Source organism: Hyla sarda, chromosome 2 (genome assembly GCF_029499605.1).
Source record: "Hyla sarda isolate aHylSar1 chromosome 2, aHylSar1.hap1, whole genome shotgun sequence".
In the NCBI taxonomy this organism is placed as follows: domain Eukaryota; kingdom Metazoa; phylum Chordata; class Amphibia; order Anura; family Hylidae; genus Hyla; species Hyla sarda.
In genome coordinates this window covers 178,136,772-178,251,854 of record NC_079190.1, presented here as the reverse complement: position 1 = coordinate 178,251,854, position 115,083 = coordinate 178,136,772, and the positions used below count along the sequence as shown (strand labels likewise).

The window sequence follows — 115,083 nt, the reverse complement described above, 5'->3', positions numbered from 1 at the left end:
TTGGAAGGATTAACATTTTTTAATAGAAGTAATTTACAAATCTGTTTAACTTTACAGAGCCAGTTGATATATATATATAAAAAAGTTTTTGCTTGGATAACCCCTTTAATTTTTCTTAGAAAAGATTTTCCACTATTGCTTTAAATGTTTGTGAATAAACTATGATTTTATTTCTGTACTTTCTGTGTTGCTGTATGGGGTAAGTGAAAATGTGAACATGCAGCTAGTCTCTGCCATATCTTATCCAACAATGGTTTTTCAAAGAGAAAATAAAGGTTTGACACAATTTGCAGTTTAGTTTATATATACATACCAATCAGTCACCACCTCCTTGGAAAAGTTTTCAACACCTTGATGTTAGCAATTATGCAGATAAAGTTATATATATATAGTAGATTAGTTAGGAGTAGCCGTATTAGTCCAGTGATGCAAAAAGCAAAATCATCGGTAGTTACAGTATCTTGTAATACCTTTTTTATTGGACTAACAAGATAATGTAGAGACAAGCTTTCGGGATTCCTCCCTCTATCAAGTCATAAGCATTTCTGAGCTCACAAGGAGAAAATACAGGTTCTATCTCACAAAATATGCAGGGGTTAAAACAACATATGTGGAGAATGGACATTAAGTTGGGCCATTAATTGTATAGCTATAGGATGATAGACTACAGATAAGGATGAGAGGGGGGGGGGGCTGGAGAGTAGAGGTGAGAATGGTGGTTACGCTGGACATTACGCTGGTGTCCTTTCTCCTCTGTCCAGCGTAACTTCCATTCTAACCTCTGCTCTCCAGCCCCCTCCCCCTCTCATCCTTATCTGTATCTATTGTCCTATAAAACGGGATGAGTATTTAACTCAGGGAGAGTTCACCACTCCTGGTGTGACGGAGCTTTCAAGGGCCACTAACCACTCCTCAGGCATTCTGGGTAGGGGAATATGCAAATCAGCTCATTACATCACCTTTTCAGGCGATGTTCCCTGGTATCAGCTTAGCTCCAGTTACGGAATATAAAAAGCTAATCGGGATTAATGCCATGCCAGAACTCTCTCTCCAGAAGGAAAGAGTACCCATCTGCAGACAGCTGTTTCGGGGTACTTGGCACTCGTCAGTACAGAGCAGGGTGATCTGGCTTGGTTGAGATGAGGGGCCTTAGCTATACAATTAATGGCCCAACTTAATGTCCATTCTCCACATATGTTGTTTTAACCCCTGCATATTTTGTGAGATAGAACCTGTATTTTCTCCTTGTGAGCTCAGAAATGCTTATGACTTGATAAAGGGAGGAATTCCGAAAGCTTGTCTCTACATAATCTTGTTAGTCCAATAAAAAAGATATTACAAGCTACTGCAACTACAGATGATTTAGCTTTATATATATATATATATATATATATATATATATATTTATATATATATATATATATATATATATGTATATAAATAAATTATTCATTTAAAAGGAAATCTATGAGCTCTGTATCATGCTCAGAGCTGCAGCCTGATAGCTGATAAGCTAATAAAACAAATTATACCCGTCTCAGCCGATGGCTGTTTTCAGTTATAAAATCCTGTTTTCCTGCTAAGTTCAAGAGTCATAGAAGCCATGCTTAGCTGCAGGATAATTGAGGTTTGGCTTATTGCGCTTGCACATCAATCATGCAGAGCAGAGAGGGGTGGGGGAGGGTGGAGATGTGCATGCTGCAGCTCAGCATTGCTGCTATAACACCTGAGCTTAGAATGAAAAAAACAATGGAGGAGATTTATCAAAACCTGTCCAGAGGAAAAGTTGCTCATAACAACCAATCAGATTTCTTCTTTAATTTTTTAAAAGGCCTCTGCAAAATGAAAGATGAGATCTGATTGGTTGCTATGGGCAACTCAGCAACTTTTCCTCTGGACAAGTTTTGGTAAATCTCCCCCAATAATTTAAAAAAAATTGCAAACAGTTGTCAGCTAAGAGACATCCCTATCAGCTATTTGTCCATGTCGACAGCTATAAATATGATATAGAGCTGACACATTACCTTTAAAACATGTGGGATAGTCTCTAAAAAGTTATATGGGCTTCAAGCATTTTATAGGCTGCTCTGGTTGCACTGGTTAAGATCAAAGGCTCCCACCAATTTTTGTGAATTTGTGTTGGATTTCTCTTTTAAATTTGTTTATTGTAGTTAGTTTTAAAGACGGTAAAAAGTGGACATATGGTCTAGTGTAGACTGTATAAATATTACTTCAATTTCTGTATTTAGAAAGGAAATTCAATTTTATAACAAAAATTATGGGATTAGACGGGTTGACTTCAAACATCATTTTCAGTTGTGTTAAAGGATGACGGTCATCCGGATTATAACCTGATACACCGGGTTATAGTGCGGGTGGACAGGAGACCGATGTGGGGTCTCGGACTGCTATAGCTACCTGCAGTCCAGAGCCCTGATCCCCCGAAGGTCCCCCCTCGTGAGCGCTCATGCCTACTGAGCGCTCAGGTGACCGGTGCTTATAAATATTTAAATCAGGCCTGCCTCCAAGCACAAGTCAGCGCTGGAAGAGGGGGACCTTTGGAGGATCGGGGCTCCAGACTTCAGGTTGGTATAGCAGTCCGAGACCCTGCATCGGTCTCCTGTTCACCCGCACTATAGCCCGGTGTATCGGGTTATAGTGCGGGTGAACAGGTATCCGTTTTCCTTTAAAGATCCTTCTGAAATACTCATACACGAAAAAAAAAAAAAAACAGGGATTGAAACCTGAGGGGCCCAAAGACAACTGTGCCTAAAAAGCTTATAGTATACAGGGTCCAGGAGTCCCAAACTGGTCAATTACTTGCACTTCTTTCCAATTGCCCCTTTAAAAATGGGTTTATCATATTTAAAGTCATTGGGTGAAATTTATCAAAACCTCTCCAGGGGAAAAGTTGCTGAGTTGCCCATAGCAACCAATCAGATTGCTTCTTTGATACTTTTGAAAAGGCCTCTGAAAAATGAAAGAAGCCATCTGATTGTTTGCTATGAGCCATTCACATGGCTGGTGGTTTTCCAGTAGTTGTCCCCAATGCTGTGAAGTGGTGATAGGTTTAAATGGAAAAAAAAAAATTATTTAACAAATTATATGTACACAAGAACGGTTCCTTCACAAACTATAACTGAACTATATCCTGAAATATGATCACAACTTGGTGATACTGTTAACACTGGCTGGCTTGACTGTTCAGTGGAATATAGTATGTAGTCTATAGTTCAACATATCAAAGGAAATAACGTAGAACACACCTGATATCACAAATTCCTTCAAGTGTATTACTTTTATACAATTATGGTGGAGAGAGCAGAATAATTCCCTATTAAAGCATTGCTAGACACCACTGTACAATCTACAAATATATAAAAATGTCCTTGGAATACATCAGTCATGAAACAAGTGCATGGAATCATTTGTCATGCATGTAGGTTTGTAGTTTGATCATCGCTTGCTCCATTTTGTGCATGTTTGTTTTATTAACATTCATGTCCTATAATAATGAATTATGGTACACAAAACTTGATGTATTGTTCATTGGAAGAAAGTCTATCTGTCTATTTATTATCTCTCAATCCCAAAATAAGCCATCAGTGTGTTTTCATCTATAGCAATGCTAATGTGACTAATAGAAAACCATTTCTCATGTCAAGATTTTCCATATCTAGAATGAAATATGTAAATGATCATCATCAATCAGTTATAAAAATGAAGCAGATTTATACAATGAGTTTAATACAGATGTTAAGTCAGTATTTATAATGATTACAAAGTAAATGCATTTTCTTTTACACAGCATTATAAAAGCTCCTGGAGGTAGGATATCCATAGATCTACTGCTTCTGAAGAAAAAGGTCAATAAAATTGGAAACCCAGGTGAACAGGCTATTCTCAGTAGTCTACTGGACTATATCAGTAACTTAAATAGTTCTGATAACACAAAAGAAATGAAAAATGAGAAGCAATCTAAGCTTCAGAGAGACAAAACACAACACAAAAAGCAGGAACACAATAACAGCGTCTTAAGGCCATCCAGATTTCAGCTCTTACAGTCCAAGTTTATGAATCCAAACCATGAACCTCCTATGAAAAAGCCAAAGCAAGTAGGCAAGTTAACGTTAAAGGAAAATCAGTGCACAAGTAGAATTTCTAAAGGCAGAATTGTCAAGAAATTAGACCCTTCAAAATTAAAACTAACCAAAGAGGAAAAAGCAGGGAATGACCTACACTTTCATAATGACAGAAATCAATGGAATAAGGGCAATGGTAAAGGGAGAGTAAAAGCCATTCTGGCTACATTTACTGTTATAGAAGAAAAAGAAAAGAAAACAAAGCCAGCAAGTATAAAAAATAATGCGCCCAAAATACTTAACAAAAACACAGTTATTTCTGCCCTAAAAGAGAAGTTTGAACAAAACTGTACAATTTGCTCTGTAAAGGGAGCAAAGTCTTCGCTGGTTCCAAAAGAACATCTTGTAAAAGTCTCTGCAAGTACTAAGTGTATAAGAGATGCAAAGGTGCTGGTGTTACATACCACGGTATTGACTACAACTTGTATTGAACTTCCAATTCCAGAATGTGCAGCTCTAAAGGAACAGATTATTCCATCAGTCTGGGCTAAGACCACAAATCTGAAAGTATATAGCCCAAAGGCTTTAACCTTAAACTCAAAGAAGATGGATTCCCAGAAACAAACTTGTAGAAATGATAAAAAGAATAATGATATAGTAAGTGAAGAAAGGAAAGACAATAAATCAACTATTATGGAAAGTGTGAAACAAGATAGCAGAGCTCTAGAAGAGGATCATAGTGTCACCTCAGACATTAAGGATGTACAGAAAAGTAATCATCTGGATAAAAGCAACAAAACTCCACATATTAAAAAAGATGAAACAGAAATCTTATATAACAGTGAAAATATACTTCCAAAACACTTGACAGACACAAGAACAGTAAACAGCAATTCGTTAGATGCAATCAATGTCCTTGGTAATGTAAAAAGTATGATGGTAGCTGATGTTGTGTTTTTGGATGAAAGTGGACAATATTCCAAAAACTCTGATTTTGGTAAACAAGACCATGTGGACAGTCTGCATGACAAAAAGATACATGATATGAGTAATGTTGATATCCACTTAAGCAAAATAGAAAATAAGATAAATAAAGGCAAAAAGGCAATGGAACATACCAGTGACTACTCTTCTGATGACAGCCAGAAGGTAGAAAGTAGTGAAACTGTAATAAAATATAATATAAATAAATGTACACCTAATAATGATACTAATTATACTTTTGATCTGAATATAGATAACCACAAGCTATATAGTAATGATATTGATGCATATGCTGTTAACAAGGAGATAAAAAGTATTGACCAAGAAGAAAATGAAAATAATGGCGTACACATTCATAGATCTTACAATGCAGTTTCCAATAAAAATAAAAGTAACAAACAGAATGACTTTGTGGAATCAGAAGATAATGAACCAAGGAACATGTGTATGATGGAAAAAGAAAACGAGCTAAAAGAAAGGGGGTTTTCTGTTGGCCAGATTGGTGAAGAACCTTGCAAAATACCTAACCTTGCTGTACATAATGTAGGAAATGCTGTGAAAGACCCAAATAAAGCAAATATTTTTCATTGCTCAGCAATGAAAAAACTCTTGAGTAAAAACAAGGCAACCAATAAACAAGAAACCAAATACGGCAATCTGTGTCAATTGTATGCACCAGAACAGACTCTAGAAAACATTCCATTAGTTCTTACAGAGAGAGCAACTTGTAGCATTGAACCAAATAGTCTATCTCAGATGGCTTTAGTCACAATTGTAAACGTCCACCAAAACACTTGGCATGTTAATGAAGCTGGGAACACTAGAAACAAACTATCAAGATGTGATGAAAAAACAATAAAAAATTGTATAGAAAGAGTCAAAAACATATCAAAAACAAAACTAGATTCACATTCATTGTTCAATGGTAAAAAGAGTCCAGAGGAAAATAAAGCCACCAAGGAGTCTGGTTATTTAAATGAAAAGCAATGTGCAGTAGATAAAAAAATGAAGTCCACAAATCAAACACTATTAAAAAGGGAACTTTCCAGAACACATGATTCTATGCCATGTGTTTCACAGAACAAAAATAATGACACATTAGAGATTCTGCATCATTTGAAACAAGGGGAAAATTTAGAGGACAAGTCTTTACACATGATGAACCATGACAATAAAAAAGTGGAAAAGAGTAGTGAGCCATTATGTGCAACACATGAAAAACATAAATTAGAGGATATAAAAGATTCCCTGTGTCATGAAAAGATAAAAAAATTATATCCAGTATTCTCCAGTGAGTCAATGAATAGTTCAAAAGAGTGCAACCACAAGTCAAAAAAAGTGGTTACCTCCAAAGATCAAATGCCATCAGCAAAGGACCTTTCTATTGAACCTAACTTCATGCCAAACACAATAAACAATGCCACCACGAATGACACATTGGAGGTTATGCATCATTTGAGACAAAGGGACAGTTTAGAGGACAAGTCTTTACACATGATGAAACCTGATCATAAACAAGTGGAAAAGAGTAGCGATCCATTATCTGGAACCCCTGAAGAGTGTGATCTAGACAATGTAAAACATTTTTCATATCATGAAAAGCCAAAAAGGTTAGATCCAGTATCCTCCACTAAATCAATTATTTGTTCAAAAAAGGGCAACAATAAGACAGGCAAAAAAGTTACATCTAAAAATCAAATACCATTAACAAAGCATCTTCATAATGAATACAGCTTAATGTCAAGCAAAACAAACAATGCCACCATCAATGACACATTGGTGGTTGTGCATCATTTGATACAAGGAGACACTGCAGAGGACATGTCTTTACATATGAAATGTGGTCATAAAGTGGAAGAGAGTAGTGAGCCTTTATGTGCAACCCCTGAAGAGAATGCACTAGATATAACATTTTCAGGTCACGAAAAGACTAAAAGGCTAGACCCAAAATCCTACACTGAGTCAATGAAGCGTTCAAAAGAGGGCAACCATAAGACCAGCATAAAAGTTACATCAAAATATCAAATACCATCAACAAAGGACCTTTCTAGTGAATGTAACTCAATGCCAAACCCAACAAACAATGCTGCCACCAATGGAATATCCAAATATAAAGTGCAAAGTTATAAGGACACTGAAATCTCCTCAAAGGAATCATTTAAGCCACTGACCATAAGAGCCTGTGACACTTTTATATGTCACAGCTGAACTCTTCTACTTGTTCCATTGCAACACGATTGATAGCTTTAGGAAAATGCCATTGCATGATGGGATTTATTCTTCAATTGTCAACACAAAAACCTTTTCAGGTCACATGGTTATTGTGTTCAGACAACATACTAAACAACAAAACAGCACAAGTAATATCGCAAATAGTTGGGTTTCAAACTAATAAATACATTTGCTTGCTGAAGTTGTTAGCATCATTAAAAAAAAATTGTTCAGCACCGGCTAATATTGGCTGCTTTTTATTTCAAACCTTCTGTGATCTTGACCTTCATCATCATGTTCATCATCATCATCATCCTAACATTATCATTATTGAAGTTATCACCTTTCTATGATTCATTTCTGTTTGCAGATTGTTCATAAATCTTTTTGTCAATTAAAGATCTGAATTAACAGGGGGTTCATACAACAGACCCTTCCAGGAAGTCGACAAGAATAAGAGCTCTCTGCTATGAAGCAAATAATACATTCTAAAAAAAATACATATTATAAATACATGGTTCAGAAGTAATTAAGTCTAGGAAATCTTTAAGAAAATTGAGTTACTTATTGTATTTTTAGGTATTATACAGATTATTTTCCAGTGATCTCATCTGAATCATTTAAACAGGGAGATTTGAGAGATTTGAACGATGAGAGATTTGAAAGATGTCATCTAAATAGATTGAAAATCAGGTATTGAACATATCAAAATTCTAAGAAAATAGGAAAGTTAATATTCAGAAGAAAACGGTTAAATTGAATCTGTCAGAACTTTCCAGCATGTTAAAGCACAGGCACTAATGGATAGCTGCTGGTAACTGCATTTCAATATACCCCTGTTGTTGTAGCTGGGCCACCAGATTGCTCAGAAAATGAGTTTTTTTGTTCATGGCTTAATGTGCCCTTGAGGCGATGCCAAGCTGCTGAATTGCTACAACTTCACTTGTCTGCTCGCTACCCCATGCTTCCTCTCCCAAGCTTAATATGCCAATCAAGACTAAAGGGTCTAAGTGGGGAAACAAGCAGTTACATGTAGCCATACCACTTCATAGGCTGGACTACATCTTCAGGACACTTGCAGCTATAGATTCAACTTTATTTTCCAAGTCATTCAATGCCCATCTACAGCAACAAGGTTTTTTTGTTTTTTGTTTTAAATGCAGTTGCCAGCAGCTATCTGACGCTGTCTGTACTTTAAAACAAATCTCTCATCACTACAAAATCATGCGGCCTGAACGGCAAATCATCAGGGCGGTCCTTAGGGGCTTCTCCTTACCCCACCAACTTTGAATGATAGAGCTCCCTCTGTTTCGTTATAGGAATAGCTCTATTAAGCAAGGCCAGCAGAGCGAGGAGAACCCACATGGGCCCGCACATATGACTCTTGGTTCAGGCAGTACAAAAGTGATGAAAGGTTCCTTTAAGATGCTCTTACAAAATGACAAACTCCCTTTAATTAATAATTTTGGTTTCACTGTATAAAGATAGTTATAACTTTTTTTTGTTTTTTAGATATTTTGTGTATCAATTCTTCACTTTAAACATCTTTGCTTTTTGGTATGAAACAACTGGCTAGTGCAAAACCCAGCACCCATGTATCTATAACTTAACCGGGACAGATTTTCTTCTTCTGGAACTAAACAATAAAGGCTCCTATTTAATGACTGCAAGCAAACCACGAGGAATTAATACACTAAGTATATTTGAACATCATATTGCTTTATTATTATTATTATTATTATTTTATTATTATTTACATAAACTGAAAAAGTACTTTGAGTTCTGATAGAGGTTATCCAAGGTAACATTGTAATACAGGAATCTCATCTGTACATGACGTCTTCTGTTGGATGGATATTGCCTGAGAACATGTTCTTTACAATTATTTTACTTAATCTGAATTATTTGTAAATTAATTTAATAAAAAAAATGTATATATTTACAAAGGCTATATGTTTTTTTTCTATTTATTGTATTAAGGACAATGGAGTGGCTGTGGAAATAATAACAATGATATAAAACAGGGCTGTATTTTTTTGAAATTACAATCTAAACAAAAGAAAAAAACAGAAAGTGTTGGTATTGTGCAGTGATAGTAATAGTCATTGGGGATCTCTATATTTCCCCAAGGTACCTGTCATATGTGGATACCAGGTTTCAGAAAGCACATATTTCATCCAGGGAAAGCTGGGTAAGATATGGAAAATCCTGGAAAAGTTAATTCCCTGGCGAGACTAAGCTTGTCTGGATTTTCATGGGATGAAAGTCAGGTTTAGTAGTATCGCCTGCATTCTCTTCTTAGGCTACTTCAGGTTTTCAGATTAGCACAGTTTAGCAGAGGTGCTGAACACAGCTCATCACTGGGCTTTAAAGGGGTACTCTGCCCCTAGACATCTTATCCCCTATTGAAAGGATAGGGGATAAAATGTCAGATCGCAGGGCTTCCGCCGCTGGGGACCCCCGGGATCTCGGCTGCAGCACCCACCTGTTGCAGCTTCCGGAAACGCTGGAGGCTTCGGCTCCCGACAACGGTAACGGGAGATCGTGATGTCACGACTCCGCCCCCGTGTGACATCACACCCCGCCCCTCAATGCAAGTCTATGGGAGTGGGTGTGACAGCCGCAACAGGTGGGTGCTGCAGCCAAGATCCCTTTGGTACCCAGCAGAAGGACCCCGCGATCTGAAATCTTATCCCCTATCCTTTCGATAGTGGATAAGATGTCTAGGCGGCGGAGTACCCCTTTAAAACTAGCTGAGAGTCAGTCTGCAAGTAAGGGTTTTGAGGAACCTGCATCATTGATGAGAGTTTAGGATGGCAGCCTCAAAATTGAATATTGTAATCTGTGTAAGTAACACATTTGTTGAATGTTGTGTTTGGTGGCTAGTAGTAAGCCACCTCTACAGACAGGGAAGAAATTAGTATTTTTAGCAAAGATGCAGAATTTATTTTTGGTTTTATGCCTTAGTGTGAAGTCTGTACTTGTTTTGTTACTGAACAATAAAGAAAGGAGAAGCCCTGTTTAAACATTACTTCCATGCCACTGTCTCTGAATGCTATTTTGCTGCTATTTGACTGGTTCAACGGAGCTAATCACCCACAGTATATATGGGCATTGAGTTTCCTTTACAGCTTTTCCCTTTACAAAGCCTAAGAACATAAGCTTCCTCAATGCTCTAGCAAAGCATGGAGGCAGACATGATGTGACTAGGAGCTATTGTTTTTCTCTTTATTCCTTTTTTATGGACCCACCATCATTGTTTTTAGTAAAACCAACAGTATCTAACAAATAGGTCAAGATCTGTGCCCCTCAGGGATGAAGAAGAGGTGTTAGTGCAGGGTGAGCTTCAGTGCAGGGACAGGTAGGAGGTTAACCCCTTAATGACCACGGACCTATACTTATGTCCTGTGGCCGCTCCCGATCTGTGAAGCTTTTTATCTGCGAGATCCCGGTTGCTATCAGCAACCAGGACCCGCGGCTAATGCCGGACATAGCCGATCGGGCTGATTAACCCTTTATTAACCCTTTAGATGACGTGATCAAAGTTGATTGCTGCGTCTACAGTGGGGAGTATACACTGCCGGTTAGCTCAGCGGAGCTGTTCGGGATTGCCGCGGTGAAATTGCGGCATCCTGAACAGCTGACAGGACAGCGGGAGGTGTCCTACCTTGCTCCCAGCTGTCTGATCAGTGTTTGATTGCTCCAAGCCTGAAATCTAGCCTCCAAGCCTCAATCAAGCACAGATAACACTGATCAATGCATTCCTATGGCAATGCATTGAACAGTGTAAGAGATCAGTGCATGTAGTTTTATAGCCACTAGTGGGGCAATAACTGCATAAAAAAGTTTTTAAAAAAGTTAATAAATGTGATTTAACCCCTTCACTAATAAAAAATCACAATCACCCCCCCTTTTCCCACAAAAAAAGTGTGTAAATAAAAATAAAAAAACATATGTGATATCACCACATGCGTAAATGTCTGAACCATAAAAATATATTGTAAATTAAACCACATGGTCAATGGCGTACGCGCAAAAAAATTCCAAAGTCCAAAATAGCTTTTTTTTGGTCACTTTTTATACCATATAAAAAATTAATAAAAAGCGATAAAAAAAAGTTTGATCAAAACAAAAATTTTACCCATAAAAACTTCAGATCGTGGTGCAAAAAATTAGCCCTCATAACACCCAGTTTGTTGAAAAATAAAAAAGTTATAGGGGTCAGAATATGACAATTTTAAACATATACATTTTCATTAATGTAGTTATGATTTTTTCCAGAAGTACAACAAAATCAAAGTAGGGTAACATTTTTATCGTATGGACCTACAGAATAAAGATAAGGTATAATTTTTTACTGAAAAATGTACTGTGTAGAAACGGATGCCCCTAAAAGTTACAAAATCACGTTTTTTCTTAAATTTTGTCGCATAATGATTTTTTTTCTGTTTCACCATAGATTCTTGGACTGATGTAATTACAAAGTACAATAGGTGGTGCAAAAAACAATTGGTGGTGCAAAATTTAAAGGGTTATGATTTTTTAAATGTAAGGAGGAAAAACGAAAGTGCAAAAACTGAAAAACGCTTGGTGCTTAAGGGGTTAAAAAAGTTACAAAATAAATAAAAAATTCCCCCCCTGGCCCTGCCCACCACTTACATCAAGAAACTTGACAGGTTATTTGCCAGATTCATTTGGGCGGGGCGGCCGTCGAGGATCTCCAGGAAAATCGTGATAAGGAGGAAGCAGGCGGGTGGGCTCGCGGTCCCGGACTGCGGTGCCTACTATATCACAGCCACCTTGATGCGCTATCTGGACTTCCTCCACGGCCGCTCGTCTAAAAGGTGGGTCGGTCTGGAGCTGCATGACTCTGGACCACTGATGCTGGTCTTTCCCTGGCTGCCGAGAGGGAAGTACCCTCTTGCAACGCATAGTGATCTGCCCTGGGTCTCCAAGGAGCTCCTTTTGACCTTTAGGCGCTACCCACCGATCTCTACCCTGATACCACCCAATGGCCCCCTGACCCCCATACTGGGGAACCCACATTTTCCGCCAGGGCTGACGTGCACGTCATTCATGGGATTGACTACCCCCCCCCGACCTTGCCCCTCAGGGAGTTGCTGTCTGGGACCCAAATATGTCCATACTCTGACTTAGTGCCTGAACACCTACAGACGCCTGCCAAATACATGCAGTACTTACAGCTCAAAGACTTTGTAGACACTGAGGGCAGGTCCCTCAATTTGGCTAGGCCCCATTTCCTCCTCGCCGGTCCCGATAGCAGTTTTGCAAATCTATAGTCTGTTAGTTGAAGCCGCATCTCATGAACCCCCTAGGTTTACGGTGACCTGGGAGGAGGAACTGGGCAGGACTTACGCGAGCTCTGACTGGTCGGCGGCATTCTTGCTATGCCACAAAATGTCCGTCTCTTGCAGGGCACAGGAGACGAACTATAAGATCCTTTCCAGATGGTACAGAGTACCATCTGTGCTGCACAGGATGTATCCCGTGGTGCCGGCAACGTGTTGGAGATGTGGGAGGGATGAGGGGACAATGACACATATCTGGTGGGCCTGTAGGACATTAGAGGCATTCTGGGGGAATGTAATCTCATTGGGGAGCGACCCTCCCCAATGACCCGAAGGTCCTCTTACTGTCTATCTTACCTCACATCCGTAGGACCCCAGCTAAGAAACTAGCCCACTTTTTGCTAGAAGCAGCTAGAGCCGTGATCTCTCGGAGATGGAAAACTGTCCATCCACCGACGGAGACGGACTGGTATGCGGAGGTTCTTTTTATATGCTGCATGGAAGAACTGATGTTTGTCTCACGAGGGGACGTAGACGGTCATGGGAAGATATGGGGCCCATGGTTGGAGTTTCTTGGAACCCCCCATTTCAGTGCTACATGAATTCGATTGTGTGAGATCTCTCTTCTCCTGGTGCACCGCTGGCAACCGAATAACCTGCTGGCTCATTTGAGGTGCTGGACGAGTGGTTTGGTCAGATGTGGATCGGTCGTGAGGTAACTCTTTGTCTTGTCTTTACTCACTTATTATTTCTTTAGTCTCGATGTACCCCGCTTTTCCCCTCCCTCTTTCCCCTCTTGCCCCTTGTTACAGTTTTTTTCTGGTTAGAGTTATTCATTGGAATACTCCATGCCGTTTGGAATTGGCCCAATAGATTTCCTGGTTCTCACCTTTAGACCTCACTGGTCCTGAGCGACAATTACTTGCCCCGGGTTCTGTGACCCACTCCATACATGTCCTATAGCAAACACTTTGTTAACAGTACTGTTCTAATCTCGTTAGGATGATATTTGCTGTATGTTGCTCAGCCTTTACTTATTATTTTCTGAGTATTGAATGTGCACTGATTTGTATGGAAAATTGAGCTCCTGTTGCTCACTGCTTTTTCATTTTATTTGTTTCTATTAATAAACTTTGTTTCTGAATATAAAAAAAAATTCCTCCCTGACCCTTCTAATAGGTCATCATGGGTCCACCACAGATTTTTCAGTGCTACCCGGGCCCTATTAGTGTTTCAGGGTGCTGCATTTGGCTCCTTTTTTTTTGGCTGCAGCATTTTTTTTTTATAACGGTGTGTGATTTCCAATCACACACCGTTATATATAAGTTACACAAAGCACATAAACTACACACTGAGCCTGTCTGGAGACCCCAGGAGGGATATTTGTTGGAATCCGGATTGATATAGTTGGCTACACTGAAATGGACTTTTTTAGTTATTTTTTCAGTGACAACTTTGTCAATCATATGGTGGAGCAAAATAACTTGAACGCCCAACAGTTCATTGCCCACCACCCTGATTTGTTTTTGGCAAGGTCCAATGAATGGTACGCAGTTAATGCAGCCAAAATGAGGACATTTTGGGGCCTCGTTCTGCATATGGGCCTAGTCAAAAAACCAAGTGTTAGGCAGTACTGGAGCGGGGACGTCCTCTACCATAATCCGCTTTACAGTATCTCCATGGCACAGAAGTGGTTCGAGGCCAATCGCAAATGCCTGCATTATGCTGATAATGCAGCATGTCCCCCCCGAGGTGATCCCGCCGGTGAGGCCGGTCATGGATCACTTTGGGGAAAATTTTTTGGAGGCCTATGTACCGCTCAGGGAGCTCTAGGTAGATGAGTCTCTTATCAGTTTTAAGGGGAGACTCATCTTCCGGCAGTATATTCCCTCGAAGCGGGCATGATATGGCATGAAACTCTACAAACTTTGTGAGAGTACCTCCGGGTACACTTACAATTTTAGAGTATATGATGGACGGGATTTCCGTATAGAACCCCCAGAATGTTCGCCCACTCTGGGTGTTAGCGGGAAACTAATTTGGGACCTTGTGCACCCATTGCTGGATAAGGGTTACTATGTGTAAGTGGACAACTTTTATACCAGCATCCCTCTGTTCACATCCCTTGCCACCAGATCCATGTCTGCTTGTGGGACCGTCAGGAAGAACCAGAGAGGCCTCCCTCTAAATTTTGTTCAGACAGCTATGCCCAAGGGTGAGTCCTGTGCCCTTACCCATGAAAACCTGCTGCTGGTCAGGTATAAGGATAAGAGGGATGCTAATCACAATTCATGGTAATGGCAGCTCACTTGTCCCTGTGCGAGGTACCACAACAACAGTCCTCAAGCATGATTGTATTCTGTGTAACACTCACATTTCAGAAGACAGGAACACTGGAGGTAGTGGATCCGCTGGACCTGTGTGGCAGAGGACTCGGACCGTACCAGGTAGCGGAGTCTAAGGTGCCGCTGGTTTTCACCAGAGCCCGCCACAAAGCAGAATGGACTTGCTGCAGCATGTGGCACCCAGGTTGCTACCCCTGGCACGGCTTTACCACACGGGCGGCTGAGGAGATGTGAGGCACAGGAGGGATAAGGCAGCTCGTAGTCAGGATAGCAGAAGGGCAGGGCAGGCGGAACAGTAGCGTAGTCAGGACTTCGCAGGAGGACAGTAGGCAGGCGGCAGAGGAGCAAGGTCAGGTCACCGAGCAAAGGATCAGATACACAGAAAGGCAACTCTCAGGTATTCTTTCTCTTAGGCACAAGGCAACAAAGATCCGGCAGGGAAGTGTGGGAGGAGGAGGAATTTATCAATAAGCCACAGGCGTACTACACTAATGGGCGCACTGGTCCTTTAAATCTTAAAGCTCCGGCACGCCACAAAAAATTGTTTACCTCTCACGGTTTTAGTGGCAAGAATCTGTTTAACTTTGTAGACATCAGAAGAGCCGGAGACAGGTGTGGGGACATGATTCTTTTGAGAAAACAGGTTTATGACAAGAGACTTGAGGAGAGAGACGTGGAAGGAAGTGGGAATTCGTAACGTAGCAGGTAGGCAGAGTTTGTAGAAGACAGGATTAATTTTTTGTAGCTCATGTCTTAACTATTTCCGACATCTCCAATGGAGTAATTCCTCTCAGCGAGAATGTCTTAGAGAGGAACCAACAAGTTACAGTCTTGCCCTTGGCGTTTTTCTGAGTAAGATCGACACCTGCTCCAATAGATGAAGCATCAACCTCCAAAGCAAAGAGCCTCTCCGGATTAGGTCTTGTAAGAACGGGAGCAGAGGCAAACGCAAACTTTAAACGGGAGAAGGCCTCTTCAGCCTCTTGAGGCCAAGACTTTGGATTAGAAGCCTTCTTTGTGAGAGCCACAATTGGAGCAACCAAGAACGAAAAATGTGGTATAAATTGACGATAATAATTAGCGAATGCCAGAAAGCGCTGAATAGCACGTAGGCCTGAAGGACAAGGTCAATCCAACACTGCAGACAATTTATCTGGATCCATTTGCAGGCCCCTATGAGAGACAATGTAGCCCAGGCCAGGGCTTTTCCAGACAGTAGGCTAATATCAAAGGCCACCTTAGCACGTTCTGTCGGAAATAGTTCAGACATGAGCTTCAAATGCATGAAGCACTGTGTAACGAAGCCTCTGCATAACTGTCATATTTAGAGGGCAATGGTAGACGTAGGTGGGAGCCAGAAAACACTGCAGGAGCTGGAGGAGGGAGTGGGACAGGTTGGGGGTGCTGCTGCTGTTGCAAGGCCAAAAGCTGTTGTATCATAACAGATAGTTGGGTAAGTGGCTGCACCTGTCGCGCCAATTGCTGAGACTGATGTACCACAACGGAGGGAAGATCCGCGACTTCAGGCAGAGGCACCTCAGCGGGATCCATGGCCGGATCTTACTGTAACACTCACGTTTCAGAAGACAGGAACACTGGAGGTAGTGGATCCGCTGGATCTGTGTCGCAGATGACTCGGACTGTACCAGGGAGCTGAGTCTAAGGTTCAGCTGGTTTTAAGCAGAGCCCGCCGCAAAGCGGGATGGACTTGCTGCGGCAGGCGGCACCCAGGTCGCTACCCCTGGCATGGCGGCAGAAGAGATGCGAGGCACAAGAGGGATAAGGCAGCTCGTGGTCAGAATAGCAGAAGATCAGGGAAGGCGGCACAGTGGTTCAGGATGTAGCAGGAGGTCAGTAGGCAGGTCACAGAGCAAAGGATCAGATACACGGCAAGGCAACTCTCAGGTATGCTTTCTCTTAGGCACAAGGCAAAAAAGATCCGGCAGGGAAGTGTGGGAGGAGGAGGAATTTATCAATGAGCCACATGTGTTCTACACTGATGGGCACACTGGCCCTTTAAATCTTAAAGCTCCGGCACACGCGCCCTAAGGGACGGGGAGACGCGCACTGGAGCAGGGAGGCAGAGGCAGGGGCAGGAGAAGCACCTGGCGAGTGACGGACTGGGATTTGCATGTAGGTGCGTCCCGCAATGCGAATCCCAGCCCCCCGGCAGCAGCAGGTAACGGCACCATGCACTCACAGCGTGCGACCGGAAAGTATAAAGTAACATTCTGGACTACAATCCGTATATATGGGTGGAGTTGATCTCTTTCATCAAGTCCTCATACCATACATGGTCATGCGGAAAACACGGGTATGGTACAAAAAAGTTGCAGTCTACTTGGTATAGGTTGTCATGTACAACTCTTTTGTACTGTCCCAGTATGCTGGCAACACAGGGACATTCCTCCAGTTCCAAGAAGAAGTCCTAAAGGCCCTGATCTTTGGCAACCAGGAAAGAGCAGGCCGGAGTTCCCAAGAAACTGGAGTTATAGGTGCCAGGATCGTCCCAGGCCAGCACTTTCCAGGTGAGGTCCCCCACACTGGAAAGAAGGGGTGATCCCAGAAAAAATGCAGTGTGTCACAAGAGGGGAATATGGAAGCACACCACCACTCAGTGTGACACTTGCCCCGATCATCTGAGCCTCTGCATGAAAAACTGCTTATGGGAGTATTACACTTCCATGCAGTACTACATTTCCTCTATTCATTAAAATTTCCCATAATTTGACCCCAATGTACCAAGTCCAGAGTGCATTCCAAATTTTAACCCCATAAACCACTAAATTGCCCCCAAAAATCTTTCATGGGGATATTTTTTCCAAAAATGAGTCATGGGTCACTGAGCATCGGGGACTTTTTTATCTTGCCTCAAATGCGTAGCGCTCTCTCTCCACCTGAGCTGTGTGCGCATTTGATGCAACAGGTTAGGGACGGCCACACACATCACATTCCCATAATGATGATTAAGAGCATAGGGTTTGGGGAGGGCATATTTTTTAGTTTTGGCTATGCTCTGGGTTATCATTCTGGGAACATAGCCTATGCTATCATTTTACGGCCAACTGTACCCCACTTTATTAACTCAGTGTACCCCATGTAACGTTCCTTGAGGGGGGGGGGGTCCCGCTGTTGTGGCACCATAGGTAGCTATGTAAATGCTCAAGGCCCCTGACTGTGCTCCTGTTCTTCCGAGACCAGGTGTGCACCAGCAGAGCTGTTTACATCCCAATATGAGTTATGTCCTTACTCCAAAGAAATGTATTTATAAATTTATGGTGACATTTTCTCCTGTTACCACTTGTGAAAAGGAAAAATTTGGGGTAACCCCAGGATTTTAGTGTAAAAAATAAAATGTTTCCCTTTCACATCCCACTTTAAGGAACATTTATCAAACACCTGTGGGGTGTTAAGGCTCACTGTACTGCTTGTTACGTTCCTTGAGGGGTGTAGTTTCCAAATTAGTATGCCATGCCATGTGTTTTTTTGTTGCTGTTTTGGCACCATAGGGGATTCCAAAAATGCGACATCCGCCCCCCCATTTCAGCAAAATTTGCAAATGTGACTCCTTCTCTTCTGAGCATTGTAGTGCGCCCGCAGTGCACTTGACATCCACACATGGGGTATTTCCACACTCAGAAGAAATGGGGTTACAAATTTTGGGGGGCATTTTCTCCTATTACCCCTTGTAAAAATGTTAAATTGGGGGGGGGGGTGGAAACAGCATTTTAGTGAAAAAAAATTCATTTACACATCCACCTTTAACGAAAAGTCGTCAAACACCTGTGAGGTGTTAAGGCTCACTGTACCCCTTGTTACGTTCCTTGAGGGGTGTAGTTTCCAAAATAGTATGCCATGTGGGTTTTCTTTGCTGTTATGGCATCATAGGGGCTTTCAAAATGTGACATGCCCACCAAAAACCATTGCAGAAAAACTCACTCTCCAAAATCCCATTGTCGCTCCTTCTCTTCTGAGCCCTCTAGTGCACACACAGAGCACTTAATGTACACATATGAGGTATTTCCTTACTCGACAGAAATTGGGTTACAAATTTTAGGGAGATTTTTCTCCTTATACCCCTTGTAAAAAAAATCAAAAAAACTGGGTCTACAAGAACATGAGAGATGAAGATTTTGAATTTCCTCCTTCACTCTGCTGCTATTCCTGCTGTGAAAAGGTTAACACACTTTCTGAATTTTGAATACTTTGAGGGGTGCACTTTTTATGATGTGGTAATTTATGGGGTATTTCTAATAAGGCCCCTCAAACCCTCTTCAAAACTGAACTGGTCCCTGAAAAATTCAGATTTTGAATATTTTGTGAAAAATTGGAAAATTCCTGCTGAACTTTGAAGCCCTCTGATGTCTTCCAAAAGTAAAAACATGTAAATTTTATGATGCAAACATAAAGTAGACATATTAGCCCTCATTTACTTAGAAAATTGAGTTGTAACTCTATCTTGCTTTCTTACCCGACTGCTTTTTTCCCCTGGTATTTATTATTATGTCACATCCTGTTTGTCGCACGTGGTTTTTTTTTGTTTTGGTTTCCAACAATTCAACAAATTCGGGTTGGAAAGCTTTATAAATATGTGGGAAAGCTCAGAAATGTCGGGTTACACCCCTTTTTCGGGGTTGGGAGAATCCAAATCGGGTCCGTCGGGAAAAAATGTTGCATCGTGTCGCAGACTGGTGCACAATGTCTGCGATATGTCGCAGACAAAGATGCGACAAAAAAAAACGACAAAACAAGTCGGGTTTAGAATAGTAGATGAGGGCCATTGTATATGTGAATCAATATATAATATATTTGGCATGTCCATTTTCCTTATTATCAGAACGCTTCGAAGTTTAAAAAAAAGCAACATTTTCAAATGTTCGACGAAAATTTAACACTAACATAAAGTAGAATATGTCACGAAAAAAACAATCTCGGAATCAGAATGAAAAGTAAAAGCATCCCAGAGTTATTAATGCTTAAAGTGACAGTGGTCAGATGTGCAAAAAATGCACCAGTTAATTAAATCGCACGGTCAATGGCACGCGCTCAAAAAAATTCCAGAGTCCAAAATAGTGTATTTCTGATCACTTTTTATATCATGTAAAAATGAATAAAAAGCGATCAGAAAGTCCGATCAATACAAAAATGGTACCGATAAAAACTTCAGAACACGGCGCAAAAAATTAGTTCTCATACCGGCCCGTACGCAGAAAAATAAAAAAGTTATAGGGGTTAGAAGATGATTTTTGTAGTTATGATTTTTTTCCGAAGTACGACAATATCCAACCTATATAAGTAGGGTATCATTTTAACCGTATGGACCTACAGAATAAAGATAAAGTGTTATTTTTACCGAAAAATGCACTGCGTAGAAACGGAAGCCCCCAAAATTACAAAATGAAATTTTTTCTTCAATTTTGTCGCACAATGATTTTTTTTCCCGTTTCTCTGTGGATTTTTTGGTAAAATGACTAATGTCACTGCAAAGTAGAATTGGTGGCGCAAAAAATAAGCCATCATATGGATTTTTAGGTGCAAAATTGAAAGCGTTATGATTTTTAGAAGGTGACGAGGAAAAAATGAAAATGCAAAAACGGAAAAACGTAGAGTCCTTAAGGGGTTAAAGGGGTACTCCCGTGGAAACTTTTTTTTTTTAAATGAACTGGTGCCAGAAAGTTAAACAGATTTGTAAATTAATTAAAAGGGAAATTGAGGCTCAGGATCTTGATACTGGATAGACATTTACTAATTAATTGTTTAAAATATGTAATGTGCTCCGTGACGCACAGGGCCCTTGTGGGTCAGCGAGGACACAAAATACAATATAATTTAATAAATTAAAAAATTACATAGATAGCATAGAATACATTATAATATAAAAATACATAATAAAATACAGTGAATATAAAAGCCACACGTCTGTGGATATTCCAGCCTGTAAGAATAAAATAGTGGTGCACGTGTTTTTTGAATAGAAACGAATATGTCAAGTGCAGAATTGTACTGTTCAATGCGCTGTTTGTAGAATGAGTGGCATCCGTTGGTAACAATTATTGCATGGTAACAATGTAGCAATGTCTGGTATACTAGCAGTGTTTATGAGCAAACAGTAGCAATGTTAAGTATACTTGCAGTACTGAAGAGCTGAAGGATAGATCGCCGCTTAGAGACTCGGCCGTCTCATATGGATAGCGGTGATAGTGGGCTTCAATGATGAGGACTGCAGCGCTTCGATGAGCCGTGAATTTTTCCAAATCGCGTAGAATGCGCAGAGAGAATGTTCAAATTCACGGTCCTATTAATTGTGGCATATGCTGATAGAGACAGCAATAATGAAAGATCCAGTTTTTTTGAGGCTGTACAGGTAATCCCCGATGCGGTCAGAGGGTATGTGGCATCCTCGTGGCCGTGGCAATGCGCATAAGTACCTGGGGCTTAGCGGATGCTGTATAAGCACAATAGCTGTATTCCAATATAGAGGCTGGATATATGTGGCGTTAGTAGCGGAGCTGGACGCGTTTCAAGTCCTCCATAGGACTTTTCTTCAGCAGCTCCAAGCTGATTTATGATTCACACTGACTATCATACCGCTTCTAACAAACAGACATACTCCACCCCCTTTCCTGTTTACCCTATCCTTGCAAAACAGTGTAAACCCCTGCAGATTGACAGCCCAATCATGTGAGGAGTCCAGCCATGTCTCAGTGACCCCAACTATATCAATATGTTCCTCCAGTATCAAGGCCTCAAGCTCCCCCATTTTATTTGCTAGACTTCTGGCATTTGTTGACATATACTTTACATTTCCATTAAGTTTTATACATTCAGTCTATTGAGTTATTGGGGCTAATGGGATTTTTTGAATTATTCGGGCTAATAGTATTTTTTGAGTTCCTAGGCTAATTAGATTTTTCTTTTGTCAAAAGTAGTAAAATAAAATAAAACCTACATAAATTGGGTATCCTTATAATTCAATTGACCTACAAAATAAAGAGAAGTTTTTTTTTTATTTCACCTCAGATTATTTTCTAAAATAATTCATGTAATCAAAAAAGTACAACTGGTGACTCAAAAAACAACCCCCTATATGGGTCTGTAGGTGCAAATTGAAAGTTATGATTTTTAGAAGGGGAAGAGGAAAAAGCTTAAAGTGCAAAAACGAAAATTGGCTGGGTCCTTAAAGGAGAACTCCAGACCATAAAAATTGTCCCCCATGGTACCGGCAGTAATAAAATAAAGATGTACATACCTTCCTCCGCTCCCCCGGGGCCTCCGGTAACCGGCTCCGGTCTACACCGCGATCCACTTCCTGGTTGCCGGTGGTCGGATGAATCAGCCAATCACCAGCCACAGCGCAGTCCAACTCGGCCGGCGATAGGCTGAGCGCAGTGTGAAAACGCTTCAGGACACAAAATTCTTCACTACACCGGCACCTGCGGCCGGGGCCGAAAACGTCACACTGCCGCTCAGCCTATCGCCGGCCGTGTCGGAATGCGCTGCGGCTGGTGATTGGCTGATTCATCCAACCACCGGCAACCAGGAAGTGGATCGCGGCGGAGACCGGAGCCGGTTACCGGAGGCCCCGGGGAAGTGGAGGAAGGTATGTACATCTTTATTTTTTTACTGCTGGCACTATGGGGGACAATTTTTATGGTCTGGAGTTCTCCTTTAAGGCCAAAATGAGCTGAGTCCTTAAGGGGTTTAAGCACACAACATGTGTAAACAGATATCTTTTTCCACTTTATTGGCTAAAAGGCAACATGTGGTCACAAACAAGAAGCTGAGAACCACATTTTTTTTGCATATAACCTATATTTTGATATTGACCACTAGATGTCAGTAAACTAAAAAAGGACACATTACAAAAATCATAGAGTGATAAATTCAGTGTCATCAGCTTGCAGTTAATAATGACTGACTGACTGTTCCCCATGCCATGACAAAGTCAAGGTCTCTGTGAAATATGTTGGGGGAAGCACTGCACCTAGATTTTAACAGAAATTCCTATAATGTGTCTGTTTACCACAAGAGCAGACTGCAGCTGTCATTTTTACATGTATACGTGTATATCTATGATATCTATGGACTAACAGTGAACAAATACACACAATCATTAATTGGGACCCCATCCTACTAGCCCATATGTCATTAATAACAAAGGTCCACTTATAAGGACTACTATTCATTAAGATACAATTTTTTGACAATATTTTGTTTTGTGATCCCATTTATTTCGCACACATTGCCTTGTTATTTTTGATTTTAGAAAATGTCCAGCAAAACAAAATGTATCCCCTATCCGAAGGATAGCGGATGAGTGATTGCGGGGGGTCCGACTGCTGGGACCCTGGCAACTGGGCCCCGGCTCTGCTAATGCAAGTTTCGTACCCAGCACGTCCCAGAGGTCCAACCCCCCACGATCAGACACTATTGTTTCGTTGGACATCTTCTTTAAATATTAACATTGATTCATTTTTGTTAAGCCTGTATTAAAGTAGTAGTTTCATGGAAAAAAACGTATCACCTATCTGCACGATAGGGAATAAGATTTACATCGCGGTGGATCCGAGCGCGGGGGGTCCCCGCAATCTCCTGTATGAAACCCTGGCTCTCCCCTGGAGCGACACGTCTCGACCCCCACTTGGAGCAGGGGCTGCCACGCCCACTCCATACATCGTTATGGGAGAGCTGAAGATAGCCGAACGGCTCTCCCATAGAGATACATGGAGTTGGTGTGGCGGCAACCGCTTCAGGCAGGGGTTTTGACTTGCCGGGGAGAGCCGAGGCTCCATACAGTTTTAGATCGTGGGGGGTCTGATCGCTGGGGCCCTCCGCAATCTAAAACGTATCCCCTATCCACAGGATAGTTTTTTTTCCATGAGATATCTCCTTTAAGTGCTATATTAACATATGTGCAGCTATTTACTGCCACCATATGGCCATTGATGATATTATTTTGATATACTTCTCATTGTTTTATTTTAAAAGGAGTTATCCAGTCAAAACAGTTTTAACCTATGTGCTTTAAAATAAAATAAAGCTTATATGTATCTCCCTCCCTCCCTTGCTACCAGGCTCCAGTGTTAAGTGGTCCTCCCTGTGGCTGCTGACACCTAGCTTCTTGTAGATGTAGAACACAGCGTCTGCAGACAATCACTAACTGGGGTGTCAGAACGCTGCGGACAGTGATTGGCTAAGCAGCACTGTGTACTACGCAACCTACAGATGCAACGAACTGCAGCTATAAGAAGTATAGTGTCAGCGACCACTGTGGTGCTGATTTGGTGGAAATTAGCTCTGTTTTCCTATTCCTGGATAACCCCTTCAAAAGGGATACTCCAGCATAGCATATTAACACTTATCCCCCATCCACAGGTCCAACCACCTGGACTCCTTGCAATCAATCTTCTTAACATTGCCCTAGCTCTCCCTGTGCACAGTGTGGGTCGACACAGTCCTTCATTGCATCTCTATAAGAGCCCCAGAGATACACAAACGCTGTACTCGTATATCTTCGGTTCTTCCATTAAGATTTATGGAGGGGGCATGTTGACCTTGCGCCGTGCTCAAGCAGAGCCAGGGTACGGTTCAGGAAATCTCAGGGAGTCTAGGGGGATTGTTTATACTGACCAATGCTATGCTATTGCATATAGCATTGATTAGTTAAATCTGCACTCTGCAGCAGATCTACTAATGTCATGTACAGAGGCCTAGTTATGGCTTCCAGCTGCTATAGTAACAGATCAGCACCCCACAATTAAGTTGCGGTCATATTACTATTTAAAAGTGCAATCGTAACAGTTTTTAACTCAGTTTGTGATCATGCTTCATACACCCCAGCCCACATCCCAACATACCAGGTATGTCGTTTTGCAGGAAGGAATTAAGAAAAATAATATTAAAAAGGCTTTATGGTGGCCTTTTGCATTTTGTTGGCAGAAAAACAAAACAGAGCATTCACTTCACAGCAGGATGCAGGCTTAGCAGGTGACAGGGTGACAAATCCAGGGAAAAAGGGCAGGAGGACAGAGAGTAACTGTCAGGATTCGGCAGGCTGGAGGTGGATCCTCTGTGTCAGAGAGGGATTGGCGTGGACCGTGTCGGTGGACCGGTTCTAAGTTGCTACTGGTATTCACCAGAGCCCGCCGCAAAGCGGGATGGTCTTGCAGCGGCGGTAGCAACCAGGACATATCCACCGGCAACGGCTCAACCTCTCTGACTGCTGAGATAGGCGCGGTACAAGGGATTAGACAAGAGCAGGGTCGGACGTAGCAGAAGGTCAGGGCAGGCAGCAAGGATCGTAGTCAGGGGCAACGGCAAGAGGTCTGGAACACTGGCTAGGGATACACAAGGAACGCTTTCACTGGCACAATGGCAACAAGATCCGGCAAGGAAGTGCAGGGGAAGTGAGGTAATATAGGGAAGTGCACAGGTGAACACACTAATTAAAAACCATGCGCCAATCAGTGGCGCACCGGCCCTTTAAATCGCAAAGAACTGGCGCGCGCGCCCTGGGGAGCGGGGCCGCGCGCGCCGGGACAGCACAGACGGGGAGCGAGTCTGGTAAGCGGGTCGGGATGCACACCGGGAGCGGGCGCGTCCCTCATCGCGAATCGCATCCCGGCTAGGGACATTATCGCAGCGCACCCGGTCAGCGGGTCTGACCGGGGCGCTGCGAACAGGAGAATGCTGTGAGCGCTCCGGGGAGGAGCGGGGACCCGGAGCGCTCGGCGTAACAGTACCCCCCCCTTGGGTCTCCCCCTCTTTTTAGAACCTGAAAATTTGTAGATAAGGTCCTTGTCAAGGATGTTGTCCTCGGGTTCCCATGACCTCTCATCTGGGCCGCAATTCTCCCAATCTACAAGAAATTTTTTTTTACCTCTGACCGTCTTGGATGCCAGAATTTCTTTAACCGAGAAGATGTCTGAGGACCCGGAGACAGGAGTAGGAGCAACAACCTTAGAAAAGAAGCGGTTAAGGATAAGTGGTTTAAGGAGAGAGACATGAAAAGCATTGGGAATACGGAGAGAAGGAGGAAGAAGGAGTTTGTAGGAGACAGGGTTGATTTGGCATTTGATTTTAAAAGGTCCAAGATAACGTGGTCCCAGTTTATAACTGGGGACACGGAAGCGGATATACTTGGCGGAGAGCCACACTTTGTCTCCAGGAGAAAAGACAGGAGGAGTTCTTCTTTTTTTGTTGGCATGTTTCTTCATCCAGGATGAGGCCTGTATGAGAGATTTTTGGGTCTCTTTCTAGATGGTGGAGAAAACCCGAGTCACCTCATCAACAGCGGGCAAACCAGAAGGCGTGGGAGTGGGGGGAAGAGGGTGACGGCCGTACACCACAAAGAATGGGGATTTAGCGGAGGACTCAGAGACTTTGAAATTGTACGAGAATTCGGCCCATGGTAGGAGATCGGCCCAGTCATCCTGGCGGGAGGAAACAAAATGTCGCAAATAGTCACCAAGAACCTGATTAACTCTCTCCACTTGCCCATTGGATTTGGGGATGATAGGAAGATGAGAAGTTTAATTTGATTTTAAGCTGATTACAGAGGGCCCTCCAGAATTTCGACACAAATTGAACGCCTCTATCCGAGACGATATGCGTAGGAAGCCGTGAAGGCGAAAAATGTGCACAAAAAATTGTTTCGCCAACTGTGACGCAGAAGGAAGACCTGGAAGAGGAATAAAATGTGCCATCTTGGAGAAACCATCAGCGACCACCCAAATAACTGTGTTGCCATGGGATAAAGGTAAGTCTGTAATAAAGTCCATAGCAATCTGAGACCATGGTAGCTCAGGAACAGGCAGAGGATGAAGGAGACCGGCAGGCTTCTGGCGAGGAGTCTTGTCCCGGGCACAGACTGTACAAGCCCGAACAAAATCAGCAACATCTGCTTCCAGGGTAGGCCACCAATAAAAACGAGAGATGAGCTGGACGGATTTTTTGACGCCAGCATGGCCGGTGAGGTGTGAGGAGTGTCCCCACCTGAGAATCCTGAGGCGCTGGCATGGAGGGACGAAGGTCTTTCCTGGAGGAGTTTGTCTGATGGAAGCTGGGGAAGCAGAGATCAGACAGTCAGGAGGAATAATGTGTTGCAGGGAGGCTTCCATTTCAGAGGCATCCAAGGAACGAGAGAGGGCATCAGCCCTAATGTTCTTGTCAGCGGTGCGAAAATGAATCTCAAAGTTAAAACGGGCAAAGAACAACGACCACCTAGCCTGGCGAGGGTTCAGCCGTTGGGCAGACTGAAGATAAGAGAGATTCTTGCGATCAGTGTATATAATAACTGGGTATTTGGACCCCTCCAGCAGGTGCCTCCATTCCTCGAGGGCCAGTTTTATGGCCAGTATTTCTTGATCACCAATGGAGTAGTTTTTCTCCGCCGGAGAGAAGGTCCTAGAAAAGAAACCAGAAGTAACACCATGTCCGGAAGAATTTTTCTGTAGGAGTACAGCTCCTGCTCCTACTGAGGAGGCGTCTACCTCCAGTGAGAAGGGTTTAGATGGATCAGGTCTGGAGAGTACGGGAGCAGAAGAAAAGGCAGTTTTGAGACGGTTGAACGCCTCTTCCGCTTGAGGAGGCCAGGACTTAGGGTTGGCGTTTTTCTTGGTTAGGGCCACAATTGGGGCCACAATGGTGGAAAAATGTGGAATAAATTGTCTGTAGTAATTGGCAAACCCCAAGAAACGTTGGATAGCTCGGAGTCCGGAGGGGCGTGGCCAATACAACACGGCTGATAGTTTGTCCGGGTCCATTTGGAGTCCCTGGCCAGAGACTAAATATCCTAGGAAGGGAAGAGATTGGCATTCAAAGAGACATTTCTCCATCTTGGCATATAACTGATTGTCCCAGAGTCTCTGAAGAACCATGCAGACATGCCGGCGGTGTTCTTCTAGGTTAGAAGAAAAAATCAAAATATCGTCCAGGTAGACCACAACACAGGTATATAATAAATCACGAAAAATTTAATTTACAAAATCCTGGAAGACGGCAGGGGCGTTGCAAAGCCCAAAGGGCATAACCAGATATTCAAAGTGTCCATCTCTGGTGTTAAACGCGGTCTTCCACTCGTCCCCTTCCCTGATGCGGATGAGATTATATGCACCTCCTAAATCCAATTTGGTAAAGATGTTGGCGCCACGTAGGCGGTCAAAGAGTTCCGAGATAAGAGGCAGTGGATATTGTTTTTTTATAGTGATTTTATTAAGACCGCGGTAATCAATGCATGGTCGTAAGGAACCGTCTTTTTTGGAGACAAAGAAGAACCCTGCTCCGGCAGGGGAGGAAGACTTGCGGATAAATCCCCTTTTTAAATTTTCTTGGATGTACTCTGTCATGGCTTGTGTTTCCGGAGCAGACAGAGGATAGATTCTGCCCCGGGGTGGAGTAGTACCAGGGAGGAGATCAATAGGACAGTCATAAGGCCTGTGAGGAGGCAAAGTCTCTGCTTGTTTTTTGCAAAAAACATCAGCATAGTCCAGATAGGCCTTGGGGAGACCTGGTATCGGAGGAGCCATAGGGTTTTGACTGGCAGGACTGGGAGCAGACATAAGGCATTTTTTGTGGCAAGAAGTACCCCAGTTCTTGATTTCCCCGGTGGTCCAGTCAAGGGTAGGGGAATGGCGTTGCAGTCAAGGTAGTCCAAGAAGAATTTCAGAGGTGCAGTTAGAAAGTACCAGAAATTCAATCTTTTCGTGATGGGGTCCAATGCACATTAAGAGGGGTTCTGTGCGGTAACACACAGTACAGTCCAATCTTTCACCATTAACAGAGGCGATGTAGAGGGGTCTGGCGAGACTGGTCACTGGGATGTTGAACCTGTTAACGCAAGAGGCCAAAATAAAATTTCCTGCAGATCTGAAATCCAAGAAGGCCACAGCTGAGAAGGAGAAGTTAGAAGAAGAAATCCGCACAGGCACAGTAAGACGTGGAGAAGCAGAGTTCACACCTAGAGCTGTCTCACCTTTGTGCGGAATCGGAGTGCGTCTTTCCTGACGTGGAGGTCGGATAGGACAATCCTTCAAGAAGTGTTCGGTACTGGCACAGTACAGGCATAGGTTCTCATTGCGGCGGCGTGTCCTCTCTTGAGGTGTCAGGCGAGACTGGTCTACTTGCATAGCCTCCACGGTGGAAGGCACAGGAACAGATTGCAGCGGACCAGAGAAGAGAGGAGCCGGGGAGAGAAACCGCCTCGTGCGAACAAAGTCCATATCCTGGCGGAGCTCCTGACGTCTTTCGGAAAAACGCATGTCAATGCGGGTGGCCAGATGAATAAGTTCATGCAGGTTAGCAGGGATTTCTCGTGCGGCCAGCACATCTTTGATGTTACTGGATAGGCCTTTTTTGAAGGTCGCGCAGAGGGCCTCGTTATTCCAGGACAATTCGGAGGCGAGAGTACGGAATTGGATGGTGTACTCGCCTACTGAAGAATTACCCTGGACCAGGTTCAGCAGGGCAGTCTCGGCAGAAGAGGCTCAGGCTGGTTCCTCAAAGACACTTCGAATCTCCGCGAAGAAAGAGTGTACAGAGGCAATGACAGGATCATTGCGGTCCCAGAGCGGTGTGGCCCATGACCCCAGACAGAAGACTGACCACGAAAGCCACCTTTGACCTTTCAGTTGGAAATTGGTCCGACATCATCTCCAAATGCAGGGAACATTGCGAGAGAAAACCACGGCAAAGTTTAGAGTCCCCATCAAACTTGTCCGGCAATGATAAACGGAGGCTGGATGCGGCCACTCGTGCGGAGGAGGTGCAGGAGCTGGCGGAGGAGATGGTTGCTGAAGCTGTGGTAGAAGCTGCTGTAGCATCACAGTCAGTTGAGACAGCTAGTGGCCTTGTTGCGCTATCTGTTGCGACTGCTGGGCGACCACCGTGGTAAGGCCAGCGACAACTGGCAGCGGGACCTCAGCGGGATCCATGGCCGGATCTACTGTCAGGATTCGGCAGGCTGGAGGTGGATCCTCTGTGTCAGAGAGGGATTGGCGTGGACCGTGTCGGTGGACCGGTTCTAAGTTGCTACTGGTTTTCACCAGAGCCCGCCGCAAAGCAGGATGGTCTTGCAGCGGCGGTAGCAACCAGGTCGTATCCACCGGCAACAGCTCAACCTCTCTGACTGCTGAGATAGGCGCGGTACAAGGGATTAGACAAGAGCAGGGTCGGACGTAGCAGCAGGTCAGGGCAGGTAGCAAGGATCGTAGTCAGGGGCAACGGCAAGAGGTCTGGAACACTGGCTAGGGATACACAAGGAACGCTTTCACTGGCACAATGGCAACAAGATCCGGCAAGGAAGTGCAGGGGAAGTGAGGTAATATAGGGAAGTGCACAGGTGAACACACTAATTAAAAACCATGCGCCAATCAGTGGTGCACCGGCCCTTTAAATCGCAAAGAACCGGCGCGCGCGCGCCCTAGGGAGCGGAGCCGCGCGCGCCGGGACAGCACAGACGGGGAGCGAGTCTGGTAAGCGGGTCGGGATGCGCACCGCAAGCGGGCGCGTCCCGCATCGCGAATCGCATCCCGGCTAGGGACATTATCGCAGCGCACCCGGTCAGCGGGTCTGACCGGGGCGCTGCGAACAGGAGAACGCTGTGAGCGCTCCGGGGAGGAGCGGGGACCCGGAGCGCTCGGCGTAACAGTAACATGTTCTCTGGCTCGCTCCACTGCTTCTCTATGGCAGGCACCTGATCTGAAGCTTGGACACGTGACATGCTCTCTTGGCACATCGTCTACACCTCCACCACTCTTAAAGTGTCCTTGGATGGCATAACATATATAGTTCTTAAGGTTGAAAAAGACAAGAGTCCATCAAGTTAAACCTATAACCTTATTTTGTCCCTACTGTGTTGATCCAGAAGAAGGCAAAACCTCCTTATGGTGGCTGATACCAATTGCTCCATACTAGTGAAAAAAATACCTTCTCTACTCCAAATATGGCAATCAGAATAAATCCCTGGATCAACGTTCTGTCACTATAAATCTATTATCAATAACCTGTAATGTTATTATTAGTACTGAAAAAATATAGTGTGTTGGTCTCCCAAGTAAATAAATCACAAAACAATGACTATATAAAGGGAACCTAAAACTTAGCTTTTAATGTGCACATATTGATAAAAAATTTACAAAAAAGGTATAAAAAAATATATAAATAAGAATAAAAAATTGAACATTTTTAGAAAAATTTCTAGTCAATGGCGGCCATCAGTGTAGCTATTGTTGCTCTTATTGCAATGACCATTCTGTTCCACAAGTGTATTCCTTTTAGGTCAGATGAACACAGTCCATTAATCCATTGGGCTTACAGATGATGAATGTCCAATAGATCAGTGTACAGTATTTATGCACTATACATACATTTTACTTCCTGTATGTAGGTTATTCCAACTGCTTGGTGTCCAGTGACATTAGCATTCTGTAGTTGTATTCATAACAATCAATCACAGTTCATTCATAATTCCTACAATACACAGTCCTCACAGTGAGTGTTCCTGAGAATGTAACAGTCTATGCAGCAATATTCTGTAGAGTGCAGAGCAGTGCGGTATAATCTTATTTAGGTGTGAACATGGACTAAATCGCTATATGGCGTTTTCAGTGTAATGGCTACTAAAAAAGTTTTTTAGCCATTGTGTATATACACTATGTACTGACATATTTTATAGAATCTATCTATGTGGTTGTAACACATACCAAAAAGAGTTAGAACTAATTATGTGTTAGAGGTCAGTCACTAATAGTTGTTAATGTAGATTTATCAAGTTATTAAGGGCCATGGAGGTGGAATTGTAACGTACTGTAGCACAGCGTAGCCGTGTAGGTCGCTAGCGGTTACGTTCAGTAGTTAAGAACTGTTGGACTCTGAGCGTAACAAATAACCTATCTATTAACATTGTGGAACGCATCCGATAAGCTTTAAGCTACCTTGTAAAGTTCAGCAGGATCAGAACGAGGCTTGCAACACATAGTCTCCTGATTTTATACATCACCTGGCTCAGGTACGAAGGGTGACGTGCATAGTGAGCGGCTATCACAAGGTGCACTGTGTAGTGTGACCTAGCCGCCGCGTATAGGTCACTTCTTCTCACGTGACCCAGACTAACAGGTATATATTAGAGAATATTTGTTAGTCTTAGTACGGCCGCCATCAGTGCCGCACACAGTGCATCGTTAGCACTGTTAAAGACAAAGAGACCACGCTGAACTATAGGTCCCTGAGGAGATTTCGCAATTGAAACGCGTTGGGCCTTTTACCCATATGGACTTTGAGAATTGAATTATGGAGCCATCAGGGGAGCCAGATGTCCACGTTAAATTCATCCATGGAAGACAGCTATGAGATAAGTGCTCCATCTATTATATCAGTGATTGCTGCACCCTAAACAATGGAATATCTAATATAAATGTATAGGTACTCCGGAGTAGCCATTACACTAAAAATGCCATATAGCGATTTAGTCCATGTTCACACCTAAATAAGATTATACCGCACTGCTCTGCACTCTACAGAATATTGCTGCATAGACTGTTACATTCTCAGGAACACTCACTGTGAGGACTGTGTATTGTAGGAATTATAAATGAACTGTGATTGATTGTTATGAATACAACTACAGTATGCTAATGTCACTGGACACCAAGCAGTTGGAGTTACCTACATACAGCTATAGAGTGTATTATATATAAGTACTGAGATGCTGTTCATATGATGCGATATTACATGCATGTCTATGGAGAGAAGGACTAATCACTGCAGTGACTAATATGGATACCTATAAGTCGTTGTTCATACGATGCAACTTTTATGCATGTTTAAATAGAAGGAGCAACTAAAGTATTGATCAACACGGATCTTTACGATCATTCTGTGCATGTGAGCGATAGCTTAATAATCAAGGCGTGTCCTGAATTGCTCTAATCAACATCTACATGGATCCAGACTAACTTAATCTAGTGCGGTTTTTGTGTATGGCAGCTTTATGTGTATTCATAGACTGAATATTAGACTTGTGCACTAGAAAAATTTTCGTTTAATTTCGTTTCGTTTTTTCGTTTTGGAAAAAAATTTCGGTTCGGCAATATTTTCGGTTTAGATTTTTCGGATACATTCGGTATTCGGGTATTCGTGTTGTTTTTTCGGATACATTCGGTATTCGGGTACATTCGGTAAATCTTTAGTTTTTTTGGACTTTAGCGATCCTAATAAATAATGGAGATACCTTTTTTATTAAAATTTCGCAGGGTATCATAAAAAAATCATAATAAAAAAGATACAGTGGTGATGAAAAAAATTGTATCTAACGAAATGTATCTTTTTTATTATGAAATGTTTATTCATTTTTAAACAGGGATCAATTTATGTGAGCGGGTAAAGCACTAAAAATGTAGCCGACAATAATGAAAATGTAGTGTGTGCGTGTTTTTCACTTTTTTTTAAAACATTTTTTAGGTAGTACTACTACTCCCAGCATGGAACACACTCTTCCATGATGGGAGTAGTAGTTACCTGTACTAATTGACAGATTGCAGGGGTCCCTTGCGATCCTCTTGTATAATGTATAGATGCGCCGGCTGCTCTTCTATGGTCCCCTGCACTCACGTATATATACACATATTCATATTTCCCGCAGAGCTGTGATTGGCCAGATGGTTCCAGCCAATCACAGCTCTCTGTGAGAAATAGGAATATGTGTATATATACGGCCGTGCAGGGGACCATAGGAGAGCGGCCGCCGCATTCATACATTATACTGGAGGATCGCAGCGGCTGTCAGGAGTGATACCTGCAGTGATCTTTCCTTTACTACAAGTACTAATACTCCCAACATGGAGCACACTCTGCTCCATGCTGGGAGCTGTAGTACCTGCATTAATAGACAGATCGCAGCGACAGATTTACCGAATGTACCCGAATACCGAATGTATCCGAAAAATCAAACTATCTGCATCCTTTTTATTATATTTGTTATCAGAACGAATTCTTCACGTTCGTTTACAGATAACGAATGCATTCGTTATTTACAGCATTATGGTTGGGAAATAACGAATGCATTCGTTACTTTGCTATTCGTATTATCGTGGCTATTCGGGAATGTTCAAAATATGTTTTCGTGCATTCGGTTCGGTCCGAATTCACGAAAACGGTAAAATTCGTTAATTTAGACATTCGTGCCGAACCGAATTGCACATGTCTACTGAATATTGGTGTGCAATAGTTGATATTGAAGTGTGTGAATAAGGACTACACAAGTTGAAATTTATTGCTATTGAGCGGTCCTCTAGAAGACTGAATGTGAATCAGTAGATGATGTGTGAACTGTAGCTGATTGATTGTCCAGCGACTTAATACATTGTAATACATTGTATACATTACTATTTCAGTCCATCTGAGATGGAGAATCAGGCACACCATACATAGTGGAAGTTGGTGTTCAATTCATAATTTCTATATCAGAGAACTGTGAATACTACTACTAATAATACTTTAAGGAATCTGGAGGTAATAGCGCAGGAAGTAAAATGTATGTATAGTGCATAAATACTGTACACTGACCTATTGGACATTCATCATCTGTAAGCCCAATGGATTAATGGACTGTGTTCATCTGACCTAAAAGGAATACACTTGTGGAACAGAATGGTCATTGCAATAAGAGCAACGATAGCTACACTGATTGCCGCCATTGACTAGAAATTTTTCTAAAAATGTTCTATTTTTTTGTCTTATATATATTTTTTTGATATCTTCTTTGTACATTTTTTATCATTATGTGCACATTAAAAGCTAAGTTTTAGGTTCCCTTTATATAGTCATTGTTTTGTGATCTGTAATGTTATTACTCTCCAGAAACACGTCCAAGCCTCTTTTGAACTCTTATAATGTTCACCATGACCCCTTCCTCAGGCAGAGAATTCCACAGTCTCACTGCTCTTACAGTAAAGAACCCCCGTCTGTTCTGGTATAGAAACCTTCTTTCCTAAAGACGTAGAGGATGCCCCCTTGTTATAGACACACAGAGATTTCTGAACTGTCCTCTGATATACTTATATATAGTTATTAGGTCGCCCCTAAGCCTTCTTTTTTCTGAACTAAACAATCTTAATTCTGATTTCTGGCTACTGTAGTCCTCCCATTCCCCATATTACTCTGGTTGTCTTTCTCTGGTTGCCGTCTTTGTACCCTCTCCAGCTCCACTATATCTTTCTTGTACACTGGTGCCCAGTACTGTACACAGTATTCTATGTGTCGTCTGACCGACACTGGTCACTACAGATAAATTTACAGTTAACTAAAACTCTTAAGTCCTTTTCCACGTCAGTCATTCCAAGTATTTATACTATTTAATACATAATCTCAGCCTGGATTGTTCTTCCCCATGTGCTTAAAGGGGTACTCCACTGCCCCAGCGTTCGGAAACATTTTGTAAGGAACCCTGGGTGCAGGCTGCGGAGGTCACCACCTCCGGGCAGTGGAGTACCCCTTTAACTTTACATTTATCAGTGCTAAACCTCATCTGCCACTTCTCAGCCCAAACCTCCAACCTATGCAGATCAGTTTGTAACATTTCACTGTCCTCTATTGTGTTAACCCCTGTGGTACCCCACTAGTAACAGTCACCCACTCAGAGTATGTACCATTAAAAACCACCCTCTGTTTCCAAGCCAGTTACACGCATTTACTTACACGCATTCTCCCCCAGCCCAATCTCTCTCATTTTATGTACTAATCGTTTATGTGGTAACTTATAAATGCTTTGGGAAAATCAAGATATACAACATCCAGTGATTCCCCCTCATCCAGTCTTGAGCTCACCTACTCATAAAAGTTGATAAGGTTAATATGACAGGACCGATCCCTCATAAAGCCATGCTGATATGGAGCCATACATTTATTTTCATTCAGATACTCCAAAATAGCATCTCTTAGAAAACCCTCAGTTTACACACAACAGAGGTTAAACTAAGTTTTTGTCCCTTTTTTGAAAAACTCCCTTAGAATGAGGGGGTGAATTCCATCTGGACCTGGTGATTTGTCTATTTGAAGTTTTTTTTGTAGGTGGTACAGTACTTCTTTCTGGGTTTGACAGGTCACATGTATTGGGGTGTTAATCTTATCCTGTTGCATTTCATTTTCCTCTGGCATTTAATTTTTCCATTGTAGCTATTTGAGGCACCACAATGACCAGGAGGGGTGGTGCTATTGGCCCGCACAATATCAGCACCACAACACTACACTTACCCCGGGTAACCACGGGTGACTCTCATAATGTTGAAAAATGCTAACTGCCTTCTCATTTTTCCTCCTAATGTTTAAAGGGGTACGCCGATGGAAAACGTTTTTTTTTTTTTTTTTTTAATCAACTGGTGCCAGAAAGTTAAACAGATTTGTAAATTACTTCTATAAAAAAAATCTTAATTCTTCTAGTACATATTAGCTGCTGAAAAATACAGAGGAAATTATTTTCTTTTTTGAACACAGAGCTCTCTGCTGACATCATGATCACAGTGCTCTCTGTTGACATCTCTGTCCATTTGTCCAGAGTAGGAGAAAATCCCCATAGCAAACATATGCTGCTCTGGACAGTTCCTAAAATGGACAGAGATGTCAGCAGAGAGCACTGTGCTTGTGATGTCAGCAGAGAGCACTGTGTTCCAAAAAGAAAATAATTTCCTTTGTAATATTCAGCAGTACTGGAAGGATTAAGATTTTTTAATAGAAGTAATTTACAAATCTGTTTAACTTTCTGGCACCAGTTGATAAAAAAAAAAAAAAAAGTTTTCCACCAGAGTACCGCTTTAACCCCTTAAGGACTCAGACCATTTTGGCCTTAAGGACTCGGACAATTTTACTTTTACTTTTTCATTTTTTTCTCCTCGCCTTCCAAAAATCATAACTCTTTTTTATATTTTCATCCACAGACTAGTATGGGGGCTTGTTTTTTGCAAGACCAGTTGTCCATTGTAATGCCATCACTCACTTTACCATAAAATGTATGGCGAAACCGCAAAAAATACTATTTGTGTGGGGAAAATAAAAAGAAAACCGCAATTTTGCAAATTTTGGAAGGTTTCGTTTTCACGCAGTACAATTTACGGTAAAAATGACATGTTTTCTTTATTTTTTGCGTCAATACGATTAAAATGATACCCAGATTACATACTTTTCTATTACTGTTGCGCTTTAAAAAAAAAAGCAAACTTTTTAACCAAATTAGTACGTTTAACCCCTTCAAGACCAAGCCCATTTTGGCCTTAAGGACCAGAGCGTTTTTTGCACATCTGACCACTATCAATTTAAAAATTAATAACTTTGGAATGCTTTTAGTTATCATTCTGATTCAGAAATTGTTTTTTCGTGACATATTCTACTTTAACATAGTGGTAAATTTTTGTCGATACTTGCATCCTTTCTTGGTGAAAAATCCGTAAATTTGATGAAAAATTTGAAAATTTAGCATTTTTCTAACTTTGAAGCTTTCTTCTTGTAAGGAAAATGGATATTACGAATAGGTTTTTTTTTTGGTTCACATTTCCAATATGTCTACTTTATGTTTGCATCATAAAATTGAATTCAGTCAGCGTTTTAACCCTTTAGGTGTTTCACACGAATAGCAGCAAAGTGAAGGAGAAAATTCACAATCTTCATTTTTTACACTCACATGTTCTTGTAGACCCAATTTTGGAATTTTTACAAGGGGTAAAAGGACAAAATTTTTACTTGTATTTGTAGCCCAATTTCTCTCGAGTAAGCACATACCTCATATGTCTATGTAAAGTCTTCGGCGGGCGCAGTAGAGGGCTCAGAATGGAAGGAGCAACAAGGGGATTTTGGAGAGTACGTTTTTCTGAAATGGTTTTTGGAGGGCATGTTGCATTTAGGAAGCCCTTATGGTGCCAGAACAGCAAAAAAAACAAAAAAAACACATGGCATACCATTTTGGAAACTAGACCCCTCGGGGAATATAACATGGGATAAAGTGAGCCTTTATACCCCACAGGTGTTTCACGACTTTTGCAAATGTAATAAAAAAATTATAATTTTTACCTAAAATGCTTGTTTTCCCAAAAATTTTATATTTTTAAAAAGGGTAATAGCAGAAAATACCCCTAAAAATTTGAAGCCCAATTTCTCCCGATTCAGAAAACCCCATATGGGGGTGAAAAGTGCTCTGCTGGCGCACTACAGGTCTCGGAAGAGAAGGAGTCACATTTGGCTTTTTGAAAGCAAATTTTGCTCTGGGGGCATGCCGCATTTAGGAAGCCCCTATGGTGCCAGGACAGCAAAATAAAAACCACATGGCATACCATTTTGGAAACTAGATCCCTCGGGGAATGTAACAAGGGGTTAAGTGAACCTTTATACCCCACAGGTGTTTCACGACTTTTGCATATGTAGAAAAAAAAAATTTTTTTAACCTAAAATGCTTGTTTTCCCAAAAATGTAACATTTTTAAAAAGGGTAAAAGCAGAAAATACCCCCCAAAATTTGGAACACAATTTTTCACGAGTACGGCGATACCCCATATGTGACCCTAAACTGTTGCCTTGAAATACGACAGGGCTCCAAAGTGAGAGCGCCATGCACATTTGAGGCCTAAATTAGGGACTTGCATAGGGGTGGACATAGGGGAATTCTACGCCAGTGATTCCCAAATAGGGTGCCTCCAGCTGTTGCAAAACTCCCAGCATGCCTGGACAGTCAATGGCTGTCCGACAATACTGGGAGTTGTTGTTTTGCAACAGCTGGAGGCTCCGTTTTGGAAACAGTGGCGTACCAGACGCTTTCATTTTTATTGGGGAGGGGGGCTGTGTAGGGGTATGTGTATATGTAGTGTTTTTTACTTTTTATTTTGTGTTAGTGTAGTGTAGTGTTTTAGGGTACAGTCGCACGGGCGGGGGTTCACAGTAGTTTCTCGCTGGCAGTTTGAGCTGTGACAGAAAATTTGCCGCAGCTCAAACTTGCAGCCAGATACTTGCTGTAAACCTCCGCCCATGTGAGTGTACCCTGTACATTCACATTGGGGGGAGGGGGGGGGGGGACATCCAGCTGTTGCAAAACTACAACTCCCAGCATGCGCTGACAGACTGTACATGCTGAGAGTTTTAGTTTTGCAACAGCTGTAGGCACACTGGTTATGTATCACTGAGTTTGTGACCTAACTCGGTGTTTCACAACCAGTGTGCCTCCAGCTGTTGCAAAACTACAACTCCCAGCATGTACGGTGCATGGTGTACATTAACTGCTGAGAGTTGGAGTTTGCAACAGCTGGAGGCACACCGGTCGTGAAACACTGAGTCAGGTAAAAAAAAAAAAAACTCTAAGTTTCACAACCAGTGTGCCTTCAGCTGTTGCAAAACTACAACTCTCAGCAGTCACCGACAGCCAACGGGCATGCTGGGAGTTGTAGTTATGCAACCAGCAGATGCACCACTACAACTCCCAGTATGCACTTTAGCTGTTTGTGCAAGCTGGGAGTTGTAGTTATACAACAGCTGAAGGTACACTTTTCCATAGAAAAAATGTGCCTCCAGCTGTTGCAAAACCATAAGTCCCAGCATGCCCATAAGGGAATGCTGGGAGTTGTGGTGGTCTGCCTCCTGCTGTTGCATAACTACAGCTCCCAGCATGCCCTTTTTGCATGCTGGGAGCTGTTGCTAAGCAACAGCAGGAGGCTGTCACTCACCTCCAACGATCCACGCCGGAAAGTCAGTCCCTCGTCGTCGCCGCCGCCGCCGATGCTCCTGGGGCCCCGATCCCAACATTGACGCCGGGGATCGGGGTCCCCAGCACCCGGGGTGCACGTCCCGCACCCGCTCAGGTCCTCCGGAAGAGGGGCGGAGCAGGTTGCGGGAGTGACACCAGAAGCAGGCGCCCTGATTGGTCGGCCGGTAATCAGGCCGACGAATCAGGGCAATCGTGAGGTGGCACCAGTGCCATCTCACCCCTGCAGGCTCTGGCTGTTCGGGGCTGTCAGAGACCCGATTGACCCGGAATCGCCGCAGATCGCTAGACTGAATTGTCATAATGACCCCCCTGGGCGATATGCCATGATGCCTGCTGAACGATTTCAGCAGGCATCCGGCTCCGGTCCCCAACCGGCTAGCGGTGGGGACCGGAATTCCCACGGGCATATGGATACGCCCTCGGTCCTTAAGGACTCGGAATGCAGGGCGTATCCATACGCCCTATGTCCTGAAGAGGTTAAAATCCCTCTATTTTGAAGACCTATAACTTTTACATTTTTCTGTATAAGCGGCGGTATGAAAGCTCAATTTTTGCGCCGTGATCTGTACTTTTTATTGATACCATATTTGCATATATTAAACTTTTTATAATTTTTTGGGGAATAAAATGTTATTAAAAAAACTGAAATTATGGACTTTTTATGGCCGTTCACCATACGGTATCATAAACATTAAATTTTACAGTTATTTACGCACGCGCCGATACAAAATATGTTTGTAAATTTGTATTTTTTAATTTTTTTACACTTGTTGGGGGTGAAATGGGGAAAATGGGACAATTAAAATTTTTATTGGGGGAGGGGATTTTTTAAAATACTTTAATAGTTTAATATTTATAGCAATTATTCGATTGCTAATACTGTTCAGTGCTATGCAGTGTTATCGGTCATCTTCTGCTCTGGTCTGCTCAATCTCAGACCAGAGCAGAAGACCCATGGAAGGCAGCGGAGGCAGGTGAGGGGACCTCCGTCTGCTGTTCTGGATGATCGGATCTCTGGGGGCGATCCGATCATCCATTTTAGTGACCACACTGCTGCAGATGCTGTGATCTGTATTGATCACAGCATCTGAGGGGTTAATGGCGAACACCTGCGCGATCATGGATGTTGGCCATTACCGGCGGGTCCCAGATGATGATTGAGAACAATCCATGACACTGGCAGGTCTCAGCTTTGCAAAGGGGGCAGTGCATGCTATAAATTCTGCAGGGAACCCAAACTTTTGCAGACGCCATTTTTTCGTTTTCTGTTTTTTTGAAAGTGTAAATGATGGAAATAAAATCTAACTTTTGTTGACATATTATAAGAATGTCTAATCTGTAATTTGATGCCTTTTGGAGATTTTTCCATCTTTCCTTGGGTTCTTTATGCACATTAATACAAATTTTTACCTGGGGTGCCCAAGCTTTTGATCCCCACTGTAAGTATCACCTCACCAGGACGTACATTTACATCCTGCGTCTTTAAGGGGTTAATAGCCATAACATTCAATTTTCTTTGCAGTGCGGCTGCTGTTTATTTCCTGTCTGCTCAAATAACTCCTGGTAGACCCAGTTAATCGAAAACTCTTTCTCCCACCACATGCCCTCTCTGGTAGTGTTTTGTGTAAATCATTACCAGCACAGTGCCAGCCTGTTCAGTCTAGTCCAGTATGACTAGCATGTTGTTTATAGCAGGGATTGTATACAGCAGGGAGAAGTATGTCCTGTGCTATGATTGGCCAGTACAATTGGATTTTTTTAATAGAAGTAATTTACTTTCTGGGGTACTCCGCTGCCCTGTGTCGGAAGCTCCGCTCCCCAGCGTCCGGAAGTTTATTGTTCCGGACGCTGTGTGCGGGCTTCCGTGTTCAGGGTTGCCCCTCGTGACGTCACGCCCACCCCCTTCGTGACGTCACGCCCGCCCCCTCAACGAAAGTCTATGGGAAGGGGGTGTGACGGCCATCGCGCCCCCTTCCCATAGACTTTCGCTAAGGGGGCGGGCGTGACGTCACGAGGGGCAGCCCTGAACACGGAAGCCCGCACACAGCGTCCGGAACAATAAACTTCCGGACGCTGGGGAGCGGAGCTTCCGACACTGGGCAGTGGAGTACCCCTTTAAGCATTAATAACTCTGGGATGCTTTAACATAATAATTTGTAGTGTTGCTCACGAATATTCGCAATGCGAATTTTATTCGCGAATATTGCATATTCGCAAATTCGCGAATATTCGTGAATATAGCACTATATATTCGTAATTACGAATATTCTTTTTTTTTATTTTTTTTGTTTTCTTTTCACAGTACACATCACAGTGATCATCCCTCTCTGCTTCCAGCTTGTGTGGTCTAAAGAAGGCTCTAATACTACTGTGTGAAACTGACGTGCGAATTTTCACGTATGCAAATTTTTGCATATGCAAATTTTCGCATACACAAATTTTTGCATATGCGAAAATAAAACGCGAATATTACAAATATGCAAATTTAGCGAATAAATGACGAATATTTGTCCATATATTTGCAAAATATTGCGAATTCGAATATGGCCTATGCCGCTCAACACTAATAATTTGGTTCCAACATTGTTTTTTTGTGTCATATTCTACTTTATTTAAGTGGTAAATTTTCATTGATACTTGCATCATTTCTTGGTGAAAAATTCTAAAATGTAAAGAAAAATTTGATAATTTTACATTTTTCTAAGTATGAAGCTCTCTGCTTGTGAGGAAAGTGGACATTCCAAATAAATTATATGTTGATTCACATATACAATATGTCTACTTTATGTTGCATCATAAAGTTGACATGTGTTTTCTTTTTGAAGACTTTAGAGGGCTTCAAAGTTTCGCAGCAATCTTCCAATTTTTCACGAAAATTTAAAAATCGATCAATTTTTCAGGGACCAGTTCAGTTTCAAAGTGACTTTGAGGGTCTTTATGTTAGAAATACCCTATAATGGACCCCATTATGAAAATTGCACCCCTTAAAGTATTCAAAATGACATTCAGAAAGTTTGTTAACCTTTAGGTGTTTCACAGGAATAGCAGCAAAGGAAAAACCTCATATGTGGATGTAATGTGCTCTGTGGGTGCACTAGAGGGCTCAGAAGGGAAGGAGCGACAATGGGATTTTGGAGGGCGAATTTTGGTGAAATGGGTTTTGGGGGCATGTCTCATTTAGGAAGCCCCCATTGTGCCAGAACAGCTAAAAAAAACAAGAAACAAAAAAAACCCACATGGCACACTATTTGGCAAACTACACCCCTCAAGGAACGTAACAAGGGGTACAGTGAGCCTTTACACCCCACAGGTGTCTGACGAATTTTCGCTAAATTTGGAAGTGAAAATGGAAATTTTTATTTTTTTTTCACGTAAATGCTGGTGTTACCCCAAATTTTACATTTTTACAAGGGGTAATAGGTGACCCCCCCCCAAAAAAAAAAAAAATTTGTAACACCAATTCTTTTGATTATGGAAATACCCCATATGTGGATGTAAAGTGCTCTGCGGGCGAACTACAATGCTTATTGGGCTTTTGGAGAGAGAATTTGGTTGGAATAGAAGTCGGGGGCCATGTACGTTTACAAAACCCCCGTGCTACTACCACATGTGACCCCATTTTGGAGACTACACCCCTCACGGAATTTAATAAGGGGGGCAGTGAGCATTTACACCCCACTGGCATTTGACAGATCTTTGGAACAGTGGGCTGTGCAAATGAAAAATCTTTTTTTTTTCATTTTCACGGACCACTGTTCAAACAATCTGTCACACACTTGTGGGGCGTAAATGCTCACTGCACCCCTTTTTACATTCTGTTAGGGGTGTCGTTTCCAAATGGGGTCACATATGGGGGGTACACTGTTCTGGCAGCATGGGGGCTTTGTAAACGCACATGGCCTTCAATTACAGCCAAATCCTCTCTCCAAAAGCCCTATGGCGCTCCTTGTCTTCTGAGCATTGGAGTGCGTCAGCAGAGCACTTTACGTCCACATATGGGGTATTTCCATACTCAGAAGAAATAGTTTTACACATTTTGGGTGGCTTTTTCTCCTATTACCACTTGTGAAAATAAAATAAAAACTTTGGGGTAACACCAGCATTTTTGTGAAAAAAATCAGATTTTTCTTTTTTACATCCAACTTTAACAAACATTTGTCAAACATCTGTGGGGTGTTAAGGCTCACTATACCCCTTGTTACATTCTGTGAGGGGTGAAGTTTCCAAAATGGGGTCACATGTGGGTGATTTTTTTTTTGCGTTTATGTCAGAACCGCTGTAACTATCAGCCAACCCTGTGCAAATCCCCAATTTAGGCCTCAAATGTACATGGTGCGCTCTCACTCCTGAGCCCTGTTGTGCACCCACGGATCACTTTACGTCCACATATCGGGCATTTCCGTATTCAGGAGAAATTGTGTTACAAATTGCGTTACAAAGGGTAAAAGGAGAAAAAGCCCCCATAATCTGTAACGCAACTTCTCCTGAGTAAGTAACATGTGGCCCTGAAATACGACAGGGCTCCGATGTGAGAGAGTGCCATGTGCATTTGAGGCCTAAAGTAGGGATTTGCACAGGGTTGGACCCGGATGCAAGCATAGTGCTTCCTCTGCCGCCAAAATACCCTTTGGCAGTGTTCCCCAAACAGAGTGCCTCAAGCTGTTGCAAAACTCCCAGCATGCCTGGACAGTCAATGGCTGTCCGGCAATACTGGGAGTTATTTTGCAACAACTGGAGGCTCTGTTTTGGAAGCACTGCAGTATGAGACGTTTTTAATTTTTATTGGGTGGGGGGAAGTGTAAGGGTGTGTGTATATGTAGTGTTTTTCCCTTTATTTTGTGTAGTGTAGTGTTTTTAGGGTACAGTCACACGGGCGGGGGTTTTCAGCGAGTTTCCCGCTGGGAGTTTTAGCTGCGGCGGGAAATTTGCTGTAGCTTAAACAAAGCGGGAAACTCGCTGTAAACCCACACCCGTGTGAATGTACCCTGTACTGACAGACCATGCATGCTGGGAGTTGTAGTTATGCAACAGCTGGAGGCACACTGGTTGGGAAACACTAAGTTAGGTAACCGACTACTGCAGTGTTTCCGCACCAGTGTACCTCCAGCTGTTGCAAAACTACAACTGGTCTGTCAGTGCATGCTCGGAGTTGTTGTTTTGCAACAGCTGGAGGAACACGGGTTGGGAAACACTGAGTTAGGAAACAGACAGTGTTTCCCAACCAGTGTGCCTCCAGTTGTTGCAAAACTACAACTCCCTGCATGCACGGACAGCCGAAGGGCATGCTGGGAGTTGTGGTTTTGAAACATCTGGAAGTGCACAGTTTGGAGACCACTATACAGTGGTCTCCAAACTGTAGCCCTCCAGATGTTGCAAAACTACAACTCCCAGCATGCCCAGACAGCCTTTGGCTGGCTGGGCATGCTGAAAGTTGTAGTTGTGAAACTACAAGGCAGCAGTGAAGATCAATTACCAGATCTTCACTGCTGCCTGTCTCCGCAGCCGCCATATTCCCCCCGTTCTGCCCGGACTTCCAGGAGTGGGCAGAGTGGGGGATCTCACCTTTAACTCCCCCGCCCTGCGATTGGCCGGTCAGTCCGGCCAATCGCAGGGGATAGGAGGAGGTGGCACCTGCCACCTCGCTCCTATCCTTTAGGATGATCCAGGCTGTCCCTGACCCGATAATCCCTATTTTCAGGGCGAATGGGTCACCAGAAGCCATGATTCGCCGGTCAGAATTCACGGCGATCTGCGACAAGGGGGGGTTCAGGACCACCCTGGGTGAGATGCCGGGATCCTGTTCAGACGCGGTGATAAAGGAACTCAGCGCTGTAAATGTACGTAAAAGTATCGCTAAGCAGCGCAGTACATTTACGGCGCTTGTCCTTAAGGGGTTAAGTAGAAGTAATTTACAAATTTAAAGCAATTTACTAATTTAAAGCAAGACTAGTATCAGTTACCTGATACATAAATGAAAAATAGTGGAAATAATAATAGTAAATAACTGGATCGTGCTTCAATTATAAGATACAATTTTATTAAATGTATAAAATATTAATTGTTGCAACATGACCTCGTGGCACAGGGCCCTTGTGCAGAGGAAAAGAGATATACATGCTTGAACATATAAATACAATAAAAACAAACACCAATAATTAACATTAATAAAAAAATAAAAATAAGTAAAATTAGTGTCACTTTCGGTAATCCGGCAACTGATAGTCCAGAATTTTATTAAAGTCCCGTAAATTATATGAGATCCTGATATATTAAGAAAGATGAGTAGGTTATACTTACCAGCCTGATATAAGTCCCACTGTATCGTCACCTGAGGATGAATAGTGAGGTCCGCAAGTCTCGGGTGGTGAAAGACGCTGGCATGCGTCACCGCCGCGGTCTGCCTGCCACAGACCAGTTTGAATGCAAGCCGCTCCCGGGATCTCTTGCTATAGTTGGAATCTAGTGGTGAACGAGTGCAGACCTCGTGGTATCCCAATGGCGTGTGACGTCTCAGGCGCTTTGCAATGCTGCCTGGACGTTGGACTTGGTAGTGCTGGTTTTAACCCAAAGTCAATCCTTCAATGCAAAATAGCATACATACCTACTGAGGAAAGGGCCGTGTTCCACTTATAAGAGCCCTGAAACGCGTCTAGGTGTACGACTACATCACCGATATTCAATACGCATCTATTTTCAAGGATTGACTTTGGGTTAAAACCAGCACTACCATCCAAGTCCAACATCCAGGGAGCATTGCCAAGCGCCTGAGACGTCACACGCCATCAGGATACCACGAGGTCTGAGAATTGCTGTTAGAATATGTGGACCAGTGCTTTTAAAAAAAAATTCTGGTCTTATACCTATACCCTCCATTCTCTAGCAATCTTAGCCAGGGCTGTGGAGTCGGTAGATAAATGTTTTTGTATTTCTGACTCCGACTCCCCTGTATTAATATGGAAATGTGTTTATAAACACTTACAGTTGAATCCAAGAAGCTGTTCCACCAAGTTCTTCTAAGCTCTTCTAGCAGAGAGAGGTAGTTGGGCAGAAGCTGCTGCCTTCTCCTTTTTGTGTGCTGATCTGCTGCTGAAGATAGGGCAGCGGGAGGATCCAGGAAGGGGCATTTATTATAAAACATGATTTCCCTAGTAGAATCCCATAGTCAGGTTTAAAGTTTAAGCTAACAATCGGAGTTTACAAGTTTTTATAGCCTTAGCTGAATGACAGCAGTTTTTCCAATGGTTTACAGCTTCAGTCTTGAACTATTGACCCTCCATTCCCTTCACTTATACAAGTGTCTCTAGTCCTGCAAAAAACATATTTACTGAGAGGCTAGGTTACCCATGGGTTCCCTGTAACAGCAGAACAAAACACTATAGAAAGTATAAGTATTGCCGCTCCTAATTGTGCGTTGCGTGCCATATAGTGAAGCATATGAAACGCATGCTTCTTCATGGTCACTTAACGTGTTCGTTTTGCAGTTATGTGAGGCACTGCATGCCTTGGTCTTTATTCTTACAGTAGAGAAGTCATTAATTATAACTTTTTGTGAATTGAGACATTTAAACTTGCTTTTTTTTTAATTCCAATCTAAATTTAGTCGGAGTCGGTGCATTGTTTGCCGACTCCGACTCCAGGTACCCAAAATTTCATCCAACTCCGACTCCTCGACTCCACAGCACATTACAGATCACTCTGCATAACCACGTTGTCTCCTCTCTTGCATTGTACTGATTGTGCTTGCCTTTTTCATGTATGCATCTTGTGGCATTATATATCTTGTTGTCATGTACAACTGATATTGGCATTGCTCCCCAAGAGAATATTTCACATCTGATCATTGCACAATTTTTTTCTGGCTATTACTGATCCTAATTTTCATGTTTTTTATTATCATGTCTGTACAATAAAGTTTGTAATTTTATCCTTACTTCTATGTTTGGTACTATTTATTGATAGGAGATATTGTTTATGTGGTATGCACCAAACGCATATTACTTTTCCAATTGAAAAGATACTTTGGTCGTACGTTTTGGTATCTTTTTGTATGTGAAATAAAATTATCTTTTGTACACATATATATTGGGTGTGCACTATATTGTGTATTTCTTTTCTTTTGGTATGATATATATGGTGACAATAGTCCTCCTTGTATGTTGGCATTATTGGTCCCAGTATACATTATTTGGTCAATAACAGTATGATAGTAATTTAAAAAAAAACGGAAAACAAAACAAAACACAAGAACAAATAAAGAACTACTTGTCCAGGGAATAAAACGAATGCCCAATGTACTTGTCCCTCATGACCATCTTCTTGTCCTTCTTTTCACTCCAATTTTGAGGTATTAGCTGGTTAAGTGGGCAGCATTGCGATAGGTGTGTGCATTTACTTTTCAACAAACTTAATCACATTATTTTGTGCTTATTTCAAATGGGCAATATTAAATGAGGGGTGTGGAGATTAGGGTGTGTGGCCATGGAGTATGTGGCCAGATGGGGTATGGCCATGGAGGTGCCAAAAAAATAAGAAATAAAACTTTGCACAGGGCGCCTGAAGGTCTAAGGCTGGCCCTGCCCATCTCCACTTCCTGTGTTCAATCTTGATGTCTCTGATAATAGTGACAGAATGACAAATTTCCCTAACAATAGGCAGTATACAGCAGATTGCAGGGAAAGAAAACACTAGTTGGCCACTAGTTTGAAACAACAGTGACCATTAACCTCTTAACCCCTTGGGGACCGAGCCCATTTTGACCCTAAGGACCAGAGCATTTTTTGCACATCTGACCACTGTCACTTTAAGCATTAATAACTCTGGGATGCTTGTACTTATGAATTTGATTCAGAGATTGTTTTTTCGTGACATATTCTACTTTAAGTTAGTGGTAAAATTCCGTCAATACACTACTTGCATCATTTCTTGGTGAAAAATGAAAAAATGTCATGAAAAAATTAGAAAATGTTGCATTTTTATAACTTTGAAGCTCTCTGCTTGTAAGGAAAATAGACATACCAAATAAATTATATATTGATTCACATATACAATATGTCTACTTTATGATGGCATCATAACATTGACATGTTTTTACTTTTTGAAGACATTAGAGGGCTTCAAAGTTCAGCAGCAATTTTGCAAGTAAATTTCAAAATCTGAATTTTTCAAGGAACAGTTCAGTTTGAAATTGAATTTGAGGGTCTTTATGTTAGAAATACCCCATAATTGACCCCATTATAAAAACTGCCCCCCTCAACATATTCAAAATGACATTCAGAAAGTTTGTTAACCCTTTAGGCGTTTCACAGGAATAGCAGAAAACTGGAGGCGAAAATTATAAATCTTAATTTTTTGTTATGTTCTTGTAGACCCATATTTTTTATTTTTAAAAGGGGGAAAAGGAGAAAAAGCCCCCCAAAATTTGTAACCCCATTTCTCTTGAGTAAGAAAATACCTCACATGTGGATGTAAAGTGCTTTGTGGGCGCACTAGAGGGCTCAGAAGAGAAGGAGCGACAATGGGATTTTGGAAAGCAATTTTTGGTGAAATGGTTTTTGGGGGGCATGTCACCTTTAGGAAGCCCCTATGGTGCCAGAACAGCGAAAAACACCCCATATGACATACTATTTGGGAAACTACACCCCTCAAGGAAAGTAACAAGTGGTACAGTGAGCCTTAACACCTCACAGGTGTTTGACAAATTTTCAATAAAGTTGGACGTGAAAATGAAAATGATGTTGATGTTACCCCAAATTTTTCATTTTCACTAGGGGTAATAGGTGAAAATGTCCCCCAGAAGGGAAGGAGCGACATTGGGCTTTTGAAAAGTGAATTTTGCTGAAATGGTTTTTGCAGGGCATGTCTCATTTAGGAAGCCCCCATGGTGCCAGAACAGCGAAAAACACCGCACATGGCACACAATTTGGGAAACTACAGCGACTGTAGTTTCTCAAGGAACGTAACAAGGGGTACAGTGAGCATTTACACCCCACTGGCGTTTGACAGATGTTTGTAACAGTGGGCTGTCCAAATGAAAAATTAAATTTTTCATTTTTACAGACCACTGTTCCAAAAATCTGTCAGTCACCTGTGGGGTGTTAAGGCTCACTATACCCCTTATTACATTCCGTGAGGGGTTTGGTTTCCAAAATGGGGTCATATCTGGGTATTTATTTTTTTGCGTTTATGTCTGAACCGCTGTAACCAGCAGCCACCCCTGTGCAAATCACCAGTTTAGGCCTCAAATGTACATGGCGCTCTCTCACTCCTGAGCCTTGTTGTGCACCCGCAGAACATTTTACGTCCACATATGGGGTATTTCCGTGCTTGGGAGATATTGTGTTACAAATTTTTGGGGTCTTTTTTCCTGTTACCTTTTATGAAAATGAAAATATGGGGCAACACCAGCATGTTAGTGTAAAAAATAAATAATTTTTACACTAACATACTGGAGTAGACCCCAACTTTACCTTTTCATTAGGGGTAAAAGGAGAAAAAGCCACCAAAAATTTGTAGCGTAATTTCTCCTGAGTACGGAGATACCCCATATGCAGTCCTAAACAGTTTCCTTGAAATACGACGGGGCTCTGAAGTGAAAGAGCGCCATGCACATTTGAGGCCTCAATTAGGGATTTTTATAGGGGTGTACCTGGATGCAAGCGTTACACTTGCCTCCTTCACTAAAAATACTGTACGTCAGTTTTCCCCAAACAGGGTGCCTCCAGCTGTTGCAAAACTCCCACAATGCCTGGACAGTCAGTGGCTGTCCGCAAGATTGGGAGATGTTATTTTGCAACAGCTAGAGGCTCCGTTTTTGAAAAACTGACGTACAAGACATCTTTAATTTTTATGGGGGGGGGGGGGGGGGCGTCAGTGTAAGTGTGTAGTGTTTTACTCTTTATTTTGTGTAGTGTAGTGTTTTTAGGGTACATTCACACAGGCGGAAGTTTACAGTGAGTTTCTCAAACTTGAAGCGGGAAACTTGACTTGCTGTAAACCCCCGCCTATGTGAATGGGGGGGGGGGGGGCAAAACTGCAACTCCCAGCATGCACTGACAGACCGTGCATGCTGGAAGTTGTAGCTATGCAACAGCTAGAGGCATATGGGTTGGAGTTGGGAAACATTGAATTTGTGTAACAGACTACAGCAGTGTTTCCGCACCACTGTCTGTTTCCTAACTCAGTGTTTCCCAACCCATGTGCCTCCAGCTGTTGCAAAACTACAACTCCCAGCATGCATGGTATGTCAGCGCATGCTGGGAGTTATAGTTTTGCAACAGCAGGAGGCACACAGGTTGGGAAACACTGAGTTAGGAAACAGACAATGTTTCCCAACCAGTGCGCCTCCAGTTGTTGAAAAACTTCAACTCCAAGCATGCCCAGACTGCCCGGGTATGCTGGGAGTTGCAGTTCTGCAACATCTGAAGGGCCAGATGTTGCCGAACTACAACTCCCAGCATGCCTGGACAATCTTGGCATGCTTTGAATTGACATCTGGAGTGCTACAGTTTGGACACCACTGTATAGTGGTATCCAAACAGTGCCCTTCCGACAGCTCCAATCATCCCTATTTTCCGGGCTATCGGGTCATCAGAGACCTGATAAGCCCGGAATCGCTGATCTGACTTTATTGGTGATTTGCAGCGATCGCTGATCAGGATCCCCCCAGGCATTTGCACAGGATGCCTGCTGAATGATTTCAGTAGGCATCCTGTTCCGATCCCCATCCGGCTAGCAGCAGGGATCAAAATTCCCATGGGTGTACAGGTACGCCCTTGGTCCTTAAGTACCAGGACGCAAGGGCGTATCCATACGCCTGTGGTCCCCAACAGGTTAAGGACGCAGGGCGTACCTGTATGTCCCGACGCCTTAAGTGACTTTGAAGCAAGCGCAGCTCCAGAGCAGTGAGTGTTTGGTTACCATCAGTAGCCACACACTCAATGCCAATCACGGCATCTAAAGTGAAAGTAAAAATCTTCGGTAGCTCAGAGGAGCTTACCAAACCCAGCGACGTCATTGCGGGGGATCGGTAAGCTAGAATGGCAGAGGAGGGTCCCCTTACCTGCCTACAACTCACTGATCAGTGGATAGCCGATCATACTGTATAAATACTGTATAAAGGATAGGGGATAAGATGTCTGATCGTGGGGGTCCTGCTCCTGGTCCTGTTGAGAATGCCGGGGTGGCATGCAGGAGATCATGGAGGCACAAGTGTTTTTAAGCAGGAGAATAAAAAAATATATGGAGGTCTATCAGAGAAAACATCACAAACTGTCAAAAGAAACCAGTCAACCTGGAGTATGCAGTGTTTGCATCAAAAAACACTACTGGCCCCAACAAATGTACTGACATTGAAGAAAAACGTCACAAGTTTTTTGTTTCAGGCACAAAAACAGGAAAAAATGCCACAAAAACATCTTGGGGGAGATTTAACAAAATCTGTCCAGAGGAAAAGTTGCTGAGTTGCCCACAGCAACCAATCAGATTGATTATTTCATTTTTCAGAGGCCTTTTCAGAAATGAAAGAAGCGATCTGATTGGTTGCTATAGGCAACTCAACAACATTTCCTCTGGACGTTTTGATAAATCTTCCCCATTGTTTTTGTCCAGAATATGCTGTGTCACACCAAAGAATTAAAAGCAACAAAAAATTGTCGCATAAAATGTAATGAAATAGTGTACCCGTCACCAAGTATTAGTATAATGTTTCAGATCCTAAGTTGTCAGTCCATAAGTGCTGGGAAGCATGCCCCTTACTTCCTGGCTGGGCACTTTGTCCGACTCTTTCACTTGTTAGAATGAGCGTCCGACTTCACTGGCTTATAACTCAGGACAGAGACCCGATGTGATCTTTTTTAGTTATAGTGTTATGGTATAGTGAGAAAAAGGAGGCCATGTTCATAGTGCTTTTATTGGCATGGTTTCTGGCATAGAAAATGCGCTGATTTCTATGTCAAAAGTTATAAATTATCAAACTGATAGGTGCAGGCAATCTGAATGCCCAATTGACTCAAGGCAGTAAAAGTTGTGTACCTGTAACTTGAGGTGCATAAAACACCAGCTTTTAGCACATTGTATTTTTCTGGCACTTTTTTTTAACTATCGTCAAATGCTAAGTTTTATGCACCTCAAGTTACATTTACACATGTCAAAAGGTAAGTAGTAATGTATATAGCCAGGTAGGTAGTAATGTTGGTTAGGTAGCCAGGTAGGTAATAATGTCGGTTAGGTAGCCAGGTAGGTAATAATGTCGGTTAGGTAGCCAGGTAGGTAGTAATGTCGGTTAGGTAGCCAGGTAGGTAGTAATGTCGATTAGGTAGCCAGGTAGGTAGTAATGTCGGTTAGGTAGCCAGGTAGGTAGTAATGTCGGTTAGGTAGCCAGGTAGGTAGTAATGTCGGTTAGGTAGCCAGGTAGGTAGTAATGTCGGTTAGGTAGCCAGGTAGGTAGTAATGTCGGCTAGGTAGCCAGGTAGGTAGTAATGTAGTAATGTCGGCTAGGTAGCCAGGTAGGTAGTAATGTCAGTTAGATAGTAATGTCGGTTAGGTAGCCAGGTAGGTAGTAATGTCGGTTAGGTAGCCAGGTAGGTAGTAATGTTGGTTAGGTAGCCAGGTAGGTAGTAATGTAGTAATGTCGGCTAGGTAGTAATGTCGGTTAGGTAGCCAGGTAGGTAGTAATGTCGGTTAGGTAGCCAGGTAGGTAGTAATGTCGGTTAGGTAGCCAGGTAGGTAGTAATGTCGGTTAGGTAGCCAGGTAGGTAGTAATGTCGGCTAGGTAGCCAGGTAGGTAGTAATGTCAGTTAGGTAGCCAGGTAGGTAGTAATGTCGGTTAGGTAGCCAGGTAGGTAGTAATGTCGGTTTGGTAGCCAGGTAGGTAGTAATGTCAGTTAGGTAGCCAGGTAGGTAGTAATGTTGGTTAGGTAGCCAGGTAGGTAGTAATGTGGTGACCACGAGTGTAACCCGCGACCGCCACTACGCTGGGGTTAGCTACTTGGTTCTTGGGGGGGGGTTATGAACCCAGGGTCGGATGGTATTAACCCCTAATGTCACGTGATGCCACTGTAGTCTTGGTATCTCCCGGGGTACTACAGGTCCGGGGAACTCCGTCTCCCCACAGGCTAGCAAGGAAAGAATTGACTCCACACTAGGTTGCAGTTTAACGGAGGCTTTATTAACTTGAAGATAGGTGGTACAATCTCCACAGCGCTCAACCAAAGTCTCCCAAAGGTTTAACAGACAGTCTCTAGGAGGACCACACAGCTTGCAGTGCCTGGACTTGATATTGCATATATGCTTGGCTCTTACGGCCGGACTAGGAATTTTAGGTCTGTGCTATATTTGGCTTGAGATTAAAGTCACTTACTGAAGTGTCGGTAGATTTGTGGCTTTTCACCGGAAGATAATGAATTGTCCTTTAGGAATTCTCTGATCAAGGCTGAAGTAAAGGCTTGATATTTCTCCACTCTGTACTCTGAGCTGAAATGAGTTGATGATTCTTCACTTTGAACTCAACTTCTCTCCTGAACTCTTGAACGCCTGCACACCACTCCACTTCTGAACTCTCCAGAACTCCTGACCCCTGAACTGAACTACACAGGAAATGCCACCCCTTATAAGGGAAGGCTAAACTAAAGCCCATTGGCCAGGCAGCTGTGGATCATAGAGTTGTCTGTATCCCCTTTAGGATTAACAATAAAGTTACATACAAGCAATAACATAATATAACACCTTACACAAAAGTTAAGTCTAGCCCTCAGTCCTCCACTCTCACATACTCTGACTGAGCATGAGGTTGCTAGGTAACATACTTAAAGCTACAGACACCTAATAACGGATTACTAAGTTATAACAGTGCAAATACACATTAGAAATGGTTGAGTCCCTGCAGGGGAGCCCCCAGGACACTGGAGGTCTCAATCTGACAGGGCCTTCAATACCTTGACACAATGTACCTGTACTGGGACACCACAGTAATGTCGGTTAGGTAGCCAGGTAGGTAGTAATGTTGCTTAGGTAGCCAGGTAGGTAGTAATGTTGGTTAGGTAGCCAGGTAGGTAGGAATGTTGGTTAGGTAGCCAGGTAGGTAGTAATGTTGGTTAGGTAGCCAGGTAGGTAGTAATGTTGGTTAGGTAGCCAGGTAGGTAATAATGTTGGTTAGGTAGCCAGGTAGGTAATAATGTTGGTTAGGTAGCCAGGTAGGTAGTAATGTTGGTTAGGTAGCCAGGTAGGTAGTAATGTTGGTTAGATAGCTAGGTAGGTAGGTAGTAATGTTGGCTATAGAGGCGGGACACAAAGAGAGCAAGTTAAAATTTATGTTGTTGGACCAGATATCCAGACCTAAAAGAGGAGGCAATCGTGTAGCATTATTAAAAAAGAGGAAACTCTGGTGGATTTTTTAATTGAATTCATTGAAGCCGCATGGTCTGAACGTGGATTTTAAAATAACCCACGACATATGTAATGCATAAATATCTAGCGTATAATTTCCGTATAAGAAAGAAAGAATATATATGTTTTTTTTATATATATATATATTTTTTTTTTATTGTGTGTTATCATGATTTTAATGGAACGTTGTTTTTTTGCCTTGTAGGATGGAGGACACGGGCTGCTCTCACCGTGTGAGACCGTGACAGCTACAAGACACTTTCTACATAAGAAAAGATCCAGGAGTAACGGCAACAACACAAGGTCGGCACTGTATGTTATACTTTTGGCAGTTTGGTCATTTCCCATGATAACTGATCTGTGCACCCTCGTTGCCCGGGACAACTGCCGTCCGGTGGAGGTCCGGGAGGACGAGGCGGGGTTAACAGGGCGGATCGCGGTTCCCGTAGTCACCCTGATTGGCCAGTGTGCTAGAAGCTCAATGGGAGTGCTATGACCCATCGCCCTACACTAAGATGGCCGCGAAGGGATCCAGAGCGCCTGAGCAGGCAGAAGCTTCCTCGCAGCCTAGCAACAGCAAACCGCGACCGACTATGATGCCACTTCCTGTTCCGGAATGCGTGCCACGGCGTTGCGTACCATAGGACATGTGTCTCTGTTTACATGCTGTCTCCCATGCCAACCCGGTGAGCGCCCGAGCCCCCGCCCAGGTAATCAAGCAACGTCGCACACACGTGGACACAGTTATGCACTTTTTATTGTATTTGACTATTTTTTTATATATTTATATGATCGCACCTTTGCATTCCGTTTGCGGAAGTCTTACTAGTGTTTACCCAGGCACTGATCACTTTACCACATGTATGAATTTATTTATTTTGTTTTATCATGTTTGTGATGTCACTAATTGATGGGCCCTGCGTGGCCATATATACTCTGCTGTTTGCACATTTCATTTCTCGATAATGGCTGGGTGAGCTAGCCGAAACTTCGCCACCATGTCTATGTGAATAAAGACTGCTTATTACACCTTATGGGAGTGCTGTCGCCTATTCATCTGCTAGTAATGTTGGTTAGATAGCAAGGTTGGTAGTAACGTTGGTTAGATAGCCAGGTTGGTAGTAACGGTGGTTAGGTAGCCAGGTAGGTAGTAATGTTGGTTAGGTAGCCAGGTAGGTAGTAATGTTGGTTAGGTAGCCAGGTAGGTAGTAACGTTGGTTAGGTAGCCAGGTAGGTAGTAACGTTGGTTAGGTAGCCAGGTAGGTAGTAATGTTGGTTAGGTAGCCAGGTAGGTAGTAATGTTGCTTAGGTAGCCAGGTAGGTAGTAATGTTGCTTAGGTAGCCAGGTGGGTAGTAATGTTGGTTAGGTAACCAGGTAGGTAGGTAACCACCCCCTCCCCCTCTTCTCGATCCCAGGATAAAGGGAAAAAAAACTTATGCTTACCTCAACATGTCCCTCGCAGCAATTTTACAGCCAGAACAGCTGTAAAATGACCTCAGTAGGCAGTGAAATTCTGTATCACCCTTCACATACAGACCATTAGAACCGATACCCTCATATACTATGAACGAACAAACACCTGATATAGAATGATACCTCATACTGCACATTCACCACACGAGGTGACTCTATATTTACACAGCCATTCCTTAGCTCTATATAATGAAAGCGGCCATGCTCCATGCCTCCCCTCACAAGCCGTCACGGCTTCAGTTTATTATAGCCGCTCCCGCCTCCTTACAAGCCACGCCTCCTTTCTGGACCAACAACAGGCCCCGCCTCTAGCCGGATGATTGACACCTGGCTTTGTGGAGCGGACAGTCCGGTAGGATAGATAGCAGTGCGGGCTGAGGTTATGGATCTGAACGTGGTCTCTGCGGTGTGGGAGCGGTAACGACGCGTTTCTCCGCAGGTAAAAGTTTCTTCTAGTATCAGAATGAACGGGGTAGCCGGCTAGAAAGTTGTGTAAGCGGCCGCCCTGCTGTCATTGTGTGGGGACAGGTGCTGAGCCGCTCCAGGACTGGGGAAGAAGCCGCCAGCTAATCCTGCACTGGGGGCAGAGCGGCTTCTATGTGGGCCACTCTCTTCTAGGGTTACTTTCTTAGGTTTCCTTGGCAGTTTTTTTTTTTTTAACCCTATGTTGACGGGTAGGTAACTATGATCTGGTGCCTAGTTGTAATAATAGCAGTACATTGTATAGCTGTATATAGATAGAGGCTCCTGCTGTATACACCGGTTATTGTCTCTATTAATGTATATTAGTGTTTCCCAGCCAGGGTGCCTCCAGCTGTTGCAAAACTACAACTCCCAGCATGCCCGGACAGCCTTTGGCTGGCTGATGTAGGTGGATCTAGTTTCACCCTGGGTATAGTCAGGTGACTACAGTCTCACCTGCACAGAAAGGGTTACATCACTTTTATATATAGTTTACATAAGTAATAACACTATATAATCTACTCTTCAGTATCTAATTTGACGCTCAAACTCCCATCAGAACAGAAAGTGTCATTTTAATTCTTCATTGTATATTATGCCAGTCAATGGAAACAGAAGGGTAAATATTTGTACTTGAGGCAACAATGTTAAATATGGTAGAAGATCATTCATTCCTTTCTTGGATACTGTGGGTCATGTGCCATGAGGATGGGCACCACCAAAATACACACAACGGGGGTAGAAGATTTTGACGAAAAATCAATAAGTAATAGCGAAAGTGAAAGACGGGCAAATATGAGATCATGGACATCCAAATGATTAATAGGAAAGTAAATTAATATTTTGTATATGTATAAAATATATATATAATGGGGGAGACACTTGCTTTATAGGTATTGGCATTTATATGAGTCGAAAATATACATTTGTTTTTTGTTTTCTGCTTGGAGAGGGTGTTGTATATGTTTGTTTTGTTTTTAACTAGTCTTTGTGGTTTATTTTAGTGTACTAATAAAACATTATATATACATTATTACTTGCTAATACTCCTAAAAGTGGGGCATGCTATAGCCACTGGAGACCATTGCTATAGATAGACCCTAGGTCAGTGTTTCCCAACCAGCCCAGGGCATGCTGGGTGTTGTAGTTTTGCAACAGCTGGAAGCACACTGGTTTGGAAACATTACCCAAAGGCTGCATTCACATCTCGTTTTTGCAATCCGGTTGCCGTATCCCATTTCTGTACAAAGAACGTACGTCTCCAAACCGGACCGAAACGTATGAAACCGTTTATGCCTCCTCACATTTTTAAACCGTATACGGTTTGAAAACGTATGTCCGTTTGCATACGTTTTAATACGTTTTCCTTGAAAAAAAAAAAACAGATCTGGTTTTATGTTTGTCAACACTTTAAATAAAGTTCTTCTATTATTGAATTTGCAAAAAAAAAGAAAAAAAAAAAGAAAAAGAAAAACAGTATTGTGCAAACCGGATGTAACCGTACGCACATACGGTTCAATACGGTTACCATAGAACTCCATTTTAAAATAACCGTATACAGGTTGGATACGGTTTTTGACCGGGACACACAACCGTAGTAGACTACGGTTTGGTGTACCGATGAAGACCTAATAAACCCGTAAATGATGCAAATCGTACACAACCTGATGCTACGGTTGGCATACGGTTTACAATGAAATGTCTATATATACGGTTTGCAATGTGGTTCGATACGTTTTTTTCAATGAAACCGGATACGGTAACCGTATTGCAAAAACGAGATGTGAATGCAGCCAAAGCTTTGTGTGTGCCTTTACAATCTAACATACAATAATAATACTATATATGAATCCATAAGAAAGATAAAAGCCTCAATAATCTAAGGCTTACTATTCAGCTTCTTGCAGACTGGGGGGGGGGGATTTGTTATATAGCCATGTGCATGGTCAGATTCTACACAGCGTCCCTTTAAATGTTGTTGAAAATGACACATACTATGAAGCCATGACAATAGGTGACATGCCTGGCCTGACTATCAGGTGCTTCTTTTGCAAGCAGGAAGGCATCCTGTATTACATCTGACTAACCAGCCGCTCCCATTTAGAAACAAAAAAGGATAAAAATATCACATCTCGTGCTAGGTTCCCAAAAGAGTTAACTCATTCATAACTATGGTTTACATTGTGACTACCTGTGCCTGCTGTGATTGTCATATTGTATGAATTGTGACACATTGATACAAGTGCCCACTATGAAGGAGATTTATCATACTTTTCAAATGTATGGCTTTTATATGAAATGTTTTTTTAACTTACTTTTGCTTACATGCGACCTATTTATCAAATAGATAAATAAATCGTATGTAAGCAAACCCTGGGAAACCCGCTTACAAAAGCATTTTTTAAAGCAGAAAAGTTTTCCCTTATGTTAATAGCAGAAGTTCTTTATCTACCTTTTATTACCAGTAGCGTTACTAGAGAGTGATGGGGAGGGGGGGGGGCGTACCGCATCGGATGATGCCGCAGAGCTGTCGGCGTATCACTGGCCGTAGCGATGTCCCGCCCGGTCGTGATAGGCTGAGCCCACTGTCATGTAAGAAGCCGGCCAGAGCTCCTTACATGACAGTGGGCTCAGCCTATCACCGACCGGGGTCGGGACATTGCTACGGCCGGTGATACTCCGACAGCTCTGCGGCGTCCCCATCCCCAGGAAGTGGAATGACTTCAGCACTGCCGGACCATGAGGCCTGTACCGGACCAACGGGGGCTCGTAGGAAGGTATGTATGAGTTTATTTTGTTTAATTTTTGAGGCCCGGGCATATATAAAAGTGTTCCACTACAGTTGTCCTTTAATGTAGCAGCTTTGTTTCATGATGCAGAACAAGAACAGTTGTTAAAGTGGGTGTTAATGTCCTTTTCTGCAGACGTATGCACTTTCTGTAAGCCAGGTTGGACCTGGAATACATAAGCGACGTTTACATGGAGATGCAACTTTTTCGCTTCATAAATAGCAACTATCGCATTTGATAAATACATGACCACTGCAAATTAAAAAAAAAATTACTACGTGAGCAGATTTCAGAAATGTGCTTTGGAATAAGCAAAAATCAAAAAGTCGCAGCTTGTATAGAAAAGTCACACGTGCACAAGTACGTGCAATATTTTTACGCAAAAAAAAATCTACTACGGTGCTTTATAAATCTGTGTTTTTTATTAATTTTATGTTTGTTTTTCTAGTCTAGTTTTGTTACGTGAATACTTCTATCAATGGACACAAACAATGAAAGTGCGAAGGACCGACTACCCAGGTAATTTCATTACTTTCCTATAGTCAGATCCAGCAGCTTAGTGCTGGTAAATATAGTGAAGTGTCACAGACAGACAGGCGGGGCAGCAGTGCTGGAGCAGTATTTCCTGGTTCATAGGTGTGTATGTTGTTCCACCCATTTATGACAGCATGAACTGTTATTGTATAGTTACATTATAGTTATTACCACTATGATTACGTGTATTGCTCTCGACGTCAGGACATGTGTACATAGCTGATGTATCTGACAATGTCAGAAGAATTGATTGTCTTTGTGTAAAGAAACTGTTAGTATAAAAACAGTATTTACTGTTTTCTTTCCAATTTGAAATTACATTGGAATTATATAACTATTGGTGGTGTTGTCTTGTTTCTTAAAGCAGACCTGTCACTCACTTAAATACACTGCCCTTTACGTTCTACTGCTTGGCTAAGAAGCAGAATGACAAAATAAAATTAGAATCATAGAGGTTTACATTTTTGTAAGACCTGACTCTTTTGTTTTTCTACAAAAAAACACTTTTTTTCAAGCTAGTTTTTAATCATTTGCATTCACAAGGAGAACGCTTTTCCCAGTCACAGCCAACATGTATGAATGCAGTCAGTAGCCACAGTAAAGCCTCTAGATACTGTATGTCTTTGACATGTGTGCTCTATAAACTCGGACTTGTGCTTATTTGAATTTGTAAGACTAAAATTGCTTTTAGCGGTCAGCGTTGGCTCTTACTACAACACTTCAAATAATACTTCAAGCAAAGCATCAAGCATTGCACTGACAAGTACAGTATATACTTCATATACATCAATATACAGTAAGGTACATACGCTGCTTGGAACAATCAAGAGTACACTTTAAGTGTTGTTGTCATTAAAACTTTTGACATGCGATGTTGAGACTGTGAGTTATTAGCCAGCCAGCCGAGAGATCATCTATTTCTCCGCTTAGACCTCTTTTGTAGAAAAATGTACTGATCTCTCGGCTGGCTGGAGAGCGGAGCACAATGACACCCGCTTCCCTGGCTAATAACTCACGACTGTAGCCAGTCTCAGCAGTGAAACCTGGTGCGATTAACAACTTTTGACGTGTCTAAGCGACCTATCAAAAATGTTTTTAATTAAAGTAACGCTTTAACCCCTTAACAACGAAGGACGTATATTTACGTCCTCTGCCGGCTCCCGCGATATGCCGCGGGGTCACGTGGAGTCCCCGCGGCATATCGGGTCGGTCCCGCCGGCTATCAACGGCCGGGACCCGCGGCTAATACAGGACATCACCGATCGCGGTGATGCCCTGTATTAACCCTTCAGACGCGGCGATCAAAGCTGACCACCGCGTCTAAAGTGAAAGGATCCCGGCTGCTCAGTCAGGCTGTTCGGGACCGCTGCGGTGAAATCGTGGTGTCCTGAACAGCTTACAGGACACCGGGAGGGCCCTTACCTGCCTCCTCGGTGTCCGATCGATGAATGACTGCTCCGCGCCTGAGATCCAGGCAGGAGCAGTCAAGCGCCGATAACACTGATTACAGGTGTGTTAATACACGCCAGTGATCAGCATGAGAGATCAGTGTGTGCAGTGTTATAGGTCCCTATGGGAGCTATAACACTGCAAAAAAAAAGTAAAAAAAAAAAGTGTTAATAAAGGTCATTTAACCCCTTCCCTAATAAAAGTTTGAATCACCCCCCTTTTCCCATAAAAAAAATAAAACAGTGTAAATAATAATAAACATGTGGTATCGCCGCGTGCGTAAATGTCCGAACTATAAAAATATATCATTAATCAAACCGCACGGTCAATGGCGTACAAGTAAAAAAAATTCCAAAGTCCAAAAAAGCATATTTTTCGTCACTTTTTATACCATTAAAAAATGAATAAAAAGTGATCAAAAAGTCAGATCAAAACAAAAATGGTACCGATAAAAACTTCAGGTCAAGGCGCAAAAAGTTAGTCCTCATACTGCCCTGTACGTGGAAAAATAAAAAAGTTATAGGGGTCAGAAGAGGACATTTTCAAACGTACAAATTTTCCTGCATGTAGTTATGATTTTTTCCAGAATTACAACAAAATTAAACCTATATAAGTAGGGTATCATTTTAACCATATGGACCTACAGAATAATAACATGTCATTTTTACCGAAATATGCACTGCGTAGAAACGGAAGCCCCCAAAATTACAAAATGGCGTTTTTTCTTTGATTTTGTCGCACAATGATTTTTTTTTTTTCCATTTCGCCGTGAATTTTTGGGTAAAATGACTGTCACTGCAAAGTAGAATGACGTAGTGATACAAAAAATAAGCCATAATATGGATTTTTAGGTGGAAAATTGAAAGGGTTATGATTTTTAAAAGGAAAGGAGGAAAAAACGAAAGTGCAAAAATTGAAAAACCCTGCGTCCTTATGTGGTACAAAACTTTTAACTATCCCTGAGCCCGAGCTACAGAAACTAAAAATACAAACTTTAACTCGCCTTCCTACGTTCCCCAGTTGCGCCGATATTGGCGTCCCCCTCCTCCGGCACTGCTGCTCTCCTTGCTTCTATGGCTCAGAACGTCACACAGCAGTCAGCATATTGCCGGCTGCAGCGATGTCCCATCTCGGCCAGTGATAGGCTGAGGGCACTGTCATGTAAGGAGCCCTGGCAACAGGAAGAAGGCCTCCGTGTCTGATGACTCACGATACAGGGGCCGGAGTATAGTGATGTCATGGCTCCACCCCTTGTGACGTCACACCCCGCCCCCTCTATGCAAGCCTTTGGGAGGGGACGTGACGGCCAACAAGCCCCCTCCCATAAACATGCATTGAGGTGGGGAAGCGTGACTTCACTAGGGGGTGGAGCCGTGACGTCAGAATACTCTGGCTCTTGTATCATCAGACATGGAGTAATCCTCGCTCCATGAGGCTGATGATGGGGTGCTGCTGGAGAGATTACAGGGGTTCCCAGTGGTGGGACCCTCCACGACAGGGGAATAAGGGGATAAGATGTCTGGGGCCGCAGTACCCCTTTTAAAGTGTCCCTGTCATTTAGAGAGAAAAGTTTTGATCGCTCAGGGTCAGACCTGCACCAAGCTAGGTAGTGCTGGAAGTGGCGGGCTTCAATATCTGGCTGGTCACAATCTATCCAGCTGCCCTGGATGAGCTCCTTAGACTTTTAATGCAACTAAACAGAAATTAAATTGCTGATAATTTAAAGATTGTTCGTGGTCTGTGCACTAAGACCCCGAGCGATGAAAAACTTTTGATTTATCTTAATGTAATGTAGATGATGATATTTTTTATGTCGTCGTGCTTTTAAAATCTTGCCAATAAAAGGGAAGTTTTAAAGGGGAAATCCAGGCCTAGACATCTTATCCCATATCCAAAGGATCGCAGGGGTCACACCCACCCTGCTGCACCCACTTGTCATCAGCCTCACGGAGAGAAGATTGATGACTCACGATACAGGGGCCGGAGTATCGTGCGGTCATGGCTCCGCCCCCTTGTGACATCAAACCCTACCCCCTCAATGCAAGTCTATGGGAGGGGCCCTGACGTCACAATAATCCGGCCCCTGTATCGTGAGTTAGACACGGATCTTCGCTCCATGAGGCTGACGACAAGTGGGTGCAGCAGGGCGGGTGGGACCCCCGTAATTCTTTGGATACGGGATAAGATGTCTAGGGCCGGAGTTCCCCTTTAAAACTTCCCTTTCATTGGCAAGATTTTAAAAGCATTATGACATTAAAAAAAAAATGGTCACATACATTAAAACCTATTTGGGAGGACCACCTAAAATTACACTGACAAGTGGTCTTCTATGGGGGAGGTTTTCATAAAGAAAATATTCCCTATTCATAATGTATGATGGGCAGAAAATCCATTACAAGAAATGTGGTCTGGATAAGGAGGTAGTCTTTTGGACAGTTTTCACAGTATAGAAGATAGATAAAGTTAGGCTCCAACAGGCTTTTAGTGCTAGTTACACTAAGTTCAAACAGTTTACACAGTTCAAAGGAGCTTTTTATATACCAATGACCTCTATGATTGGGCTAAACTGTTATGCAACTTAAGGTGTGTCTTGAAATAAATTGTAACACCTGTATATCATATAAAGGAGTACAGCTAGGTAATACAATTTTTTGTAAGGTTTAGTGATACTGAGGTTTAGTGAAGCGTGATTAAATGCAGTTTGTTATTTTCTAACCATATGTAAAGTGTGTTTAGGCTGTAAGATGCATAACAACTTATTCCAATCATAGAGGTCATTAGTGATGTTTATATGTGATGTATACTGGCCTTGGAACAATCTTCAAATCCATTCCCCTTTCATTTACTTTCTTGTTGCCTCTGCAGTGCATCTTTTATTTTTATTTTTTTATTCTTTTTTTGAGCAATGTATTTATACAATGATATTATACACATCTTATGGTGTTTAGTGCACTGGCTTGTGCCCTATACCCCAGGGACAAGAATGTAAATTAGGAAGAAAGTGTAATTAATATAGTTCTATAAAACTCTGTGGCGATATTTATCAAATTTTGTGCAGCAGAGAAGTCACCCATAGCAATCATGCTAAACATGTTTTGTAACCTACAAAGGTTGCTTCCTCAGTAGCAATAGTATAGCACATATTTCTCTACTTCATTTTGTACTATGTAATGGCCAGTTTCTTGGTTACCTTGCATTGTACATTAACTTTGTAAATTCGGACATTTTTCCCTTTCCAAGATCCAATGCTTATGGCTTGGTCCTGACCCCTGAGTGCCTATGGGTGCATGCACGTTGAATTGCCGTGTGCATAAACTCTTTACTGAACATCAAATTACAGAAACACACACACAAAAAAAAAAAACTCTGATCAGAACCCATATGGTCTTAGGCTGTATTCACACCACGATTGCAGCCTACGGTTGCTGGATCCAGCTGGGGGAGGGGGAAACCGGGCGCTCCCGTACCCCAGCCGGACCGGCGCTGAAATTCATTCACTTTAATGAGCCGACCGGAGTCAAACAGTGACTCCAGTTGGCTCATTTCTGCCCCGTATCTGGTTTTGTGACCGGACCTAAAACCGTAGTATACGGGTTACGGGAGCGTCCGGTTTTCCGGCAACCGTAGGCTGCAATCGTGGTGTGAATGCAGCCTTATTCAGATAGCTGTAATGCAACCACATTTTTAAACCTTCATATTATGGCAGCAAGTCCGGCCTGACCATGGGTCTTATGACCCAAACTAAGAAAACCATTGGGATAATGATGCTGTTGGTTTAGGTCTTCTCCTTTAGACCTGTCCTCCCTGCCAGAACTTGCTCCTATATAGCATGATTTAAGGTATAGTTGCATTCTGAACAAAGCCTAACATTAGAGAAAAATCCATCAAAACCTCCTAAATAGATACTGTTTATACTACTACTATTAATGTTTTTTTTTTTTTTATTGCTCTTGTATATTGCTCCAGTGTATTAACGCTATGTTTGAATACTAGGGTCGATTCTTATGGATTTGAAAGATCAGAAGAATTTGATTATGCTTTTTATGAAGATTTTTATTCTCGATACATGACAATTCTTACAAGAAGAGCTATAAAATGGTCTAAAATAATGCAAAACTCCACGGCAGTGGAGAAGAGCCTGAAAGGTAAAGATGGAAATCACAGATCATAACAATTCAATAATTTAGACGTGTGAACTAGGTACAATAAGCACTCGTAGTTAATAGGCATGAGAGCAGCTTTGCTTTAATAGTTAAATTGCCTTGTAACAATCGCTCCAACCCATCTGCACATGACACCATCAAAATATAAGCAGTGTACAGCATTCAGTGTTCTTGTGAGATTGCCGTATATAAAATACAAGCAGTAGTAAATAGTGTGTTTATATTATTGCTTCTTTTTATTATTGTTCCTTTGGTTGAAAAGAGCCCAAACGTGGGGCTGAAACTTCTCACTGTGATAGCATGAGTAAACTAATTTTTCCTTATTTTGCACAATATTGGAGTGCTAAGACCTTGGATCAAGGTAAAGTTCTACCACTACATTATTGTTATATTTTATTGTAGAATTTTTTAAAAATTTTTTTAAAGGAGTGCTGACTCTTTTTTTTTTTTTATATTGGAAGATATAGTCAAATAGCAGCAAGAGCAGTCAAAGACAAGGACATGGGAGTAAAAAAAAAATGTTTTCAAATCAACTGGTGACATAAAAGTTTTATATGGATTTCGCATTAATTCTATTTAAGAATGTTAAGCCTTCCAGTGCTGTATGTATCGGAGAAAGTTGTGTAGTCTTTCTAGTCAGAAACGGTACTCCCTACTTTCCAGAGCGGGAAAGTTTTCTAAGGGGATTTGATACTGCTCTGGACAGTTCCTAAAACTGACAGAGGTGCCATCAGGGAGCACCATTTCTTCCTCCAGGGCACACAGCAGCAGATATATGTACTGAAAGGCTTGAGACTTTTAAACGGAACTAATCTGCAAATCTCTAACTTTCTGCTACCAGTTGCTTTGAATTTTTCTTTTCCTCCAGAGTATCCATTTTAAAGCCCAGTCACTGACTGCCTATAGCACTTGTGGGGATCTTTGATTAGTCTGAAAAAAAAAAAAACAGAGTTGCCAAGGAAGGGGACGAAGGACCCCACTACCAACCACAGCATTTTATCCCATAAATATCCAGGCCGAATAACAGGACTTGTCAAAGTCGCTAACAAGCTATGTCTTACCAGGGAAAATTTAGGAGAAAACTACCAACATAACAGTAAAAGATGTATATACATGAGGGTCATATGATTGCCAATATAAAAAAGTAGATGTGGAAAGCATGAAAAAAAAAAAACAGAAGCTGGTTGCCTCTTCAGGAAGAAATGTAATGGCATCTTGTGTATTCGTTCATAAATAAGTACAGTTACTTCTGTGGAAGTTGTAATCTAACAGATTTAAGAAGAGTAAAGTATGTTAACTCATAAGCTTTTCATACCTTTCATGCAACTGCTGCATTTTGTTCCTCTGTGCTCTAATATGGCTGATAAATCTGCAAATACAAAAAATGAAGGTGCACCTAAGAATCTGTCCACTATGTTTGTGTATTGTAATAAAATAACAAACACAGCCCATAGCTTAGAATCTCCAGAAGGACACCTTGTTGTAATGGAACAGGTACAAGTAGGCTGTCCATATAAGAGTGGTCTTCTGCCACTGTGCCTCCTTGTGCTAGGCAATAAGGAATATTTGCCATCAAAAGTCATTTTGAGGAAATTCACTTCTGAATATATTCAAACTACTTTATGTAAATTTTTAAATAAAGTAAGTCCACTCACATATTCGGGGTTCCACCACATTCTGCCAGGCAAGCAGTACATTTAGTAATGGTGGGTGATATTGTCATACTTATGCCTGTATACAATGTCCTGTATTGCATGGAACGTCTCATATTTATTCAGTATGAATCAATCTGTACCACACCTAAATCCAAAGAGGCTAGATGTATTCAGCCGCTTACTCCAAGCAACATTGTCTGTTGCACAACATTTCTGGTGTCATGCCCCCTTAATCATGTGCCATGGATATATTTTGGTGAATTTTGCAGAAATTTTACTGAGCAGCCATTTGCTAAACCCACACACACATTTTATGATGATTATTATTATTATTATTTGTAAAAGGAATCTGTCAGCTGTATTTTCTGTTGTCAAGGTATAGGAGTAAACTGTACAGTGCCTTGCAAAAGTATTCACCCCCCCCCCCCTTGACCTTTTTCATATTTTGGTACATTACAGCCTTAAGTTCAATGTTTTGTTAATCTGAATTTCATGTGATGGATCAGAACACAATAGTCTAAGTTGGTTAAGTGAAAGGAGAAAAATATATAAATAAAACTATTGTTTAGAAATGAAAAACAGAAAATTACCATGTGCGCATGTATTCACCCCCTTTGTTAGGAAGCCCATAAAAAGCTTTGGCGAAACCAATAGTGTTGAGCGGCATAGGCCATATTCGAGTTCGTGATATTTCGGGATATATATGGACGAATATTCGTCATATATTCGCTAAATTCGCATATTCGTAATATTGGCGTTTTATTTTCGCATATGCGAAAATTTGCATATACAAAAATTTGCATATGCGAAAATTCTCATATGCAAGTTTTCGCATATACGAAAATTCGCACGCCAGTCTCGCACAGTAGTATTACAGCCTTCTTTACACCACACAAGCTGGAAGCAGAGAAGGATGATCACTGTGATATGTACTGTGAAAAAAAATGCGATATTCGCAAATAAAATTCGCATTGCGAATATTCGCGAGCAACACTAGAAACCAATTACCTTCAGAAGTCACATAATTGGTAAAAGGATGTCCACCTGTGTGCAATCTAAGTGTCACATGATCTGTCATTACATATACACACCTTTTTTGAAAGGCCCCAGAGTCTGCAACAGCTAAGCAAGAGGAATCCGTAACCAGATACTGCTATGAAGACCAAAGAACTCTCCAAACAAGTAAGGGACAATGTTGTTGAAAAGTACAAGTCAGGGTTAAGTTATAAAAAAAAAAATAAAAAAATTATTTAAAAATATCCAAATCTTAGATTTGATGGTGCTCCTGGGGATCATCAATCATAACCAAATGGAAAGAACATGGGACAACAGCAAACCTGCCAATAGATGGCCGCCCACCAAAACTCACAGACCGGGCAAGGAGGACATTAATCAGAGAGGCAGCACAGAGACCTAAGGTAATCTGCAGAGTTCCCCATCAGAGACTGGAGTATCTGTACGTAGATGACCGTAAGCTGTACGCTCCATTGAGTTGGGTTTTATGGCAGACTGGCCAGAAAAAAGCCATTACTTTTTAGCTAAAAACAAAAAGGCATGTTTTGAGTTTGCGAAAAGGCATGTGGGAGACTCTCAAAATATACGGAGGAAGGTGCTCTTGTCTGATGAGACTAAAATTTAACTTTTTGGCCATCAAAGAAAACGCTATGTCTGGCACAAACCCAACACATGACATCACCCAAAGAACATGATCCCCCACAGTGAAACGTGGTGGCAGCATCATGCTGAGGGGATGTTTTTCAGCAGCCAGGACTGGGAAACTGGTCAGAGTTGAGCGAAAGGTGGATGGTTCTAAATACAGGGATATTCTTGAGCAAAACCTGTACCACTCTGTGCATGATTTGAGGCTAGGACGGAGGTTCACCTTCCAGCAGGACAATGACCTCAAATACACTGCTAAAGCAACACTTAAGTGATTTAAGGGGAAATGTGTTGGAATGGCCTAGTCAAAGCCCAGATCTCAAGCCAATAGAATATCTGTGGTCAGACTTAAAGGAAATCTGTCACCAGTGTCACCTGCACTAACCTGTCGGTACAAACATGTAGTGCAGGTGACACTGATGACACCGGTACTTACCTTGTCCCATTCCATGCAGGGGATCTCCAGTAATCTCCTCCGTTAGCCCCAGCTCCGGGCACCCGGCTTGGGGCACAGGCAGAGCTTAGTGACGTCACTGGTGCTGGTTAGTGCAGGTGACACTGGTGACAGATTTCCTTTAAAGATTGCTATTCACAAGCACAAACCATCCAACTTGAAGGAGCTGGAGCAGATTTGCAAGGAGGAATGGGCAAAAATCCCAGTGGTAAGATGAGGCAAGCTCATAGAGACTTATCCAAAGCGACTTGGAGCTGTGATTGTCGGAAAAGGTGGCTCTACAAAGTATTGACTTTTGGGGGGTGAATAATTATGCACATTGACTTTTTCTGTTATTTTGTCCTATTTGTTGTTTGCTTCACAATAATAAAATAAAAAAAAATCTTCAAAATTGTGGGCATGTTCTGTAAATTAAATAATCAAAATCCTTAAAGGGAGCTCCGAAAGCAGGGGAACGGAGTTCCCCTTTAAACAATCCATGTTATGTCCAGGTTGGGAGGCACCAAAATACAAAAAAAGTCAAGGGGGATGAATAGTTTGCAAGGCACTGTATATTTTCTGGAGCTGATGGTGGTTGTCATTTATTTATTTAGTTTCGAGGAGGCAGGCCAAGTTGCTCATGTGCCACACCCTTACACCTTCTCACTTAGGCTTTGTTCACACGTTGGAATTTCAATGCGCAGTTCTGCAGAAGAATTCTGCTAGAAATTCCACCAAATTTAAAGCCCATTATGTTCAATGAGATTCCGCTGTCTCATTCACACAGAGGAATAGACAGGTCTCTAAGTTTTGCCAAATTTCAGATGGAATTCCATTGATCTCAAAGAGGCTTTGAATTTCGGTGCAAAAATTCAGCTGCAAGCTTTGCAGAATGGAATTTGCGTGGAATTGCAGATTTCCCCAGTGTGAACATAGCCTTACCCTCACCTTCCAGCACCGCCTTGACTGCTGTACAGAGCCCTGTGCATCAATTAAAGGGGTACTCCGGTGGAAAACTATATTTTTTTTCATATCAACTGGCTCCAGAAAGTTAAACAGATTTGTAAATTACTTCTATTAAAAAATATGAATCCTTCCAGTACTTCTCAGCTGCTGTATACTACAGAGGAAATTGAGTTGTTCTTTTCTGTTTGACCACAGTGCTCTCTACTGACACCTCTGTCCATGTCAGGAACTCTCCAAAGTAGGACCAAATCCCTATAGCAAACCTCTCCAGACAGTTCTTGACACTGACAGAGGTGTCAGCAGAGAGCACTGTGGTAACACTGGAAAGAACTACACAACTTCCTGTGGAGTATACAGCAGCTGATAATTACTGGAAGGATTAATATTTTTTAATAGAAGTAAGTTACAAATCTAATATTGTAAAGAGGGACTCGGCACCACCTAATACTTGCACTAGGATAAGACAATCTATCCGGATACAGCAGTCTGCTAGGTCTATCTGCGTCTTCCCTTGCAACAGCTGGAGGGACTTCAGTGGTGCTCAACGTATAAAGCAAGTCCATACAAAGTATAAGCAATGAAGAAACATTAAAACGGAGCAACTCACCACACTGACCCAGGTGTTCTATGCAAGTTGTTCTTTATTCTAAAGCTTCAACCATGGAAGACAGGCAGGGGAGAGTGAGGACGGGACGCGGGGGTATCCAGTCGGTGACGGGACCGTTTGGCTCCTAAGCGCTTCGTCAGACCGGGATAGTGAGATCACAGGAAGGGGAGTGCTTTAAAACAGGTAAGTTCTGATGACGCCGCAGGTAAACTGCAGGTCATTGGTTCTTTACTTAGATACAAAAATATATGATAAAACATATTATGCAAACATTAAAAGCAGCTTCCTATCAAACGAATCATGAGTATTATGTAACCTATTATTGCAGCAGTGCACCATATTCTTGTTTCTCATTAAGTCCTGGCGGACCGTTTGCATCCGTCCGGATGATCCACCTGACTTCACTTCTTAGGAGTTATTGGTGCCTGTTCACACCTCCTAGGGGCGTTTTCTACCTGTTCTATTCTGGCAAATTTAATTTCATCGGGGTTGTTATGATGCGAGCGCATATGAGCGATAAGACAGGGTGCCCCACCTCCAGTGATTTGTGATTTCAGGTGTTCTCTCACTCTGTGATAGAGGGGCCGAATAGTCTTTCCCACGTAATATCGTCCACATGTGCATATCAGACAATAAACCACGTAATTTGTCTTGCAGGTAAAAAAAAATTCAACTTAATATCCAGCCCACCCAGCTTAATTCTATTCCCTTTTAAGATTATTTTTACATTGCTTGCAGGAACCGCAAGCAAAGTTTCCTATAGGGCGAGAATCTGTTAACCAGTTAGTATTTGATTTTTTTCAACTTTTTCTTTTTGTTATAGAAGTCTTGAATAGTTATGTTTCTTCTGTGTGTTATTATGGGATTCAGTTCCATCAAGGACTTGAGGTCCTCATCCTGCTGTAACATAAACCAATGTTTACGAATTGATTGCTTTATTATTTCGTTCATATTAGTGTTTTTAAAGGTGAAGGTAAACCTGTCATTGCCTGTATTATTTTTTCGTGATTTTAATAAGGAATGTCTAGGGATTTTGTCTACAGTCCTTCTAGCATCTTCAAGTACCTTATCAGGGTATCCCCTCTTTTTCAGCCTATCTTGCAGGGCGTCTGCTTGTACCTTATATTTATCAGGGTCATTATTAATTCTTTTCAGTCTTATAAACTGGCTTTTAGGGATCCCATTTTTTTGTATATGTGGGATGGGAAGAGGCGTAGTGCAATATTGAATTTCTGGACGTGGATTTTCTAAATCCGGACGTGACGATACAATCGTTGATAATGTCTATTTGCACATCCAGAAATTCAAGAGACTTGTTACCAAAAGTATAGGTGAAAGTCATATTCATGTCATTTTCATGATTAAGATGATGTACGAATGCATCAAACTGTGCCTCTGTCCCATCCCACACCACAAAAATTTCATCAATGTAACGCAAGAAAAGTTTAATATTCTTTACATAGGGGTTACTGGTGGTATGATGCACTCGCATCATAACAACAACCCGATGAAGTTAAATTTGCCGGAATAGAACGGGTAGAAAACGCCCCTAGAGGTGTGAACAGGCACCAACAACTCCTAAGAAGTGAAGCCAGGTGGATCATCCGGACGGATGCAAACGGTCCGCTAGGACTTAATGAGAAACAAGAATATGGTGCACCGCTGTAATAATAGGTTACATAGTACTCATGATTCGTTTGATAGGAAGCTGCTTTTAATGTTTGCATAATATGTTTTATCATATATTTTTGTATCTAAGTAAAGAACCAATGACCTGCAGTTTACCTGCGGCGTCATCAGAACGTACCTGTTTTAAAGCACTCCCCTTCCTGTGATCTCACTATCCCGGTCTGACGAAGCGCTTAGGCGCCAAACGGTCCCGTCACCGAGTGGATACCCCCGCGTCCCGTCCTCACTCTCCCCTGCCTGTCTTCCATGGTTGAAGCTTTGGAATAAAGAACAACTTGCATAGAACACCTGGGTCAGTGTGGTGAGTTGCTCCGTTTTCATGTTTCTTCATTGCTTATACTAAGTTACAAATCTGTTTTAAATTTCTGGAGCCAGCTAATTTAAAACATTTTTTTTTCCTCGGAGTACCCCTTTTTAAGGATGGGCAGAAAGGTGAAGGCAAGCAAGCTGTGCCAGGCTGTGACATAAACCTAGGATGCACTGCATCAATGCAGTGTGAACTCAGCCTTAAATTGTAATTTCTTTGCTTGACATGACATAACTAATGTGTATTGTTTATAGTAAAAGTGTATTGAAAATTCCAAGCAAAATATTTATAATGGTAAAACTTGCTCACATAAAAAGATTAGCTGCCACCTGAAAGATCTTTATTTTACAACATCAGATGAATTGCGGGCATCTTCCATTTCCTTAATCCTGATTTGTCCCATATTATTCAAAAGATAAAAAGAAATGTAAGGGTCTGGTTACATCTACTGTGTAGTTTCTATTTATAATAAAGACTAAAACACAGTCCTGTGTGACCGATACAACCATTGCATGTTGGATCCCTTTAACTTATAAAGGGTTTTGTTATGGTGCCTGTCTCTTGACAGGAAGAATAGGTCTTCAAATTGGAACACCGATGCAGATGTTTCAAGAGCCTAAGTTGTCCACAAGCAAAAACCTGCTCCTTGAAAAAGCAATAACTTTTGGCTGTGCCCATTTCTCCCTGCTGAGTTCTAAGCTCTGCTTCAGTTCTTGCATATTGCAATGTTCATGTTTAGAGCTGCCTTGACCCGTAGCCTGGTAGCTAGCCTTTTACATGTTATGCTATGTGATCAGTAGAGATATCTGGAATGATCCCTCATTGCTCCATTCTATTGTTTTAGTGAAGAGATATATTAGGAAGGGCGTTCCTAATGAACATCGCTCATCTGTGTGGATGATTGTGAGTGGAGCACAGGCCCAGATGGAGTTGAATCCAGGATATTATCACAGTGTATTATTGGAAGGACAGAAAAATACAAAGCTTGTGGATACAGTTATCACAGGTAATGCTCTAATATTCGATTAAAATTTTTTTATTTTAATGTTTTCATGGCAAAACTGTCTTTCCATATACTTTTTGTGTGTCCAGTGCATGAACATTAGATTAATTTATGAAGCTAGTGTTCTATCAAACCCAAAATAGGCATTGCAATCCATCCTGTTAAAAAAAAAATAAACTGAACTCTTGAAGCTGCAGATTAATCACAGATGCACAAGACACATGTATATGGCATGGAAAGCACAAGTGCCTTAACCTATTTCACAACTAATGCTGTAATATAACAGGATGTAGCAGTGATTTAAATGAGATTTAGCTGTACCTTTTAAAATATGATACTTCAAGTTATGTTGGTTATTTTTATTTTTTTTTCAGACCTTAACAGAACCTTTCCCGATAATGTGAAATTCCGTAAAAATGCAAGTCCGTGTTTACAGCCGACTTTATACAATGTTTTAGTGGCGTATGGTCAACATAATAAAAGTGTGGGCTATTGCCAGGTAGGTCTGCACTCTATGCCTAGCGTTGGCTTAGCATTTTTGGGATACATACAGTTAAGTAAAATGGATATAATATATTAGAGAAAAGTAATTTATTGGCATGCAAACTGTGTAGTGTGATTAGTTTTCATAAAACCAGACAACAACTGCTTATAATGCTAGGTTTAGCTTACTATTGTTGCTTTTCAGTACTGTATTATGGGTTCAAATCCGACCCAAGCTAACCTCTGCATGAAGTTTGGATGTTTTTGCATTACTTGCATGGCTTTAACCCCTTAAGGACTCAGCCCATTTTGGCCTTAAGGACTCAGACAATTTAATTTTTACGTTTTCATTTTTTCCTCCTCGCCTTCTAAAAATCATAACTCTTTTATATTTTCATCCACAGACTAGTATAAGGGCTTGTTTTTTGCGCGACCAGTTCTCCTTTGTAATGTTCTTTATTCTGAGGGTCAATACGATTAAAATGATACCCATTATTACATACTTTTATATTATTGTTGCGCTTAAAAAAAATCACAAACTTTTTAACCAAATTAGTACGTTTATAATCACTTTATTTTGATGACCCCTAACTTTTTTATTTTTCCGTATAAGCGGCGGTATGGGGGCTCATTTTTTGCGCCATGATCTGTACTTTTTTTTGATACCACATTTGCATATAAAAAACTTTTAATACATTTTTTATAATTTTTTTTTAATAAAATGTATTAAAAAAGTAGGAATTTTGGACCTTTTTTTTTTTTTTTTTCGTTCACGCCGTTAACCGTACGGGATCATTAACATTATATTTTAATAGTTCGGACATTTATGCACGCGGCGATACCAAATATGTCTATAAAAAATTTTTTTTACGCTTTTTGGGGGTAAAATAGGAAAAAACGGACGTTTTACTTTTTTATTGGGGGAGGGGATTTTTCACTTTTTTTTAATTTTACTTTTACATTTTTTTATTTTTTTTTACACTTGAATAGTCCCCATAGGGGACTATTCATAGCAATATCATGATTGCTAATACTGATCTGTTCTATGTATAGGACATAGAACAGATCAGTATTATCGGTCATCTCCTGCTCTGGTCTGCTCGATCACAGACCAGAGCAGGAGACGCCGGGAGCCGCACGGAGGAAGGAGAGGGGACCTCCGTGCGGCGTTATGAATGATCGGATCCCCGCAGCAGCGCTGCGGGCGATCCGATCATTCATTCAAATCGCGCACTGCCGCAGATGCCGGGATCTGTATTGATCCCGGCACCTGAGGGGTTAATGGCGGACGCCCGCGAGATCAGCATCAGCAGCCGGGATCAGCCGCGCATGACACGGGCATCGCTCCGATGCCCGCGGTTATGCTTAGGACGTAAATGTACGTCCTGGTGCGTTAAGTACCACCGCACCAGGACGTACATTTACGTCCTGCGTCCTTAAGGGGTTAAGAGTGGACCATGAAAATGACAAATACATTTTTTTATTTTTTTTTACAGTGGTTTTTAGGGGTTAAATCAAAAAGCCCCCCTAATTGTGTAATGCAAATTCTTCTGCATATAAAAATACCCTGTGGTGGTCCTAAATTATTTGAAATACAATGGGGCTTAGGAGTCATAAAGATAACAAAGCGCTTATACCCTGATAAAATCAGTGGTACTACACTTATCAGAAATGGGGTGGGTGATTTACTTACAGTGACCGATCTTTTATATAGAAAAGGGCACGGCCTCAAAGTTAGTAAAAAATAAATAAAATAAAAAACAGGTAGGTGAACGATTTTTCTATACCCCTTTTTTGTGTGGTGGCAATGTGTATGTGCATCACATTTATTAAATGGTGCAGGACGTGATAAATATGGGGCTAGTAATATTCAATTACATACTATATTACATATGCAATTTAACTTCACTATACCAGTTTGTATGGTTCCTCCTCTGCGACTTTTTTGAGATTTTTTTTTTTTTTTTTTACCTGTTGTGCAAAAGATTATGTAACTTTTTTTTTAAAATGTTCTCCAAAGACAGTTTTGTAAGCCAGGTCTGAGATTGTATACGATATTTTTTGAAACTCCTAACACTCTCCCTGACAACTAGAGTGCCTAATGGCACATCACCAGCACAGGCTCAGACATGGCTATCCTGGAGGTGGCATGGCAACCACCTCCTACCTAAAGCAGTAGGGTAACGTGTGCTGTCTCTGACAGCACTTATCAGTCTCTTCTTTCGAGTTACATAGGCCACATTGACCCAGAAGTGCCGTGATATGCTGGTCTTGGGACCCCCTCAGTGATGTGCTGGGATGTGCAGTTTACCAGGGTGCACATGTATGCCTTGCTTTAAAAATAACATTGTTGATCCTGTACAGAGAACACCATAAACAATACCAATAGTAAATTCCAATATTGCTGATTTTGGTTGCATCCCAGAAAGAAATGCAACAAAAAGTACAAAAATACTTCTGATAAATACTAGATGAACCCTTATAAAGCCCCACATTTGACATTTTTAGTACAGAAATATATAAAAAAAAAAAAAAAAAAAAAAAAATGGATATTGTTGTAAATGTGTTTACCTATAGAACAAGATGTTGGTTTACCATAAAATGGCATAAAAATGTAATCCCCCAAAAGTTGTGGGTATTTATTTTTTCCCCTCATAAATAAGTTTTGAGTTTGAGCCCTGCCTCTCTAATTAATCAAAACTGATGGGACAAATGGATTCAGCGAGAACAATGCTGAATGAAGCGGCTGAGCTAATGCTCAACCCACCTGAATCCAAACTCCTTACTGCGTCACTCAGCAAGGGAAACTGTGTGTTCTGGACTGCAGTTTTAATGGTTGGTTGGTGTTAGGATCTATTTCTCCCTGTGATCATTCAACTACAGCCGTGTAGATTAGCAGACAGATTTAATTCATATGCATCGATACAGATGGATGTTCTCTTACTTACAGAAAAAACAGCTCCGCAGAAGAAAATAATGCCCCAAAATAGATCACACCCCTTTTATAGGGCAACCTCTAAGTGTGAGCTGATTGGCTAAGGAACTCCGGTGGATAATAGTGTGTAACTTTATTACCAATCACAGGATTCCTTTTACATTTTCTTTATCATAGAAAAAGCTTGTTATCCAACAAAAGCCTCATTATTAACCAAGGTAATTTGGATAGTTTTCGAGCATCACTGGGCGCTGGCCAGAACAAAGACAATGATCAATAGAAACTAGATGAAACAGGCCAACACTATCTAAAGTTAGACAATATATATATGGAAATAGAGAACATAGATATCAAAATATAATTCTATTAACATATTCCCTCCTCTGACATCTATGTTCATTTCAGCATAAGTCCCTTCCTCAGCTGGGTTTTTGGACTTTGCTTCATAGAGAGGGAGTATCATCATACGCATCTTCTTCCAGAGAAATAGTTTGGTACATAGTTGTTGTCACAGCAGTCTCAATCAGTTTTTAAAGGGGTACTCCGCCCCTGGCATCTTATCCCCTATGCAAAGGATAGGGGATAAGATGTTAGATCGCCGCGGTCCCGCTGCTGGGGACCCCGGGGATCGCCGCTGCGGCACCCCACCATCATTACTGCACAGAGTGAGTTCGCTATACAGGGGCCGGAGCAGCGTGACGTCATGGCTCCGCCCCTCATGACATCACGGCCCATCCCCTTAATGCAAGTCTATGGCAGGGGGCGTGACGGGGCGGGCCGTGACGTCACGAGGGGCGGAGCCGTGACGTAGCGATGCTCCGGCCCCTGTATTGCCCGTCATTACGTGCAGAGCGATCTCGCTCTGCGCAGTAATGATAGCGGGGTGCTGCAGCAGCGAACCCCGGGTCCCCAGCAGCGGGACCCCGGCAATCTGACATCTTATCCCCTATCCTTTGGATAGGGGATAAGATGTCTAGGGGCGGAGTACCCCTTTAAGATAGTCCTCGAATGCAGGGAATGCAACAACATCCACAGGTCACCAAGATGGCCAACACAATTGCGATGGAAATGATGGCTGACTTCATTAATCCAGTCCATCTTCCAAACCTTCCCTCAAGCCAGTCAGTGAATGGGTCACTTATTCCTGAGTTCTCTGCCAGCTCTTATGATAATGCAGTCATTCCTTCGATTGCTCTGGTCATGAGTGGCCTCTTTTTCAGGGTAACTCTAACAGGATTTGGAGGGGCATAGCCAGTTGGACCAAAGTACAATCCCTTCGGGCATTGGCTGGGATCCTAGCTCTTAGCTGTTTATCTCCTCATAACCACCAGACGTCGGCCCTTTGGGTATCATGCTCAACCCAGCCACCATCTTTCCCTTTCTTGTTATTCCTCTCCATACAGTAGTCATCAGGCAAAGATCCCAGGTTTGTACCGCTCTGCTATGGGTGGGGCATGGTAGGGCGGTGGCCGTCGTGCATAGCACACTGTGTCATTCACTTCATCTACCAAGGGCAATTAATTTTGGGGCTTACATAAATTACCCTTTTTGTTGTGGTTTCTGCCCTATTCTGTGCCTGCTGCAGCCATTCTTTAGCTGCCAACAGACCGTATCTTCTTTGGCCTTTGTAACTAAGGGATTTACTTTTATCTACAAGGTTCTGTCACCCCTTAATAGTTAATTTCCCATTAAATCCACAGTCTCTTTCCCATTTGTGACAGTATTTGAAATTTTTTGGGATCTTTGCCATGCATACATTTTTTATCTCAATCTAAGGGAGCAGGCGGAATGCAGCAGCAACACAAACAGGTGCAAGCAGATCCCTTACACAATCTATTCCCCATTGGGATCTATTCTAGGTGTCCGAAGAGCGAATTGAAAACAGGAATAACCCCTCTGGGACTTTAAATAACAAACAAAGTAGTAAAAGAACACGTACACATAGAATAATAACAAAAACATTTCTAAAATAACAGGAGCAAGGAAAGACAAATTAACCCTGGGGTTATCAACAGTAGCTTTTCCGTAATCTTTTAGATTACTTGTAGCTACTTCTGTACAGAATCAATAACTCAATATCTCTCTCAGGTACCAATCTTTTTGTTATTTGTCCCAGACGACAGGTAGTGTCTATTTATATTAGGCTACACCCCAAGAAAGCCTCTTCGGCCCCTGTATTATCCAGATCTCTCTATCTGGTATCAACACAGTGCCTGTCTTCAGCCACTATGTCACCAAGTTGTTATACGATCAACAACAGTGCCGGTGTGCAATCCTCTTATACAACTCAAATCACCTCTAGCAAAGAGAAAGAAAGAGATAAAGAAAAACAATCTGTGTTACCTCTCAGACGACATGGAGTGCTGGATCAATCGGGTTCGGAACCAGAATGTGGGCCTGAGTCCCGATAACAACCAGCCCGTTTCACAAAAACGTCTTTTTGGCCTCAGCAACTTTAGACTCAATACTCACTGAGTATTTTGGTCAGTACTGTTCAACCCAAAGTCCACTCTTTGTTTCCGGCAATCGAAGGACCATTTGTTAGGATCTATTTCTCCCTGTGATCATTAAACGCCAGCCATGTTGATTAGCAGACAGATTTAATTCATATGCATCGATACAGATGGATGTTCTCTTACATGCAGAAGAAATCGCTCCGCAGAAGAAAATCATACCCCAAAATCGATCACAGCCCTTTTATATGGCAACACTCTAAGGCTAGGTTGACACTACGGAATCTGCGGGCAGAAAATTTCCGGCCAGAGATTACGAGTGTGGCCAGCGCCGACTGAATCAGTTAGCGCTAGTACCGTGCAGACACTGCAGTCTCCAATAGACTGCAATGTGTTCCGCCAGTATTTCCGCCTGAAGAATGAGCAACGCCATTCTTCAGGCGAAAATTTTCAAGCGGATTTTCCGTTCAAAAATTCTGCTTCACAAATTCCAAAGTGTGAATTTGTGAACGGAAATCCATTCACTACACTATACATTTTAGCAAGCGGAATTTCTGCCTGCAATTTCAAAGCGGAATTGCAGACGGAAATTCCACAGTGAACCTAGCCTAAGTGTGAGCTGATTGGCTAAGGATCACTGGTGGATAATAGTGTATAACTTTATTACCAATCACAGGATTCCTTTTTACATTTTTTCCTTTTTATCCTAGAAAAAGCTTGTTATCCAACAAAAACCTCATTATTTACCAAGGTCATTTGGATAGTTTTCGAGCATCACTGGGCACTGGCCAGAACTAAGACAATGATTTATAGAAACTAGATAAAACCGGCCAACACGATCTTAAATTAGACTAGATAGATAGATGGATTGATGGATAGAGATAGAACATAGATATCAAAATATAATTCTACCGACAGTTGGGTCCCTCATGCCTCCCATATATTGTGCATTACCTTGGCTTTGCAGTTGCCACTGAGACATATTTTGGAGGCATGTGCACCAATTGCACTCTTGACAGCACAGCAACATCAGACAATGGAGTCTCTCCTGAAGTTATTTGACAGCTAGTGCCTAAAGACTGAGATACAATATTTGCAGGGCAAATTTTTTTGTGCCCCAGAATAAGTTTTAAGACTCCAGATAAAAAAATAAAAATAAATAAAAACCCCAGCAGAGCAGATTCATTTTGTTGATAAAGGACTCCTATTAGCGACTGCATCAGATCAGGCTCAGAGCACTATGGGGGAGCGGAAAAGGGGTTCTCAGGCTTTTCCTCCTCCTGCATCCTTCTCCTTCTTCTCCTCAATCTACATACACAGGCCATGGGAGTGGGCTATTGAGATAAGCAAGAATGAGTGCCACAGGCAGTGATTTCCTTGCCCCACACTCGGAGTGTTGTACCACTATGGGAAACAGTCCTCAAAAGTATAGATGATTAGGCTTAGTTCATTTCCCCCCAATATTGGGTTATGTGTATTGCTTCTCGGCCTTTTGGCTAAGATCAAGTGTAGTATCTGTTCTTATCAGTTTCATGCTGGTGGCAGGCGACGCCAGTGTGGAGCTGGTGGTGATGGGTGCTGCATGGTAGGGAGCAGGTGTACCGGGGCGTTCCGGGGCTGGTTCTGAGGAATCAGCTCGACGGCTGCCCGGATGTGACCTGTTTCCTCCGGGTCTCGCCATGAGGCTGAGAGGGTCTAGAGCCGAGGTACTTTAGTGCCTCGGGGAGTGGTGACCCCGAGGTGCCGAAACTCACTGAGTTGAAGCACGGACACCATGATCTCTTCACCTTTGTGGCACTCGCCTCTTGATTCCCGGCCTTCTGGCTAGGATCAGAGACATTTTTATAGATCTGGCCGGATGTCCGGGCAGTATATCTGCACACATTCACTTATTTATTTATTTTTGCCTCACTGTGTCACTTTTTGCGTGTTTTGTGTCCACAGGATTTGTCAGGATGCGGTAGTCCTTCTGGGTGTCCCTCCTGGCTGTCTAGGGGAGGTGTGTGTGGCCATTAGGTTCTGCACCTCCCTGCAAACACCCCGGGTACATCTGCTTTGGCTGCTCTCGGCTCTGCGGGCAGATACCTTGGCTAACGCCAAGGGGGATGCCGGGAGCATTTGTGGTCCCTTAGTAGCTTCGGCGAAAAGGGACATTGAACCTGGAACCTCGCAGGTACCTTTTTGGTCCGGAGGCGAAGGGTAAGGTTTGTTGGGGGGCCTCTCTCTCCTATCGGAGAAGGGCTTGCGATAGACCGCATCCTTTGTGCACGAATTTTTATTGTAACACGTTTGCACTTTTTCTTGCAATTGTGATTCTTGTGATTCGAGAGCACGTTCCTCGGCTCTTAATAAAGTTGTACCACTATAGAAACATCACTGCATACTAATTAATTTATTTCTTTCAAGGGTAGTGTCAAAGGTCTCTGTCAAAATTTGTCTGAGAAAAAACAAGAAAATTCTTTCAACAATTAAAAAATTTTAATTAAATAAACTGTGGTGTCATTGAGGAGGATTGAAGAAAATGGAATAAGTTTTGTTTCTAGGAATCCTTCATAACCGCACACCTATTCCCTATGTATCTGAAAACTGAAATACCAGCAAGGAACAATTCTACTTTCTATCTCTGAACAGGTCAATTTTACCTTTTTGTGAATTGTCCACTCAGATCAGGGTAACCTGCTTTGTGATGAAAGGTGCCATGGGTACACAGCTGTTGTGACTAGAGACCACAAGGATGTATCTACTGTTGAGTGTCCATAGAAACTGGAGATACTGTAAATAAAGGTATTTTTCCCTGGACAGGTACTCTTGTCCCCCCACTCATACATTCTCCCAAGATGACTTCACCTTAACAGGTGGCAGAAACGTGTTGAGAGCTTTTGTACAGTTAGTATATTGGGAATTCCCCCTGGAGCTGGCACAGAGGTTCATATTGCCTGGGGGCATGTAATTGTTAATGTATTTTAACAGTAGTTCACTGCTTTCCAGTGTTGGAACAGCCGTCTATGTGACATTGGTGGCGTCTCCCCTGATCCTAGCGACATCACTATATATCACCTTTTATTTTTGATTTATAGATCTTAAAATGATTAAAAGCTAAGTCTTAAGCACCTTCTGTCACTAGCCTGGTTAGCTTGTATTTTGATTTGCTACTTTCATGTTTAGTTATAGTTCACATCTAGTGAGACAACCAGCCTCCCATATATATTAGGGATACACAGGAGGGTTAGGGGTAGGTTCCTATGCTGTCCTTTTTAGCATGACCACACCGCCTAGGAGTAGGCCAGCTTGAGGTCCCCATAATAAGACTTTAATAGGTTCCTTGGGCCCCTGATATTGCACCTTGTGTACCTATGAAGACTATCCCCGATTCCCTTTCCTTTTGCCTACTTCCTCTCATTTGCCTTGTCTGACATAAACCAAGCGTACAATTATCGTTTAACTTACCTATGTAGTAGTTTTTGTGGTGTCTTGTGACATAGCTGTCATTGATTATATTTTTTTCCCCATTGTTGCCCATGGTGGGGCAAGTGTATCTGTCCAGTAGGTACTCATTTGGAGCACACATGAGGACACTGTGGTGCCCGACTGGTACTGGTTATGTGTCTAGTCTTTTTTTATTTTTGTGTGTGGGGGGGGGGGCGGGGGTTATTGCACATTTAATGTTCTTTGATAGATACAGCCTCACTGGAACAATAGCAGGTGTGCACCCGCCATCACTGGTTACACAACCTTGGATAAAAATAAATTAATAAAATAAGCACATTCCAGAAAGGAATGGATATTTTGCCCAACTAGTTAAAAACAGTCTGTAAGAACCTGTTGCCAAGAAAAATTACTGGTCTGTCTAGCAAATGCTATTTGCTCTTACCACCCCTGCAGATAAATTATAATATGCTGGCAGGATGGGTGTTGGTTTGTCATGATGAAAATCCTGTTCTTTCTGTCTCCTGTTCAGTGGCATTCTGTAGCTATGGATGCAGTCTCAAAGTTGGCATTCCTTGCATGAATTCTTCCATGTGCTGTGAAGTAGACCGTGCAAAGTATCTCAATGAGTTCTTTTGGAAAACTGAATGAACTAGTGAAAATGAAATGGCTATTACTAAATGTAATTGTACTTCCATCAGGCAATCAGGCCCTATCCTGTCCTTGGACAGAAAAGAATGTTGAAGATTTTTGTAAATTATTATTATTATTTATTATTATTATTATTTTTTTCTCACCTCAAGAGACTAAAATTGGCAGAGTAACCCGGGAGTATGGATGTGACTCTCTAGTACAGTCTTGCCTGTCCTTGGCACAAGATTGGAATGCAGGGAAAGTGCTTGCTAGTCCATTAGCTGCCAGGCATCCTGAGTGAATTTAACATTTTCACAGCTGATGACTCCACCTCTCATAATCTACTTGTTTGTTACCAGTATTTTGCTGTACTTTGTGGAAAACCTAAAACTCAAAAAAAGAAGAAATAAATTCTACAAATATCGTGTTCCTTTATAAATGTCAGAAGTTTTTGTTTTGGTTAAAAGTTTTATATGGCACTGGCTTCAGCTAGTTCAGGTCATCTCCAGAACGTATACATATATTTTCTAGCATATAAAAGTGCTGGCCAGTAGAATACACGTAGTTGACAGCGTTTGGGCCAAAAAAGACAATGGAGTCAATGCCAGTACCTGCACATATATGATAGTATACAAAAAAAGTTGCAGCAGCACTCTTGGTAAAAAAATAAATGGAGGCTCTTGGCGCACTTTTTGATCAAAACAGGTCCCCGCATCCACCACATGAAGGTGGCCTCACTTTGGATGGCACCTTAACACACTCATTCCCCTCACCTCTGCTGGGCATATTGCCTCTGACGGGGAGGGGTGCACAGCTAAAGAGGGTGCCACTCCCCCTTAGCAAAAAAAAAATAGAAATAGCCAGCACAACTACCTAATACACGGGTGCCCGCTGCTTTGGCAAATACAAAATATACAAAAAGGTTACAGCAGCACTCTTGGTCAAAAAATATAGGCTCTTAGCGCACTCTTTGATCAAAACGTGTCCCCCATGTACTATATGATAGTAGGTATATCTTGTATATACCTATTTTAGTTGATGTGGCATTTATGGGTTGTCTGCCATCTGGAGTCCTATTTCCCCTTTGATATTGTCCTCCTAATGCAGTCTATGGTTCCCATGATGCTTCTGCAGACAGAGGGGGAGATGTCTCCTCACTGCATTTGCCCTGAAGCTTAGTTAAGTGTAGCAAGCAATTGATCAGTGACTTCTGCCCCCTAGCTCACACTATAGAGTGTTATGAGATGCAGCATCATCCTGTGGCCTTTGTGATTTTTTTTTTCTTTTTTGCCGGAGAGCATTGTGCAGCAGCATCTTATAGGATACACTACAGAATCTGCACACAGAGACAGGCATTGAGAATCAAGAAGGGGTATAACTGCAGTTCATCATTGTATTGACTCCCTTTATCATTGCACTCTCTTAGACAGGGCAAAAATTTTTTCTTCAGCAGCACTATATATATGGAGAGACAAAGATGTATACAAGGAGATGGACCTGGGTGGGTAGGGGAAAGGTCAGATAGCTGCCAGGAGGAATCTGATCAATGATTGTTTGTTTAATACTGTAGTTCACATGATGTAAGAAACACAGGAGATCCTGACCTCCTGTCTACACAGAAGAGCATGTAATTGTCTAGTTGTCAGACTGACGATCATATGAAATTAAATGTACAGGTGCAGCTGAGCCAGGATAAAACAGATGACACTGCAGGCATACTGGTGGTGAGTGTGCTTTATATGGGCAAAAATAAATAAATGAACCCCATAAGGGTATGATCACACGGCAGAATTTCCGTGTGGAGGAATTCTGCTGGAAAATCCGCCTTAATTTACTGTGCATGATTTTAAAGGAGATGTTCTATATTGCGGTGGGGTCCGACTGCTGGGGCCCCCGTGATCTCCTGTACAGAGCCATGCTGCCATGCCTCCTCCATGTATCTCTATGGGAGATCCATTCTGCTATCTTCAGGCCCTCCCATAGAGATATATATGGAGGGGGTACGATGGCCCCCTGCTTCTGGCTGGGGATTGTGACACTCCCCTCCTGAGGAAAGCTGGGGCTCCTTACAGGTGATCCCGGGGGGCCCCCGCAGTTGGACACCCTTGCGATCTTAAACTTATCCCCTATCCTGCGGATAAGGGATACGTTTTTTCTGTAATTTTAAGTATGAGACACCACCTTATAATGGGAATCTGCTGTCCCATTCTGCAGAAATCTAAGATCAGTCTTATATTTTGCGGAATTTTGAGGCAGCATCCCATTGAACTTAATGGGGCTTGAATTATGGTGGAATTCTGTGTTTTGAAAATACAGAAATTCTGCCGCAGTTCCGCAATAACATACAGCAATTTTGCTGAACTGAATTTTTGCGGAATTGCATAAGTTCCGCTGTGTGTAAATACCCTGTGGGGGAGATTTATCAAAACCTGTCCAGATAAAAAGTTGCCTAGTTGCCCATAGCAACCAATCAGATCGCTTCTTTCATTTTTAACAGGGCCTCTTCAAAATGAAAGAAGCTGATTGGTTGCTATGGGCAACTTTTCCATTGCACAGGTTTTGATAAATCTCCCCCGATCAGTTCATCCCAAGCTGTGCTCCTTTATCTGGGGAGGACAATCCAGTTTCAGACAAGCACAGCTCAGCCTGACAGTAGATAAAATAGAGTAATATAACCCCCAACACCCTCTCCTGCCTCTAATGCAGTTACCTCTGGAGTAATGTATTTTCCAGCTTGCTGTATTCATTTTTCATGTACTATAAAATGGTATTCCAAGATTAAAATAATTCTGTAATGCGATATGTATTCCACCTCAGAAGGAATTCAAAGTCTTTTAGGTATATTCCCGTATTTCCTTGCACAGAGTGTAGATTTGTTCCACTTAAGGCTAAGTTTCCACTTGGTTTTTTTTCTGGCAATTTTTGGATATCTGACACTGCAGTTTTTGAGCCAAAGTCAGAAGTGTATTCATAAGGAATAGGACATATAAAGGAAATGAAGAACTTACACTTCTCCCTTATGTATCCACTTCTGACTTTGGCTCAAAAACTGCAGTGGCAGTATTCCAAAAACTCCCAGAAAAAAACCAAGTGGAGACTTAGCCTTACTGTATACTAAATAGGGTAGATGCACATGTCTTTCCTACAAGAAACCACATTCCTCCCTTAATTTGTGTAGGTCCTAAAGGCTAATAGGCATGAATGAAAGGGCTATTAAAAAATAATAATAATAATAATAATAAAAGTAGGAAGTTTCCAAATTCTTTCATCTACTCCAGTATCTACACATTATTGCTGCCAACCCAATGTCGCCCAATTGCTTTTCTAGGGCTTCAGGCACATTTGTTTGTACATGTGGACCCTACAAATTAGCAACTATTGTGACCATTAACTACAGAGGCAAATATTTTAATTGCGGATAGTTTCACACGTGTGTTTAATGCAGATTCTTTACAAATCAGCAGCATATTTCACAATGCATGTGTTTTACAAAAGACTATTCACATGCTATGGAAAGTAGTTATGGGTGTTGCTGGGAGCACTTGTATGTCCCTCTTTGCTCTCAGCAATATACGATTTCTATACAGTATACTAGGGCTGCATGATATATGGCAAAAGCAATCGAATCACGATTTTTGCTTTTTGCAATATAGCGATACGGCCCCCCGGGAAAACTTGCGATTATCTGCCTGGGCCGGCTAACGTGTGCTGCTGCAGGCAGGGGCCGGCCAGAGCAGGTAAAAACTAATTTAAATACTAAAAGTCAGTGTTTCCCAACCAGGGGGCCTCCAGTTGTTGCAAAACTACAACTCCCAGCATGCCCGGCAAAGGCTGTCCAGGCATGCTCGGAGTAGTAGTTTCACAACAGCTGGAGGCACCCTGGTTGAAAAACACGGAGCTAAGTAAAAGGGCACAGGGAGAAAAGTAAAAAAAACTTCTGCTCACCTACTCCCGGTCCCTGCAGATATCGTTTGTCTCCGTGCGGTCCGGTGTCTCCTCCTTTACCAAACAACTAGTAGGACCTTTCCCTTTTCAGCCAATCACTGGCCGCAGTGGTGTCACGTGTCAAGCCAGTGATTGGGTTATGGGGAAAGGTCTTTTTTGGCAGCAAACACACTAGTTTTCCCAGATCCAGTGGGAGATTTGAAAACCGCCCGGGAAACCCAGTGTATTGCTGCAGTACAAAATGTGGGGGGTGGATTGTGACAAAGGGATATGTGACAGGGGGGAGAATGTGACGTGAAAGGAAGATTGTGACGGGGGGGGGAGAGAGAATGTGACGGGGAGGGGGGAATGTGATGGGGAGGGGGAGAGTGTGGCAGGGGGAGGGGGGAATGTGACATAGGGGGAAAATGTGATGGGAGAAGCTGTGACCATGAGGGGAGAATATGACAGGGGAGAGAGAGAAATTAAATTGGGGAGATTTGAAATGGGCGGTGGACATAAAATGTGTGGATAGTTGTAAAATGGAGGAGATTGGACATGAAATGGCGGGATTTCACAATTTATTTCTCATATCGCATATGGAAATCGCAATATTTAGGCCCATAATCGCAATCGCACATTTTCCCCATATCGTGCAGCCCTACAGTATACCATACCTGATACTTTCAAGCTGTTGGGAAACTAAAACATCCAGGATGTCATGAAAGGTAGTGAGGCTGTAAGGGTATTCTGAGAAGCGTAAGCTCTCACCAGCTGGAGAGTCACAGGTTACAGTGTTAATATGAATTACAGGGATTGTACAGTGAACTACATTCAATTCTTAACCCAGGCTTCATTAAGTTTCTTTTACCGTAAGTTTTTTTTTTTTTTCTTAGCCCCTACTCATTTCATTGGGGACATTTTACTCCATACATGATTCATTTTAAAATGGCAATTAAAGGGGATGTCTGGGCTTACAAAAAAGGGTGTGCTTTTCTGTTCCTGAAATGGTGACACTCTTGACATTCACATCTATGTGTTTGAGTTGCAATACAAGACCCAGCCCATGGACAGGTGTGGTGCCTCCTGGAAAGAAAGCTGTGAATGTATTCAGACAAGAATGATGAATTTATGTTAAAGGGGTACTCCTGTGGAAAACTTTATTTTTTATTTTTATTTTTTTTATGAACTGGTGCCAGAAAGGTAAACAGATTTGTAAATTACTTCTATTAAAAAATCGTAACCCTTTCAGTACTTTTTAGCAGCTGTTTGAAAATCATTTTTTTTGTGTTGTCCACTGTGCTCTCTGCTGACACCTGATGCCCGTATTTACTGTCCAGGGCAGGGGAAAATCCCCATAGCAAACTCATGCTTCTCGGGACAGTTTGTGACACAAACAGAGGTGTCAGCAGAGAGCACTGTGGACAACAGAAAAAAGAAATTCAAAAAGTAAAGAATTTCCTCTGTAGCATACTGCTGCTAAAAAGTACTAAAAGGATTAAGAATTTTTAATAGAAGTAATTTACAAATCTGTTTAACTTTCTGGCACCAGTTCATTTAGAAAAAAAAAAAAGTTTTCCATCGGAGTACCCCTTTAATTACTTGCCTTTACGGTAAATAGCATTTGAATTTTCTGTTCCTCATTATGATCAGAATTTACAAGCTCTTGTCTCATTGCAGGGTATGAATTTTATCACTGGAATACTCATTCTTGTTACTAAAGATGAGGAGAAATCCTTCTGGCTACTAGATGCTCTCATTGGACGCATTTTGCCTGGTATGTGTTTTATTAATTTATTTAATCTGCTGTTAAATGTTAAATTTGAGTAACTATTGAATGCTGTTCCACAAATAAAAAGTAAGTTGTGCTGGTTCTGAATATGGTACTTCACCACTTTGTGTGAATTTACAGATTAAAGAATTTGTCCAGCAGTAGGAAACTTATCCTACGGATAGGGAATAAGTGTCTGATCGCAGGGGGGGGGGGCGACTGCCGGGGGCCCCCAGCGACCTCCCATACGGGGCCCCGACTCTGCTCTATTAGAGCGCGTTTTGTTCACAGCACGTCAGCTGGTTGAAACATGCCCCCTCCATTCATCTCCATGGGAGAGATGAATGGAGATAAATGGAGATAAATGGAGGGGGCGTGTTTGGACAAACTGACTTTCTGTGTGCGAAGCACCACACATCGGAGCAGAGCCTGGGCACCGTACGGCAGTTTCTAATGTTATACAGGGACATACAATTTTTTTCTCTCTTGTGTACTGTATGAAAAATCTGCCTCTAAAGAAGAATGTCTGTCTGTACCATAATGTCACACAGATTGCCTCCGTAAAGTTTTTGCACACAACTGTACCTTGTTCATGATGCCCAACTATAGTTGGGTAACTATCATCCGAGTTCTTCTGTACTGATGACTGGTAACTGGAATCTGGCAGCATTTAGAATTATGCCCTATGTTTCTGTGTTATCTAATCTGAAATCCATGTAAATTCTGTTCTCAAACTGCATCCCATTATTTTCAGTTCAGTTGGGTTCCGTTTTCACATATGGGGTAATGTTCACACATACGCAGATTTGATGCTCAGGATTTTCTGCTGCAGATTTCAATGTAAACTAAATGACTGAGCACAACTTCTAATCTGCAGTTACAAATCCTGCGCATCAAATCTGTACAGGATCCTGTATGTGTGAACGTAACCATAAAGTGAAAATCTACTTCAGAAATTCAAGGCTCTTCTATGGATCCATGTGTTTATACCAATGTGTTTTTCTGTCTGTGCTGGAAATATATAACACAATAATTATAGTGTATAACTTGATAGTTATGCAAGATCAATAAATGAAATATATATAGACATGAGGACCAAAACAAAGCCCTCTTTCTCCAAAATAAAATTTTTATATTTTTATATGTGGTGCCTTGGGGGGGTGTATGGCAGTTAGGGTGTTGCTATGCGGTATATCAAGGGTGTAATTAACTCTTGTCAGTCATGACGCCAGGGTGAGGGCTAATACTGTATGGCTTGGCCTATCGCCACCCTTCCCAAAAGCGATAGGGAGATGTAGAATAACGGAATGTCCCTAACCAGAGCTTTGCTGAAAACTTTTGGAAACTTTACTGAAGATTTTCTGTAACATGGGATAACAGGAAAAGTCCTTATAACAGTCTATATACAGTTTAGCAGAGATTGGCGTATGGTTGGGTTTTTTGTAAGTTCTTTAGCTTAGTAGGATTTTGTAAGCACAGATCCGCTGGATTTAGGGGTTTGTTTAGGTCCAGTGATCCTGCTAGCATTTGCGGGGAAGTTGTAAGAACTAGCTGTTTGATTCAGGCCGAGGCCGGCAGGCTTTGGCCCAGTAATTGCCGATGACAGCTGCGCAGATCTTTTCTCATCAGCAGCCCACGAGGAAAGAGAGAGATTATTGGACGCAGCTCCCTTTATATGGGCAGGGGCTGGCCGTTTTAGGATTGGTCCATACCATCTGTCATTCACCATTACAAAGTATTATGGGTAATCACATGACCCATGAACCACCAAAGGTCCTTTTACCTACCATAGAGTTCTGAAGCCCCGTCGCAGGGCCTTCGGGTCATGCGACGGGCAGGTAATGCAGGTAATAACATATTATATACAGTATTTACACCTAGTTTAACACCATATTAACTAGATGAGGGGTGACTAGGGGATGACTAGGGAAGCGGACTCCCACAGCTCCTAGGAACTGACTTTGGGGACCCCTAACCAAGATACGGTATGCAATACGGTACCGGGACACCACATATACATGGCCTATAAGACTCCACATACAGTAATGGACATGCTTAGGAAGGATCTGTGCTTGTCTTGGGGCTAAATGACTATGATGTGAGATTACCATAATGCTGTGGCTATTTCCATTTTGGAGTTTCCTTCTTCAACGACAAATCCCATAGTTCCTTGTTTGTAAGTTTGAGATCACTTTCCTCCCTCCCACACATCAGCCACCCCACCCTTTGAAGCACAAATCAGCTGCATTCCATTAAAAGACCAGTGTTTTCTAACCAGGGTGCCTTCAGCTGCTGCAAACAATTGGTTGCAGAATGATCTCTTTCCCACCAATCAGTCGCTCCACCCATTGAAGCAAAGACGGGCTCCCTGTCATCAGCTGACTAGTTATGAAATGTCTCGGCTGCACTGCAACCTGGGAAAACCTGAGACAACAGAAATGTTGTATGCTGTTAAAAGAAATATTGGGGCAAAAATCGCAGAAGAATTTCAAAACCCAACGTCACACAGGTACAGAAAAGATATATTATGAACTACCCTAACTTTACAGCCCCATGTATCATAGTCAAATAAAAACCCCTTTAATCAACATTTAAAGGGAGCATGTCGGCACATGTAATAGGGCCTTAAGAAAAGGTGCCCTGTCGACCTGTCTAATAAAGTAGCTGTAGATCCATTTCCAATATAAAAACGTGTTGTCCCATTATACACTGCTCAAAAAAATAAAGGGAACACTAAGATAACACATTCTTGATCTGAATGAACTAATCGAATGAAATGCTTTCATCTCTGCATAGATGAATGTGCTGACAACAAAATCACACAAAAATTATCAAATAAATCAAATTAATCAACCCATGGAGGTCTGGATATGGAGTCACACTCTAAATCAAAGTGGAAAACCACACTACAGGCTGATCCAACTTTGATGTAATGTCCTTAAAACAAGCCAAAATGAGGCTCAGTAGTGTGTGTGGCCTCCACGTGCCCGTATGACCTCCCTACAATGCCTGGGCATGCTCCTGATGAGGTGGTGGATGGACTCCTGAGGGAGGTCTTCCCAGACCTGGACTTTAAAGCATCCGTCAACTCCTGGACAGTCTGAGGTTGGTGGATGGAGCGAGACATGATGTCGCACATGTGCTCAATTAGATTCAGTTCTGGGGAACAGGCGGGCCAGTCCATAGCATCAATGCCTTCCCCCTGCAGGAAATGCTGACACACTCCAGCCACATGAGGTCTAGCATTGTCTTGCATTAGGAGGAACCCAGGGCCAACTGCACCAGAATATGGTCTCACAAGGGGTCTGAGGATGTAATTTAGGTACCTAATGGCAGTCAGGCTACCTCTGGCAAGCACGTGGAGGGCTGTGCGGCCCCCCAAAGAAATTACACCTCACACCATTACTGACGCACCGCCAAACCGGTCATACTGGAGGATGTTGCAGGCAGCAGAACATTTTCCATGGTGTCTCCAGACTCTGTCACATCTGTCACACGTGCTCAGTGTGAACCTGCTTTCATCTGTGAAGAGCACAGAGTGCCAGTGGCGAATTTGCCAATCTTGTTGTTCTCTAGCAAATGCCAAATGTCCTGCACGGTGTTGGGCTGTAAGCACAACCCCCACCTATGGACGTCGGGCCCTCATACCACCCTCATTGAGTCTGTTTCTTACTGTTTGAGTGGACACATGCACATTTGTGGCCTGCTGGGGGTTATTTTGCAGGGCTCTGGCAGTGCTCCTCCTGCTTCTCCTTGCACAAAGCTGGAGGTAGCGGTCCTGCTGCTGGATTGTTACCCTCCTATAGCCCCTACCACATCTCTTGATGTACTGGCCTGTCTCCTGGTAGCACCTACATGCTCTGGATACTACGCTGACAGACACAGCAAACCTTCTTGCCACAGCTCGCATTGATGTGCCATCCTGGATGAGCTGCACTACCTGTGCCACTTGAGCTGGTTGTAGACTCCGTCTCACTAGAGTGAAAGCACCGCTAGCATTCAAAATTGACCAAACATCAGCCAGGAAGCATAGGAACTGAGAAGTGGTCTGTCATCACCACCTGCAGAACCACTCCTTTGCCTATAATTTCCACCTGTTGTCTGTTCCATTTGCACAACAGCATGTGGAATTGATTGTCAATCAGTGTTGCTTCCTGAGTGGACAGTGTGAATTCACAGAAGTGTGATTGACTTGGAGTTGCATTGTGTTTGTTTAAGTGTTACCTTTATTTTTTTGAGCAGTGTATAAAGGCTCTAGGCACCTGTTGCCTTTTCACAGGTAACAAATGTTCTTTCAGACTTTTTAACAGGTTTATAGATGTTCTTTACTTACCCTAGTTTTTTTTGTTCACAACTTTAGGCTGGAATCTTTATAATTAATTAGCAACACTCTGTAAATTTACATCTGTAAAAATAGGGGAACCTTTATCAAACTTTAATAATAATAATGACAACAACAAATAATTATTAGCAAATTAGTGGGGGTCAAGCAGTTTACTGTGTTTTGTAATGATTCACACAATAGATGCTGCCGATGTGTTCATGTTAGTAAATGAGCTTTACACATTCAGCACTTAGTTTATTAATCATTTAGGTTTTCTACTTTATCTGTAAGGAAACCAGCTATGCATGATTTTGTTTTGACTGTCCAAGTTAGTTGTCAGCACTGTTACAGCCATTGTCATGATGTTCGTCTCACACAAGTTCATGTTTCACCATTAGAGGCAGGAGAAGAAAAGTGTAATTGCAATTGTGCAGTAATCCTATACAGGCAATGGGGTTAAATATCAGTTTATGCAGTCTCCACAGTGCTTAGAATCAGTAGCGTGGTCCCTTAGAGAAGGAAATGTATTTATTTATTTATTTATTTTTTTGCTGAAGATAAAAAAACAAATCCTAAGTGGGAATACTTGTGGGGGACAATGAGATCATTTGGCATAGGGGAGGAATTTATTAAAATGGGGAAAATACTTTTTAAGAACGCAGAAGCAAATGTAGAGGTGAATGGAGACTCCTTCAGATGGTTTTCTCTCTCTTGGGGGACTTGACAGGGTTGCCCATTGTCCCCTCTTCTGTTCGCCCTGTTTATTGAACCCGTAGAGACCCAGATAAAAGATGACCCAAAGATAGAAGGTTTTGGAGCGGAGGGCGAAAGGGATAAAATATTCCTATATGCAGATGACCTTCTGCTCTATCTTTTAAAGACCCTCATACCTCGTTGCCCTTGGTTATGGAAAAAATCTAAATGTTTGGAAAATACTCAGGATCGACTATAAATTGGGGAAAAATCAATTTTGATGCCGTTAGAACCAGGTATAGATTTGGGCAACCCCTTAGTAACATTTTTAAAAGAGAATCACAAATTTAAATACCTGGGGATACAGATATTGAGGAGTGTACAGGAGTTCCATCAATTAAATGCCTTCCCTGTGATAAGGGAAGTGGAAAAGAAGGTTAATAAGCTACCAATCTCTAAAGCAGATAAAATGGTGCTTATAAAAGCTATAATAATTCCGAAGCTGCTATATTTGTTCTGTGGGACTCCCATATGGTTTGGAGATCAAATACCAAAAGATAAAGGTGGATTATCATTCCCAGATATAAAAAATTATTTTTTAGCCACCCAACTTGCTTGGTTTATTGATTGGTGGAATGATGGATTGTTTAGATATGTATTCAAAGGTGTCCACGAGAAGTTTAAAAATATATTCGAAGTTTTTGAATCTGGTGTAATGGAAGTGGGGGAGTACAGGAAAAACCCAGGGGTGGAGTGTTTGATCAAGACCTGGGCAAAAGATTGAGGTAATCCAACATAGTTTGGAAATATCTACAATACGGCATAATAAAAAGAGAGGGGAATTCTATAAATTAGGATCATAAAAAAATATAAAAGAGAAGGGAATTAGGAAAATTTCTGACTTGACAAAATGGGGGTAAGCTTATTAGATGGGAGGACCTAAAAGAAAAGTTTGATTTGGAAGAAAAAGCATGGTACGAATATGCTAAAATTAGATACGCATTCTTGGCCACCAAAGAGAAAGAGATTAGAGCTGAGCGAACGTAAGTGATTCGATTCGTCACAAACTTCTTGGCTCGGCAGTTGCTTGCTTTAGCATGCATAAATTAATTTAGCTTTCAGGTGCTCTGGTGGGCTGGAAAAGGTGGATACGGTCCTAGAAGAGTCTCCTAGGACTGTATCCACTTTTTCCAGCCCACCGGAGCACCTGAAAGCTGAACTAGTTTATGCAGGCTAAAGTGAGCAACTGCCGAGCCAAGAAGTTTGTGACCAATCGAATCACTGTAAGTTCACTCATCTCTAAAAGAGATCTTCAGTGTAGAGACTCTTAGGGGTCTACTGTAAAAAAATGTTAATAACAAAATAGGAAAGAAAAAAATAGTAGCAAATATATATAAACAACTAGTAGTAAAGACAACAGAAAAGACTACTTTAACTTTTAAATTTAAAGTGGAACAGAGACTTAGGGGAGATCGAAGAAGAGGAATGGGGAGGATATACAGGAATGTAAATAGGTGCTCATTTAATAGCAATCACAGGTTAAGGCTGGGTTCACACCACGTTTTGTTAAATACGGTTCCCGTATATGGCTGGGAGGAGGGGGGCGGGGCTTAATCGCGGCGCCCGCACTCAGCCGTATTCGGGAACCGTATTTAATGTATGTCTATGAGCCAACCGGAGTTAACCGCAGCCTCCGGTCGGCTTAGTTTTCGGCAGTATGCGGTTTCCCAACCGCAGGCAAAAACGTGGTCGACCGCGTTTTTGCCTACTGCATTCTTCACAGGTTCTACATAGAATCTATTATTGCCCTAAGATGTTACACAAAATGGGGAAACAACTGGACTCCAGTTGTCCAAGGTGTGGGGAGCAGGATGCCGGCTGGGAGGTTAAATTTTTGTTTTGTTAATCTGTATTAAAACAAAGATGAAGAAAAAATTCCTATAGTTTATGTCAGTCACGAATAAGGAACACCCACCTGACACCTAAAGTAAGAATAAATAGATTTATATGAGTAAAATACTATAATCATTACACTATTTGATTCTACCTAGATTCTCCTGCTCTACAGCATCATACTGTTAGCGGAGACTGATTATTCAAGGTGATATGTTCCCTTTTAATTTTTTGTACACTCAAATTAAATACAATCATATAAGACCCATCAGCAGTGGGTAGTCTGCTTGCTGGTGGTGTCCAGGTGTTAATAAGTTGTATTTTAGAATATATCATTATCGGGTTTTACATTAGATTGCTGTGTTCACAAATACAATTGTAAAAATGATTTAATGTCTGAGGGGACCAATAGGGGAGAAGCTCTGCACTCAGGCTCTCAATCAGCTGTTTAGGAGGGAGGGGAATGTGGCATGCATGAATAGAAGCCGCAGTGTCTATTTCTCCAATTACTGGATACCAGCCATAAGCATATGACATATGTGCACCATTTATTTTTTGTTTACAGCATTGTCTGGAATTTAAGATAACAGCATCAGAATGCTGTTCTTCTTATGTCATGTCCAAAATCTGGTGTGTGGGGCACAAATGGACTTGACAGATTGTCTTGAACTCCTTGCCTACCCATGATGTACAGTTGTGTGTTAAGTCAGGAGCCAAGGCCACTCTGTACACACATGCGTAACTTCTGGTTCAGGGTGGATCAACTGTAGGATGTACTAGTGTGGAAATCTGGAGAGCGTTGTGGGTTAATGATCAGGGTAGCAGTCCCTGATATGTCACTTGGCCAAGTGGTCATATCCAAAGTCCCTCAGTAGACTCCACAATGTCCTTTTTCAAGTAAAGCTTTTTCCCTTACTTGAAGCCTAGGAAAAAGACTTCTGATAGCCAGGGTTTCGGTAAACCACTATATTTTACTCAACTTTTGATGCAGCACGATACTATGCAGATACATGGAAGGTGGCTTGAATTTGCACAGCTTTAGTTTCAGAAGAAGCAGCATCATCTTTGTCCCAGCTGACGCACAGGCTGGGACAAAGTCCAGGAAGTGAGAGCAGGACCAGCACTCCTCTGTGCTCATTTCTGTCCTATCCGACACTTTTTTGAAAACTGAGAGGAAGGTGTTACTTAACAGCCTACAATGATTGGATGAAGAGCAGCAGACTCGGGTAGGAAGTGATAATGCATGGATACATACATGCATACATATACTAGCTGAGTACCCGGAGTTGCCTGGTTTTTCCTTCCTAATCCTTGTTGGGGAGGAAAATCAACAATGGAGGCAGCTTTTGACTTCATATCCTGTCCTCATATATTGTTGTCATATCCCATATCCAGTCCTCATATCCCCTCCTCATAACCAGTCATCCTATCTAGACCTCCTATCCCGTCCTCCTCCTCCTATCCCATCATCCTCCTCCTATCCCGACCTCCTATCCCGACCTGTAATATGTGTACCAGGTATTATTGAAATATCTCCAGTCGTACGGAAGTTATGTGGGAACATACATTTCCCATTGATTTGCATGGGACTTTAAACAAAAACACCGACCCTGGCAAATGGGGGTGAGTAAGGGTTAAATCACCTATCCTATGTTTGTTGTTGACATATAAGTAACACGTGGGCCAAGTTTCATGTTAATATCTTTAGCCGTTTGGACATGATGCTGGAACATACACACATTGGCCCTCATTTACTAAGAGTGGAGTGTAGGTTTCTCTGTGGGTTTTAATTCCCTACAATTTATTTTCCACGGTATTTACTAAGGTTTCCCTACATTTTCCACTTTCCCTACACTTTGCTTTTCTTTTCTTTTCTGATCTGTCGGGTTTTCCTCAGCTCAAATCCACCACATTATATGTGGAAACCTTAGTAAATTTGTTGGGTTTTTGTTAAAATGTCGGGAACACGCCCCTTTTTGAAGACCATGCCCCCTTTTCCCAGTGGCCACGCCCCTTTCAGATTTTCTTAGCAAGATGGAGAGTTATTCGGGGGGGGGGGGGGGGTTCAAATTCTGGCGCAAAATCTGCCCCAGACAGAATTTTCTGTTGCAATGCGATTTTGCAATAGTAAATGAGGGCCATTGAGTTTGATAGAGATAGATATAATATAATATATATAATATAATATGTAAAATATGTTTTGCATTGATCTATATAAGCATCAAATTATTGCTTATGAAAGTCCCCTAGGAAGTAGAAAAAAGAGTGAATGGGGAGATTTATCAAAACCTGTTCAGAGAAAAAAAATGCTTAGTTGCCCATAGCAACCAATCAGATTGCTTCTTTCATTTTTGAAAAAATAAAAAGCAATCTGGTTGCTATGGGCAACTCAGCAACTTCCCCCTGGACAGGTTTTGATAAATTTCCCCCAATGTTTTTAAAATTGCTTTTTTCTGGTCACTTTCCAAACCGAAAGATTGAATAAAAAGTTATCGAAAAGTCATATCTAAGCCAAAATTATACTGTTAAAAAAAACTACAGGTCACAGTGCAAAAAAAACATGAGCCCTTACATAGATCCGTAGGGGTGAAAGTTATATGGATAAAATGTTTTTTTTATTGATTTTATATATTTTAAGGAGAAAGACAAGATGTATACAAATTTGGTATAATTGTAATTCTACCGGTAGAATAAAGGTAAAAAGTCAATTTTACCATACAGAGGGCATAGAAAATATCATTGCCCCACAAATTTTTTATCCAACAAATAATTTTTTTATGATAAAGTTCAAGGGTGTCAATAAAAAGTGCAACACAAAATAAGCCCTCAAACGGCTCTTTCTTGAAACAAAAAAGTTCTTGGTCTGAAAAGGTGAAGAGGTAAAACGATGAGCAAAACATCAAAATGAGAGGGTTTAGAATGGATTAAAATCTTATTAATGCTTTGTAGTGCGATGCTGCATCCAGGTCTGCAGTGTAAGCTGGGAGGAAGAATCTGTCCCCATCCCTGGGATATTACATAGTAAACACACTACCTGCACGTCTTTTGCTCTACATAGTCTGGATTATGAGGTTATAGATGCAATAGTGTTTGTGCATAAAAGGACAATACACAACTCATTAAGCTGTCCGGGCTCTGGCTTTTGTGGGACATAAAATCAATTCATCATAGAAGAGGTTCTTGTTATCTTGTGCTGGGATTTGTTTTGCGTAGATCATGTTAGTAAATGGTCAGCTTATCAAGTGTTCTGTGCAGGAAATAGCACACTTATCACGTCCTGTCCTTCAAGTTTCTATTATAAGCCATTTAGGAGCATATTCAGGGAAAATGTTCCCACAGTTTATCTAAAAAAGGTTGTGGATATCTCAGTAAATTTCTGTTTGTCCTGTAATGACAGACTTGATTTATTTGAAACCTTATAAAAGTCTGCCTCTCTCCCTGTTTACCTTTTATGGTAATTGTGTGCTTTGGGATGAACTATGCCCTGTTTACACTATATTTTTTCATGTGTTTTAGCAAAATAATATATAAATATATACAGTAGCCCTTTAAGTGTCAGAACGAACATTGTATGTTGAAACCGTTGTATGTTGAGTCCATAACTTTATAGAAACCTGGTAATTGGTTCTGAAGCCCCAAAATATCAACAAAAAATAGGTAAAAGCGAGGCTTGACGACAAAATAAGTAGATAACTAATACCGATATAGCAAGTCCTTACATATAGAAGTAAGAAAGATCTGCTGGGAGCTGTAAATCACTATGTAGAGGACAGGAGCTTCTTCAGGATCCTGTACAATACACAGTGGGGGGGGATTTATCAAAACCAGTGGACAGGCAGAGTTGCCCATAGCACGCAATCAGATCGCTTCTTTCATTTTTCACAGGCCTTGTTAAGAATGAAAGAAGCTATCTGGTTGCTATGGGCACCTGGGTAACTTTGCCTCTCCCCTGGTTTTGATAAATCTCCCCCAGTGTCTCAAAAAATTAAATTAAGCCATCCTTGCCTGGTGTCTAAAGGAGCAGCTAACCCTAGCACAGGTGAAAAGTAGTAAAGAACATGTACAGACCTCCCTGGACTGTAGGGGGCACTACCAGAACCTGAGGCCATTGTAAGTTGAGGGGCCACTGTGTGTGTGTGTGTGTGTGTGTGTGAGATATATATATATATATATATATATATATATATATATATATATATATATATATATATAGTAGAAAAAGCGCAGCACTCCTCCAATATGTGCAAAAAAATGTGGATTTATTTAGCTCACATAGCAGCAGCGACGCTTCTGTCCTACCATAGGACCATTTTCAAGCTTGAAAATGGTCCTATGGTAGGACAGAAACGTTGCTGCTGCTATGTGAGCTAAATAAATCCACATCTTTTGCACATATTGGAGAAGTGCTGCGCTTTTTCTACTTTTATACTACATGGACTGTGGTCGAGTCTGGGGCGCCTGCACCTGCTGTGTTTTGGACTAACAGTATTTTGTAGAGACAAGCTTTCGGGATTCCTCCCTTTTATCAAGTAAAAAGCATTTCTGAGCACACAAGGAGGGAGGAATCCTGAAAGCTTGTCTCTACTGTGATGTCCCAGTACAGGACATTGTCCTGTACTACCCTTAGGCCCTGTCAGATTGAGTCCCTGCAAGGTCTCCCCCCTGTTGGTTTTATAAAGGTGTATGTGTCACTTTAATGCCTAGACAGGATCCCTATGTATAGGTAGTATAGAGGACCTGTGGGAGGTCTCAAGGACCTGTGTAAGTCTGTCACATATTATGCAGATGTTTTTTAGTAGTCTTTTTTTAACATGTAAAAGTAAACAACAAGTACAATGGATGCTTAAAGTTGACCTCGCGTATGCAAGTACATAGGTTAAATCATTGTACATGGAAACAGGACAAAAAGGAGGTAAGAGGGGAAAAAAGTAACTGTAAAAGTGAAACAGTAGGAAAAGAGGACAAAAAGAGATGTCCAGATAGAACAGCGTCCAGGAGAATTGATCCTCATTAGGTAATCAATTTCTATGGGCAACTGGTCAACTTGTCCTCTGACAACAGGTATTGATAAATATCCCCAAATGAGAGTAAATCCCAACACTCAAAATTCCCCCCTCCCCTTACCGTACCTTACCGTTACCCCTGGCATGTATCAAACCAAACAGAAATCGAAAAGACTACAAGATAAAGGAATAGGAGAAATGCCCATAAGCAACTCCTTCATGTACCAGTCTGTGCATTGAAAGCTTGTTTAATGTTTTCTACTTTTCTAGGCTACTGTAATAAAGATGCTGTGCATAAGCTAATTTCTGACATCAGTATTATTCTTTCTCTATATTAATGGCTGCAAAAACAAACAAAAAAACTTTAACTTGCCTTCCTACATTTCCCCGTTACGCCGATATTGGCGTCCCGTTCCTCCAGTGCTGCTCTGCTTCATGCTTCTTAGTCTCGGAACGTCGCACCGCAGTCAACATATCGCCCACCGCAGCGATGTCCCGCCTTTGTTGATAATAGGCTGTCATGTAAGGAGCTCGGGCCCGCCTTCTCGCTGCTGCCTGGACTCCGTACATGACAGTGCGCTCTATCACCGGCTGAGGAGGGACATTGCTGCGGTCGGCGATATGCTGACTGCAGTGTGACGTTCCGAGCCTAAGAAGCATGAAGCTGAGCAGCATCGGAGAAACGGTATGCCGATATCTGTTTAACGGGGGAACGTAGGAAAGGGAGTTAATGTGTTTTTTTTTTTGCAGCCCGGACATAGTGGAAGTTAAAAAGGTTGCACCGCAGTTCTCCTTTAATCTGTTCTGTATAAGGATATGTTGTTATTAGACCCTGGACAGGGATATGTTGCAGCCATTTGAGTATGTGTAATAGCTGCCCATTTATGGCCACCCAGTTATATTGTCTGAAATCTGATGCTTAAAACAGCTACATGAAAAGGCAAAGTGACAATCTACAGTAAATGTTCTACTCATGACCCCTAAGGAGCGTGTTATCAGCAAGGAAGGAGTAAGCTTCAGGAAATAAAGAGTTTAAAGATTAGTATTGTATTTCTGGCTACTACTGAGCTGAAGCTTGCACTAAGTAGATTACACGTATTAGCACTGGAAGTGAACATCTTATTTTTGGCTCTGTGTTGTGACCCTACTAGTAACGAAGAACAAGGTTACGGGATGATAATAGTAATAAGTGTGTAATAGTAAAGGCTAATTTCATTGCAGCTTTTTTGGAAGATTCCATAAGAATAATGCTTGTTGAAAAGTTTTCAAAATTTATCCACAGAACACTTTACATACAGAGGCTGAAAACTGGCCCTTATGAAACCTAATGTTTGCATTCAGTTCCAGCAATCAGAGATCATTTGTAAAACATGACACTAACTGACATAATAATAATAAATTGGAGGTCATAGTAGGTAATGTCCAACAGCTAAAGGAAGAAAAAGTAAAGTAACAAGGGCATTACAATTCTAAGGCTATTTACTAAATGATTCCAGTAGATCATGGTTATCAACCCTAATAACATGCTGATTAGTTTAGAAACGAATATGCCTAAGAATGGCCAAAATAACACAGGATGTGCTCAGTGTCTAGAAAGGTCAGTGCTATTATTTCTTACAGGTTAAAGGACAGTCTTAGTGCTCCCTCCATTATTTAGTTATTTGTTTATTTAATTTTATCTAGACTGCAATAAGACAGTAGTGGCAGGATAAATGCTTCCTCTGGACATCTAATTTCTTTAGCTTACTTAGCTTACCGTAAAGGGAACCTGTCGGGTGTTTGATGCTGCCCAAACCACAGGCAGTGTAAACAAGGGACAGAATCCTTCATTACAACCTGCTATGGATTAGTCTGAAATGCTGCAGCCTTTTTAAGAAATCAAGCACTGCTCAAAAAAATTAAGGTAACACGAAGATAACACATCCTAGATCTGAATGAATGGAATAATCGTATTAAATACTTTCGTCTTTACACAGTTGAATGTGGTGACAACAAAATCACACAAAAATGATCAATGGATATCAAATTAATCAACCAATGGAGGTCTGGATATGGAGTCACACTCAAAATCAAAGTGGAAACCACACTACAGGCTGATCCAACTTTGATGTAATGTCCTTTAAAACAAGTCAAAATGAGGCTCAGTAGTGTGTGTGGCTTCCACGTGCCTGTATGACCTCCCTACAACGCCTGGGCATGCTCCTGATAAGGTGGTGGATGGTCTACTGAGGGATGTCCTCCCAGACCTGGACTAAAGCATCCGCCAACTCCCGGACAGTATGTGGTGCAACGTGGCATTGGTGGATGGAGCGAGACATGTTGTCACAGATGTGCTCATTCGGATTCAGGTCTGGGGAACGGGCGGGCCAGTCCATAGCATCAATGCCTTTCTCTTGCAGGAACTGCTGACACACTCCAGCCTCATGAGGTCTAGCATTGTCTTGCATTAGGAGGAACCTAGGGACAACCGCACCAGCATATGGTCTCATAAGGGGTCTGAGGATCTCATCTCGGTACCTAATGGCAGTCAAGCTACCTCTGGCAAGGACATGGAGGGCTGTTCGGCCCCCCCAAAGAAATGCCACCACACACCATTACTGGCCCACCGCTAAATCAGTTGGATGTTGCAGGCAGCAGAACGTTCTCCACGGGGTCTCCAAACTCTGTCCCATCTGTCACATGCTCAGTGTGAACCTGCTTTCATCTGTGAAGGGCACAGGGCGCCAGTGGCGAATTTGCCAATCTTGGTGTTCTCTGACAAATGCCAAACGTCCTGCACGGTGTTGGGCTGTAAGCACAACCCCCACCTGTGGACGTTGGGCCCTTATATCAACCTCATTGAGTCTGTTTCTGACTGTTTGAGTGGACTCATGCACATTTGTGGCCTGCTGAAGGTCATTTTGCTATTCCTGATCCTCCTTACACAAAGGTGGAGGTAGCGGTCCTGCTGCTGGGGTGCTCCTACGGCCTTCTTTAAGTCTTCTGATGTACTGGCCTGTCTCCTGATAGTGCCTTCATGCTCTGGACATTACGCTGACAGACACAGCAAGCCATCTTTCCACAGCTCGCATTAATGTGCTATGCTGGATGAGCTACACTACCTGAGCCACTTGTGAGGGTTGTAGACACAGTTTTAGGTCCGGTCACAAAACCGGATATGGGGCAAAAATTAGCCGACTGGATTTGGCTCATTCAAATGAATGAGATACAGGTCGGGTCCAGCTGGGACACGGGAGTGCCCGGTTTTCACTTCCTCCAGCATGATCCAGTTCCTGTATCTTCAAAACGTAGTTTGAACCCAGCCTAAGGGTGGAAAGAGTGTTAGGAGTAGATAGGGACATAGCCGGAGTTAGTTTAGAAAAGTTTTTTAATCAAAGTAATTTACAAATCTGTTTAACTTTCTTGAGCCAGTTGATTATATAAAAAAAAAATTCCATGGAAAACCCCTTTAATTGTGGCAGGGAACAGAACAGAGCCACCTAGTGGCCGTTTTTTTTTTTTTTTTTTTTTTTAAACCTATTTATGTTGATAATTTTAAAAGCAAGTGAATGGAAAAGTGTCTGCTAATTACACATGGAACACTATACAGTACTAAAAGTTTTATTTGGTGACAGGTACTCTTTAAAGCGTACCCATCAGATCCAACAAAAAATTTTTTTTTAATATATCACTCAGTAGCTAATCCTGACCATGTACATCTAATTTTTATGTGTCTAGCACCTTAATTTTTTTTTATTACACTTTTTTAAATTTAGCTCACTAGTCTGAATTCCTCTAAAATGGATAGGGGGTGTGGCCTCACTGTGCATGTCTCCGCCCCCTCCCTTAGTATGCATCTGCTCACATCTCCCCTAGCATTAGCAAAACTACAACTCCCAGCTTCTCCTCACTGACAGTAGCGGGACACAAGCTGACAGTGGGAGGATTTTTCCTCCATCGTGAGCCCTGCACTCACAGCTGTCAATCAAGGAAGTGTGTCCTTAACATAGGTGATGATGCATGGACACAGCAGGACTGGTATGTGTCCAAGCAGGCAGGGGGGGGGGGGGGGGGGGGGCAGTTGTTTGACTGGCTTTTTTCAGTATGAAATTCTGAAAATTTTCTAATGAAATCAATTGCAAAACCTATTGGTTTTGCATGCTTTACAACATATCAAAAGTTTCTGTATCTGACAGTGCCCATTTAAAGTGAGTGGCTCTCCACTGCCTTCTCCATTCCCCACAAATATAGTGAGACCTTTCAATTATGCCCAGCAGGGTGGGAAGTAGTCTGGGAAGAGCCGGCATCCTTGACTTTTTACCCTGTTCCTGGCCTATCCTTAAATTATTATTTATCACTTATTCTGCAGCATTTCAAAGTAAGTTATAGCTCTTTGTATGCAGTACGGGCAGCATAAAACAGGTTTCCTTGAAGGACACAAGAGAGGTATTCTACAGCTTCTCTCCCTGTAATGAAATTTGTTTTAAATTAAACTTCCTAAATTTAACTAGTTATTTGATTTTACTAGACTATTACAGCCCAGCAATGATGGGACTTAAAACTGACCAGGAGGTGCTTGGGGATTTGGTGAAGATGAAGATCCCAGCTGTAGCAGAATTAATAGACAGGCATGAAGTCATGTGGACACTTTTGGTTTCCCGGTGGTTTATTTGTTTGTTCATTGATATTCTTCCGATAGAGGTAAGTGCACCTTATGCTGCTTCTTTATTTATTGTTGGATATTAATTTTTTTTCTATTTTATAAAATGTTATTGTTGTGAATAAAAGCTATAACTTTATATAAACAGTAATTGTATTTTTATGGCATTATTTTACCTAAATAATCAAGTTGATGGGACCATGAAGGTAATAAGGAAGGTAGGACAAAATTAAGAATGGCATTATACAGTAGATACCTACCACTTTGTCTTAAAGAGAAACTAAGAAATGAACTTTTAATACAGAAGATGGAGAGGGCCGCTTTACATTTTTTTCTCATACACTTTAGTATACTAATTGGACTTTTTATAGCTGAGCACCACCGATATCCTTTGTTCACTATTGCAATCCCACAAAGGTGTCTGCTTTACATTGCCATTGCTATATGAAACCGTTTGATACACTAGCTTAGCGAACCATTGAAGAGTACCCTAATGTTGGAAATCAACCCTTTATGGACTAGACTTGTCTAATTTATGAACTCTGGAGGGCTAATACTCTTCATTGTTGGAGTTTTCTTTGCTAGGCTTGTCTAGGTTACGATTAAAATGTATTCAAGAAGATGTGAATACCTTGCGGAAACATTGATGAAACAGAAACAGTTAAAATATTATGTCAGAGCAATGAGGCAGGTGAACAGGAAAAGGTTTGAATAGCTGATCTTAGGTTGGCACATTAGCTTGTCTGTCTAGTAAAGTACTAGGTAGTTTTTCCATTTATGAAGAACCCATCTACTTTAGAATTGGCAGTGGGCAATATTTTGGTTGGTTACCAGTGAAGGAAGAGTAAGGAGATGAAATAGAGTTTGGGGCTACTGGTACAAACAATCAACCTAGGGATTTGGAAAAATAATTACTTTGAAAAGAGTATTATTCCATAAATTCTAGATCAAACTCCGACCAGTCTAGGACAGGTTCTCAAAGTATGAAACATGTCCCTGGAGTTAGTGCATCCCCTAAAACAGTACCCAAACCTAAGTACCATCTCATTGGAACCTTGTAGGCCATACCCAAATGGCAATGTTAGTTGAGCATTTAGCTACACCCTAGTCCTATCTAAGGGGTCCTTGTTCAATACTAAATCATACTACCATGGACTTACATAGTTTTGGGTGTGATTTTGACATTCAGGAAACAGTACAGATGTGAAATCAAACCTGGAGAGTGGGGATAGAAGATACAATTGTGTTTTGTACAGGTGAATCTTCACCACCTCACTTAAGATCGTAACCCAGTGTCTTAATTGCAGATAGTGAAAGGTGAATTAGGGACATTTAGGGTTGTCCACAAAGCAGTGTCAGTTACCAGTACAGACACTTCTATTCAATACACAGGACTCATTGAGTGCTGTGTACAGATGGTTTTCTTAAACGCCTTAAAGGGGTACTCCGGTTAAAAACTTTTTTTTTTTTTTTTTTTAAATCAACTGGTGCCAGTAAGTTAAACAGATTTGTAAATTAATAAGAATTCAGGTAGAAGACAGACATGGTCGCACATCTACAATCTTGCACAATGATCTAATTGCTTCTCAGCATAATATCAAAAACTAACAGGTTGTTAGTATACGTTTTGATCAAAAAGTACAAAGCCCACTCGCCACGTCAAGGCCACCTATTTAGAGTAGGTCCCTAATGTCCCTAGCATAAAATGGCACAGCACTGGCCGGCGACCACCACCACCGCGACACCAGTGCCCACAGGGGGAACGACCCACTGGCAGAGCGGCCCCAATGCCACTCAAACCAGTCCATGGGTCGCACCTCCCCGCAGACACGGCGCCACGGCAGCAACAGATGCCGCACAGCACCACACCAGTGTGAACAGGGTGCTACAGCTCACTTACCATGCTCTCCCAGTCAGACTGGGAGGCTGCTAGGAAAGAAATGGCCCATGTGTAGCTAACTACTACTTATATAGGGTTGGGCTATGGAGGTGGGGAAGAGTGCAGACACATGTTAAAAAAAAAAAAAGAGGGGATAGAAAACACAATATGAATTCAGGTAGAAGACAGACATGGTCGCACATCTACAATCTTGCACAATGATCTAATTGCTTCTCAGCATAATTTCAAAAACGAACAGGTTGTTAGTATATACGTTTTGATCAAAAAGTACAAAGCCCACTCGCTACGTCAAGGCCACCTATTTAGAGTGGGTCCCTAACATCCCTAGCTGTGGGTGTGTGTGACCGATAGACTGGTTTGAGTGGCACTGGGGCTGCTCTGCCAGTGGGTCCCCCCCCCCCCCCGTGGGCACTGGTGCTGCGGCGGTGGTGGTCGCCGCCCAGTGCTACGCCATTTTATGCTAGGGACGTTAGGGACCCACTCTAAATAGGTGGCCTTGATGTGGCGAGTGGGCTTGTACTTTTTGATCAAAAATGTATACTAACAACCTGTTCGTTTTTGATATTATGCTGAGAAGCAATTGGATCATTAAATAAGATTGTAGATGTGCGACCATGTCTGTTTCTTCTACCCGAATTCACACTGTGTTTTCTATCCTCTCCTTTTTTTGTTTGAACATGTGTCTGCACTCTTCCCCACCCCCTCAGCCCAACCCTATATAAGTAGTAGTTAGTTACACAAGGGCCATTTCTTTCCTAGCAGCCTCCCAGTCTGACTGGGAGAGCATGGTAAGTGTGCTGTTACACCTTGTTCACACTGGTGTGGTGCTGTGCGGCGTCCTGGTTTGAGTGGCATTGGGGCCGCTCTGCCAGTGGATCGTTCCCCAAATACCCCCCCCCCCCCCCCCCCCCCCGTGGGCACTGGTGCTGCGGCGGTGGTGGTCGCCGCTCGGTGCTGTGCCATTTTATGCTAGGGACATTAGGGACCCACTCTAAATAGGGGGCCTTGACGTGGCCAGTGGGCTTGTACTTTTTGATCAAAAATGTATACTAACTACCTGTTAGCTTTTGATATTATGCTGAGAAGCAATTGGATCGTTATACAAGATTGTAGATGTGCGACCATGTCTGTTTCTTCTACCTGAATTCAGATTTGTAAATTACTTCTATTAAAAAATCTTAATTCTTCCTGTACTTATTAGCTGCTGAATACTGCAGCGGAAATTCTTTTCTTTTTGAAACACAGAGCTGTCTGCTGACATCATGAGCACAGTGCTCTCTGCTGACATCTCTTCCTTTTACTCTGGACAGTTCCTAAAATGGACAATCTCCATAGCAAACATATGCTGTTCTGGACAGTTCATAAAATGGACAGAGATGTCAGCAGAGAGCACTGTGCTCATGATGTCAGCAGACAGCTCTGTGTTTCAAGAAGAAAAGAATTTCCACTGTAGTATTCAGCAGCTAATAAGTACAGGAAGGATTAAGATTTTTAATAGAATTAATTTACAAATCTGTTTAACTTTCTGGCACCAGTTGATTAAAAAAATAAATAAAAAAAAAAGTTTTTCACCGGAGTACCCCTTTAAAGGGGTTATTCAGGAATAGGTAAACAGAGCAAATTTTTCAAAAAACGCTCCCCGTCTGTCTCCAGGTTGGGTGTGGTATTAAAACTTAGCTCCATGGACTTCAATGGAACTGAGCTGCACTCACAACCAACAATCACAATGGGGGAGATTTATCAAAAACTGTGTAGAGGAAGAGCGGTGCAGTTGCCCATGACAACCAATCAGATTGCTTCTTTCATTTTTAAAGAGACCTATGAAAAATGAAAGAAGCGATCTGATTGGCAACTACACCACTCTTCCTCTACACAGGTTTTGATAAATCTCCTCCAATATGTCTATCTTATTTTGGCATCAGGTCAAACATTCTTTTACCCTTTTAACCTCTTAAGGACACAGCCTATCTTGGCCTTATAGGGGTATTCCAGGATTTTTTTTATTAGACTATGCTACAGGGGATGTAAAGTTAGTGTAGTCCATAATATAGTGTCTGTACGTGTGTGTGTGTGTGTGTGTGATGGTTTTCTCACAATTCTTCTGATTTTCACCCCACTATTTATTTTTAACAGCATACAAAATGACTGTTGTCTCAGATTTTTCCCAGCTTGCAATGCAGCCGAGACCTGTCTCACTAGTCAGCTGATGACAGGGAGCCTGTCTGCTTCAATGGGTGACGGGATAAATCTGTAACTAATGCAGCAGCTGTAGGCACCCTGATTGAAAACCACAGGTCTGCAGCTCATTTATGTTTCAATGGGTGGGGTGGCTGATGTGTGGGAGGGAGGAAAATGGAATTGTGGGATTTTTAGTCAAAAAAAGAAAAGTCAAACAGGAAATACTAGTTCACAAAAAGCTAGCCACAGTGTTATGGTAATCTCATGACATAGCCATTTAGACTCAAGAGAAGCGCAGATCCTTCCTAAGCATGTCCATTACTGTCTGCCAGGTACGTACTAAAATCACCTTATGGTGGAGAACCCCTTTAAGGAGGCAGCCAATTTTATTTTTTGCATTTCGTTTTTGCAATTTTGCTAACTTTGGAAGGTTTCGTTTTCACACTGTACAATTTACGTTAAAAATTACATGTTTATTCTGTGGCTCAATATGATTAAAATGATACCCATGATTACATACTTTTCTATTATTGTATTGGACATTTAAACACGTGGCGATACCAAATATGTTTATTATTTATTTTTATTTTTTTCACTTTCTGGGGGTAAAATAGGGAAAAAGGGACAATTTATATTTTTATTTTATTTTATTGACAATTTTATATTTTTATTTATCTACAGTTTTTATTGACAGGTACACTTTAACCGCTTAAAACGCCCTGAGTCTGCTCCCGTTCTATAACGTGGGGCCACGGCGTGTGGTGGTCGAACACGCCCCTTTCAGTAGAAGAGCTGGTGCCCCATACAGGACACTCATCCCCTATCCTTAGGATAGTGGATGTGATTGTATCGCAGAGTACCGCTTTAAGGCCATATCTGGAGGAGAAAGATCTCTTTTAGGGTGCATTCCCACGTGGCGTATATTGCTGCGTATTTGGAGCTGCGTATTTTCCTACCCATTGACTTCAACAGGGAAAATAAAATACGCAGCAGCAAATACGCAATAAATATGCTGTGTGGGAACGTACCCTTAGGGTCAGTCCCCTCCTCATACAGCCATCCCTGGTACACCTGCCCCACACCATGTGGTTCTTGTCTTTCACATCACCAACTAAAAGAACAGATCCTACACTATGCTCTTGAAATATCGGAAGGCTGGTAGAGAAGCCTTTGTCATTCATGGCACAAGAGAGCAAGTTATTCTCTTCCTAGGGGACAGCTATATTGCATACTATTTTCTTCCCTCCCAGCATTGAGCATTAAAGATTCCATATTCCATATGTCAGCTTGGCAGTCTTATGGTAAAGGTACATTACACCCTCCAAGTGCTTATTTAAAGTCTACTCATGTTCTGCTCTAAAATGTATTGTTTCACTCTTCCTTTGTGTTTTTGGACTTATTTATATCCAAGGCTTGAAAAGATAGCTGTCTCATTGTAATTTTAAACGTATTAATTTTCCTGCATGTAGTTATGATTTTTTCCAGAAGTCCGACAAAATCAAACCTATATAAGTAGGGTATCACTTTAATCGTATGGACCTACAGAATAAAGAGAATGTGTTTTTTTTTCTTCAATTTTGTCACACAATTATTTTTATTACCGTTTAGCCATAGATTTTTGGGTAAAATGACTGATGTCATTACAAAGTAGAATTGGTGGTGCAAAAAAAGAAGCCATCATATGGATTTTTAGGTGCAAAATTGAAAGAATTATGATTTTTTTTTTTAAGGTAAGGAGGAAAAAACTAAAGTGCAAAAAACAGGAAAACCCTGGGTTAAAGGGGTATTCAGGGCAAAAGCATTTTATCCCACATCCATAGGATAGGGGATAAGATGTCTGATCGTGGGGGGCCCGCTGCTGAGACCCCCGCGATCTCCCTGCAGCACCCGCATTCTATGCCGGGACTGCGTCTCCAGTTTCGGAAACCTCCAGGTGATGTGGGACTGGGGACGTGATGTCATGCTATGCCCCCTCCATTCATGTCTTTGGGAGGGGGCGTGACGGCATGTCTTTGGGAGGGGGCGTGACATGAATGGAGGGGGTGTGGCATGACTTCACATTCCCAGTCCCGGAAACCTGGAGGTTTCCGAAACTGGAGATTCAGCACCCGCATAGAATGCGGGTGCTGCAGGGAGATTGCGAGGGGTCTCAGCAGCAGGCCCCCTATGATCAGACACCTTATTTCCTATCCTTTGGATAGGGGATAAAATATTTTTCCCCGGAATATCCCTTTAAGGCATTAGAAGGCTCATAATATGAGCATTTTCCAATGTCATTTGAAATACTTTATTAACCCTTGAAGTGGTTCACAAAAACTTACAGAAACACACACTATCCTCTTTCCACAACATCTGCTGTAAGGGAAAGTTAGGACATGCCACAAGTTCACAATATGCCTACAGTTCTTATGCCATGCAGCAGTTTATAAGCTTACTGCTCCATATGATCAGTATATTCTTCTGTCTGGAACTAGTGACCAGGACTAGGAATATGTACAGTTCCAAGTATGCACGTGTTGAACCTTTTATATATCCGAAATACATAAACATTTGTGTTTTTACTTTCCTTGTTGTTATCTATAAACAAAGAATTGCTTTTATACTTTACAGACTGTTCTACGCATCTGGGACTGTTTATTCTACGAAGGATCAAAAGTCCTTTTTCGTGTGGCCTTAACACTAATAAAGCATTACCAAGCTTATATTTTGGAAGCAAAAAATTTCCCAGATGTATGTGACAAGTTTAAAGACATAACAAAAGGGACGCTTGTTACAGAATGTCACCTTTTCATGCAGGTATGGGAGATAAGTTTGATAACTTTATTTTTATGCAATTCTAGTCAAACGGCCAATGATTAAAACTCTCCACTACGGAATATCATTTAAGTCAATTTTCAGAATGGAAAAAGGCATGGTATGCCTAAATGAGAAAAAAATGTCAGTCTTATTATGACTTGCACTTTCTTTTCACTTCCAATGTCTGTAGTTTCCCTTGCTAGTTATTTGGTGCTTAAAAGTTCCTAAGAAATGTTAGTTCATACTGCTGTGAATGAGTGTCAAGTACTATACATGACCAGAACTTTAATTTTTTTTTATTTTGGTCCTACAAATATGTTTCTGGGAAGCTATGTAAAAATCCTTAGTGTCCCTGTCATTTAAACAAAAACATTTGACATGCCAGAAGTTTTATCAGTTGGGATCTCAGTGCTGAGACCCCCACCGATTAGGACAAAATATGGCTTGGTGCTCAGAACTTCAACAAAGAAAGGACATGCAAAGCAGCTCACACCACTTTTTCATGTATTAAAGCACATGCAAAGTCTTGTTATGCAGCACAAGAGCCTTTCCACCCGCATGGTCACATTTTTGGAGTTTACTTTGGCCAAACAATCCTGCCAAGACTTTAGAACCACTCATTCCCAAACCAGACTCGCAAGAAAAGAGGAACTCACCTTGAAAAGGTGATGTTAAAGAGCTGCTTTGCATATCCTTATCAGAATTCCCAGTGATGGATAAATGGCCTAGAAGTCTCCACACGAAGCTCTCCTCAAGGAGAAAGATGGTCCCTTTAGTCCTAAATTTTTATCAAAACTAATTTGTTGTATGTTTTATATTTATATATATAGTAACAATGTTTTTCTGTATTACAGAAAATCTTCACAGAACCTGGAAGTTTGTCAAGAAAAACAATATCTAAGTTAAGAGAGCAACGTCGCACACAGTTACTTACTCAGGAATAATAGACAACTGACCGTAACCACTGACACATTCCTTTAATGTAATAATTGCACTGAAACACCCTTTCATGTCTAGCGCAGCATCTTATGACAAAGTGTGTTGTATTCTAAACTGATGTCAATTTAATAGGTTTTTGGTGGAAATTATCTATCAGATGTTAGCATAGCATCTAAAGCTTAATATTGACATTTTTGTATACGGTTGGATAACTCTCATTTTATAAAAAGTGATGACAGGAAGTGAAGCCATATTGGTTGTCTGTTTTCCCATAAAGCAATGACAAATATCTATTGTTCTGTTTTATTATGTGTTATTATACTAAATACTGCAACAGATATGTCAGTTTCTTTGTAAGTAAAGTAAGCTGAATTACCAAACTTTGAATGTTCCCCAAATTTCCAATCTGCTCATTTATGGACAATTTTTACATTTACAAGTGGATTATTATTATTGGATGCTGACTGTTAAAACAGGCAATTAGTTTGCCTTTATATGCCTTTTGTACTATAATTGGTAGATCTGACCAATCAACTTATTTTTTTTATTTTTTCCTTCAAATTCTTATACAAATAATACAGACCCAAAGTAAATACATACACTACTGGTTAAATCACCTGTATTTGTAATAAAATATTTATTAATAAATGTGTTGCAAGGCCTTTTCCTTGAGCAAAGTGAAGAGATGTCTCACGTTGTTCAGATCCGGTGGCTGGGGAGGGGGTTAGGTACAAGGAGTCCATGATGTAGCCAAACAAAAAGAAGTGGGTGTTAGATCTGGTTATTTTGAAAGCTAGCCCAACATTGGCGAATCATTGCTTCTGGTGTAGTAGAACAATCAAACATTCTGGAAGAATTC

General features: G+C 41.9%; 1 protein-coding gene, 1 long non-coding RNA gene and 1 pseudogene across 5 annotated transcripts; 2 read left to right on the top strand and 1 right to left on the bottom strand.

Moving 5' to 3' along the window:
• The first annotated feature begins 55,240 nt into the window (after window positions 1–55,240).
• On the top strand, window positions 55,241–114,872 carry GRTP1 (growth hormone regulated TBC protein 1). 4 transcript variants are annotated; one of them, XM_056555819.1, is made up of 9 exons: window positions 55,241–55,347; window positions 60,218–60,288; window positions 65,746–65,897; window positions 74,076–74,237; window positions 74,609–74,733; window positions 89,769–89,865; window positions 106,280–106,452; window positions 113,100–113,285; window positions 114,140–114,872. In XM_056555819.1, the coding sequence occupies exons 2-9, from the start codon at window positions 60,248–60,250 to the stop codon at window positions 114,227–114,229; spliced, it is 1,026 nt and encodes a 341-aa protein (XP_056411794.1). In that variant the 5' UTR covers window positions 55,241–55,347; window positions 60,218–60,247; the 3' UTR covers window positions 114,230–114,872. The 4 variants fall into 4 exon arrangements, with proteins under 4 accessions (XP_056411794.1, XP_056411796.1, XP_056411795.1 ...); XM_056555818.1 differs by lacking the exon at window positions 55,241–55,347 and adding an exon at window positions 56,553–56,957; XM_056555821.1 differs by lacking the exon at window positions 65,746–65,897.
• On the top strand, window positions 81,582–81,672 carry LOC130358929 (U2 spliceosomal RNA; annotated as a pseudogene).
• Window positions 83,757–100,616, bottom strand: LOC130355553 (uncharacterized). Its single transcript, XR_008888576.1, has 4 exons — window positions 100,489–100,616; window positions 94,193–94,250; window positions 84,329–84,548; window positions 83,757–84,127 (listed from the first exon to the last, which is right to left on the bottom strand). It is a non-coding gene; the product is annotated as an uncharacterized LOC130355553 (long non-coding RNA).
• Window positions 114,873–115,083: the final 211 nt, after the last annotated feature.

Excerpts from the sequence above, each read along its gene's own strand:
- GRTP1 (XM_056555819.1), top strand. The coding sequence starts at position 60,248 with ATGGACACAAACAATGAAAGTGCGAAGGACCGACTACCCAG. Across the intron at positions 89,866-106,279 it reads CATTGGACGCATTTTGCCTG|ACTATTACAGCCCAGCAATG; the intron begins GTATGTGTTTTA and ends TGATTTTACTAG. Across the intron at positions 106,453-113,099 it reads TTGATATTCTTCCGATAGAG|ACTGTTCTACGCATCTGGGA; the intron begins GTAAGTGCACCT and ends TATACTTTACAG.